Source organism: Hemibagrus wyckioides, linkage group LG02, assembly GCF_019097595.1.
Source record: "Hemibagrus wyckioides isolate EC202008001 linkage group LG02, SWU_Hwy_1.0, whole genome shotgun sequence".
NCBI lineage: Eukaryota > Metazoa > Chordata > Actinopteri > Siluriformes > Bagridae > Hemibagrus > Hemibagrus wyckioides.
In genome coordinates this window covers 21,245,898-21,390,076 of record NC_080711.1, presented here as the reverse complement: position 1 = coordinate 21,390,076, position 144,179 = coordinate 21,245,898, and the positions used below count along the sequence as shown (strand labels likewise).

At 37.9% G+C, this 144,179-nt stretch overlaps 2 protein-coding genes, 1 long non-coding RNA gene, 3 pseudogenes and 15 gene segments (V, D, J or C); 1 reads left to right on the top strand and 20 right to left on the bottom strand.

Annotated features, from left to right (window-relative positions):
• Window positions 1-2,627: 2,627 nt before the first annotated feature.
• LOC131343666 (Ig heavy chain V region 3-6-like) lies at window positions 2,628-3,803 on the bottom strand. The segment is given in 2 exon segments: window positions 2,628-3,668; window positions 3,758-3,803. Coding segments are annotated over 2 exon segments (363 nt in total).
• Window positions 3,804-14,272: 10,469 nt separating this feature from the next.
• Window positions 14,273-17,026, bottom strand: LOC131343680 (uncharacterized). Of its 2 annotated transcripts, none has more exons than XR_009203167.1 (2): window positions 16,032-17,026; window positions 14,273-15,364 (listed from the first exon to the last, which is right to left on the bottom strand). XR_009203167.1 is itself a non-coding variant. In XM_058375533.1 (2 exons), exons 1-2 carry the CDS (start codon window positions 16,803-16,805, stop codon window positions 15,161-15,163), a joined length of 753 nt encoding a protein of 250 aa, XP_058231516.1. In that variant the 5' UTR covers window positions 16,806-16,837; the 3' UTR covers window positions 14,336-15,160. The 2 variants fall into 2 exon arrangements, 1 of the variants encoding a protein (XP_058231516.1); XM_058375533.1 differs by having other exon boundaries at window positions 14,336-15,364; window positions 16,257-16,837.
• Window positions 17,027-19,093: 2,067 nt separating this feature from the next.
• On the bottom strand, window positions 19,094-19,584 carry LOC131364379 (immunoglobulin heavy variable 4-61-like; annotated as a pseudogene).
• A 1,088-nt stretch (window positions 19,585-20,672) lies between these two features.
• Window positions 20,673-27,270, bottom strand: LOC131364374 (immunoglobulin heavy variable 3-33-like; annotated as a pseudogene).
• Window positions 27,271-43,131: 15,861 nt separating this feature from the next.
• Window positions 43,132-44,790, top strand: LOC131364366 (piggyBac transposable element-derived protein 4-like; annotated as a pseudogene).
• Window positions 44,791-45,168: 378 nt separating this feature from the next.
• Window positions 45,169-45,633, bottom strand: LOC131364357 (Ig heavy chain V region 914-like). The segment is given in 2 exon segments: window positions 45,169-45,488; window positions 45,594-45,633. Coding segments are annotated over 2 exon segments (360 nt in total).
• A 4,000-nt stretch (window positions 45,634-49,633) lies between these two features.
• Window positions 49,634-50,085, bottom strand: LOC131363936 (Ig heavy chain V region 914-like). The segment is given in 2 exon segments: window positions 49,634-49,950; window positions 50,040-50,085. Coding segments are annotated over 2 exon segments (363 nt in total).
• A 10,237-nt stretch (window positions 50,086-60,322) lies between these two features.
• On the bottom strand, window positions 60,323-63,298 carry LOC131343410 (uncharacterized). Of its 2 annotated transcripts, none has more exons than XR_009203138.1 (2): window positions 62,304-63,298; window positions 60,323-61,636 (listed from the first exon to the last, which is right to left on the bottom strand). XR_009203138.1 is itself a non-coding variant. In XM_058375084.1 (2 exons), the coding sequence occupies exons 1-2, from the start codon at window positions 63,075-63,077 to the stop codon at window positions 61,433-61,435; spliced, it is 753 nt and encodes a 250-aa protein (XP_058231067.1). In that variant the 5' UTR covers window positions 63,078-63,110; the 3' UTR covers window positions 60,561-61,432. The 2 variants fall into 2 exon arrangements, 1 of the variants encoding a protein (XP_058231067.1); XM_058375084.1 differs by having other exon boundaries at window positions 60,561-61,636; window positions 62,529-63,110.
• Window positions 63,299-71,815: 8,517 nt separating this feature from the next.
• Window positions 71,816-73,271, bottom strand: LOC131364350 (Ig heavy chain V region 914-like). The segment is given in 3 exon segments: window positions 71,816-71,886; window positions 72,822-73,136; window positions 73,226-73,271. Coding segments are annotated over 3 exon segments (432 nt in total).
• A 3,492-nt stretch (window positions 73,272-76,763) lies between these two features.
• On the bottom strand, window positions 76,764-77,245 carry LOC131362691 (immunoglobulin heavy variable 1-46-like; the record flags this gene model as incomplete). The annotated part of the segment is given in 2 exon segments: window positions 76,764-77,062; window positions 77,147-77,245. Coding segments are annotated over 2 exon segments (339 nt in total), but the record flags the coding sequence as incomplete, so codon positions are not given.
• A 1,850-nt stretch (window positions 77,246-79,095) lies between these two features.
• Window positions 79,096-79,569, bottom strand: LOC131362667 (Ig heavy chain V region 914-like). The segment is given in 2 exon segments: window positions 79,096-79,403; window positions 79,497-79,569. Coding segments are annotated over 2 exon segments (351 nt in total).
• Window positions 79,570-82,756: 3,187 nt separating this feature from the next.
• Window positions 82,757-83,303, bottom strand: LOC131364342 (immunoglobulin heavy variable 3-33-like). The segment is given in 2 exon segments: window positions 82,757-83,181; window positions 83,258-83,303. Coding segments are annotated over 2 exon segments (471 nt in total).
• A 2,246-nt stretch (window positions 83,304-85,549) lies between these two features.
• LOC131362676 (Ig heavy chain V region 914-like) lies at window positions 85,550-86,141 on the bottom strand. The segment is given in 2 exon segments: window positions 85,550-86,006; window positions 86,096-86,141. Coding segments are annotated over 2 exon segments (363 nt in total).
• A 3,743-nt stretch (window positions 86,142-89,884) lies between these two features.
• LOC131362653 (Ig heavy chain V region PJ14-like) lies at window positions 89,885-90,605 on the bottom strand. The segment is given in 2 exon segments: window positions 89,885-90,383; window positions 90,482-90,605. Coding segments are annotated over 2 exon segments (360 nt in total).
• Window positions 90,606-91,161: 556 nt separating this feature from the next.
• LOC131364337 (Ig heavy chain V region 914-like) lies at window positions 91,162-91,683 on the bottom strand. The segment is given in 2 exon segments: window positions 91,162-91,538; window positions 91,644-91,683. Coding segments are annotated over 2 exon segments (417 nt in total).
• Window positions 91,684-97,331: 5,648 nt separating this feature from the next.
• On the bottom strand, window positions 97,332-98,231 carry LOC131362662 (Ig heavy chain V region MC101-like). The segment is given in 2 exon segments: window positions 97,332-98,040; window positions 98,139-98,231. Coding segments are annotated over 2 exon segments (360 nt in total).
• Window positions 98,232-100,734: 2,503 nt separating this feature from the next.
• LOC131362682 (immunoglobulin heavy variable 1-46-like) lies at window positions 100,735-101,220 on the bottom strand (the record flags this gene model as incomplete). The annotated part of the segment is given in 2 exon segments: window positions 100,735-101,033; window positions 101,119-101,220. Coding segments are annotated over 2 exon segments (339 nt in total), but the record flags the coding sequence as incomplete, so codon positions are not given.
• A 10,223-nt stretch (window positions 101,221-111,443) lies between these two features.
• LOC131364060 (immunoglobulin heavy variable 3-30-3-like) lies at window positions 111,444-111,877 on the bottom strand (the record flags this gene model as incomplete). The annotated part of the segment is given in 2 exon segments: window positions 111,444-111,742; window positions 111,832-111,877. Coding segments are annotated over 2 exon segments (345 nt in total), but the record flags the coding sequence as incomplete, so codon positions are not given.
• A 5,143-nt stretch (window positions 111,878-117,020) lies between these two features.
• On the bottom strand, window positions 117,021-117,866 carry LOC131364328 (immunoglobulin heavy variable 4-38-2-like). The segment is given in 3 exon segments: window positions 117,021-117,028; window positions 117,432-117,731; window positions 117,821-117,866. Coding segments are annotated over 3 exon segments (354 nt in total).
• A 3,497-nt stretch (window positions 117,867-121,363) lies between these two features.
• LOC131363368 (uncharacterized) lies at window positions 121,364-122,026 on the bottom strand. The gene is made up of 3 exons (XR_009206309.1): window positions 121,889-122,026; window positions 121,628-121,745; window positions 121,364-121,504 (listed from the first exon to the last, which is right to left on the bottom strand). It is a non-coding gene; the product is annotated as an uncharacterized LOC131363368 (long non-coding RNA).
• An 8,648-nt stretch (window positions 122,027-130,674) lies between these two features.
• On the bottom strand, window positions 130,675-141,552 carry LOC131364323 (immunoglobulin heavy variable 1-3-like). The segment is given in 3 exon segments: window positions 130,675-130,743; window positions 141,069-141,409; window positions 141,501-141,552. Coding segments are annotated over 3 exon segments (462 nt in total).
• Window positions 141,553-144,179: the final 2,627 nt, after the last annotated feature.

Here is a 144,179-nt window from a genome sequence, read left to right as displayed (position 1 = left end):
TTTTTCAGTTTGTCACTGTAACCTGTACTCCCACCACTAGCGATGTATCCAATCCACTCCAGAGCTTTTCCTGCAGGTTGTCGGATCCAAGCTGTCCAATAGCTCGTAACTGAATATGAAACCTTGCAGTGGATGGAGAGACTCTGGCCTGGCTGGACTGTCATGGAAGCAGGCTGAGTCAGTTCCTCACCATGTACATCTGTGGAGGAAAACACATGGTGATATCTCACACAATATCTGCTGCACCTTTATTCTTCATCTCGTAAATGAATGAATTTGATAAAGCACTCACAAGAAGCAGCTGCCAGCAGGAGCAGTAGAGATGTAGAGAACATGGTGTGTGTTGTTTGTACTGGAGTCTTCTCTGTTCTCCAAAGTTTAACAGACACCATCACATCATATAAATAGAGTGAGATCCAGCTCTGATGCTTGGATTTGCTTATCTGCTGATGATGGGAGGAGAATGTATCTGAAATGTATTTAAATCTTGAGGAGGAGATTCATCTGATGGAGGATATGTGGGTTTATAATAGGGGAAAAACTCTTTTGTTTAACAAAAGTCTTTTTTTAATGAACTTCATAAACCCCAATTACAAAAAGATTTTATATTTGGAACTTTCTCTTTTTCCCACAATGTTTATTTTTATCAGTAATCTGAATGAATGTCGCTTTTGTGCACAGTAATACACAGCTGTATCCTCTGTCGGAAAGTTTTGCCCCTTTAAAAACACTGTGCTGCTGGAGACGTGTGCCAGATAGAAAATAGGTCTGGCCCAAATCTGGCCCACACAGTGCACTTACACTCGGCCCACATACCACAAAGAATGATCACCCTTTGGTGGCCCATATCTGGTTTGCCAGAGGTGGGCCCTGCATGGGCCAGCACAAGGCCAGCACTGGGCCACACTGTTTGTTCAGAACAGGGACAGCACTGGGCCATACTGCTGACTTAGATTTGGCCCACAGATAACATAATTGGGCCACATCGGGCATGCCATCATATAAAGAGTGCCATCAGTGTCAGACCTGGTCTGCATCTGGTTAAAATACCACTTGCCATGCCATCACTCAGCGAGCAGTGCCAGCTTAATGCCAGATCTGGCCCAGACCCGTTTGCTATGTGTTATAACACATATATATGTGAAACTTTATATAGAAGCAAAACACTTTCTATGAAACATTTTTCACAAATATGCAATCTGCTTAACTGCTTAATAAATATTGCAATCATTATACTCTATAAATAACAAGTACATCATTTTCCTGTGTATATCCCATCACCTGTTAGATAGCAACACTTTTTTTAAACAAGTAAAGTAATAGTGAACATACTGAGAGCAGGCAAATTCAAAGTCCAATAAAAAGACATTCAGAAAACCTCAACATTCACAGCAAATCATTGAAAATCTCTGAATATAAATCATTTTAATTGTATGACAATGTTAAAGAATAAATATTGTTTAATAAGGTCAATACGAATAAGGAAAAATCTTACTAAACTGAAAGGGTTTAATAGTGAAATGCTTAACTATATACTGATTTATCATTTCCTATAGTTATGTTAAAGTCAATCCCACTGGACAAGGAACAATGATTCAGTGGCCTGCAGGACAGTAATATGGTCATGATCCAATCTGAATCATAACTCAGTTATAATGAGATGTAGAGATGTCATGCTTTATTTAGTAGATTTAATCTGGTGTTGTCTGCTCACACTTCTGAGAAACACAGAAGGTAAAACATGGAGATAAGACACTAACAGTCTTCTAACAGTCTTCTGTACTGGGTGTTTTTTTAAAGCGTCTTTGTTGATCTGTCTCACTGTGAGTTACGAGTGCAGTAATACACAACAATCTCTTCAGTCTGGAAGTTTTGCCCGTGTAAAGTCACAGTGTTGTTAGAGGCTTCAGTTGAGAAATGAATCATGTTCTTTAGTGAATTTATGCTGGCAGTATCACTTGAGCTGCAGTACCAGCCAATCCATTCCAGCAAATTTCCTAATTGTCGTATCCAGTTAGTACAGGAACTAGTGGCTGAGTATCCAGTGATCTTACAGGGGACTGAAAATGATTCTCCAGGCTTAACCAGCATGACTGCAGGCTTTACCAGTTCAATACATTTAATACCTGTGAACAACAATCATGCAATTATTCAGGTGCCTTCTATCAACAGGAAAAATGTACACAATGATCTGCATCTCTCCAAAATTCTCCACACACTTACCAGATGTAGCTGTTAACAGCAGGAGTAGAAGTGTAAAGAACATGGTTTGAGCAGAACCTGAACCCAGAACCTCCCTTCTCCTGAGAACACCTCTAATCATTTATAAAGGGGTTTGATTTGCATGACAGTGTTTAGGCTTTCGAAAGACATGAGGCATTTCCTGAAAATGTGAAAGCATGAATATTTACAAAATATTAGTTACTTACTATTTATTTAAAATGTAGTTTATCAAACAGTGTGTATGAAGCAGCCTGGTTTAATGAGACACTGATATAATGGAGCTGTAATGTCTTAGCTTCATAACAATGCTGTAGTTAGAGTTTATGACTTTGATGTAAATCCCAGGAGAACATGTTCTCATATTTATGACACACCTTCAGTCCTTTAAACCTCAAAATGTTGGGTAGATGTTGTGTGAATAAAGAAAAAACAACCATCACAGGCCTTAAATCTTAACAAAAAGTATAATGTTCAAACATTTCTAATGTGTGTGCAGGTTAAATATACAGTATACAGTTCAAAGATTGAGTAAACTTTTCAGTTGACTGTTAATAAAAAAATGGAACAAAATTTGCACAACTGTTCAAATGTTTGGAATTTTTAATTTTCTTTCATTTTTTATGTAATCATTTATTATTTCATTAAGGAAGTTGTTAAATGTGATGAAAAATGAAAATGGATGTGTGTGATTTTCTGGGAAAACTCATCAGATGCAGTTAAAGGAGAATTTTGGAAGTGAAAAAAACCTCAGTGTTAAGAAACCATTCATGAAACTGTTTCTATTGACTGTGTAATACAGGTTCAGATATGTTAATGTAAAAATCCTGTGTAAGGAGTGAATTCAACAAACAGTCAGTCTGTCTGAAGATTTGTAAAACCTTGCTGTAAGTGTGATTTCCTCACAGAGTGAATGTCAGATATTGATAGCTGTGCATCAGAGTGAAATGAACATGAGCCTAATCAATTCAGTTTGTAATCAGATACCGACTGTCAAATTGTCCATGATGCTCTGGTGCTGCAATCAGAATTGTTATCATTATTAATTATCTTTTAATGAAGGAGAATGTTGGGAGCTAGCACTGTTTCAGTTTACTTGGAGTTTTTGTACAGGGATGTTGTTTATTTGTCTCACTGTGGATCACGAGCGCAGTAATACACAGCTGTGTCTTCAGTCTGCATGTTCTGTCCTGTTAATGTCACTGTGCTGCTGGACGTGTCTCTGGAAACCTGAAACCTGCTTTTCAGTTTCTCACTGTAGACAGTGCCACCAGTATGAGTTATATATCCGATCCACTCCAGAGTTTTTCCGGCAGGTTGTCGTATCCAGTGTGTCCAGTAGCTGCTATCAGTTAATGAATATCCAGACACTTTACAGGTCAGAGTCAGTGACTGACCAGGAGTTAATACTGTGGATCCGGTCTGGATCAGCTCAACACAGTGAACACCTGTTAAAGAAAAGTTATTTTAATGATGTAAAAGTGAAAAGCTTTAAGGAACCAAAACTGTATTACAGGTCAAATGTAAAAACACTTACAGTGTACGGCTGCCAGCAGCAGCAGCAGTAGGGATGTAGAGATCATGGTGTGTGTTGAAGCAGAAGAAGTAAAAGCTCTTGGTCTTTGTTGCTTAAATATATAACAGGGAAGGACATTTGCATAGAGACACTCCTTATCTTAGGCCAAAACGATTTTGAATTCTTTTATAGGAGAAAAGCTTTTCTTAAACTTTTCTAATCTTTCTTATTTTAAATACCTAAAAGTATGAAAACCACATAATATAGTAGAAATAAGATAACAGAAAGAAGGGATAAAAAAAGTTTGGTGTGTGCTGTTACAAGAAAATGATCAGTGACAGTGCCGTGATGTCAGAGCTCACACCTTGAAGTTATTATTTTTTTTCCTAATACAACCTAAATCAGCGTTTTTACTTTAATTATAATATTCCAGTTGTATTAAGTGCTGAACAATATGCTGTATATTATTTTGTTCATAATTATATTCTATTATATTGTGAAATGTCTGTAAAACATTTAATTTCCCATTATCACTTATGTTATAGCAGCTATATACAGTTGCTTCTTCACTAGACTCTCTCTTTTCTCTTTCTTGAAGTTAATAAGACAATTTGTTATTGAGAATCCACAAATAGCAAAGCTCTCCACTTTGTTGTGCTTGAAAACTTGACTGATGTTTTTTTTTATTTGATTACTGATTTGCAGTGGCGGGCCGTGCATCTCGCACCTAGGCCTTCACTGGTGTCCTTCCTGAATTAATCCACCTCTATACCATCATTATGACGCCACCATGGACATCGCTAGCCCATTTTAGGGGGGCTTTAGTCCCCCTAACATTTCTACTCAGCCCTCCTAAAATTCGGCGATTCTCCATAAACTGTACACAAATTCTTGATTGCCTCAGTCCCCTTTAAACTTCATATGAAACGGCGAAAGACTTCGGCTCTTCCCCGTCTTTCAGCACGTTCTTCAATCCGCAGACCGCAGCGTCACAGCGCGAGGATCAGAGGACAAGTGTGTGTGTGTGTGTGAGTGTGTGTGTGTGTGTGTGATCAGGAAGACTCGTATTTGGCTTATTCAGTACTCAAATGTTATACACATCTATGCAATACAGTGGAATGCTGCATTAAGTTTACCATCCTACCCTGTTAGTCTTTTATTTATTTAATTATTTGTTTATTTTTTACTATTATACCCTACAGCCCCCCTTAAATGAAAATTCTAGAATCGCTCCTGGATGCCACAGCAATAGATACTAATCAACTGTGAAATAGCAAAGTAAAAAAGAAATTAGTCTACAGTATTTCACACCTCACAAGGAATAGTCAATTTTAAGCAGCAAACTGCAATCTCCGGAGGACGCAGCATCCGAAATGAGATGCGGTGAACATAGAAACAATACATATGGCTGACTACTCCAATTCTTCAATCAAAGGACGGGACATTGCTGACGTAAACGTATGCCTGCTAGATGGCCCCAGTGACGCCAACTCAAAATCTGATTGGTTAACGTAACAATTTCATTGCCACTTATTTTAAGCTCCAGGCGCCTACACTATTGATTCTGAAGGCCTTAAGGCAGATTTTCACTCTGGTAGCACATGATGTCAGCCACTGGCTGAAATATGATTGGATAAATACTCTTATCATAAATATACACTACTGGAAGCAGCGCAACCAAGAGAAAAGCTATGAAATGTAGAGAATAGACAATTGGGAATAATTTAATACACATTCATGGAAAAATATATTAAATATATTAAAATGCAAGTCAGTGATTCAGATCACTGCTGTTTAGGCCAGCAGAGAAGGCCTTGCTGACCCTGATGGCCCACCACTGCTGATTTGTTTTCAGTAGTGTTGGATATGTTCAGTAATCAGTGACTGAAACTATTTATTTATCGTATTTTTTTTTCCATTTGTTGGTCCTCTGTGAGAATTTGGCTATAAGAGATTCAGTGTTTGATGATATTTGTTAAATTGAAGTGTGTGATGCTTCAGGAGAGACAACACACAAGAGTGCTGCTTACTGTTTGATAGTTTGAATAGAGTTTTTCAATGTTAATATTGAAATTGTTTAAATTAAAGACACAATGAAAATTTTCTAAGGAAACTTGCAATGGAGAAGTAATTGCATCACTGCCTTGAAACCCACAAATGTGTGTGTGAGAGATATCTGATATCCCCAGATCAAGCCACATATCAAACCCCATAGTTTCATTATTGAGCTATTTGTAGAAATTCAGTTCTCTTCAGGTTTTAGTGGAAGACAAAGTACAAAATGGATTTGATGTTAATGAAAGACTACTAAATGTTTGCATTCTGTCATAATTACTAAAAGTAATAAGAAATAAATGAATAATCTAAACATTTTTTATCTAATTTTTAATGATCATTTTTATTATCCTTCCATGAAAAAGCATTTATGCAACATTTATTATCTATATGAAATAAATGAGGAAATCATAAACCCTTATTTAAACAATGCTGCTCTGGAGATTCATTATTTAAATAGAAGAGATGGTTTGGTCTCTGAAACCTATTGGCCAGATGAAATGAATCAGCAGCAATGCTAGTGTTTTTGTACAGTGTTTCCTCACATTTCTGCTACAGTGCTCTTCGGGCACAGTAATACACAGCTGTGTCTTCTGCTGTCACCCCAGAGAGTTTCAGATACACCATGCTGTTGGAATTATCTCTGGTGATTTCTGTTCTCCCTTCAAAAGATGTATCCAGTTTTACTGCCATCAGTATAGATGTACCCCATCCACACCAGTGGTTTGTTTGCCTGCTGTCTGATCCAGTGCATTTGGTAGCTGCTAAAAGTGAATCCAGATCCTCTGCAGGAGAGACTCAGCGTGTCGCCAGGTTTCTTCTGCACTGTTGTTTGTAATGACTCAAGACTTTGACAATTAAAATATTAGATTAATCAATATTTAATACAGATACCTGCAAATAAACAACTTAATCAAAGGTTAATTAAGAAACTCACCAATGAGGCTGATTAGTAGCAGGAATAAAGAGAGTGGGATCTTCATGGTGAGTGTTGATGAGACTCAATTGCTCCACTTGGCTCAGCTTCACATAAATACTGCAGTGACACTCAGCAATCTGGATTTGCATCATGATGCCAGAAACCATTGACGTTGATGAGCATTCTCTGTCAGAAGCTCATTGGAGCAGTTCCAGGGTCAGTGAGGTGGTAACTTTGGTACAGTGACTTGACTGAAAACTTCTGTGAGGTCAGTCTTGAAAGTGAAGTGTTGAAATCTTCACTTTGTTCTGGGTTTTAGGGCCTTCTACATGATTGGCTTGAGAAGAAAGAGACAGATAAGGTTTAAGCAGGCTGGGTTCTAAGACACAACCTCACCTTTTTTTCCAAGGAATAATGGGTTAGCCAGCCATGGGGAAGCTAAGACAATATTAATGGGGTTATTTGGTGAACTGGTGACCATGAATGACTGAGTTTCCATGTTTAATATATTCATGTGCATCTGAAGGAGATGGTGCATTGAGTTCCCTCCCCTCCTCTCAGTGGGGTGTCATGTTGCCTTGTTCCAGCCATTAATAGCCTGCATTTGTCTTTAGTTACTTATGAAGAGCCCCTAATCTGTTATACAGCCCTTGAAAAAAATAAGATACCACTGCCTTGAACCCTACTGAAAACCTCTGGAATGTCATCAAGAGGAAGATGGATGGTCATAAACCATCAAGCAAAGCTGAGCTGTTTGCTTTTTTGCAAAAAAGAGTGGTATAAAGTTCCCCAACAGCAGTGTGAGAAACTGGTGGAGAGCATGGAGCCAAAACTCATGCAAATCAGGGTTATTCCACCAAATACTGATTTCTTAATGTTATTTAGCCAAAGCATTAACACTTTTTTTTTTTTTTTACAAATTATTTGCATTTTGTTTTATTTGAGTTATTAAAGCTCTGCAAATACTGCATGAGTTATTTTGATATGTTGCCATTTCCTTTAAATATACACTCTAAATAACAATAGTTATATTTTGAATTTAGGAGAAATATTGTCAGCAGTTCACAAAAAATGAAACAAACCTGTTCATCTTACCAATACATGACCCTGTAAGAAAAAAACATAAGAAACTGATTATTTTGTAGTGGTGTCTTTTTTCCAGAGCTGTAGGTCACTTTCAAAAGACTAAGCTGGAACAGGTAATAAGAATTAGTTCTAGGCAATTAAATAAAATAAATTAAAATGATGCAATTAAATAAAATAAACAAATGATATAAATATATGAATTTGTTTTTCATATTTCTTTTGTAAATCATTTTATGGTAGTTTCACTGTAAGAAACCACAGGCAGCAGGGCAGCTAAAAGAACAGGTGCATCCTGTTTGTATAACAATCATTAAACTGTAATGCAAATAATATTCATAAATGTATTTAAGTTTGTCAACCTTCTGGAATTATAAGGGCATCTGCATGAACTGTAAAATGTCTGATCTTCAATTAAAAAGCAAACAAATAACTACACTTGTTAAAGTCAGTACACTCTGTAAACAGCCAGCATAATCTCTCCACTGTGCAAATGGACAATGGGTTTTAAACACTACTGATGTCCTTGTAGTGGCCAGTCACCTGCAGCTTAATTCAATGTAATTAATGACTCTAGGACTCTTTTTAAGCATTTAAATTGATAAAAACCTTTCAGTTCAGAGTCCAGATCTTTAACTAATTGATATGCAGTAACTAATTATTAAGGAACTCAGTGTTTTTAGGGAAGGATGGCCTACAATTCCTCTTCATCATGAAAATCACAACAAGAACGTTATTAGTCAAGGTTATTACTGATTAAATAAGATACCTACTGCATTGTGTGTTAGTGATAGGTTACAGTTAGACTATTTGAAATGCACATTTTCCTGGGTAAAGTTCCTGTTCATAGTTTCTAATCTCTTACCCCAGCTGTAAGTATCAGAGCCTAACATACAAATACACTCCAAAACTGCTAAGCAAATCAACCCAAAATATCTCCACTATGCAAATGGACAATGGGTTTTAAACTCTACTGACATCCTTGTTAAATAAATTGTGAAAATTAAAATCCTAATTCATATATACTGTAGCATCTATGTATGTTTCTTGAAGTTGAATAAACTTGCAGATTATTATAACCTCAAATGTGTGTGTGTGTGAGAGAGAGAAATTGTCAGATTATGCCCTCTGCTGACTATGTGGTTAATTGCAAATAATTAAATGAATATAGCAAACTAATCCGAGTCTGAGAAATCAGACACATAGATCAGGATTTACTGACATATTTTACCATGTAAATCACCAAGCTATGATGCCAAAGTGGTGCAAATTCAGCGTTCTATATATCCACGAATGAACAATGACTATTAATAAATAGATGCTTTCATCAGTTAATTGTAACGTACCATTTCAGTTTCATAGTTCTATGAGAAAGATAACATTGAGGTTGTGGATGAGGGGGTCCCACTGAGTGAAGGTATCAATGTCCAAACACACTCCATACACTCCTTCATTAATTCAATGAACACAATGTATTTTGTCACCCCACCCATGCCCATCTGAACACCTACCATGAAGGGATGCCATGATCTCATCTACTCCCACATGCCATGACCAGTATTATCATATAACTCCTGCAACATAAAGAACAATGGAATACCAGGCTTTTTTGTTTGAATAAGATTAATCACATTAAACCATATTAACATGTATAACACAGTACCAAACAGTGGGACTAATATCTTGTAATATAGAGTGACACAAATGTTTAGAATAAAAAAATCTTGTAAAATCTGGATGAATAAAATTAAGTAAGACTGAGGGACAACATGAGATTGTACAATAGGTCCCCTACATACGAACATGTTCTGTTACGAGAGCTCGTTTGTAAGTCCAATTTGTTCGTAAGTTCAAAAAACATTGTCTAGGTACAAGGATACTAACGCAATTGGCTATACAGAGTATATTACAAAAAAAGAACGAGCAAAAAAGAAAAGAACGAGCAATGTCTGAAAAGATCGAGCAATGTCTGCCATCTTTTCACCTCACTCCATTCTCTCTATTCTCTCTTTCACTTTTGTCTCCATCATTATTGCTTGCCGCTTCTTAGCAGTACCAGCTTCAATCCCGCTGCTTTTACGCTTGCTTCCGAACATCCTGGGATTGCAGAGGATGCACGCTGCATGTACGTGACAAAGTACTCCGAACATGTGATCTAACTTTCACGATTGAACATGCACGAATGCATGTTCGTATCTTCGAAAGTTGGTAACTTGAATGTTTGTATATAGGGGACTTACTGTATTATGACTTGAGGGAAATTACACAGTCGGATACAATGTAATGATGTGAAAACTTTATTTGACCTATCATTAAAAGCACCAATATAAAAGTACTTGCCATTCTCTGAGTTGAGGGTAAACGCATCTCTTCATCCCTGGAATTTTGAAAAATGAAAAGGACACAGAGCTGTGAATGACAATAAAACACAAAGAAAACATGTCTGAGAGAGTACACAGCAAACAGCTATGATATGCGGAAGTATAACTTACAATGTCAGGATGTTGTGGACTCCCTATGTTTGTGGCGTCATCAGAACTGTGGTGAAGATCAGGAGATGATGCCACGGGTAACAACTTTTGTAGCTGCTGTTGTGTGCATTTCCTGGATAAAAATGTTTATAAAGTAAAAAAAAAAATTAAAAAATTCTCAAACTTTGTTTCTTGTATCTTTGATTGCTTGTCTCAGTATACCACACCTGTTGATATTTGCATTATTATAAAGCACTTTGCACCACACAACATAAAATTTAGCCAACTGCACAGGAAAGCTTACACCATCATTAAGTTGTGGCCTTTCATCGTCAGAACTGATGTGGTGATCTTGTGTGGATATGGCCCTCTTCTTTGAAAGGGAAGTCTTCAGGTTTTGTATCACCTGGCCCTTGGCTGCCTCTTTAATTCTGGCTTGCACTGCCTGCCAGAAAATGTGTACTGTATAGTTTAAAAAAGAGAGAAAATATGGACAAGAATATATTCACAATGTGAAAGAAATCCTCATGCATTTTGGAGAGGCGTGCTTAGTGGGTGTGATTATGTCTTTGTCCCACGGAGAAAAACGCCTTACTCATACTGGACTCCAACTTCAGAGTACAAGAAAGCATTAACTTTCTGCTAGCTAACATTACCTGCATTTCCTAGCATGTAAGCATGTACAGTACCACACATATTGTACATAAAACATGTCTAAAACTGGACTGTCAAATTGAAAACATGGCGTTTGTCGAAATTATTCATATCCACTCACCACTCTGGCCTTTTTAGGCTCCACCATGTTGTTGGCTTGGTCTGTATTTTGTTTTTTCATGCGTGCGCCTCTGCTTTCCTCCTCGGTCCAAATATCTTTACCCAAAATATACAAATTCTTCTTTGTGAGGAGTTCTTTGAAAGAATCTAATATAAAAGAGCAAAACAACCTTTATGGGAACTTTTTATACAAATAAACAGATTGCTTATAAGTTAGCTAAAAAACACTAACCCCCAAATAGCAGGACTTTAGCTGGCACTGTCTTTTCTGGTTCTTTTCTGCTGGGCCATTTTATTTCATGCCAATTATCGTCGCTGTCAAGGTCTGGCTCGGATGTCACTTGGTTAATTTGTTGGTCAGAATAACCAACAATGTGCGACGTACTTTCCACCTTTACCGTTTTATTAAAGAGGTAAAAAATAGTGAACTGGAACGACATTTCGACCGCTAGCACCGCGCACCTACATTCAAGTGAAACGAGCAAACACGCGCGGTATAAATTTCGTCCCCAACTCTGATTGGCTGACAAGGAAAATCAGGAAACACTTCACCCAGCAATTCAAAAGTTTCAATTTAATTTAGAATCATGACAGCAGAAATTTTCAAGTCAAACGTCATCATGGCATCAAAACGAAAACTGAAGAATCATTTGAATGATGATGATGATGATGATGATGATGATGACCCACAACCGACTCTTAACAACAAAATATAGAAGACTCCCGCAAAAACAGGTAAGATGACTGTCATCATGTGAATGTTATATATTATATGATTGATTTGTACAGGACTTATTACCAATTATTTTTATACAGGAGTAATTCTCTGATTATTGTCATGATTTCTTTTTATTGTTTGTTCTGTAAAGAAAATCAGGGAATGTTTGTTTAATTGCAAGGTTTGTTTTGTCCAAACAACCAACCAACAGTCAAAAACTCCAAAGAAGTTAAATAAAACAAACAAACAAATATATATATATATATATACAAATCTCATGTTTGAGAATAGATCCACAAAATATTTTACACATAAAGGTAATCTACTTAATTTCAGCTACTTGTGGGCAGGGGTGTGTTGGTGATGCGGGGTAGGGGGGATTAAGCAGGGAAGTTGTTTTGTTGTTGTTGTTAATGCTAGTAAAAGGCTTTAAACATTTTAAGATAGCCCTCTCATTTGATTGGCACAAGTTCTTATAATAAACTTCTTTTTTTCTGAGCTTGACACCCCTACTTTAGTGGCCCTAACTGTAGTGCCCTGACAGTCATAAGGCCACAAGTCTCCATAAAGGATTCTATTGAAAACTTTTAAAACATAAATTTCAAATTCAATAGTATGAGTCTTTATTTGTTTTCATCATATTGTCATAAAACCTGTTGGTTAAAAAACACATTTTTCTAATGGATAGATCATTGTTTTTCTGTTTTGTTTTTTAACAAGTTTTGACTGCAGTGTACAGTATCTGCAGAAACTGAGGCCCTGTCCACACGAACACGGGTATTTTTAAAACCGCAGCTTTTTTTATGCGGTTTGGCCGTTCATCCACATGCAAACGCAGCATCAGGTCTCTGAAATCGAACATTTTTGAAAACTCCTGCCAGGGTGAAGTTTTTTAAAAACTCCGGTTTCAGTGTTATCGTGTAGACAGAGAAACCGGAGATTTTTGGCTTGTGACGTCAGTGTACGCGCCGTTGTTTCCTTTGTTTGATGTCAGATTGTGCGCCACTGTCTTCTTTGTTTACATGAAACAAGTCTGTGCAATGGCGGATGTAGCCAAAATATTGCTGCTGATAACTGCGCTAACAGGGCTTCTAACATGTATTCAGATACATGCCCAGTTTTTCCATTACATTGCGGAACAGAGATGTCAGAACGCAATCCTACGCCGGTCACTGCTTATGACAACTCTCCCTCGACACCCATCTCGCCGTCATCGTCGCCGGTTTTGAACTCTAGTTGGTGGGAGAAGTTCGAGAATGAAATGGTCATTTCTGAAAAATGGCGAGAGAATTTTCGCATGTCAAGGACATCGCTGTTGTCTTTGAGTGAGCTGCTTCACCCACACATTGAAGAAAAGACAACTGTAATGAGATCACCTGTCAGCGTTGTAAAAAAAGTTAGCTGACATGGGGAGATTACGGAAGACGGCAAACGCCTTTGGATTGTCAAGACAGGTGGTGTCAAAAATAGTAAGGCAAGTGTGTGAAGCTATTACAGTCCATTTGGGCCCTGTCTATATACAATTACCTGTCACTGAGTCCAAAGTAGAGGAACTTGTAGCAGGCTTTCACCGAGCCCATGGCATCCCTCAGTGCATCGGTGCTGTGGATGGGACTCGTGGAAATAAGACAGCCATGTCTTATGCTATGGATTACTTGAACAGAAAGGGGAGATTCTCTCTTAACATTCAGGCTGCGTGTGACTACAAGTGTTCATTTTTTGATGTCATTGTGAAATGGCCGGGTAGTGTCCACGATGCCCTTATTTTTGCAAACTCCATACTCAACACACATTTGAAAAATGGCACAATCCCTTCCTCAAAAAAACAAATTCTAGAACATGAGGAATCCATTCCAGTTTTCCTTCTTGGGGACCCAGCATATCCTTTGCCTAGGCATATCCCTACCTGATGAAGGAGTATGCAAATGGGGGGAGCATTGTTCAGGAACAGTATTTTGGACTGTCCTTATGTCAAGCTAGAATGTTCATTAAATGTGCTTTTGGCAGACTGAAAGCACGGTTTGTGTTGGACAGGGAGATGGACATTAATCTAAATGACCTTCCCTTTGTCATCTGTGCCTGTTTTGTGCTCCATAACTATTGTGAGGCCACTAAGGAGATGATGGGCGAGAACATCAAGTCAATTCAGCATGACAAGGACAACCAGCCAGACACACAGACTTATTTCAGAGCCGACTGCATCACAGGAGAGGGGAAGAGGGTCAGGAGAGTGCTTACAGAATTCCTTGATCCATAAAATGACTTCTTTCTGTTGGCCGCTTATACCAGTCTTCTCTGCACTGTATGTGTGTGTTACATGCCAGTCAAACCTGAACATGTAAAAAAGTGTGTTAAGTTAAACGTTTTTTTTTTTCCATTCCCACAGGTAATCATTGTTAACACAATTTTATTTAAAATGAAAGCTGTATGTGGTTGTCATGTTCTTGAGATTACAGCACTTATGGCACAGAGCATTAATCTTATGTTAAATAATAACATGGACATCTGTACAGTTTTTGAACTTTTTTTTTTATTGAATAAATTTTTGATATTGTTGGCACTGAAACAGCCACTGCACAAAATGTCATAACTTGCCTGAATACTGTTTCAGCACTATTTAACAAATGAACTTAATGAGCATTGTCAGCTCATTTTGGTGTCACCAACAACCACTTAAAATAAAATAAAGTAGCATAACCTGACCTCATAACCTAAAATTGAGGGTTAAATAAAGTAGGTGGCAAAATCATGTTGTTGGCGGGCCAAGACAGCAACTAAGAAACAAAATCAAAAACCCATGTAATGAGGAAGGCACTTGCAAATTACAAGATAGTACAAAATGAGCTGTCTTTACAGAAAAACTTTTTTGTACAACAAAATTTAAAAGGTCTGACAGCCCATTAAAGACTTCTTATATTCCAGTGCTAGCTGTTTTGTATATAGAATATCGGAGCTGCCTAACAGCTAACACAACACATTCAACAACTCAAGAACAGGTGGATTTCAGCAACAGTCTTTAAACACAAAGTTTTACTTAGTCATGACTCTAAAGTATATTAATAATAATAAAAAAACAATAAATAAAAATGAATAAAATACAAAGATGCAGCTCAAACCATAGCCTTCTAATGTTTTGTGGCAAGAATTTCAAATGTCATCCTGAAAAAGGGCTTGTGTGATGGAAAACTGCCCGTATCTCTGTACAGGTGAGGTAGAGCCAGGTGTGTGTGGTGATAGACTTATAGTAGTGTTTGGTGGAAATGTGGAAGGTGTAGTGTTGGGTGGAAATGTGGCAGCTATAATGTTGAGTGGTGGTGAAGATGCATAGATGTGTCCATAAGGGCCCCTGGTTTGGTATGGTGGCACGTTGAATGGTTGTGGTAGTGGATGCATTATAACTTGTCTCAGTAGTGAAAATCCATCTGCAATTGACTCTCAAGACTAGTAGATAATTTCCTGAAATTTTCAGAAGCATGCCTCTCCGATGTCTCCATCATGTCCAAAATTCTCTTTTTCATCTGGATGTCTTCTTCGACTGCATACAGCAACTGTGTCTCAGCTGGAAGCTTTCTTTTAAGTCTGTCCTGTTTGTGTGCTTTGAGTTTTGCCTTGAAAAGAGTAGATTAAAATAATTTTTTCAAGCTAGCATACATAATGTTAAAACTACATAGGCAAGAATGACAATATACATTACAACGAATAAGTTAGCCACATAACTACATGTGTTGTGGTTCACAACAACACCATTGGTGGAATATAACCAAGTATATTTACTCAATTACTGTACTTAAAGGGAGAGTCCACCCAAAAAACACAATTCTGTCATCATTTACTCACCCTCATGTTGTTCCAAACCTGTATGAGTTTCTTTGTTCTGCTGAACACAAAAGAAGATATTTTAAGTAATGCTGGTAACCAGAGAGTTGACGGAACCCACTGACTTCCATTGTATTTTTTCCTTCTATGGGAAGTCAATGGGTGCCATCAGCTGTTAGGGGACCAACTTTTTCAAAATATCTTATTTTGTGTTCAACAGAACAAAGAAACTCATACAGGTTTTGAGGGTGAGTAAATGATTTTGCATTTTTGGGTGAACTATCCTTTTAAGTACAGTTTTGAGGTAATTATATTTTGGGTATTTCCATTTTGTACTACTCTATTTTGAAGGCAAATATTGTACTTTTTACTCCAGTAAATTTATTTGATAACTCAGTTATTACTTTGCAGATTCAGAATATTAATACTCAACAGTATAAAAAGTAAGATGAGCCCTACCTTTACCAAATGTTTCACTAAAGAGATGAGCACATTAATACATCAATACTTAAAATCCAGTAAAAAAAAAAATCTGTTATTCTAAAAGGGGCCATTCTGCACTTTTACTTTTACTGATATTTATATTCTTCTACACAGTACTGGTAGGCATATAGAGTTAGTCTGCAGTTTACTTTTATAAACATATGCATTTGCTTAATGATCAACGATTAAACGCTAAAATACATGAAGTAGATCTCTTCTCTCCTTCACCACCGAGGGGGCCAAATTGCTGCCGTCAGACTCTTGAAGTTTATCAGACACAGAAGACATTTCCACAAACGACAAGTCAAGTGTAGATGAAGATGCAGAATCCGATCTGCAATGAGAAGCCGTAATAACATCTGTCGTTTCTATACCAGATGAAATGGTAGTCGTTGCTGGTGAACCACCCCTTATCAGCTCACATACTTCAAAGTAGAGTAGAACCACTCTGCCGTGACTGCTTTTCCGACCGGAGTCCACCGCTTGTCTGTATTTCCCCCGTATCACCTTTAGCTTGTTGGTGATGATGGCCCTGGTTATATCCTCTTTCCGATGAGGAAATTCTGTGGACGTCTCAGGAGGGTACTGCTCAAGGAAAAGAGCTAGGACGTCAGCGTACTTGGACTGACAAGACTCCCAGTCCACGTTTTCCTGTGTTTTAGTATTTTTATATTCAGTTGTGACGTTAAGAAATAATTTTACTTCATTATCAGTCCACACATATGATTCTCCCCTTCCTCGGTGTGCCATGTTGTTAGCCTAGCAGAACCGGTAATAACATTTTTCTCAGGCTTCTGATTGGCCAACATGGCTTTACGGTTGAGATTATATTGCCACCTGTTGGTTTGGCATGCTCTTGACAGTGCTTCAGACTGCGTTTTTGCGTTTTCATGTGGACAAGATTTTTTTTTAAAAATGAAGGAGGAAAAACTCTGTTTTTAAAAATACCCGTGTACATGTGGACTAGGCCTCAGTCTATGACCCGGCTCCACGAGTCCGCTGAGAATCAACTGAATCAGTCTATGACCCGGCTCCACGAGTCCGCTGAGAATCAGCTGAATCAGTCTATGACCCGGCTCCACGAGTCCGCTGAGAATCAGCTGAATCAGTCTATGACCCGGCTCCACGAGTCCGCTGAGAATCAGCTGAATCAGTCTATGACCCGGCTCCACGAGTCCGCTGAGAATCAGTTGAATCAGTCTATGACCCGGCTCCACGAGTCCACTGAGAATCAGCTGAATCAGTCTATGACCCGGCTCTGCGAGTCTGCTTTTTCTCTGCTATGTTTAAGAACTGCAATAATGTTAATGTATAATATATAATGTTCTGTATTGTTTCATAAAAAAAAACTTGGACTCATGAATCATGAGTTAATATGCAGAATCGGATCATTTAACTGGGGTGAGTCAGTCAGGTCCCATCTCAAAGAATTAAAATGATTCCTGCTGCTGTAAATGAACACAAACTGCTGGTATGTTGTTGGGCTGAATGTTTCAGTATAAATGGTTCAAATGCAGGATTTCATTTGCATGACACGCCCACTAGAGATATAAAAACATTCACAGAGGAACAGCTGAGATGAGAAAAAGCTTCCTGTAAGACTCTGGGTGTGTTTCATGCTGTCAGGTTCATCACTGCTCTTTACTCATTAGATCTCATGTCTTTTTAATCCATCACTGTGTATCACTGTAACTCAAGCTGAATGCGTATTAATGAGATGTTAAAAGATGATTTCATATACAGACTGCAGACACACAGGGAAATCAAACACCATTTTGTTCCTTTGACCTCCTTGGATCTGAAAATGTGGGTTTATCATGTGACTAGAGCAAGTATGTGTTTTTGTACTGATGTCTAAGGGGAAGTATCACTGTGTGTCACGGGCGCAGTAATAAACTGCAGTGTCTTCTGTCTTCATGCTGTTCATCTGCAGATACACCTGCTTCTTACTGTCGTCTCTGGAGATGGTGAAACGGCCCTTAAAAGTGCTGGAGTAATATATGTAACTACTACTACTGTAGATGCTTGCAACCCATTCCAGTCCTTTTCCAGGCGCCTGTCTGATCCAAGCCAGGTAATGGCTACTAATGTCTAATCCAGAGGCTGTGCAGGTCAGTTTATGAGACTGATCAGGTTTGATGATCACTGGATCAGACTCGGTCAGTGTCTGACTGCAGGAATCTGCAAGAACATACAAACATTTATGTTCATGTTAAAAAAGCAAATATGAAAATCCTTAAAATGATGCTCTATATGAAATGAATAATTATACTAACATTGAATGAACATTGCTAAAGAAAAGTAACTCAAAACACTGCCTAGTCCCATCTCAAAGAATTAAAATGATTCCTGCTGCTGTAAATGAACACAAACTGCTGGTATGTTGTTGGGCTGAATGTTTCAGTATAAATGGTTCAAATACAGGATTTCATTTGCATGACACGCCCACTAGAGATATAAAAACATTCACAGAGGAACAGCTGAGATGAGAAAAAGCTTCCTGTAAGACTCTGGGTGTGTTTCATGCTGTTTCGTTCACACGAGAGAAAGCTGTCCTCTCTATGAATCAGAAATCAGTAACTTGGTCCTGTATTGAGAATAATTTCACCTTTATCTAAAATACAGCAGAAGCAGAAGATCTCAGTGACAGAATAAGTAAGGAATAAAACACATGGGGCATGATGTTGTATGAAAATAATCAAGGACAGGGTGCTGGGATACAGTAGCATGTGTGGACGTGTTTTGTTCTTCTAATACCTCTCTCTGTATCTTGTTGTTTATTGACTCAACATTATTGGAGGAATTATTGTATCAATTTGAACTCAGTTATATGAAGTAAAAACTGCTTTCAAACATGTGAAACAGATGGAATGTTAACTGGACATTCAGACATTTTTCATTTCAAACAGCAACATATTCTTCATAACAATGAACTGAGTAAACTTTTTATTAGTTTTTGTTAAATAATTAGCTGAGTGTTTAGACTGTAAGTGTTTGTAATGTGGGAATTAGTTACTTGGTAAAATGTTGTTTGTTATTTAATTTAAGAAGTGAATTGCACTGCAGCTTGTCGTGTCACTGTGTGGATCACGAGCGCAGTAATACACAGCTGTGTCTTCAGTCTGCATGTTCTGTCCCCCTAAGGTCACAGTGTTACTGGAAGTGTCTCAAGAAACCACAAACTTGTCTTTAAGTGAATCTTTCTTATTAACACTGCCATTATAATAAATGGTGTTGATCCATTCTAAAGCTTTTCCTGCAGGTTGTCGAATCCAAGCTGTTCCATGGTGGCTGCTGCTATCAGTGATAGAAGCTCCAGACACTTTACAGGTGATGGTTAAAGTCTCTCCTGGCTTTATAAGCAGTGAGTCTGGCTGGATGAGCTCAGTAGCACAGAACACATCTGTGAAAAGAGAAAAAGAAAAGGTTGACATGTCCAACTGAAAGGATCAGATGAAATAATAAAGCTTCAATCCAAACACTCACAGGGGGCGAGAGCCAGCAGCAGCAGTGGAGCTGAAGCTAACATGTTTGTGTTGAAGGAAGACTAATGAGCAGTTGAAAACTGATCTATTTCCAGTTCACTCAAATTCATCTGAATCTCTGCCGTAATACATGAAAATAATAATAATTAGATAAACAATCCTTTGTCATTATCAGTCATGTGTAAGCTGCACTCTAGAGAATTACATTAACACAGAAATGATTCTCATGTCAAATTTGACTCTGACATGGTGAAATATTGCAGTGTTTTCTGAACAGCATGAACTACATTTAACATTATAATCAAACCGTTCAATAGAACATGATGTTCATTCTGGTATAGTCTGCACTCTAGAGGCTTTAACTGATGAATCCAGAGAGAAATAGCTGAGAAGATTCTAGATCAGGTGTTTTTAAATTCTGAAGAAGAATTGTAATCTCTAGAGAGCAGAAGGCAAAGCTGAAATCTAATATCTATCAACAACTCAACAGTGAAACTATTCTCTATACTTCATCTACTTTATTATTCAAAAGTTTAAAATGATCTTCTTCAAGAAATTGAATCAGGAATCAAACAGGTGACTTGTCTTCTGTAAATTGTACAACTATACACTCAGTGTTCCTGAAATGACATTTGTTCTCTTGTGGACTCCTGAACACATAAAACCTGCAGATGCAGACAGAGAAATTTAACTGCAATTTATTTAGAGTCATGTAGAGAACCAGAAAATGAACATTGTTGACGCTGTTAAAGCCAAACTGCCAGTATAAAAGTACAGATATAATGGGTGATCAGAAATGGTATCACTTGGTCTTTAGAGAGCCTGAATAGTGGGTAAGATTTTCAACATTTCAAGAAAACATTAAAGTGTTTAATACACATTTATTTATTTCTGGATTGTAATATAATCAATTGTAAACAAAATCTAATTGAGCTTTTCAATAACCACAGAACATAATAGATAAATGATTACAGTACATGTGACTTGTTCAAAATAAACACTGTGTGAAAATGTGTGTCTGGTTTTAGTACAGCTGCTTCCTTAGATCCAGTCACTGTGGCTTCTCGAGCGCAGTAATAAACTGCAGTGTCCACTGTCCTCAGAGTCTTGACCTCTAAGTACTGTGTTGTACTTAGAGGTCAAGACTTGCTGAGACGTCTTTTGTAAAGGTGAGCTGGTTCTTCACAGTCTCTGTATATATTGGTTGATTTTTGCCAGCATCCATCTGTCCAAGCCATTCCAGAGCTTTCCCTGGTTGCATGTAGTACTCAGTCATATCAAAGCTGTGTATCTTACAAGAGATCTTCACAGTTTCTCCAGGTCTCTTTACCACAGCAGGAGACTGGTCCAGTCTGATCTCATCACTGCTGACACCTAGCAGATAAAACATAACAATCCAAGATGATCATGAACACAGACAAGATATTCTGAGGGTAGAAATATAAAGTAAAGTAGTCTCAGGTACCTTTGGTTATCATTATAACAAAGATGTAGTAGTGAGTGACCCTCTGCCCCATCATCAACCTCTTTGATTCAGTCGTGTGACAAACTTCTGGTGAGCAAGAGGCTGATTTTTTTTTTTTTTTATAATACAGGACAAATTTTCATAAAAAAACTTAATGTATTAGATTTCATAGTTTCATGAATCCTTCGTGAAAACAAGTGTGCTGCTGCCCCCTAAAGGTGATTTTTATATTCAGGCGTTTGTAGTAGAGTACCTGACAAGTACATTTCGTTTGATCTCTCATCAGATTCTGTGCTGCTGAATAGACTCTGTGTTTCCAAATTCAGGAATTAACTATTGACCTGTAGTGTTCTTGCAGCTGGGCATAAGAAATAGGAAGAATAAAAGCATGAATAGTACAGTATATAGACAACTAGTCATCAGAATCATTGTCCTGGAGCTGATTTGCCAAGACATTATAATGTAAATGTGATAAATAACATGGGAATTATTATTAATATTAATAACTACTAGAAGAGATTGGAATAAAGAAGAAGATCTCAAAGCTGAGTGTAAATAGATGTTGTTCTTTATAATAAATGTCTCTGCAGCTTCCTGCTGAGGGAATATTTACAGCTCATGAGGACGTGCTTGTGTAAGTTTTTGTACAGCTCTGGAGTCTGTTGTGTCAGTGTGAGTCTCGTGCACAGTAATAAACTGCCATGTCTTCAGCTTTCAGACTCTTCACTTCTAGGTACAGCATGTTTTTACTGGTGTCTTTATTGATGGAGAACTGGCCCTGCAGTGACAGAGTGAATATAGTGCCATAGTGCCATTGTCAATACATTGACAATCCACTCCAGTCCTTGTCCTGGTTTCTGATAGATCCAGTTCATGTAGTTGCTTCCCACTGAGAATCCAGAGACAGTACAGGACAGAGTGACCGACTCTCCAGGTCTCTTCACCACAGAAGCAGAGATTAGGAACTGTCCATAAGAATCTAGAAGAGAAGAGTAGAACTAGGTAATGGTATCTTATAATGATTATAATTCTAGTAATTATCTTACATAAAAAAACTTACATGAAATGAGTAGTAATAAAATACACTGTCCTAAAATCATCCTTCTCTGAGTTCTGCTTCACCCAGATTTAAAGTGTATGGGAGTGTTATCTATCACAGAGCTCACTGGAAACTAGAGCAGCCAAGAACATGCTGTTTATACACGACTCTATTTGAATAGGGAGTGTCCATGACCACTATGGAGGTGTTCAATCCACAACCACATGCTGCTCACTGTATAGCTATCTGAATGATAAGGTAACTTTATAAATCCCTACAACAGAATGTTTCTCTATCAGAAATGGAACACAAGTCAAATAATTTTTGAAGATGCCTTACTTATCTAATGAACACATTAGGAAACATTCAAGAACCTGTTTTACTAAATGTAGCTATTTATAATAAATGTCTCTGGGGTGCAGGTCCCTGCTGAGGGAATATTTACAGCTCAGGAGGATGTGCTTGTATACGTTTCTGAAGTCTTTTGTGTCAGTGTGGCTGTCGTGGACAGTTATATCCTGAACCATGTCCATCACTGAACATAAACAGGTTAAAATTTGGGTTGTTGTGTCACAGTAACTCATTTTGGAGCACATGGCCCGCTAAAGCCCCTTCCTGAAACAGACACTGACACTGAGCACAACTGATAAAAGGAACCAATTTGTTTTGTGGTTGTTTCATAATATTACTTTAATATTAAAAGTACAAAATGTTGTTTTGAATTCATAAAAATGTCATTATTTTCAAAATGCTGTGATAAAGGAGTAAAACACATCGGGACATGCTGTCATTGTTACAGGACAGTTCAGAATATACAGGTAAGATCAAGTTTTAGAGAAGGGTTTGAGTGTTTTTGTGTAATTTTGCACCACATCAATTATTGCACCTCACACTGTGAGAACAGACTGTGTGTTAAACACAACACACTGCTGGAAACATGCTGTATTATTCCTGAATCCACTCAGTAAACACTGATTCCATCTGTTGATTAAAAATCCTGTAAAATGAAAACTCTTTCAATAATGTTTTCTTTTTTATGTAACTTTGTATGACTGTGTTTTAAAATGCTGAAAATTATTACAATTTTATTCCAGTGAAAGAAAGTGAATGTGTGACTGAGATGATTTATTAGTTGCATTGAGAGGATGTGTGTAACATGTCTCATAAGGTTTTTGTAAGAGGAATCCACTATTCTGTCTCACTGTGAGTCACGAGCGCAGTAATACACAGCTGTGTCTTCAGTCTGCATGTTCTGTCCTCCAATTGTTATTGTGTTAGTAGAAGTGTCTCTGGAGATGCTGAACTTATTTTTCAGTTTGTCACTGTAAGCTGTATCCCCATCATAATAGATGATTCCAATCCACTCCAGAGCTTTTCCTGCAGGTTGTCGGATCCAAGCTGTATTATAGCTTGTAACTGAATATGAAACCTTGCAGTGGATGGAGAGACTCTGGCCTGGCTGGACTGTCATGGAAGCAGGCTGAGTCAGTTCCTCACCATGTACATCTGTGGAGGAAAACACATGGTGATATCTCACACAATATCTGCTGCACCTTTATTCTTCATCTAGTAAATGAATGAATTTGATAAAGCACTCACAAGAAGCAGCTGCCAGCAGGAGCAGTAGAGATGTAGAGAACATGGTGTGTGTTGTTTGTACTGGAGTCTTCTCTGTTCTCCAAAGTTTAACAGACACCATCACATCATATAAATAGAGTGAGATCCAGCTCTGATGCTTGGATTTGCTTATCTGCTGATGATGGGAGGAGAATGTATCTGAAATGTATTTAAATCATGAGGAGGAGATTCATCTGATGGAGGATATGTGGGTTTATAATGGGGAGAAAAACTCTTTTGTTTGAGAAAAGACACTTTTATAAATTTTATAAACCCCATTATAAAAAGATTTTATATTTGGAACATTCTTTTTTTCAAACAAAGTTCATGATATAATTTACCTAAAACTGTCCATTTTTTTTGTTTATCCATTATATGCTCTCAAACTGTCTGTAATGTGATTAGGACTGATGAATTTATACAAAATACAGTATACCTATAAAATTGGAATAAATATTACACACATGTTTAGTGGTCTAAACTCTTATATGGTACAACGTGTCAGACAATGTCATTTCTTTCCACCGTGATGGCACACTGTGATCAAGTCTGCGATGCTTCTGCACCATAATCAGAATGATATCTTGAAAAGCTAGAACTTTATTTGAGGTTGAGAGACATGCAAAAGAGAAATTAAAGCTTTCAGATTTATTTATACTAGACAATGTTGAACACATGAAGTCTTTTCCAGGTCAACACATTTATTTTTAATGTAATAATGAATAAACTGCAAAACTTAAATTTAGTAGAATGACTGTGAGTTAAGTAACATTTAACTCTGAATTTAACTCTTTATTGCGGCCAGCCTAAGGCATACCTGTGCAATAATCATGCTGTCTAATCAGCGTCTTGATATGCCACACCTGTGAGGTGGATGGATTATCTCAGCAAAGGAGAAGTGCTCACTAACACACATTTAGACAGATTTGTGAACAATATTTGAGAGAAATAGGCCTTTTGTGTACATAGAAAAAGTCTTTGAGTTCAGCTCATGAAAAATGGGGGCAAAAACAAAAGTGTTGCTGCAGCAGCAGCAGTAGGGATGTAGAGATCATGGTGTGTGTTGAAGCAGAAGAAGTAAAAGCTCTTGGTCTTTGTTGCTTAAATATATAACAGGGACATTTGCATAGAGACACTTCTTATCTTAGGGACAAAATGGGATGGATTCCTCTACACATGAAAATCTTCTCATCTAATGAACCTCTGTAATCTGTGAATATAAATCTATAAAATATGGAACATTAAGAGACTTTATCAGGTGTCTGAATTTTTTGAACAAGATCTCTTTATTTATAATTTTACAAGATACAAACAAAAAACAGAAGAAATACAACATAGCCCAACCCAACCCTCTACCCATCAGACATAAAGCATCAATTACATTGTACAAAGAAGACATGAGAACAACAACAAAAAAAACAATAAAAAAATAAATAAATTAATTAATAAATTAAATAAATAAAATAAAATAAACAAATAAATAACAGTAAATGAATAACTTTAAAAAAAAGCCTCTTCTTGGGGCTGTGTTCCCTACTTGTGCTTTTCAACAAATGACAAAAAAGGTTGCCAGTTTGCATAGAATTTTTGGGAAGATCCTTGCAGAGAGTATCTTATTTTTTCCAGTTTAAGATATTTCATGGTCTCTTTAATCCAGTGAGGGAAAGTAGGGGGGTGGGGGTCTAGCAAGGAGTGTGCAAAAGGCCAATATTTCACAATTATAGCTACGTCTGCACAGGTTTTGTGTTACAACACCAAATACCGCTATAAAAGGAGATGGGTCTATTGGCAAAACTATTATTTCTGAGAATGCACCAAAAATCAATTTCCAGAAATTATACAAACACAGGCATGTCCAAAACATATATAGAAGGCTTGCAGGAGCTTGCCTACATCTGTCACAAATAGGGTCTAGCTCTGGCCAGAATTTAGATAGCCTCACCTTTGACCAGTGGAGTCGGTGTACCACCTTAAATTTCACAATCATATGTCGTTGACATATAGATGACAAACAGATCTGTTTAATAATATTCTGCCAAGTTATCTCTGAAATTTGTTCATTCAGATCCTCTTCCATGGCTTTTTTAAGCAATCTAAATACGCCAGGTTATGCTGATTGAGGAGGTTATAAATTTTGCCAATGATTTGATTGGAATCTTTTCCTACCTTAAAAATAGAGTCTAATAGGGATGCAGAAAGTTATGAAGGAAAACAATCAATATGTGAAACCAGAAAGTTTCATACTTGCAGATATCTAAAGAAATGGGACCTGGGAATCTTAAATCTGTTAACTAATTCATCAAAAGACGCAAAAGTATTATTTATATAAAGATCTTGTAATGTATATATCCCACTCTTCAAATATCAAAAACCCAAATATCAAAGGCATTGTCCATTATTGAAGGAGTGAACATATGGTTTTTACTTAAGGGGGCATGTAAGGAGAGACTATGAAGGGCAAATGATTTTCTAAATTGATTCCAAATCTTTAGGATTTATAAGATTAGAGGAATAGCGAGAGACAGGTTCAGGCATTGGAAGTTCAGAGCACATTAAAGAGGATAGGGAGACAGGTTCGCAGGAATTCCTCAGGTCTGTTAAGAGAACTCACTCTTCATATACACATATTCAGTAAGGAGTAAAACACTTGGGGGTGTGTTTTTATAGGACAATAATCAAGGAGCAGGTGGTGTGATGTCAGGAATTGTAGAGGTGGTGGTTGTATGTGCCAATAAATTAAACGATTACAATTTATTTATTAATTAATTAAAGAAGAATACGGTATAAACTCTTTGTTTATAGTTAACAGTTAATGTTGTGGAACCTTTGTGAAATGTATGTATTTAATACTCACTGATTAAAAGTTGGCATTTTTTCTGTAAATGTTATTATTTCCCTTTTTGGTCCTCTTTGGAAATTTGATTTTAAGAGACAGTCTCAGTGTTCAGTGTCTCAAAGACATAAAAATGATGGAGTATCTAACTCTGACTGAGGATATGAGAATATGTTGTACTTATGACCACTTTAAGGAAACATAAAATGGTACAGTATATTTGTTAAGCTCTAGCGCCACCTGCAGATCTTGTGAAAATGCCCTGTATATTGAATGCACTTTTCTCTTTCACCACATCTGTGGGAGGATTTTGGACGGCTGATTAAGATGTTTGTACCACTGTGGTTTCTAGCACAGTAATACACAGCAGAGTCCTGTGTACTCAAACCAGTCAGCTGCAGATACACCATGTTTTTGGAGTTGTCTCTGGTAATTTCCAAACGTCCCTCAATGTGTTTGGCATATATAGTTTTACTGGCATCATACCAGATAGCCCCAATCCATTCCAGAGCTTTTCCAGTTTGTTGTCTGATCCAGTTCATGCCATAGCCACCAAAGTTAAACCCAGATCCTTTACAGGAAAGACTCAGAGTTTCTCCAGGGTTTTTATTACTGAACCAGTGGGAATAGACTCAAGACTTTGACACTGAATACCTGCAACATAAACAAGAAAATATTAGTGTATAATAAACAATGAAAAAGATATTTGAGATTCAGCATGAAAACTCACCAATGAGGCTGATAAGTAGCAGGAATGAGGAGAGTGGGATCTTCATGGTGAGTGTTGATGAGACTCGATCGCTCCACTCAGCTCAGCTGCACATAAATACTGCATGGACACACAGCAATCTGGATTTGCATCATGATGTCATGATAGAAAACATGTGGGAGTCATGATGCTGTAACAGAGAGGAACAGGAACTAAACCTTCAACCTTCTCACACAAATTCTAATCTGTTAAGGTGATTATATTACATACTACATTATAATAATAAGCTACTACATTATAATAAGTTCTTGTTAGTGATATTATTATAGTGTTTATCGTGTGCAGTAATGTTAGAAATCTATACTACAACTATTTCAAAAATAAAATAACTTGAAACACTTGGTTGTCATTATTTATTTATTTATTTATTAATTTATTTTTGTCAGTGTTGTATAGTCAGGAGTTATTGGGACAGTTCCTTGGCAGACTCCTAGGGGTCCTGGCAAGTGGTTTATTTATTACTGTGTTATTCCTGTGTGGGCGTTGCCACGCCCTTTCCTAATGTATTTTCCTGCTTTCTCACCTATCCCTTGTTTTCCCTTGATGTGCTGCTCTATATATCTTTGTCCTTCTGTATTGGTCAGTGTCGGTCATTATACTCATATGTGTCGACGTAACGGTGTATGTGTGCCATAAGGCCGGACGCCATGTAATTTATGTTTTTATGTTATAGTCATGTTTTGTTGAGGTTATTTAATTTTCCATGTCATAATTATGGTTTATTGCTGTTACGTTTAATGTAGTTGTGTTTTGTTTTGTTAAATTAAACCAGTGCATGTACTGCATCCCTGTGTTTGGGTCTGATCTGCTACTTCGGGCGATCAAGCTTATGGCAGATATTCGGGTTTAATCCCCTAAAATTGGGATTTACAGCATTCATCTGCCACCATGAACATAAAGAATGACTGGAGTTGTTCTTCTGCTTACTAACCAATGAATGAACTGTGTGTATTTACTGGTGATATATCGTTCATTCTAATAGACATGTTATGCATGGAATAAAACTGGTAATTCAAATTGTTTAGAAATGCTCTTATAACTCTTCTCAGATTGATGGGCAGCAACATCACTGCTGACGTCTTTTCTTCTTGCTGTTGTGTTAACACACACATGAATGCTCCAGAAAAGCAAACTGACAAAACTTCTACTTCTATAGAGATGCTGATGATAAGTTATTTAAGGGCTTTTGATTAGCAGCACCTGGCTGCTACTTACCATATTAATCCCTATGGAAGCAGTGAGGGCATATTTAGTTCTTTACACATGGTTTCTACAGATTACATTCACTTTTGTTAAATAAATAATGACTTGGTGTAATTTGTCATTTGATGTTCATATGAGGTTGTATTTACCTAATTTTAAGATCTGCTAAGGACAAGATGATTTTTTATTTTAGCATAATACATAAACCCACAGGGTTCAAGAGTCTGTACTTTCTTTTTCATATGACTGAAAACATAGTACAGTATATATTGTGAAATAATTTCATTATCTTTTATCAGTATGAATGTCCTGATAAAGATCACAACAATCTAGATGCAGTAAAAGTCACCAAGTGATAATATATCGAAATATTTTGGTTCTTTGACCTCCATGAATCCACAGGTTCTGAAAATGTAGGTTTGTCATGTGACTATAGTAAGTATGTGTTTTTGTACTGATGTCTAAGGGGAAGTATCACTGTGTGTCACGGGCGCAGTAATAAACTGCAGTGTCTTCTGTCCTCATGCTGTTCATCTGCAGATACACCTGCTTCTTACTGTTGTCTCTGGAGATGGTGAAGCGGCCCTGAACAGTGCTGGAGTAAGTTATGTAACTACTGCTACTTGAGATATATGCAACCCATTCCAGTCCTTTTCCAGATACCTGTCTGATCCAAGACATGTAATAGCTACTAATGTCTAATCCAGAGGCTGTGCAGGTCAGTTTATGAGACTGATCAGGTTTGATGATCACTGGATCAGACTGGATCAGTGTCTGACTGCAGGAATCTGAAACAGAATAGGAGACATTAACATTAAAAAAAGAACGAAAGAAAAAGATGTTTTTTTTTTAAATAATGTAATAAATAATACTAACATTGAATGAAGATTGCTAGAGTAAAGTAACTCAAAACACTGCCTAGTCCCATCTCAAAGAATTAAAATGATTCCTGCTGCTGTAAATGAACACAAACTGCTGGTATGTTGTTGGGCTGAATGTTTCAGCATAAATGGTTCAAATACAGGATTTCATTTGCATGACACGCCCACTAGAGATATAAAAACATTCCCAGAGGAACAGCTGAGATGAGAAAAAGCTTCCTGTAAGACTCTGGGTGTGTTTCATGCTGTCAGGTTCATCACTGCTCTTTACTCATTACATCTCAATCTTAAATCTTGGGAATTTTGTGTGAATGATGGAATAAAGCATCTGCTTCTCTTTTTTACGTATCCTTTTTGAATAAACCACAAGGAGCAAAACCCTTAATCCAGTAGACTTTGAGAGGATTTCTCTAATATGTTTTAGCCTTCAGTATTTCACATAAACCTATTATATGAAATGTAAATATTTCACACCTGCTAAAGAAATTAAAGCATTCCCTTAATGAATTAATCAGTAAAACTCAAACCTACCAGAGGTTTCACATCATCATGATAATGACTGAGGGATAATGGAGGATAGAATGTATTTTTTATTCTGTTTTTATATCATACTACATATCAAGTGTAAATTTAGTAATATTCAACACAAATATTCCTAAATTATGATAAATGAGATGTTTGATAATGAGTCTCATACAGAATGCAGTTTGTGGATTCACTTTTTTCACTATTTGTTAAACTCTGCTGCCTCCTTCAGTTGTTTCAATTATTGCACTTCACACTGTGAGAACAGACTGTGTGTTAAACACAACACACTGCTGGAAACATGCTGTATTATTCCTGAATCCACTCAGTAAACACTGATTCAACTGTTGGTTAAAAATCCTGTAAAATGAAGGGATTAATAATAGTTCAAAATGAACACTCTTTCAGTAATGTTTATTTTTTGTTTAAAAATGACTTTGTGTGACTGTGTTTTAAAACACTGCAAACTATTACGACTTTATTACAATAGAAGAAAGTGAAAGTGTGACTGAGATGATTTATTAGTTGCATTGAGAGGATGTGTGTAACATGTCTCATAAGGTTTTTGTAAGAGGAATCCACTATTCTGTCTCACTGTGGTTCACGAGCGCAGTAATACACAGCTGTGTCTTCAGTCTGCATGTTCTGTCCTCCAATTGTTATTGTGTTAGTAGAAGTGTCTCTGGAGATGCTGAACTTATTTTTCAGTTTGTCACTGTAATCTGTACTCCCACCAGTATAGATGGTTCCAATCCACTCCAGAGCTTTTCCTGCAGGTTGTCGGATCCAAGCTGTATCATAGCTCGTAACTGAATATGAAACCTTGCAGTGGATGGAGAGACTCTGGCCTGGCTGGACTGTCATGGAAGCAGGCTGAGTCAGTTCCTCACCATGTACATCTGTGGAGGAAAACACATGGTGATATCTCACACAATATCTGCTGCACCTTTATTCTTCATCTAGTAAATGAATGAATTTGATAAAGCACTCACAAGAAGCAGCTGCCAGCAGGAGCAGTAGAGATGTAGAGAACATGGTGTGTGTTGTTTGTACTGGAGTCTTCTCTGTTCTCCAAAGTTTAACAGACACCATCACATCATATAAATAGAGTGAGATCCAGCTCTGATGCTTGGATTTGCTTATCTGCTGATGATGGGAGGAGAATGTATCTGAAATGTATTTAAATGTTGTCGGGTTGTTGAATCCAAGCTGTTCCATAGTGGAAAAGAAATTGGTTGTTTGTTATTACTATTAATGATATGGATGTTTTGTGATGTAATTAACAGTTCCTGTGATGGTCAGATTGAAAACTGATGTATTTCCTGAACACTTAAATTAATCTGAATTATTACATGAAAATAATAATAATTAGATAAACAATCCTTTATGTCATTATCAGTCATGTGTAGGCTGCACTCTAGAGAATTACATTAACACAGAAATTATGTTCATGTCAAATTTGACTCTGACTTGGTGAAATATTGCAGTGTTTTCTGAACAGCATGAACTACATTTAACATTATAATCAAACCGTTCAATAGAACATGATGTTCATTCTGGTATAGTCTGCAGTCTAGAGGCTTTAACTGATGAATCCAGAGAGAAATAGCTGAGAAGATTCTAGATCAGGTGTTTTTAAATTCTGAAGAAGAATTTTAATCTCTCGTGAACAGAAGGCAAAGCTGAAATCTAATATCTATCAACAACTCAACAGTGAAACTATTCTCTATACTTCTTCTTCTTTCTTATTCAAAAGTTTAAAATGATCTTCTTCAAGAAATTGAATCAGGAATCAAACAGGTGACTCTAAAATGTGTGATTAGATAGATAGATAGATAGATAGATAGATAGATAGATAGATAGACAGATAGACAGATAGACAGATAGATAGATAGATAGATATCCAGCAGCAATAGAGACAGTAACATAAAGACAGGTTGTAGACTGCACACTGTATATCTTACATATAGTCAGTATACACAGGGTAATGTGATAACTGACCAGAAGTTACTAGTGCAATGCTAAGAACAAAAACTACAGCAATATAAGAAACATATAAATAAAGCATATAAATCACAGTTTAAAAGGGCATGTGTAACATGTCCAGGCTGTATAAAAAAGACGTCTTACTTTCTTTATTGTTTAATAGGGCCCGATCCCTAAGACTTGAGAGAATAATTTTATAAAGTCAAAAATGTTCACCATTAATGTTTTGTGTGTGAATAAAATGTAAATAATGTGAGACTCAATTTCCTTTGTTAAACTAACTTTTATTTTAAACTAACTGCTGTACCAGAAAATGTAAAATAAATGACTTGTTGTACAGGACGTCTGTCAGACAGCAGCAACATTAATATGGAATTATATGAAAATGTTGATCATTACTTTAATAACTGTCTCTCATGCAAAAACAACCATCCTTAGTTAATGAACCAATTAAAATATTTACATTCCTGGTGCTAACTTTCTGTGCAGCACAAATACCTAAAGTAGATCATTTTTATGCCTCCAACACTGCATTATAGCAGGGTAGAAAGTAATGATCTGTAATCCTTACTTCTGTAATAAAAAAAGGATGGAAAATTGATAACACAATAGATACACTACTTATTTAGTACACAGGATGCAAGATTGCACACAATCTAACAAACATAAAAAAATATAAAGGACATTGTCCTCCATCTATCCATTCAATCCCATCTCTCCATGTATCCTAACTGTCCACCTCATCTGTCCTCTGATATGAAAACCACTGAGTTATGATCATATTGAGTCTAAAATTAAACTAGCATCCAGAGTCATACATTGCTGAGAGAAAATGTGTTGTTTAAAGTGAACTCGTTTTCATGGTACACAGAATCCTCATGAAAATCTGATTATTAATGAATGAATAACTGTTAATGAATGAATTTTGTTGAATACTTTTTCATTCCACATGGGAATGCTTAATATAAATGATCCAATTTGCTCAGATTTTTTTAAGGCATCTTCTGCAAGCACTGTTTTTCTAAAAACAAATGATTTTTCTATACCTTAACTAGAAAGCAGCCTAATGTCTTAGGCTGCCTTTCTGTTGTGTGTTGTGCTCTTGCCAAATTCAGAGTCAGATTCATGAATGGATTTAGTAAGGAATATAATTCTGTAAATCAGAGACTCATGTAAATAACGCAGTATCATGAATCTAAGCAGTGTTTCTGCCACTACTGTTTACTTCACATTCATTTAACATCATTTCACTTCAGTACAAAAAGATCAGTATTTGTGTTTGAAGATGGCGTCATGTACAAATCCACTGTTAAATATTAGGTTCTAGTATATAACACAGAGATGGAGTTAAACACCGTATTGCCATAGAGGACAGGAGGCTCTATATGAGATTGATTTAATTTTCATCATTTTGACTATGAACTCAATGTTTCTTTAATAGATTTTTGTTTTAATCTAAATAAAGTGTTAATTCCACAGTCAGTAGAAAACAAGTCTTTCTTTTCTAGGAGGAAAAAGTCTCAGATTGTTTCTAGTTACACTTCAACCCCAACATTCATCAGAAACATTCAGAAAAACTGGGAATGATCACAATGAAACCTCAAATATGAGCTAATAAATTATTAGGTTTTAATTAAAAACACAATATAATAAATAGAACTACAATAAAAGATGTAAAGCTATGATAAAAGGTTATTAATAAAAAAGTATAATGAACAGTAAAGTCTATTAAAATACAACAAAATCTTAAATGTCTAATAAATAGTAAAGTATAGAAAAATCTTAAACCTATAATAAAGATTAAAGTCTTAATGAGTAATGTATATAATAAAAAGTTAAACTAAAGATGGAGACACTTATCGGAGCTGCAGATGTTGATGTGGTCCGTTGGTCAGAGAGCACTAACAGGTGTTGATGTTAGAGGTCAGTGATGTTGTGTCCAGCTGCTCAGGGAGAGAAGAAAAGCAAGACAGGTTTAAATCTGCAGAAAATAAAAGACAGTAATAAGTATTTACTTACCTGTGGAGATCTTGAGCAAGTGGAGAGAGAAAGAAAGGGAAAGAAAAGAGATGTGTTTAAAGTATGACCAGGACATTTATTACTTTATTCAAATTTTGGGGGTTGCTTAATCTTATAAATTAGTTACAAGTAATCTATCATCAAACAAAATGGAGAGCAAAAGCAGTTCTACAAATGAATGGGCAAAAGTGCAGAGTTTAATCTTAGTTTTATATTCTAATGACCACTGAATAGCCAACAATAGATTTCCTAAAATGTCCTGATCACTCTAAGCTGGCTGAGATAGAGAGGTGTGTGTGTGTGTGTGCGTGTTAGAGGAGTGTTGCTCAGACTCCCTCCATGGCCTTCAGCATCTCCTGGACATGCTCCTTCACGAGGCGTAACACAACAGTGGACATCCAAATGGCTAAATAAGAAAAAAACGGAACATTTATTCAACAATATATTTGTTTATATATACATTTATATATACAGATTTGTTTATTTATTTCTTCCTTTCTTTATGTAAGTGAGGGTGAGAGTCTTCAACAGATCCACCTACACTCAGATCCTTCACTCAGGTCCACCAGATGTAAACCACTGATGGCTGAGGATTTCTTCAAACGTGGGCCGACATTCAGGTTCCGGGTCCAGACACCAACTGATCAGATTGTGGCAACCTGTGTGTGCAGCGATGAGATATTATAGATAGTGCTTTGACATTTCAGATATATATTAATATTATTAAAAAATCTATTAATCTTGTAATGCCAGTTTTACAACTTCAGCTGTTCTAAATGGTGATGCTTCTACATTTTCTCACCTTCAGACAGGCCGGGAGCGAAGTCCATCTTCCTGTAAACGATCTCATCCTCATTACAGAAGGGCAAGTGTCCACAGACAAGATGAAACAGGAGAACTCCCAGACCCCACATGGTGGCAGGATAACCCAAATACTCTCCATCACACACCCACTCAGGTGGAGAGAAACACCAAGTGCCTGAGCAAAAAAGAGAGAAGGAGCACCATCAGCACTGTTGCAAAAAAAACCCTTCAGTGGTCTCGGCTTCCTCCACATCATCAACAACAGATCCTGGAAAACATTTGACACATTTAACCACATCAGTATGTCACGGAGATGACAAATTTCATCAGTGGAAACTGACATTCATGTAGGAAAGAAAATATTTCAAGAAGACACTCTCTCATCCCCTTCATGTCTTTAATCAGAGTGTTATATTAGTGATCAGTAAGGAGAAACGAGTCTTATTGAAGAGGAAGGGAAATAAAAAGGCGAGTTGGTGAGGGACTGACTCTTTACAGCTGCTACAATGATGCGCTAACAGGAACTCACTCATTACCACAACATTCACTCTAACTATTAACACATCAGAAGAAACAATGCCGAGACCAAGAAGAGAAATAAAACACTTCAATAATAATAATAATAATAATAATAATAATAATAATAATCCCGGTGCTAACAGTAACTCCACTTCATGTCAGGCTTCGTGACTCCGCCCTGTACTTGATTATTTTCATAAAACTTCAAGACTATTTCTAAAAGTCTAAAAGTCATGATGTTGTGCCTCGAAATGTTTTAATCCACAAAATAATCACTTTTATACTTTAAAATGCTCTTGATATGAGCCATGTAGCATCGCCGGCTAATGTTAGCGCCTTAGCTTTCGACTAGCTCTGTTAGCTAAACTACACAGGAGATTTGATCCTGTTTGTCCTCTGTACCGATGAAAGTCATTCATTTTCCACACACACTCTCTTTGTAAGTTCTAAAGCGATTAGAAACACACAGACTGAGTAAAAAGTGAGCTTTTCTCACCGTGAGCAGCTTGAAGTTCAGCAGCTTGAAGATCGCTGCTCCTCTTCAGCCAGCGATACGCGCAGTATCCCGCGGAGGTGAGCGCGAGCATCCCGGCGGCGCAGGCCAGGCCCCGGCCTGTCCATCTACCTAGGAAGGGAAGATACTTACCTAAATCCATCATTTCTCTCCAAGAAAATCTGCTGTTTATCCTTGAAATATCTCCAGGTAATCCGCAGTGTCGCTGTCTCCGTCGTTTTCTTTTGAAATCTCTTTTAAAAGCCTTCTAGATGACGCAAGCACGCGCTCTGGACATTTAAATGAAAACCACAAAAAGGGGCGGGACTTTCAAAAAACATCAACATGGCGCGTTATATTCTTAATATTTTATATAAACATTAATTAAGGTTATAATGCATGATGATTATGTTTCAATTAAATCTGATAATAAATGGTTGATAAACACACTTCCTGTCATAACAGCTTGTCCTATTCACTTATATCAGGAGGCAGTAGAGGGCGCCGCTGTGATTTGTATACAGACACGTCAATTCCTCCGCCATGTTGGAAGGGTCGACGTTCTGTTGGAAACCAGTGGAGGTTTTATATGCAGTATATGGTCGACCCTCATGAAATCATGTTGTAACTCGCGCTGTTTTTAGTTTTTCTCTTAACAGCTTGGTTTTAATTACAACAGGATTTATCTCCTTAATTATTTTAGCTGTGAGATTTCTCAGAGGCCTGAGCCCAACCACTAAAAAACAACACCTAAAGACAATCATTTGAAGGGGTGTCCCAAAACTTTTGGCAATATTGTGTATTTCAAACAACAAGAGTGAGCTCAGCTTCCCAAAAAGATAGCTGCACGTTTAATGTAACTTAATTCCACATAGAAGAGCTGGTAAACAATAGTCAAATCCCATTGCACAATCATATTGCATATGCGACTGCACCTTTCATTTTCATTTTTGGCCTAGGATGATTTTTCTATTCATTTTTGTCGTTTTTGTATTCATGTGTGGCAACCGTTCAATCCAGCAAATGAGTAATAGCCAGAAATGAACTTGATCTTGTATTATAGGTTAAAAAATATGGATATTTTAAATGTCCAACCCACAGGAGAGAATATACATCTATAGTATACATTTATCTCAAATTTGAACATATTTCATATTGTCTTCAATAATGAGCAAAAGTGTTAAAGTCGAATACAATATATAATAATAAACCTACAAATCATGTTAAGTATGTTTATAAAACATCTTAAGAATCAGTGGGATAAGGTAGACTGGGAAATTTAGAGCATTACTAATTACTAATTACTAATCACAGTACCCTGTTCATACACTTAACAAAAACCTTTTAGGGTTTACTTGAAAAAATCCTCATAGCGATGTGCACTAGCACTTTTTAAGTAAATATTTCTGCTGGAATAACAAGTACAACTCACTTAGGAGTATGAAGTAAAATGTACTTACCACTAAACATAACCTTCATGAAGATATCAAGTATTGTAGATATGTAGATCTCTATAAATGGAGAAAATTGTCAGAGTTTAATTATCTTGGTTTAACGTTGGATTCAAAGCTTAGTTTCAAAAAGCATGTAAAGAAAATGGTGAGGACTATAAAATGTAACTTGATAAATTTCAGACAAATTAGACAATGTCTTCCCACTGACATAGCTACGACTCTCATGCATGCTACAATTTTTTCTCATTTGTCATATTGTGCGACATGTTGGGGTCAAGCAGGAGAAACAGTTATTAAACCTTTAAGATCTCTTTATAAACAGACTTTAAAAACTTTGGACAAAAAGCCTAACCAGTATCACCACTGTAGGGTTTTGGAGAAATATAATTTTTTGAGTTTCGATAATTTTAGGCTTTTTACAAATTTGTGTATGGTATATAAAATTCTAAATGGTTTGGCCCCTCCCATACTTCGTGTTTTTGTGCACCTCCGCTCTGCAGATTTTTTAAGATCTACTAGATCTTTTCGGATGAAAATTAGCCTTTTGGCTAAATTCGGTGCATTAAATGGACACATTTATGTTTATAATTGTACATGGTCCCTTTTCAAATAAACCTCAATAAAAATAAATAAATTTAAAGAAAATACTTAATTATATTTAAGTCATAAGTTCTATTTAATTAAACTAATTAAGTAGTCAAGTTTTTACAGACAGAAACATCACTTTCATCCACATATGAAGTAAATCTTATATGTCTGTAGAATTTCCTGTTGTGAATTAAATAAGTAGATTTTATTATATTGTTTTCTGTTGGATATTTTTAAGTATTAATTTTCTTTTGATAAATGTCCAAATAAATATAATTATTCTTTTTTCTCTGAAATTAAACACACACACACACAATGCAATTAAACTGTTTATTTTGTAAACATTAATCAGTAATAATTCATTAGTTTCTACATAGCTACCATCATCTGGTACAGTATTTAAGGTGTATTCAATACCAGCTGATCATTATAAACTACAAAAATCTTGGGTGGGGCAAATGTACAGAGATCCAGAGGGACTGTGATTCTTATTAGAGAAAACACACCATGTTTGGTGTTGATGAAGAAAATAGAGTTTTCAAAGATAACTGGACAGAGAGGTATGCATTCATTTTTCCCAAATCCAACACAAAACCGTTCTGTTTGATTTGTAATGAGACAGTTGGAGTTGTGAAGAGTGGAAATGTCACACGCCACTACGAAACAAAACACAGACATTATGAATTTTTATGCATATAATCATTTTCAATTGTCAATAAAATGTAGGAGAAAATGTTATTATATGCATTTGGAAGTATTAACAGTTGTCATCAAAATCTACTTTCACCAGACTTAAACCATTTACATTTACAGCATTTACAAGGTGTTTGTGTTCACTTTATGAATATTTCTGCAACACAAAAGATCTCGTATTTATTTGTTTGTTTGTTTATTTATTTATTTATTTTTTCTTTCTCTTACCAGGTAAATGCTGCTTATGATGACTTACTCCTCCATAACAATGTCAGGTGGCTGAGTAAGGGAAGAGTCTTGGAGAGGTTAGGGTCATCAGGAAAGTTTTGGACATGGATTTGTCAAAGCCAGCCTTTACTTGGATTTTCTGAGGAATGATGATAACATAGAGCTTGTGGCCTTTTTAGTGGACATAACATCTCAGCTAAATGAACTGAATCTGAGGCTCCAGCGCAAAGGCAACATCTGATGGCAGCAGGACTCTCCTCTGAAAGGCGACTGGAGATCTTTAAGAGTGACATCACATGGCCAGATATCCACTTTTCAACTCTTCTCCAGCAGACTAATGGCAATCACCATCATCACCATCTTTCCTTTTTGGAGAAGCTAGCTGAAAATTTCAGGGAGCGCTTTGAGGGCTTCAGTGTAGGCAGACTAGTGCTGCTCTGCATTCCATCTCCATTCCTGGACAAGAATGTTGAGGAGTTGTCAAAAGAAACGAGAGCATCTTCCCATGGGCAAGCATGGCATCTCTGCAGACTGAACTCTGGGTCGACCTATCAGTGCGAGTCTGTATTCTCAGTAATGAATGTTGTGAAGAATTCATACCGCAGCAGCTTGACTAATATTTAGGCCAGTGTCCCCGTCTAGTAACCACTCCTTTTGTGCCATGGTTTAGGCAGCTGATGGAAGACAGACAGAGCCTTTTCTCACATTAGACTGCTCTCTATTATGTTATTTTTAGCCTGCCTCTTGTTGTGTTTTGTTCATAACAAATGTGAACACTTTAAATTATTTGTTTTGCCATTTGTTATTAATGTATTTTGAACGCAAAAGGCACTTTTTTCAATAATAGTGTTGATTTGTTATGCATGTTATGCATGCTTTTTAAAACCAAGTTTTATGGTAACCAATTGTTCCAGAACTTGGACATTGATGAAAATTCAGATTTGGACCTTTGAATGTTAAAGGAAAGAACAAAGCTACAGACAGAGAGTGATCTAATAACATCTGAACAGACAGAAAGACTTTTGCTCCAATCTCGCTCTAAATTATAGAAACTTTCGGACAAATGTGGGAAAATTCTTGCTCAACAAATAAGACAGTACTTAACTACAAATACTATAACATCTATTCGTAGGGATGATGGCAGGATCACCAAGGATGAGTTGGAAATCATTTCGGTCTTTGAACAATTCTATACAGCCCTGTATTCATCTGAAATTGATTATAACTGTTCTGAACTTGATTCTTTTTTTAATTCCATTAAAATGCCCCAAATTCCCTCTGAGGATAATGCAGAATTGGAGAGAATTCTTAACCCTTTCATGCACAACATTGATATAAACAGTGGCGGGCCGTGCATTTCAGACCTAGGCCTTCACTGCTGTCCTAACTGAATTAATCCACCTTCATAGCATCACTATAGATACTAATCAACTATTAAATAACAAAGTAAAAAAGAAATTAGTCTACAGTATTTCACACCTCACAAGGAATAGTCAATTTTATTAGGGTTACTTTTCTCAAAAAAGTCATTCTTGATGCCGTATGCAGCAAACTGCAATCTCCGGAGGACGCAGCATCTGAAATGAGACACAGTGAATATAGAAACACTGTATAACAGTGCGCTGTGTCACAGGCTCTTGTAGAGAACATGAATAAAATTACATTACATATAGCAAAAAAAACACATTAACACAATTCAGTCTCACAAGTTTCCTTTCACTGCAGCAAAAAAAAACAAAACCACAGTCCACCCCGGGGATCTGGAATGAAGGCAAACTGAAAACCCAGAAAAAAAGAAAACCCAAAAGCATAAATGGTTCCTGAAAAAGCTTACCAACTATTTTGAAGAATCAAAAGGATTTTCTTAAAATGTCCGCCTTGAAAATGCATTTGTAAGGATGTCCGTGACCAAATCGATTTCTTCTCCTCTGTCAGCCATTGTGAGATAAAATATATATATTTTATTTAGTTTATGTGGTTCGCCGACCTCTGACTACTCCAATTATCCAATCACAAGACATGAAATTGCTGACGTAATCGTATGCCTGCTAGATGACCCCGTGACGCCAACTCGAAATCTGATTGGTTAATGGAGCAGTTTCATTGCCACTCATTTTAATCTACGGGCGCCTGCACTATTGATTCTGAAGGCCTTAGAGCTGGGCAACACATGATGTCAGCCACTGGCTGAAATATGATTGGATAAATACTCTTATCATAAATATACACTACTGGAAGCAGCGCAACCAAGAGAAAAGCTATGAAATGTAGAGAATAGACTATTGGGAATAATTTAATACACATTCATGGAAAAATATATTAAATATATTAACATGCAAGTCAGTGAATCAGATCACTGCTGTTTGCTGGCCCTGACAGTCCGCCACTGGTATTGAGTGACCCTCAGCTCCATGATAAAGATCTTTGATTCAGTCATGTGACAAAAACATCTGGTGAGCAAGAGGCTGATTTTTTTATATAATAGGGTGAATTTGCATAAACATCCTTCAGCTGTTAGATTTCATAGTTTCAGGAGTCCTTCTTGAAAACAAGTGAGCTGCTGCCCCCTACAGATGATTTTTATATTTAGGAGTTTGTAGTAATGATGCTGCAGAAAACATGTACATTTCATGTGATCTCTTGTCAGGTTCTGTGCTGCTGAACAGACTCTGTGTTTCTAAATTCAGGAAATTAACCACTGACCTGTAGTGTTCCTGCAGCTGGTATCACAAATAGGAGGAATAAAAGCATGAATAGTACAGTATATAGTCACAACTAGTCATCAGAATCATTGTCCTAGAGCATTGTCCATGTAAATGTGATAGATTACAATGGGGATTATTATTATTAATATTAATAACTGCTAAAAAAAAAGATTGGAATAGAGAGAAAGATCTGAGTGCTGAGTGTGAATGGATGTTTATAATAAATGTCTCTGGGGTGCAGCTTCCTGCTGAGGGAATATTTACAGCTCATGAGGACGTGCTTGTGTAAGTTTTTGTACAGCTCTGGAGTCTGTTGTGTCAGTGTGACTCTCGTGCACAGTAATAAACTGCCGTGTCTTCAGCTTTCAGACTCTTCACTTCTAGGTTCAGCATGTTTATACTGGTGTATTTAGTGATGGAGAACTGGCCCTGCAGTGACTGAGCGAATGCAGTGCTAGTGCCACTGTCAATGTATCCGATCCACTCCAGTCCTTGTCCTGGTTTCAGACGGATCCAGTGCATGGTGTAGCTGCTCATTGAGAATCCAGAGACAGTACAGGACAGAGTGACCGACTCTCCAGGTCTCTTTACTACAGAAGCAGAGGAGGTCAGGGACTGTCCATAAGAATCTGGAAGAGAAGAGTAGAACTAGGTAATGTTATGTTATAATGATTAGAATACTAATAACCTTCATATGAAAAAACATAAACTTACATGAAATGAGTATCAATAAAATACACTGTCCTAAAATCATCCTTCTCTGAGTTCTGCTTCACCCAGATTTAAAGTGTATGGGAGTGTTATCTATCACAGAGCTCACTGGAAACTAGAGCAGCCAAGAACATGCTGTTTATACACGACTCTATTTGAATAGGGAGTGTCCATGACCACTATGGAGGTGTTCAATCCACAACCACACACTGCTCACTGTATAGTTCAACTATATTATATTTAAGTCTGAATTTTGTGGTATTTGGTGTAGAATGTAATCAGGGTTTCACAAGTGTTTAGAGATTTCAGATTGTTTAAATCATCAGTATAACATGTCATCCTCTCCCCTTAAAATCATCTTAAAATCAAATTTGAAATTTATAAAAACAGTTTGGTTTAAAACACACATTTTTTAGATGATTAATCAAACTACATGAAGATTTCTGTATCCAGAAAATTATAGCAAACAGGGTTTAGATGATGGCAAATGGGCTAGATTATGGCCGCCCTTTAACTGACCGCACTGTCGCTGCTCTGCATCAGTCAAGTTCTCGTGTTTTTCTGCATGTTTAGTTGCATAGTGGTAACTCAAACTGTAATTTATAAAAACAGCAATCTGTATTTCACAAACAAAGCATACAACTTTACATCTGACTTCAGTAAATAAATACTTAGAAGTCCATAACTTGTTACGTGAGCTGACATTTTTGAGGGCAAACAGCTAACTGTCATCTGTGAAGGTGTGTAGACACACATGTACATAAATTTTAAAAAAGTAATTGCCTTAAAAATAATAGCTATGCAATTGTATGGTAAAGGGGATCTTGGTGATAGCACCAGTGTTCAAGCAAATGAATCAGTGGTCAGAACCCTTGTATGCTGGTCGGGTCTGTGGGACCCGTTTTCATTATTTATCAAAAGAAAAATGATACGATTAATTATTTTTTCAAACTCAAACTCATTGGCCTTGGGTCATTTTCTGTGAAGAACATATATCAGAACACATTTTCAATGACCACACACTGTACACCCCCCCTACACATTTATATTATATACGGGATGTTTGGGTCCACTGGACCCGGGGCTAATAAATGTGTGGAAATTGGTCCTGTGTACGTACACTGTCCTCCTCCTGTCTGGGCCTGCTGTTTCTATGTGTGTGTGTGTGTGTGTGTGTGTGCCTAATGTCACAAGTGATGAGCAGCTGATGCCATTTTGGGGCTGTTGCCCCTTTTAGGCAGTATATACCATCTAAACCTGCAAAATATGGTGTAAAGATCTGGGCTGCCTGTGATGCCACTTCCTCATATGCTTGGAACTTCAACAAGTCTACACAGGGAAACCTGATGGAGAAGCCGCTGAGAAGAGTCAAGGAATGAGAGTTGTCCTGGACATGACTCAGTGGACACAACATCACATGCGACAATTTTTTACATTGCTCAAACTGGAACAGGAACTCCTAAAGAGGAAGCTGACCATGGTGGGAACGATACGAAAAAACAAGTCTGATCACCCATCACCAACTGCTGACAAAGACCAAGCCTGTCACCTGTACACGTCTGACACATCCCTGGTATCCTATGTTCCAACGAAAGGCAAGAATGTGGTACTCATAAGTGTGCTGCACAGGGATGGGAGAATCTGTGGCCAGGAGCATCAAAAACCAGAGATCATCATGGATTATAATGCCACAAAAGGTGGGGTGGACAACATGGGCAAGCTGGTGCCTGCCTACAGCTGCAAACGGAGGACCCTATGCTGGCCACTGGTGATATTCTTTGACATATTGGACATCTCAGCGTACAACGGTTTTGGCAACTTGATGGCGCTGAACCCAGAGTGGAACAGATGGAAGCTCCAGAGGAGACGCCTCTTTTTTGAGGAACTGGGAAAGGCAATTTTGGTGAGAAAGGTGAGACCTCAAATCCAGAGAAGACAACATGTTCCAAGAACCCCAGCATCTGCAGCCATCATAAGGAGGATTCAGGAGAAGAATGCTGGTGCCCCATCCACCCAATCTACAGAACCACCATCAGCAGAGCCTGAAGTGTGTGTGTGTGTGATGCTAACACACATGCCTTGCAATTGTGAGGTGTTAATGTTAGGTGCTCCTGATCTTTTCAGCGTTCTAGGGTGCAGCCAGCAAACAACAAAAAGAAGCGCTGTGAAGTGTGTGGACCCAAGATGGACAGAATAACACAATATGCATGCATCAAGTGCAAAAAGTGTATATGCAACACACACAGTAAAACTCTGCCCCTCATGTGTTGTATAGGATGGTATGAAAAGGCAATGTGTTCAATGGGGCTGATGTGTTGTCTAGACTGACATGGTTACTGTATTCAGCTAATGTTGTGTTAACTGACCTGAATGGGTTACAGTTCTAATGAACTTCAAATAAATAAGAATCAATAGTTATGAAAAACCTTGCTTCATTTGTAAATTTGTTGAATTGTTTTGTCATATCCTGTTTATAATTGATATTTCTTTTTTTTAATTACATTTTATTAAAAAAACAAAATAAAAACAAGCAGCAATGTATTTCATTAATGTGATCTAACAAAGGGAAAGGGCAAATATTAACCATATATGTTGTTTATATTGCTTGTAATTGGGATAAAGTAAACATCTGTTGAGTATTTTAACATAAAATTGTGTGATTGTGTTAAATTAAAGACCCAAAAAAGTCCACCAGACCCACGAACATTGGCTGAGTAACAAAAATATGAACACCATACAAGGGTTAAGTCTTTTATAACCATGTCTTTATGATGGAGGTTGTTCTTCACTCTCAGTGTCCAACTCTGAAGTCATTTGAAGAAAAAATTAAGACTGTAAAGATATGTGAAGTTAATAAATTCACATACTTATTAAAATGTCCTTTGGTGCTTAAATTAGTTTGTGTTTAGTTAGTTGAGTGAAAATCTAAGTTAAATTTAGTAAATTTAGTAAAAGTAAATGCTGTTTAATTGTGAACTGGTGAGAAAATGTTTTTTCAGTCTTAGTGTTTTTTAGTACAAATAGATTATGAAAATATGAGCTCAGTGTATGATTACAGTACACATGTGTTTTTGTAATGACACTTAAGGAAATGCATCAGTGTGGTCTTCGTGCACAGTAATACACAGCTGTGTCTTCAGTCTGCATGTTCTGTCCTCTCAGAGTCACCGTGCTGCTGGAGGCATCTTTAGAAATACTGAACTTGCTTTTTAGAGACTCTTTATGATACATGTCTCCACCCCCCCAAATGTTGTTTATCCATTCCAGAGTTTTCCCTGCAGGTTGTCGAATCCAAGCTGTAGCGTAGCTGTTATCAGTAACTGAGTAACCGGATACTTTACAGCTGAGGGTTAAAGAATCTCCAGGCTTTAACATCACTGAGGTGTCCTGAGTGAGCTCTACTGCACATTCCACATCTGAAAAAAAGAGATGTCACAATTTCAGTAAAAATGTATGTACAGTAGGTTATAACTGCAGTAATTTACTAGCAGCTCTGAGTTCATTACTGAAGTGAAACTCACAGGATGAAGCTGCCAGCAGCAGCAGAACTGGAAGGAACATCTTTTATCTAAAAGCAGTGCTAAACTCTCCAGAGCCCACAGTGACCGTGGCTGATATTTCTCTATATGTAGCTGTAAGGGGAAGATTTTGCATATTCATTTACATATTGTTATGATGGTGTTCTACAGCTTTTAATAATCACAGTGAAAAATGTTCTTTGGTGCTTACGTTACTTTATATTTATTTAAAACTGGATAAGTAAAGTTAAATTCATGATGTAAATGACTTTTAAACTCTAAACTGTTTACATAGTTCTCACTCTGTCATATTGTGAAATATTTCTGTGTTTTAAACAGCATGTAGGGAAAATATTTATACTGACTGGATCTCATTACACAGACTCCTGAAGGATGCAGGAAAGCTACACTGTTGTGTGTGTTGCTTATATTTTTATTGCATGAATTCTGAATTGAAGTATGGAACTTTGCATCAGTGTAAATGTCCCGACAATGTTCACAACAATCTAAATTAATAGATTAACTCAGATACTTAGATACTCATTTAGATTAAACATTTAGATTGTTTGACCTCCATGAAAATGAAAATGTGGGTTTGTCATGTGACTATAGTAAGTATGTGTTTTTGTAGTGATGTCTAAGGGGAAGTATCACTGTGTGTCATGGGCGCAGTAATAAACTGCAGTGTCTTCTGTCCTCATGCTGTTCATCTGCAGATACACCTGCTTCTTACTGTCGTCTCTGGAGATGGTGAAGCGGCCCTTAACTGCACTGGAGTAATATATGCTACTACTGTAGATGCTTGCAACCCATTCCAGTCCTTTTCCAGGCGCCTGTCTGATCCAAGCCAGGTAATAGCCACTAATGTCTAATCCAGAGGCTGTGCAGGTCAGTTTATGAGACTGATCAGGTTTGATGATCACTGGATCAGACTCGATCAGTGTCTGACTGCAGGAATCTGCAAGAACATACAAACATTTGTGTTCATGTTAAAAAAGCAAATATGAAAAATCCTTAAAATGATTCTCTATATGAAATAAATAATAATACTAACAATGAATAAACATTGCTAGAGTAAAGTAACTCAGAACACTGCCTAGTCCCATCTCAAAGAATTAAAATGATTCCTGCTGCTGTAAATGAACACAAACTGCTGGTATGTTGTTGGGCTGAATGTTTCAGCATAAATGGTTCAAATGCAGGATTTCATTTGCATGACACGCCCACTAGAGATATAAAAACATTCACAGATGAACAGCCGAGACGAAGCTTACTGTATGTTTCACATTTTCAGGTCATTAACTGTTATTCTTGTGGTATTTTCTAGTGTGCCCTAACACTCCTGCTGCTTGTATTGAATTATTATTGCACTATGCTAAGCATAAATACACAAACTTTCCTGATCCTGCTCATTTATCATTTATTTTCTAAATATTTTATAAAACCCCAAAAAGTGAGTATAACTGTAAAATTTATAAAATAAACTGAATATTGTTGTTAAATATAGATCACTTTTGCAGAGTCCCAAAAAAGCAATTATCTGTTATTTGAGTTAAATGAAGCTGGAGAATGATTAGAGTGTTTAAAGAGAGAGATGCTGAATGTGTTAAAATATACTGAGAAGGGCTTCTTTACAAAGACTGACATCTAGAGGCATAAAAACAAACAAGTAGAGAATTATAATTTAATAATAGTTTATACTGTATCCTGGAATGAGGGTTTCGTTGAAAAAAAAAAATGTAAATCTGATTTTACAGACATTGTATAATTTTAACAGAAATACAACACACCTGCTTAGCTAACAATAACTAAAAATGCTCTATGAAAAGAATTTATAACTAATTACAAACTTTGACAACAAATTATGATGAACATAAGATCATTGGCATTTTGGCTTCTCGATAAATGCAAACGAAATGCTACCAGATATCTAAATGTTATATTTTGATGTTAAATAAATTCCTGATTCTAATTATTGTATAATACACATGATGTTTAAGGTAAAAAAAAAAACAGTCTACCTATTACATTAGGAAATATCACAGCTATATCCAGCAGCCCCTTCAACCTGTACACCAAAACAGGAAAAGAGCCATTTTGCGTGCGCTAACATTATATAAACTCTGTCCCTGACTACACCTCAATAAAGCCTGATGACCAAAGAGCAGATCCCACCAGTACAGCCTCAAGAGCAAACATGCTGCTTGTTTATTTCCTGGTGCTGTGCATATCTGCATCTTGTAAGTTCACACATTTGTTTAAAGCATCTATCGTTGTACTTTGTGTAATTGTTCTTGAGATTTTTTAGAGAAATTTGATTAATATGTACTTTTTACATTTTTTATTGCAGTTGTTTTTGGCACAATCAATTTTGCTCAGCCAGGTCATGTGAATGTCCAGCCTGGACAGGCTTTGACCATTGTCATGCTACTGGGAAAAATATACAGTGGATTGGAGTCATTTGTAGCAGTGGAAGCACAGGGTACACAGAGTCACTGAAAGACAGGTTCAGCATCACACAGGACACCTCCAGTAACACGGTGACTCTCCATGGTCAGAATCTGCAGATGGAAGACACAGCTGTGTATTATTGTGTGCGCTACCATAACACAATGATACAGAAAACTGCAGTGCCTGTACAAAAACCTCCTCAGATCAGCCTGGTGCCTTTTATTATTGTCACAATGTTTACCTTCTGACCTCAACATTTATCTTCTTATTAAATGTCTTAGTCAGATCAATATACTGTAATTGCATAAGATAGAGTGTTTTTTTACATATACTTTTTATTAGTCTCCATATAATAAAAAAATTCAGGAAATATTGCTTGTTTCAGATGATCTTCTAAACACAGAGGCGAGTCATAGAGATCAGTATAAGTCTCATTGATAATGACATTGAGCTCTCTTTCTTAGTTTTGTGAACAACTACTTGCATAGGTCTCACACTTCAAAACAGTATGAAAGGAGAACTTCAATACTGACAGAAGCTCATTACAGACTTAAAGAATTTAATATCAATGTCAATTTCAAACCCATGTGTATTATGGTGCTGTGGTATTGTGTATATTCAGACATGAATTAAATAATCTTACAAAAGTATTGTATCACAGTCCAGACAATGTTCACAGCAGTCCAGTAAAAGTCAGCATGTAAGTCAAAGACACTGTAAACATTTGGCTTGTTGACTTCCATGAATCCACTGCTTTTGAAAATGTGGGTTTGTCATGTGACTAAAGCAAGTATGTGTTTTTGTCCTGATGTCTAAGGGCAAGTATCACTGTGGTACATGGTTACAAAAATAAACTGCAGTGTTTTCTGTCCTCTTGCTGTTTATCCTGAGATACACCTGCTTCTTACTGTTGTCTCTGGAGATGGTGAAGCATCCCAAAACTGGAATCCCTTTTGCAATCAATTCCAGTCCTTTTCCAGGTGCCTGTCTGATCCAAGACATCTAAGAGGCACCAAAGTCAAATCCAGAGGCTGTGGATTTGAGCCTTTAAACCTCAAAATGTTGGGTGGATGTGTGTGAGTAAAGAGAGAGCAACCATCACAGGCCTTAAAGCTATATTTAATTCATAAGGAAGAGATTCATCTGATGGAGGACATGTTGATCGTATGTGGAAAGTGGAAATAGTATTTATTATTTATATATTATTATTTTTATTAAATACTAAATTTATCTTTGAGGATTATTATCATAATGGAAGAATTGTACATCTCAAAAGTCATGTCAAAATGCTTTTACACATGATCACACTAATTCTAATTTGTTTAGGTGATTATTGTTAGCCAAAGACACTACAGTATATAGAGTTCACGATAGTGATATAATTATATTAGTGTTTATGATGTGCAGCAATATTAGAGATAATATTGGTTTTAAATCAACATTACTGACAACATTACTAACTCTTTGATCTCATTTGTGGGATTATTGTTTTTATATTAAGACTTCTATAGATCAGTGTTGTGTCTTGTGGACATTCTGTTATAATGAACACTGGATGAGGAGTTTTTGTACAGGGATGTTGTTTATTTGTCTCACTGTGGATCACGAGCGCAGTAATACACAGCTGTGTCTTCAGTCTGCATGTTCTGTCCTGTTAATGTCACTGTGCTGCTGGACGTGTCTCTGGAAACCTGAAACCTGCTTTTCAGTTTCTCACTGTAGCCAGTGCCACCGCTAGAACATATACGTCCGATCCACTCCAGAGTTTTTCCTGCAGGTTGTCGTATCCAGCCTGTACAGTAGCTGCTATCAGTTAATGAATATCCAGACACTTTACAGGTCAGAGTCAGTGACTGACCAGGAGTTAATACTGTGGATCCGGTCTGGATCAGCTCAACACAGTGAACACCTGTTAAAGAAAACTTATTTTAATGATGTAAAAGTGAAAAGCTTTAAGGAATCAAAACTGTATTACATGTCAAATGTAAAAACACTTACAGTGTACGGCTGCCAGCAGCAGCAGCAGTAGGGATGTAGAGATCATGGTGTGTGTTGAAGCAGAAGAAGTAAAAGCTGTTGGTCTTCGTTGCTTAAATATATAACAGGGAAGGACATTTGCATAGAGACACTCCTTATCTTAGGCTAAAAAGATTTTGAATTCTTTTATAGGAGAAAAGCTTTTCTTAAACATTTCTAATCTTTCTTATTTTAAATACCTAAAAGTATGGAAACCACATAATATAGTATAAATAAGATAACAGAAAGAAGGGATAAAAAAAGTTTGGTGTGTGCTGTTACAAGAAAATGATCAGTGACAGTGCCGTGATGTCAGAGCTCACACCTTGAAGTTATTATTTTTTTTCCTAATACAACCTAAATCAGCGTTTTTACTTTAATTATAATATCCCAGTTGTATTAAGTGCTGAACAATATGTTGTACATTTATTTTGTTCATAATTATATTCTATTATATTGTGAAATGTCTGTAAAACATTTAATTTCCCATTATCACTTATGTTATAGCAGCTATATACAGTTGCTTCTTCACTAGACTCTCTCTTTTCTCTTTCTTGAAGTTAATAAGACAATTTGTTATTGAGAATCCACAAATAGCAAAGCTCTCCACTTTGTTGTGCTTGAAAACTTGACTGATTTTTTTTATTTGATTACTGATTTGCAGTGGCGGGCCGTGCATCTCGCACCTAGGCCTTCACTGGTGTCCTTCCTGAATTAATCCACCTCTATACCATCATTATGACGCCACCATGGACATCGCTAGCCCATTTTAGGGGAGCTTTAGCCCCCCTAACATTTCTACTCAGCCCTCCTAAAATTCAGCGATTCTCCATAAACTGTACACAAATTCTTGATTGCCTCAGTCCCCTTTAAACTTCATATGAAACGGCGGCAGACCCGTCTTTCAGCTCGTTCCATTTGCAGACCGCGGCATCGCAGAGCGAGGATCAGAGGACAAGTGTGTGTGTGTATGTGTGTGTGTGTGTGTGATCAGGCTTATTCAGTACTCAAATGTGATACACATCTATGCAATACAGTGGAATGCTGTATACTGGAATACTATTATACCCTACAGCCCCCCTTAAATGAAAATTCTAGAATCGCTCCTGGATGCCACAGCAATAGATACTAATGAACTGTTAAATAGCAAAGTAAAAAAGAAATTAGTCTACAGTATTTCACACCTCACAAGGAATAGTCAATTTTATTATGGTTACTTTTCTCAAAAAAGACATTCTTGATGCCTTAAGCAGCAAACTGCAATCTCCGGAGGACGCAGCATCCGAAATGAGACACAGTGAATATAGAAACAATGTATATGGGCGGGTCGCTGCCTCTGACTACTCCAATTATCCAATCAAAGGACGGGAAATTGCTGACGTAAACGTATGCCTGCTAGATGGCCCCAGTGACGCCAACTCAAAATCTGATTGGTTAACGTAACAATTTCATTGCCACTTATTTTAAGCTCCAGGCGCCTGCACTATTAATTCTGAAGGCCTTAAGGCAGATTTTCATTCTGGGAACACATGATGTCAGCCACTGGCTGAAATATGATTGGATAAATATTCTTATCATAAATATACACTACTGGAAGCAGCGCAACCAAGAGAAAAGCTCTGAAATGTAGAGAATAGACTATTGGGAATAATTTAATACACATTCATGGAAAAATATATTAAATATATTAAAATGCAAGTCAGTGATTCAGATCACTGCTGTTTAGGCCAGCAGAGAAGGACTTGCTGACCCTGACGGCCCACCACTGCTGATTTGTTTTCAGTAGTGTTGGATATGTTCAGTAATCAGTGACTGAAACTATTTATTTATCGTATTTTTTTCCATTTGTTGGTCCTCTGTGAGAATTTGACTATAAGAGATTCAGTGTTTGATGATATTTATTAAATTGAAGTGTGTGATGCTTCAGGAGAGACAACACACAAGAGTGCTGCTTACTGTTTGATAGTTTGAATAGAGTTTTTCAATGTTAATATTGAAATTGTTTAAATTAAAGACACAATGAAAATTTTCTAAGGAAACTTGCAATGGAGAAGTAATTGCATCACTGCCTTGAAACCCACAAATGTGTGTGTGAGAGATATCTGAGATATCCCCAGATCAAGCCACATATCAAACCCCATAGTTTCATTATTGAGCTATTTGTAGAAATTCAGTTCTCTTCAGGTTTTAGTGGAAGACAAAAGTACAAAATGCATTTGATGTTAATGAAAGACTACTAAATGTTTGCATTCTGTCATAATTACTAAAAGTAATAAGAAATAAATGAATAATCTAAACATTTTTTATCTAATTTTTAATGATCATTTTTATTATCCTTCCATGAAAAAGCATTTATGCAACATTTATTATCTATATGAAATAAATGAGGAAATCATAAACCCTTATTTAAACAATGCTGCTCTGGAGATTCATTATTTAAATAGAAGAGATGGTTTGGTCTCTGAAACCTATTGGCCAGATGAAATGAATCAGCAGCAATGCTAGTGTTTTTGTACAGTGTTTCCTCACATTTCTGCTACAGTGCTCTTCGGGCACAGTAATACACAGCTGTGTCTTCTGCTGTCACCCCAGAGAGTTTCAGATACACCATGCTGTTGGAATTATCTCTGGTGATTTCTGTTCTCCCTTCAAAAGATGTACTATATCCAGTTTTACTGCCATCAGTATAGATGTACCCCATCCACACCAGTGGTTTGTTTGCCTGCTGTCTGATCCAGTGCATTTGGTAGCTGCTAAAAGTGAATCCAGATCCTCTGCAGGAGAGACTCAGCGTGTCGCCAGGTTTCTTCTGCATGGTTGTTTGTAATGACTCAAGACTTTGACATTTCACACCTAGTAGAGTAAGGAAAATATTAGATTAATCAATATTTAATACAGATACCTGCAAATAAACAACTTAATCAAAGGTTAATTAAGAAACTCACTAATGAGGCTGATTAGTAGCAGGAATAAAGAGAGTGGGATCTTCATTCATGGCGAGTGTTGATGAGACTCAATTGCTCCACTTGGCTCAGCTTCACATAAATACTGCAGTGACACTCAGCAATCTGGATTTGCATCATGATGCCAGAAACCATTGACGTTGATAAGCATTCTCTGTCAGAAGCTCATTGGAGCAGTTCCAGGGTCAGTGAGGTGGTAACTTTGGTACAGTGACTTGACTGAAAACTTCTGTGAGGTCAGTATTGAAAGTGAAGTGTTGAAATCTTCACTTTGTTCTGGGTTTTAGGGCCTTCTACATGATTGGCTTGAGAAGAAAGAGACAGATAAGGTTTAAGCAGGCTGGGTTCTAAGACACAACCTCACCTTTTTTTCCAAGGAATAATGGGTTAGCCAGCCATGGGGAAGCTAAGACAATATTAATGGGGTTATTTGGTGAACTGGTGACCATGAATGACTGAGTTTCCATGTTTAATATATTCATGTGCATCTGAAGGAGATGGTGCATTGAGTTCCCTCCCCTCCTCTCAGTGGGGTGTCATGTTGCCTTGTTCCAGCCATTAATAGCCTGCATTTGTCTTTAGTTACTTATTAAGAGCCCCTAATCTGTTATACAGCCCTTGAAAAAAATAAGATACCACTGCCTTGAACCCTACTGAAAACCTCTGGAATGTCATCAAGAGGAAGATGGATGGTCATAAACCATCAAGCAAAGCTGAGCTGTTTGCTTTTTTGCAAAAAAAGAGTGGTATAAAGTTCCCCAACAGCAATGTGAGAAACTGGTGGAGAGCATGGAGCCAAAACACATGCAAATCAGGGATATTCCACCAAATTCTGATTTCTTAATGTTATTTAGCCAAAGCATTAACACTTTTTTTTTTTTTACAAATTATTTGCATTTTGTTTTATTTGAGTTATTAAAGCTCTGCAAATACTGCATGAGTTATTTTGATGTGTTGTCATTTCCTTTAAATATACACTCTAAATAACAATAGTTATATTTTGAATTTAGGAGAAATATTGTCAGCAGTTCACAAAAAATGAAACAAACCTGTTCATCTTACCAATACATGACCCTGTAAGAAAAAAACATAAGAAACTGATTATTTTGTAGTGGTGTCTTTTTTCCAGAGCTGTAGGTCACTTTCAAAAGACTAAGCTGGAACAGGTAATAAGTATTAGTTCTAGGCAATTAAATAAAATAAATTAAAATGATGCAATTAAATAAAATAAACAAATGATATAAATATATGAATTTGTTTTTCATATTTCTTTTGTAAATCATTTTATGGTAGTTTCACTGTAAGAAACCACAGGCAGCAGGGCAGCTAAAAGAACAGGTGCATCCTGTTTGTATAACAATCATTAAACTGTAATGCAAATAATATTCATAAATGTATTTAAGTTTGTCAACCTTCTGGAATTATAAGGGCATCTGCATGAACTGTAAAATGTCTGATCTTCAATTAAAAAGCAAACAAATAACTACACTTGTTAAAGTCAGTACACTCTGTAAACAGCCAGCATAATCTCTCCACTGTGCAAATGGACAATGGGTTTTAAACACTACTGATGTCCTTGTAGTGGCCAGTCACCTGCAGCTTAATTCAATGTAATTAATGACTCTAGGACTCTTTTTAAGCATTTAAATTGATAAAAACCTTTCAGTTCAGAGTCCAGATCTTTAACTAATTGATATGCAGTAACTAATTATTAAGGAACTCAGTGTTTTTAGGGAAAGATGGCCTACAATTCCTCTTCATCATGAAAATCACAACAAGAACGTTATTAGTCAAGGTTATTACTGATTAAATAAGATACCTACTGCATTGTGTGTTAGTGATAGGTTACAGTTAGACTATTTGAAATGCACATTTTCCTGGGTAAAGTTCCTGTTCATAGTTTCTAATCTCTTACCCCAGCTGTAAGTATCAGAGCATAACATACAAATACACTCCAAAACCCACATGAAAATCAAGAATTGAACTTTTCTGCATTGCTAAACAAATCAACCCAAAATATCTCCACTATGCAAATGGACAATGGGTTTTAAACCCTACTGACATCCTTGTTAAATAAATTGTGAAAATTAAAATCTTAATTCATATATACTGTAGCATCTATGTATGTTTCTTAAAGTTGAATAATCTTGCAGATTATTATAACCTCAAATGTGTGTGTGTGAGAGAGAGAGAAATTGTCAGATTATGCCCTCTGCTGACTATGTGGTTAATTGCAAATAATTAAATGAATATAGCAAACTAATCCGAGTCTGAGAAATCAGACACATAGATCAGGATTTACTGACATATTTTACCATGTAAATCACCAAGCTATGATGCCAAAGTGGTGCAAATTCAGCGTTCTATATATCCACGAATGAACAATGACTATTAATAAATAGATGCTTTCATCAGTTAATTGTAACGTACCATTTCAGTTTCATAGTTCTATGAGAAAGATAACATTGAGGTTGTGGATGAGGGGGTCCCACTGAGTGAAGGTATCAATGTCCAAACACACTCCATACACTCCTTCATTAATTCAATGAACACAATGTATTTTGTCACCCCACCCATGCCCATCTGAACACCTACCATGAAGGGATGCCATGATCTCATCTACTCCCACATGCCATGACCAGTATTATCATATAACTCCTGCAACATAAAGAACAATGGAATACCAGGCTTTTTTGTTTGAATAAGATTAATCACATTAAACCATATTAACATGTATAACACAGTACCAAACAGTGGGACTAATATCTTGTAATATAGAGTGACACAAATGTTTAGAATAAAAAAATCTTGTAAAATCTGGATGAATAAAATTAAGTAAGACTGAGGGACAACATGAGATTGTACAATAGGTCCCCTACATACGAACATGTTCTGTTACGAGAGCTCGTTTGTAAGTCCAATTTGTTCATAAGTTCAAAAAACATTGTCTAGGTACAAGGATACTAACGCAATTGGCTATACAGAGTATATTACAAAAAAAGAACGAGCAAAAAAGAAAAGATCGAGCAATGTCTGAAAAGATCGAGCAATGTCTGCCATCTTTTCACCTCACTCCATTCTCTCTATTCTCTCTTTCACTTTTGTCTCCATCATTATTGCTTGCCGCTTCTTAGCAGTACCAGCTTCAATCCCGCTGCTTTTACGCTTGCTTCCGAACATCCTGGGTTTGCAGAGGATGCACGCTGCATGTACGTGACAAAGTACTCCGAACATGTGATCTAACTTTCACGATTGAACATGCACGAATGCATGTTCGTATCTTCGAAAGTTTGTAACTTGAATGTTTGTATATAGGGGACTTACTGTATTATGACTTGAGGGAAATTACACAGTCGGATGCAATGTAATGATGTGAAAACTTTATTTGACCTATCATTAAAAGCACCAATATAAAAGTACTTGCCATTCTCTGAGTTGAGGGTAAACGCATCTCTTCATCCCTGGAATTTTGAAAAATGAAAAGGACACAGAGCTGTGAATGACAATAAAACACAAAGAAAACATGTCTGAGAGAGTACACAGCAAACAGCTATGATATGCGGAAGTATAACTTACAATGTCAGGATGTTGTGGACTCCCTATGTTTGTGGCGTCATCAGAACTGTGGTGAAGATCAGGAGATGATGCCACGGGTAACAACTTTTGTAGCTGCTGTTGTGTGCATTTCCTGGATAAAAATGTTTATAAAGTAAAAAATAAAATAAAATTCTCAAACTTTGTTTCTTGTATCTTTGATTGCTTGTCTCAGTACCACACCTGTTGATATTTGCATTATTATAAAGCACTTTGCACCACACAACATAAAATTTAGCCAACTGCACAGGAAAGCTTACACCATCATTAAGTTGTGGCCTTTCATCGTCAGAACTGATGTGGTGATCTTGTGTGGATATGGCCCTCTTCTTTGAAAGGGAAGTCTTCAGGTTTTGTATCACCTGGCCCTTGGCTGCCTCTTTAATTCTGGCTTGCACTGCCTGCCAGAAAATGTGTACTGTATAGTTTAAAAAAGAGAGAAAATATGGACAAGAATATATTCACAATGTGAAAGAAATCCTCATGCATTTTGGAGAGGCGTGCTTAGTGGGTGTGATTATGTCTTTGTCCCACGGAGAAAAACGCCTTACTCATACTGGACTCCAACTTCAGAGTACAAGAAAGCATTAACTTTCTGCTAGCTAACATTACCTGCATTTCCTAGCATGTAAGCATGTACAGTACCACACATATTGTACATAAAACATGTCTAAAACTGGACTGTCAAATTGAAAACATGGCGTTTGTCAAAATTATTCATATCCACTCACCACTCTGGCCTTTTTAGGCTCCACCATGTTGTTGGCTTGGTCTGTATTTTGTTTTTTCATGCGTGCGCCTCTGCTTTCCTCCTCGGTCCAAATATCTTTACCCAAAATATACAAATTCTTTTTTGTGAGGAGTTCTTTGAAAGAATCTAATATAAAAGAGCAAAACAACCTTTATGGGAACTTTTTATACAAATAAACAAATTGCTTATAAGTTAGCTAAAAAACACTAACCCCCAAATAGCAGGACTTTAGCTGGCACTGTCTTTTCTGGTTCTTTTCTGCTGGGCCATTTTATTTCATGCCAATTATCGTCGCTGTCAAGGTCTGGCTCGGATGTCACTTGGTTAATTTGTTAGTCAGAATAACCAACAATGTGCGACGTACTTTCCACCTTTACCGTTTTATTAAAGAGGTAAAAAATAGCGAACTGGAACGACATTTCGACCGCTAGCACCGCGCACCTACATTCAAGTGAAACGAGCAAGCACGCGCGGTATAAATTTCGTCCCCAACTCTGATTGGCTGACAAGGAAAATCAGGAAACACTTCACCCAGCAATTCAAAAGTTTCAATTTAATTTAGAATCATGACAGCAGAAATTTTCAAGTCAAACATCATCATGGCATCAAAACGAAAACTGAAGAATCATTTGAATGATGATGATGATGATGATGATGATGATGACCCACAACCGACTCTTAACAACAAAATATAGAAGACTCCCGCAAAACAGGTAAGATGACTGTCATCATGTGAATGTTATATATTATATGATTGATTTGTACAGGACTTATTACCAATTATTTTTATACAGGAGTAATTCTCTGATTATTGTCATGATTTTATTTTATTGTTTGTTCTGTAAAAAAAATCAGGGAATGTTTGTTTAATTGCAAGGTTTGTTTTGTCCAAACAACCAACCAACAGTCAAAAACTCCAAAGAAGTTAAATAAAACAAACAAACAAACAAACAATATATATATATATATACACACACAAATCTCATGTTTGAGAATAGATCCACAAAATATTTTACACATAAACGTAATCTACTTAATTTCAGCTACATGTGGGCAGGGGTGTGTTGGTGATGCGGGGTAGGGGGATTAAGCAGGGAAGTTGTTTTGTTGTTGTTGTTAATGCTAGAAAAAGGCTTTAAACATTTTAAGATAGCCCTCTCATTTGATTGGCACAAGTTCTTATAATAAACTTCTTTTTTTCTGAGCTTGACACCCCTACTTTAGTGGCCCTAACTGTAGTGCCCTGACAGTCATAAGGCCACAAGTCTCCATAAAGGATTCTATTGAAAACTTTTAAAACATAAATTTCAAATTCAATAGTCTTTATTTGTTTTCATCATATTGTCATAAAACTTGTTGTTTAAAAAATACATTTTTCTAATGGATAGATCATTGTTTTTCTGTTTTTTTCTGAGGCCCTGTCCACACGAACACGGGTATTTTTAAAACCGCAGCTTTTTTTATGCGGTTTGGCCGTTCATCCACATGCAAACGCAGCATCAGGTCACTGAAATCGAACATTTTTGAAAACTCCTGCCAGGGTGAAGTTTTTTAAAAACTCCGGTTTCAGTGTTATCGTGTAGACAGAGAAACCGGAGATTTTTGGCTTGTGACGTCAGTGTACGCGCCGTTGTTTCCTTTGTTTGATGTCAGATTGTGCGCCACTGTCTTCTTTGTTTACATGAAACAAGTCTGTGCAATGGTGGATGTAGCCAAAATATTGCTGCTGATAACTGCGCTAACAGGGCTTCTAACATGTATTCAGATACATGCCCAGTTTTTCCATTACATTGCGGAACAGAGATGTCAGAACGCAATCCTACGCCGGACACTGCTTATGACAACTCTCCCTCGACACCCATCTCGCCGCCATCGTCGCCGGTTTTGAACTCTAGTTGGTGGGAGAAGTTCGAGAATGAAATGGTCATTTCTGAAAAATGGCGAGAGAATTTTCGCATGTCAAGGACATCGCTGTTGTCTTTGAGTGAGCTGCTTCACCCACACATTGAAGAAAAGACAACTGTAATGAGATCACCTGTCAGCGTTGTAAAAAAAGTTAGCTGACATGGGGAGATTACGGAAGATGGCAAACGCCTTTGGACTGTCAAGACAGGTGGTGTCAAAAATAGTAAGGCAAGTGTGTGAAGCTATTACAGTCCATTTGGGCCCTGTCTATATACAATTACCTGTCACTGAGTCCAAAGTAGAGGAACTTGTAGCAGGCTTTCACCGAGCCCATGGCATCCCTCAGTGCATCAGTGCTGTGGATGGGACTCGTGGAAATAAGACAGCCATCCACAAATGCTATGGATTACTTGAACAGAAAGGGGAGATTCTCTCTTAACATTCAGGCTGCGTGTGACTACAAGTGTTCATTTTTTGATGTCATTGTGAAATGGCCGGGTAGTGTCCACGATGCCCGTATTTTTGCAAACTCCATACTCAACACACATTTGAAAAATTTGCACAATCCCTTCCTCAAAAAAACAAATTCTAGAACATGAGGAATCCATTCCAGTTTTCCTTCTTGGGGACCCAGCATATCCTTTGCCTAGGCATATCCCTACCTGATGAAGGAGTATGAAAATGGGGGGAGCATTGTTCAGGAACAGTATTTTGGACTGTCCTTATGTCAAGCTAGAATGTTCATTAAATGTGCTTTTGGCAGACTGAAAGCACGGTTTGTGTTGGACAGGGAGATGGACATTAATCTAAATGATCTTCCCTTTGTCATCTGTGCCTGTTTTGTGCTCCATAACTATTGTGAGGCCACTAAGGAGATGATGGGCGAGAACATCAAGTCAATTCAGCATGACAAGGACAACCAGCCAGACACACAGACTTATTTCAGAGCCGACTGCATCACAGGAGAGGGGAAGAGGGTCAGGAGAGTGCTTACAGAATTCCTTGATCCATAAAATGACTTCTTTCTGTTGGCTGCTTATACCAGTCTTCTCTGCACTGTATGTGTGTGTTACATGCCAGTCAAACCTGAACATGTAAAAAAGTGTGTTAAGTTAAACGTTTTTTTTTTTCCATTCCCACAGGTAATCATTGTTAACACAATTTTATTTAAAATGAAAGCTGTATGTGGTTGTCATGTTCTTGAGATTACAGCACTTATGGCACAGAGCATTAATCTTATGTTAAATAATAACATGGACATCTGAACAGTTTTTGAACTTTTTTTTTTTTATTGAATAAATTTTTGATATTGTTGGCACTGAAACAGCCACTGCACAAAATGTCATAACTTGCCTGAATACTGTTTCAGCACAATTTAACAAATGAACTTAATGAGCATTGTCAGCTCATTTTGGTGTCACCAACATCCACTTAAAATAAAATAAAGTAGCATAACCTGACCTCATAACCTAAAATTGAGGGTTAAATAAAGTAGGTGGCAAAATCATGTTGTTGGCGGGCCAAGACAGCAACTAAGAAACAAAATCAAAAACCCATGTAATGAGGAAGGCACTTGCAAATTACAAGATAGTACAAAATGAGCTGTCTTTACAGAAAAACTTTTTTGTACAACAAAATTTAAAAGGTTTGACAGCCCATTAAAGACTTCTTATATTCCAGTGCTAGCTGTTTTGTATATAGAATATCGGAGCTGCCTAACAGCTAACACAACACATTCAACAACTCAAGAACAGGTGGATTTCAGCAACAGTCTTTAAACACAAAGTTTTACTTAGTCATGACTCTAAAGTATATTAATAATAATAAAAAAACAATAAATAAAAATGAATAAAATACAAAGATGCAGCTCAAACCATAGCCTTCTAATGTTTTGTGGCAAGAATTTCAAATGTCATCCTGAAAAAGGGCTTGTGTGATGGAAAACTGCCCGTATCTCTGTACAGGTGAGGTAGAGCCAGGTGTATGTGGTGATAGACTTATAGTAGTGTTTGGTGGAAATGTGGAAGGTGTAGTGTTGGGTGGAAATGTGGCAGCTATAATGTTGAGTGGTGGTGAAGATGCATAGATGCGTCCATAAGGGCCCCTGGTTTGGTATGGTGGCACGTTGAATGGTTGTGGTAGTGGATGCATTATAACTTGTCTCAGTAGTGAAAATCCATCTGCAATTGACTCTCAAGACTAGTAGATAATTTCCTGAAATTTTCAGAAGCATGCCTCTCCGATGTCTCCATCATGTCCAAAATTCTCTTTTTCATCTGGATGTCTTCTTCGACTGCATACAGCAACTGTGTCTCAGCTGGAAGCTTTCTTTTAAGTCTGTCCTGTTTGTGTGCTTTGAGTTTTGCCTTGAAAAGAGTAGATTAAAATAATTTTTTCAAGCTAGCATACATAATGTTAAAACTACATAGGCAAGAATGACAATATACATTACAACGAATAAGTTAGCCACATAACTACATGTGTTGTGGTTCACAACAACACCATTGGTGGAATATAACCAAGTATATTTACTCAATTACTGTACTTAAAGGGAGAGTCCACCCAAAAAACACAATTCTGTCATCATTTACTCACCCTCATGTTGTTCCAAACCTGTATGAGTTTCTTTGTTCTGCTGAACACAAAAGAAGATATTTTAAGTAATGTTGGTAACCAGAGAGTTGACGGAACCCACTGACTTCCATTGTATTTTTTCCTTCTATGGGAAGTCAATGGGTGCCATCAGCTGTTAGGGGACCAACTTTTTCAAAATATCTTATTTTGTGTTCAACAGAACAAAGAAACTCATACAGGTTTTGAGGGTGAGTAAATGATTTTGCATTTTTGGGTGAACTATCCTTTTAAGTACAGTTTTGAGGTAATTATATTTTGGGTATTTCCATTTTGTACTACTCTATTTTGAAGGCAAATATTGTACTTTTTACTCCAGTAAATTTATTTGATAACTCAGTTATTACTTTGCAGATTCAGAATATTAATACTCAACAGTATAAAAAGTAAGATGAGCCCTACCTTTACCAAATGTTTCACTAAAGAGATGAGCACATTAATACATCAATACTTAAAATCCAGTAAAAAAAAAAATCTGTTATTCTAAAAGGGGCCATTCTGCACTTTTACTTTTACTGATATTTATATTCTTCTACACAGTACTGGTAGGCATATAGAGTTAGTCTGCAGTTTACTTTTATAAACATATGCATTTGCTTAATGATCAACGATTAAACGCTAAAATACATGAAGTAGATCTCTTCTCTCCTTCACCACCGAGGGGGCCAAATTGCTGCCGTCAGACTCTTGAAGTTTATCAGACACAGAAGACATTTCCACAAACGACAAGTCAAGTGTAGATGAAGATGCAGAATCCGATCTGCAATGAGAAGCCGTAATAACATCTGTCGTTTCTATACCAGATGAAATGGTAGTCGTTGCTGGTGAACCACCCCTTATCAGCTCACATACTTCAAAGTAGAGTAGAACCACTCTGCCGTGACTGCTTTTCCGACCGGAGTCCACCGCTTGTCTGTATTTCCCCCGTATCACCTTTAGCTTGTTGGTGATGATGGCCCTGGTTATATCCTCTTTCCGATGAGGAAATTCTGTGGACGTCTCAGGAGGGTACTGCTCAAGGAAAAGAGCTAGGACGTCAGCGTACTTGGACTGACAAGACTCCCAGTCCACGTTTTCCTGTGTTTTAGTATTTTTATATTCAGTTGTGACGTTAAGAAATAATTTTACTTCATTATCAGTCCACACATATGATTCTCCCCTTCCTCGGTGTGCCATGTTGTTAGCCTAGCGGAACCGGTAATAACATTTTTCTCAGGCTTCTGATTGGCCAACATGGCTTTACGGTTGAGATTATATTGCCACCTGTTGGTTTGGCATGCTCTTGACAGTGCTTCAGACTGCGTTTTTGCGTTTTCATGTGGACAAGATTTTTTTTTAAAAATGAAGGAGGAAAAACTCTGTTTTTAAAAATACCCGTGTACATGTGGACTAGGCCTCAGTCTATGACCCGGCTCCACGAGTCCGCTGAGAATCAACTGAATCAGTCTATGACCCGGCTCCACGAGTCCGCTGAGAATCAGCTGAATCAGTCTATGACCCGGCTCCACGAGTCCGCTGAGAATCAGCTGAATCAGTCTATGACCCGGCTCCACGAGTCCACTGAGAATCAGCTGAATCAGTCTATGACCCGGCTCCACGAGTCCACTGAGAATCAGCTGAATCAGTCTATGACCCGGCTCCACGAGTCCACTGAGAATCAGCTGAATCAGTCTATGACCCGGCTCTGAGAGTCCACTAAGAATCAGCTGAATCAGTCTATGACCCGGCTCCACGAGTCCACTGAGAATCAGCTGAATCAGTCTATGACCCGGCTCCACGAGTCCACTGAGAATCAGCTGAATCAGTCTATGACCCGGCTCCACGAGTCCACTGAGAATCAGCTGAATCAGTCTATGACCCGGCTCTGCGAGTCTGCTTTTTCTCTGCTATGTTTAAGAACTGCAATAATGTTAATGTATAATATATAATGTTCTGTATTGTTTCATAAAAAAAAACCTTGGACTCATGAATCATGAGTTAATATGCAGAATCGGATCATTTAACTGGGGTGAGTCAGTCAGGTCCCATCTCAAAGAATTAAAATGATTCCTGCTGCTGTAAATGAACACAAACTGCTGGTATGTTGTTGGGCTGAATGTTTCAGTATAAATGGTTCAAATGCAGGATTTCATTTGCATGACACGCCCACTAGAGATATAAAAACATTCACAGAGGAACAGCTGAGATGAGAAAAAGCTTCCTGTAAGACTCTGGGTGTGTTTCATGCTGTCAGGTTCATCACTGCTCTTTACTCATTAGATCTCATGTCTTTTTAATCCATCACTGTGTATCACTGTAACTCAAGCTGAATGCGTATTAATGAGATGTTAAAAGATGATTTCATATACAGACTGCAGACACACAGGGAAATCAAACACCATTTTGTTCCTTTGACCTCCTTGGATCTGAAAATGTGGGTTTATCATGTGACTAGAGCAAGTATGTGTTTTTGTACTGATGTCTAAGGGGAAGTATCACTGTGTGTCACGGGCGCAGTAATAAACTGCAGTGTCTTCTGTCTTCATGCTGTTCATCTGCAGATACACCTGCTTCTTACTGTCGTCTCTGGAGATGGTGAAACGGCCCTTAAAAGTGCTGGAGTAATATATGTAACTACTACTACTGTAGATGCTTGCAACCCATTCCAGTCCTTTTCCAGGCGCCTGTCTGATCCAAGCCAGGTAATGGCTACTAATGTCTAATCCAGAGGCTGTGCAGGTCAGTTTATGAGACTGATCAGGTTTGATGATCACTGGATCAGACTCGATCAGTGTCTGACTGCAGGAATCTGCAAGAACATACAAACATTTATGTTCATGTTAAAAAAGCAAATATGAAAATCCTTAAAATGATGCTCTATATGAAATGAATAATTATACTAACATTGAATGAACATTGCTAAAGAAAAGTAACTCAAAACACTGCCTAGTCCCATCTCAAAGAATTAAAATGATTCCTGCTGCTGTAAATGAACACAAACTGCTGGTATGTTGTTGGGCTGAATGTTTCAGTATAAATGGTTCAAATACAGGATTTCATTTGCATGACACGCCCACTAGAGATATAAAAACATTCACAGATGAACAGCTGAGATGAGAAAAAGCTTCCTGTAAGACTCTGGGTGTGTTTCATGCTGTTTCGTTCACACGAGAGAAAGCTGTCCTCTCTATGAATCAGAAATCAGTAACTTGGTCCTGTATTGAGAATAATTTCACCTTTATCTAAAATACAGCAGAAGCAGAAGATCTCAGTGACAGAATAAGTAAGGAATAAAACACATGGGGCATGATGTTGTATGAAAATAATCAAGGACAGGGTGCTGGGATACAGTAGCATGTGTGGACGTGTTTTGTTCTTCTAATACCTCTCTTTGTATCTTGTTGTTTATTGACTCAACATTATTGGAGGAATTATTGTATCAATTTGAACTCAGTTATATGAAGTAAAAACTGCTTTCAAACATGTGAAACAGATGGAATGTTAACTGGACATTCAGACATTTTTCATTTCAAACAGCAACATATTCTTCATAACAATGAACTGAGTAAACTTTTTATTAGTTTTTGTTAAATAATTAGCTGAGTGTTTAGACTGTAAGTGTTTGTAATGTGGGAATTAGTTACTTGGTAAAATGTTGTTTGTTATTTAATTTAAGAAGTGAATTGCACTGCAGCTTGTCGTGTCACTGTGTGGATCACGAGCGCAGTAATACACAGCTGTGTCTTCAGTCTGCATGTTCTGTCCCCCTAAGGTCACAGTGTTACTGGAAGTGTCTCAAGAAACCACAAACTTGTCTTTAAGTGAATCTTTCTTATGAATATCCCCATTATAATAAATTATATTGATCCATTCTAAAGCTTTTCCTGCAGGTTGTCGAATCCAATCTGTTCCATAGTGGCTGCTGCTATCAGTGATAGAAGCTCCAGACACTTTACAGGTGATGGTTAAAGTGTCTCCTGGCTTTATAAGCAGTGAGTCTGGCTGGATGAGCTCAGTAGCACAGAACTGTGAAAAGAGAAAAAGAAAAGGTTGACATGTCCAACTGAAAGGATCAGATGAAATAATAAAGCTTGAATCCAAACACTCACAGGGGGCGAGAGCCAGCAGCAGCAGTGGAGCTGAAGCTAACATGTTTGTGTTGAAGGAAGACTAATGAGCAGTTGAAAACTGATCTATTTCCAGTTCCCTCAAATTCATCTGAATCTCTGCCGTAATACATGAAAATAATAATAATTAGATAAACAATCCTTTATGTCGTTATCAGTCATGTGTAAGCTGCACTCTAGAGAATTACATTAACACAGAAATGATGCTCATGTCAAATTTGACTCTCACATGGTGAAATACTGCAGTGTTTTCTGAACAGCATGAACTACATTTAACATTATAATCAAACCGTTCAATAGAACATGATGTTCATTCTGGTATAGTCTGCCCTCTAGAGGCTTTAACTGATGAATCCAGAGAGAAATAGCTGAGAAGATTCTAGATCAGGTGTTTTTAAATTCTGAAGAAGAATTGTAATCTCTAGTGAGCAGAAGGCAAAGCTGAAATCTAATATCTATCAACAACTCAACAGTGAAACTATTCTCTATACTTCTTCTTCTTTCTTATTCAAAAGTTTAAAATGATCTTCTTCAAGAAATTGAATCAGGAATCCTCATAGGCCCATGGTTACTGTTGTAGATAGGACATTATTTACACTTACATTATTTACTGTCCAGTGTCACCCAAATGAAGATGGGTTCCCTTCTGAGTCTGGTTCCTCTCAAGGTTTCTTCCTCATTTCATCACAGGGAGTTTTTCCTTGCCATTGTCGCCTCAGGCTTGCTTATTAGGGATAAATAGGGATAAAATAGTTTAATAATTTCATTTAATATTTCTTTTTTTTCTCCTTTCTGTTTCTCTACTTTTGTAAAGCTGCTTTGAGACAATGTTCATTGTAAAAAGCGCTATGCAAATAAATTGAATTGAAAAATTATCTTCTAATAACATTATAAATATTGAAACAGTTTACATCTAATACACTAAGAAAAGAGTTAAAATCTAATTTGTAATTTTAATTATTACCATTTATTTGAGATAACATTTGAAATAATAAATGAAGAAAAAAAAATATTACTAAATATCAACTAAGTAAACACTTGTATTATTTTTTGATAAATGCTGATCTAGTTGTTTAAGCTGAGTTTATGATAATGTGGGGATTAGTTACTGTGTAAAATGTAGTTGTGACGGTGGCTGATATTTCTCTATATGTAGCTGTAAGGTGAACATTTTGCATATTCATTTACCTATTGTTTTGCTGGTCTTCTACATGTTTTTATAACCACAGTGAAAAATGTTCTTTGGTGCTTAAGTTACTTTATATTTATTTAAAACTGAATAAGCAACTTAAATTTAGTATATAAATGACTTTCAACCTCTAAACTGTAACACCCAGAAGAACATTCTGGTTTGTTCAGAAACTGTCATTTTTTCTTCTGTGTGTTTAAAATAAACTGAAATTAATTAAAGAAATAATTCAGGTCACAAATCATCACTGATTCATTTAGTCAGGAGCTCATGCCAACAACTTGTCTGTTATTAAATCTTTGTGAATGATGGAATAATTTTAAGTATCTGCTTCTCTTTTTTTACTTATCCGTTTCAAATAAACCACATGGAGGTAAACCCTTTACCCAGTAGACATTGAGAGGAGTTCTCTAATATGTTTTAGTCTTCAATGTTTCACATAAACCCATAATATGAAATGTTAACATTTTAAACCTGCAAAAGAAATTAAAGCATTCACTTAATCAATTAATCTGTAAAGCTCAAATCTAGCAGAGGTTTCACATCATCATGATAATGACTGAGGGATAATGGAGGATAGAATGTATTTTTTTATTTTGTTTTCATAAAATGCTTCATATCTGGTGTAAATATGGTCATATGTAGCACAAATCATCCTAAATTATGAAAAATCAATACGTGTCTGATAATGAGTGATAGTGAATGAGTCTCATACAGAATGCAGTTTGTGGATTCACTTTTTTCACTATTTGTTAAACTCTGCTGCCTCCTTCAGTTGTTTCAATTATTGCACCTCACACTGTGAGAACAGACTGTGTGTTAAACACAACACACTGCTGGAAACATGCTGTATTATTCCTGAATCCACTCAGTAAACACTGATTCAACTGTTGGTTAAAAATGTAAAATAAAGAATTAATAAAGGTTCAGAATGAACACTCTTTCAATAATGTTTTCTTTTTTTATTTGAAAATTACTTTGTGTGACTGTTTTAAAATGCTGAAAATGATCACAACTTCATTCCAGTGAAAGAAAGTGAAAGTGTGACTGAGATGATTTATTAGTTGCATTGAGAGGATGTGTGTAACATGTCTCATAAGGTTTTTGTAAGAGGAATCCACTATTCTGTCTCACTGTGTGTAACCAGCGCAGTAATACACAGCTGTGTCTTCAGTCTGCATGTTCTGTCCTCCAATTGTTATTGTGTTAGTAGAAGTGTCTCTGGAGATGCTGAACTTATTTTTCAGTTTGTCACTGTAAGCTGTATCCCCATCACTATCGATGTATCCAATCCACTCCAGAGCTTTTCCTGCAGGTTGTCGGATCCAAGCTGTATCATAGCTTTCAACTGAATATGAAACCTTGCAGTGGATGGAGAGACTCTGGCCTGGCTGGACTGTCATGGAAGCAGGCTGAGTCAGTTCCACACCATGTACATCTGTGGAGGAAAACACATGGTGATATCTCACACAATATCTGCTGCACCTTTATTCTTCATCTAGTAAATGAATGAATTTGATAAAGCACTCACAAGAAGCAGCTGCCAGCAGGAGCAGTAGAGATGTAGAGAACATGGTGTGTGTTGTTTGTACTGGAGTCTTCTCTGTTCTCCAAAGTTTAACAGACACCATCACATCATATAAATAGAGTGAGATCCAGCTCTGACGCTTGGATTTGTTTATCTGCTGATGATGGGAGGAGAATGTATCTGAAATGTATTTAAATCATGAGGAGGAGATTCATCTGATGGAAGATATGTTGGTTTATAATGGGGAGAAAAACTCTTTTGTTTAAAAGTCTTTTTTATGAATTTAGTAAACCCCAATTACAAAAAGATTTTATATTTGGAACTTTCTCTTTTAACCACAATGTTCATTTTATAAATAATCTGAATGAATGTCGCTTTTGTGCACAGTAATACACAGCTGTATCTCTGTCTGAAAGTTTTGCCCCTTTAAAAACACTGTGCTGCTGGAGACGTGTGCCAGACAGCAAAATAGGTCTGGCCCAAATCTGGCCCACACAGTGCACTTACACTCGGCCCACATACCACAAAGAATGATCACCCTTTGGTGGCCCATATCTGGTTTGCCACAGGTGGGCCACGCATGGGCCAGCACAAGACCAGCACTGGGCCACACTGTTTGCTCAGAACAGGGACAGCACTGGGCCATACTGCTGACCCAGATTTGGCCCACAGAAAACATAATTGGGCCACATCGGGCATGCCATCATATAAAGAGTGCCATCATTGTCAGACCTGGTCTGCATCTGGTTGACATACCACTTGCCATGCCATCACTCAGCCAGCAGTGCCAGCTTAATGCCAGATCTGGCCCAGACCCTTTGCTATGTGTTATAACACATATATATATAAAACTTCATATAGAGGCAAACACTTTCTATGAAACATTTTTCACAAATATGCAAAAATCTGGTTAACTGCTTAATAAATATTGCAATCATTATACTCTATAAATAACAAGTACATCATTTTCCTGTGTATATCCCTTCACCTGTTAGATAGCAACACTTTTTTTAAACAAGTAAAGTAATAGTGAACATACTGAGAGCAGGCAAATTCAAAGTCCAATAAAAAGACATTCAGAAAACCTCAACATTCACAGCAAATCATTGAAAATCTCTGAATATAAATCATTTTAATTGTATGACAATTTAAAAAATAAATCTTGTTTAATAAGGTCAATACGAATTAGGAAAAAAAACCTCTGATTTTACTAAACTGAAAGGGTTTAATATTGAAATGTTTAACTATATACTGATTTATCATGTCCTAAAGTTATTTAAAAGTCAATCCCACTGGACAAGGAACAATGATTCAGTGGCCTGCAGGACAGTAATATGGTCATGATCCAATCTGAATCATAACTCAATTATAATGAGATGTAGAGATGTCATGCTTTATTTAGTAGATTTAATCTGGTGTTGTCTGCTCACACTTCTGAGAAACACAGAAGGTAAAACATGGAGATAAGACACTAACAGTCTTCTAACAGTCTTCTGTACTGGGTGTTTTTTTAAAGCGTCTTTGTTGATCTGTCTCACTGTGAGTTACGAGTGCAGTAATACACAACAATCTCTTCAGTCTGAAAGTTTTGTCCGTGTAAAGTCACAGTGTTGTTAGAGGCTTCAGTTGAGAAAGTGATCTTGTTTTTTAGTGAATTTATGCTGGCAGTATCACTTGAGCTGCAGTACCAGCCGATCCATTCCAGCAGTGGTGGGCTGTGCATTTCAGATCTAGGCCTTCACTGGTGTCCTTCCTGAATGAATCCACCTCTATACCATCATTATGACGCCACCATGGGCGTCACTAGGCCATTTTCTACTCAGCCCTCCTAAAATTCTGCGATTCTCCATAAACTCTACACAAATTGGTGATCTCCTCAGTCCCCTTTAAACTTCATATGAAAACAGCGGCAGACTTCAGCTCCTCCCCGTCTTTCAGCACGTTCTTCAATCCACAGACCGAGGATCAGAGGACAAGTGTGTGTGTGTGTGTGTGTGTGTGTCTGTGTAAGTGTGTGTGTGTATGTGTGTGTGTGTGTGTGTGTGTGTGTGAGTGTGTGTGAGTGTGTGATCAGGAAGACTCGTATTTGGCTTGTTCAGTACTCAAATGTTATACACATCTATGCAATACAGTGGAATGATGCAATAAGTTTACCATCCTACCCTGTTAGTCAAACCTTTATTTTATTTATTTATTCATTTATTTATTACTATTATACCCTCCCTGGTTGCTGAGCCCCACTTAAATGAAAATTCTAGAATTGCAACTGGACACCACGGCAATAGATACTAATCAACCGTTAATTAAAAACAAAGTAAAAAAGAAAATAGGCTACAGTATTTCACACCTCACAAGGAACAGTCAATTTTATTACGGTTACTTTTCTCAAAAAAGACATTCTTGATGACGTACGCAGCAAACTGCAATCTCCGGAGAACGCAGCATCTAAAATGAGACACAGTGAATATAGAAACACTGTATATGGGCGGGTCGCTGCCTCTGACTACTAAGGCCTTAGAGCTGGGCAACACATGATGTCAGCCACTGGCTGAAATATGATTGGATAAATACTCTTATCATAAATATACACTACTGGAAGCAGCGCAACCAAGAGAAAAGCTATGAAATGTAGAGAATAGACTATTGGGAATAATTTAATACACATTCATGGAAAAATATATTAAATATATTAAAATGCAAGTCAGTGATTCAGATCACAGCAGAGAAGGCCTTGCTGACCCTGACGGTCCGCCACTGCATTCCAGCACATTTCCTAATTGTTGTATCCAGTTAGTACAGTAACTAGTGGCTGAGTATCCAGTGATCTTACAGGGGACTGAAAATGATTCTCCAGGCTTAACCAGCATGACTGCAGACTTTACCAGTTCAATACATTTAATACCTGTGAACAACAATCATGCAATTATTCAGGTGAAATCTATCAACAGGAAAAATGTACACAATGATCTGCATCTCTCCAAAATTCTCCACACACTTACCAGATGTAGCTGTTAACAGCAGGAGTAGAAGTGTAAAGAACATGGTTTGAGCAGAACCTGAACCCAGATCCTCACTTCTCCTGAAAACACCTCTAATCATTTATAAAGGGGTTTGATTTGTTGATTTGCATATAAGTGTTTAGGCTTTCAGAAGAGGCATTGCCTGCAAATGTAAAAACATACACATTCACAAAATATTAGTTACTTACTATTTATTTACTATGTAATTGATCAAGCTGTGTGGATGAAGCAGCCTGGTTTAATGAGACACTGATATAATGGAGCTGTAATGTCTTAGCTTCATAACAATGCTGTAGTTAGAGTTTATGACTTTGATGTAAATCCCAGGAGAACATGTTCTCATATTTATGACACACCTTCAGTCCTTTAAACCTCAAAATGTTGGGTAGATGTTGTGTGAATAAAGAAAGAGCGACCATCACAGGCCTTAAATCTTAACAAAAAGTATAATGTTCAAATATTTCTAAAGTGTGTGCAGGTTAATTATACAGTATACAGTTCAAGACCAAAGGTTGAGTAAACTTTTTCAGGTGAATTGTCAGTAAAAATGGAACATAATTTGCACAACTGTTCAAATGTTTAGAATTTTTAAACATTTTTCCTTCCATTTTTGTATGTAATCATTTATTATTTAATTACGGAGGTTATTATACATAATGGAAAATAAAATGGATGTGTGTGCCGGTCTGGGAAAACTCATCAGATGCAGGTGAAGGACAATTTTGGAGGTAAAAAACTCCACAGTGTGAAGAAACCATGCATGAAAATGTATGTAAGATGCGAATTCAACAAACAGTCAGTCTGTCTGAAGATTTGTAAAATCTTGCAATAAGTGTCATTTCCTCGCACAAAGGTGAATGTCAGATATTGATAGCTGTGCATCAGAGTGAAATGAACATGAGCCTAATCAATTCAATGTAATCAGAAACCGACTGTCAAATTGTTCATGAGGCTCCGGTGCTGTAGTCAGAACTGCTATCATTATTATTTACTTTTTAATGAAGGAGAATGTTGGGAGCTAGCACTGTTTCAGTTTACTTGGAGTTTTTGTACAGGGATGTTGTTTATTTGTCTCACTGTGATATTCACGAGCGCAGTAATACACAGCTGTGTCTTCAGTCTGCATGTTCTGCCCTGTTAATGTCACTGTGCTGCTGGACGTGTCTCTGGAAACCTGAAACCTGCTTTTCAGTTTCTCACTGTAGAAAGTGTTACCGCTACCACATATACCTCCAATCCACTCCAGAGTTTTTCCTGAAGGTTGTCGTATCCAGTTTGTACAGTAGCTGCTATCAGTTAATGAATATCCAGACACTTTACAGGTCAGAGTCAATGACTGACCAGGAGTTAATACTGTGGATCCGGTCTGGATCAGCTCAACACAGTGAACACCTGTTAAAGAAAAGTTATTTTAATGATGTAAAAGCGAAAAGATTTAAGGAACCAAAATTGTATTACATGTCAAATGTAAAAACACTTACAGTGTACGGCTGCCAGCAGCAGCAGCAGTAGGGATGTAGAGATCATGGTGTGTGTTGAAGCAGAAGAAGTAAAAGCTCTTTGTCTTCATTGCTTAAATATATAACAGGGAAGGACATTTGCATAGAGACACTCCTTATCTTAGGGTCAGAATGGGATGGATTCCTCTACACGTGAAAATCTCCCCGTCTCATGAACGTCTCTAATCTGTGATTATAAATCTATAAAATTTGGAACATTAAGAGACTTTCTTAGGTCTCTGAATTTATGTGAAGAGAACACACTCTTCATATGAGCATATTCACAGAGCCGGATTCACTGCAAATCCTCACATCCTCGTTCCTCTTAACCACTGGCATGACAGGCATGGCCCATTCACTGCATAACACTGGGGGGATGACCTCCAGCTCCAAGAGTTCATTCATAATACATGAAAATAATAATAATTAGATAGTCAATTCTTTATATCTTTATCAGTCATATGTATGCTGCAATCTAGAGAATTACATTAACACAGAAATTATTCTCATGTCTACAAATTTCCTGGTTTCTGTGTTAAAATAACAGTGTGAATAACTCCTTCCATATTTGACTCTCATGTGGTGAAATACTGCAGTGTTTTCTGAACAGTATGAACTACATTTAACATTATAATCAAACCGTTCAATAGAACATGATGTTCATTCTGGTATAGTCTGCCCTCTAGAGGCTTTAACTGATGAATCCAGAGAGAAATAGCTGAGAAGATTCTAGATCAGGTGTTTTTAAATTCTGAAGAAGAATTGTAATCTCTAGTGAGCAGAAGGCAAAGCTGAAATCTAATATCTATCAACAACTCAACAGTGAAACTATTCTCTATACTTCATCTTCTTTATTATTCAAAAGTTTAAATTGATCTTCTTTGAGAAATTGAATCAGCAGCAGTGTTGGATAAGTTACAAAAAAAGTTATTAATTAGTAATTACACCATCAGTGTTGTATTTAAAATGCTTTACTAATTACTCTGTCTGAAAAGTAATTTAATTACTCAATAAGTAATTTAACTCATTATTAATTACTTCCTAAAATCCCTATAAACCTTGACTGGTAGCCTGCAATCATTTTTTTAGCTCACCTTTGGACATTTTCTACACTCCTGATGTAAAATCAAGTTTTGCCTGCTTAACATTTGTACTGTCGATGAACATGGATGACTCAAAAGTGTTTGTCGATGCTGCCTTGTCAAGTGCTTCAGTAAATTACTCGTGGTATTGACAGGGGCCGATAGTTTTTTTCACCAGGACATAGCTTACATTTCACGTTAATGTTCTTGTCTACCTGGGCCAAAAAAGAGAAGTAATTGGAATAGTTCCATTTGGAATAGTTCCAAAACAGCCACTTGCTCCTGCTACTAAGTAATGCATTACACCCAACAGTGATCAAGAACAGTGATCTTCATTAAAATTGCCCCTAGGTGTGAATGAGTGTGTGAATTTGTAACATGTCCAGGTTGTACGCTCAGTGTTCCTGGGATGGACTCTGGATCCAGCACTCTGACCCGAATAAAACACTTCCTAAAGATGAACAAGTGACTGAATACATTATAGTGATTATTGTCTTGTGATATTAAATGATTATATTTTTATTCCTAACAATTAGACCTCAGTCTGTAAGGTTGGAATCACATATCCTCAACCCTCATCCTGAACACCGGCATCCCACAAGGCTGCGTGCTGAGCCCACTGCTCTACTCCCTGTTTATCCGTGACTATGTTCCATGGCATAACTCCAACATGTTCATCAAATATGCAGATGATACCACAGTTATTGGGCAAATCAGCAACATTGAGGAATTGGCCTACAGAGAGGAGATCCAAAGCTTGTCAGCATGGTGTTCCATGAACAACCTCACCCTCAATGCCAAGAAGTCATTGTGGACTTCTGGATATCTAACAGCAGCAGACACTCCCCCATCTACATCAACGGGTCTGAAGTCTCCAGCTTTCAGTTCCTGGGCGTCCACATCTCTGAAGATCTGTCTTGGCATTTGAACACTTCAACTCTGGATAGGAAGGCGCAACAATGTCCTTACTTCCTGAGAAGATTAAAAAAAGTTCACCTATTCCCCAAGATCCTGACCAATTTTTACCGCTGGATTATTGAGAGCATCTTGACAAGCTCCATCACAGTGTGGTATGGCAGCTCCACAGTGTATGAAAAGAAATCACTGCAAAGGGTTGTGAAAACTGCCCAATGCATCATCGACACCCAACTACCACTGAGTCTCTTCACCACAGTAGATGTCTGCACAGAGCACACAAAATCATCAAAGACTCCTCCCACTCTAGTCACAAACTGTTCAACCTCCTCCTGTCCAGGAGGAGATGCAGGACCATCTGCACCAGAACCAGCAGGTCCAGATTTTTCCCCACAACCATAAATCTTCTGAACTCTACACTACACTGCTAGGACACTCATGTCTCACTACACTTCACCACGTTACAGTTCTGCTTCATGCTGTACATTTACATTTTCTCTGTATAATATAATTAAAATGTGGATATTGTTAATTCATAGATTACACCTAGTCTATCTATCTATCTATCTATCTATCTATCTATCTATCTATCTATCTATCTATCTATCTATCTATCTATCTATCTATCTATCTATCTATCTATCTATCCACTGTTTATTATCTCTGTTGCTGTTGTACATACAATGTACATAATGCAGACTTTTGCACAAATATTTAATTACTCTTTTCTTAACACTTTATCTGCTGTAAATACAATTTGCACATACTTCTCTTTGCACATACTGACATCGACTTATTTACTGATGTACACTACCAGTCAAAAGTTTGGACACACCTTTTAATTCAATGTTTTTTGTTTAGTGACTGATTTTCTACATTCTAGAACAATACTGGAGATTTCAAAACTATGAAATGACTGGACTTAAGTAATCCATATGTAATGACAACAAAAAACAGTCAGTTGTTATTTTAAGACACGAAGGTCAGGTGTTCTGGAATAGTTCTTGCAGGAACAGTATTGTCAAGTGCATTTGCAAAACCCATCAAGCACCATGATGAAACTGGCTCACATGAAGACCATCCCAGTAAAGCAAGACCAAAACTGACCTCTGCTGCAGAGGAGAAGTTCATTTAGAGTTACCAGCCTCAGAAATCACCAATTAACAGCACCTCAGATTAGAGCCATTATGAAGGCTTTACAGAGCATCAGTAGCAGACATATCTCAATATCAGCTGTTCAAAGGACATTATTGTGGATTTTGGCCGCCTTCAGCATTGTTTTACAATGTAGAAAGAAATAAACATCAGGAAAGATCATGGAGTTAGAAGAATTAATTATATGTATATATATATATATATGTATATGTATATATATTATTTTTGAAACTGTTTGGATATAGCTTGACGATAGCAGCTATTGCCACTAGGGTGCAGCTTCCTGCTGAGGGAATATTTACAGCTCATGAGGACGTGCTTGTGTAAGTTTTTGTACAGCTCTGGAGTCTGTTGTGTCAGTGTGAGTCTCGTGCACAGTAATAAACTGCTGTGTCTTCAGCTTTCAGACTCTTCACTTCTAGGTACAGCATGTTTTTACTGGTGTCTTTAGTGATGGAGAACTGGCCCTGCAGTGACTGAGCGAATATAGTGCTAGTGCCACCATCAATACGCCCGATCCACTCCAGTCCTTGTCCTGGTTTCTGACGGATCCAGTGCATGTAGTAGCTGCTCATTGAGAATCCAGAGACAGTACAGGACAGAGTGACCGACTCTCCAGGTCTCTTCACCACAGAAGCGGAGGAGGTCAGGGACTGTCCATAAGAATCTGGAAGAGAAGAGTAGAACTAGGTAATGTTATTTTATAATGATATAATGCTATTAGTCACAACAGAAAAAAACATAAACTTACATGAAATGAGTACCAGTAAAATACACTGTCCTAAAATCATCCTTCTCTGAGTTCTGCTTCACCCAGATTTAAAGTGTATGGGAGTGTTATCTATCACAGAGCTCACTGGAAACTAGAGCAGTCAAGAACATGCTGTTTATACACGACTCTATTTGAATAGGGAGTGTCCATGACCACTATGGAGGTGTTCAATCCACAACCACATGCTGCTCACTGTATAGATGAGTGGATGATTATAAGGTTCTGTGTAGAAAAGCAACAACTAAATGTTTCACTCTCGCTATTTATTAGAAGTGGAGAAGCCACTGTATTTAAATGTAATTTAAATCATTTTTAATAATACTTTCTCTAAATGAAAGAAAAGACTAAAGTATGTGTTTATACACCTTAACATCATACAAATTCACATTTTGAAACAGGCATTAATGTAATATTCCGGCATTTAATATACAATTAGACAACAGAATTTATTGATCAACACAGGGTACTAAGACACTTTATGTAATGATTGTGTGGTTGAGTTTGTACAGACTGCCCTCTAGAGGCATAAAATTCCTCTTTTCAAATGATCAATAACTAGAATACGTTATTCATGAGAAAAAGATTATAATCACTATAAATGTCAATAAAAATCATCTCACTTGGAACAGAAAAAAAAATATTAGGAATTCAGAAGTGGAGCATTTTTATCAGTACAGTTTAAAAAAGAGAGAAAGCACTCAGATACAGTATCAGTGGTAAAAATAGTAACTCTATTGGTTTAACTAATCAATCAATTTGGAAATCAATATTAGTTACGATATATTAAGGAAAAGTCAGAGATAATCAAAATATTTTGGTTCTTTGACCTCCATGAATCCACAGCTTCTGAAAATGTGGGTTTGTCATGTGACTATAGCAAGTGTTTTGTACTGATGTCTAAGGGGAAGTATCACTGTGTGTCACGGGCACAGTAATAAACTGCAGTGTCTTCTGTCCTCATGCTGTTCATCTGCAGATACACCTGCTTCTTACTGTCGTCTCTGGAGATGGTGAAGCGGCCCTGATCTGCACTGGACTAAAACTTCCTGTTACTATTACTCTCAATAATTGCAACAAATTCAAGTCCTTTTCCAGGCGCCTGTCTGATCCAAGCCATCCAGTAGCCACTGAAGTTAAATCCAGAGGCTGTGCAGGTCAGTTTATGAGACTGATCAGGTTTGATGATCACTGGATCAGACTGGATCAGTGTCTGACTGCAGGAATCTGCAAGAACACACAAAGATAATTGTTGAAGTTAAAAAAGAAAGTATGAAAAATCCGTAAAATGTTTCTCAATATAAAATAAATAATAATACTAACAGTGAATGAACAATGCTAGAGTAAAGTAACTCAAAACAGACTCTGGGTTTGTTTCATGCTGTCAGGTTCATCACTGCTCTTTACTCATTAGATCTCATGACTTTTTATTCCATCACTGTGTGTCACTGTAACACCCAGAAGAACATTCTGGTCTGTTCAGAAACTGTCATTTTTCATCTGTTTGTCTAATAGAAACTGAATTTTATTAAATATATAATTCAGGTCACAAATCATCACTGACTCATTCAGTCAGGAGCTCATGTCAACAACTTGTCTGTTGTTAAATCTTTGTGGATGATGGAATAATTTAAAGCATCTGCTATCTGTTTTCTCCTGTCTTTTTTATGAAACTGATTCCAACTGCTGGTTAAAAATCCTGTAAAATGAAGGGATTAATAATAGTTCAGAATGAACACTCTTTCAATAATGTTTTCTTTTTTATTTAAATATTACTTTGTGTGACTGTGTTTTAAAACACTACAAATCATTATGACTTTATTACAGTGGAAGAACGTGAAAGTGTGACTGAGATGATTTATTAGTTGCATTGAGAGGATGTGTGTAACATGTCTCATGAGGTTTTTGTAAGAGGAATCCACTATTCTGTCTCACTGTGAGTCACGAGCGCAGTAATACACAGCTGTGTCTTCAGTCTGCATGTTCTGTCCTCCAATTGTTATTGTGTTAGTAGAAGTGTCTCTGGAGATGCTGAACTTATTTTTCAGTTTGTCACTGTAATAAGTACTCCCACCGCTACTGATGATTCCAATCCACTCCAGAGCTTTTCCTGCAGGTTGTCGGATCCAAGCTGTCCAATAGCTCGTAACTGAATATGAAACCTTGCAGTGGATGGAGAGACTCTGGCCTGGCTGGACTGTCATGGAAGCAGGCTGAGTCAGTTCCTCACCATGTACATCTGTGGAGGAAAACACATGGTGATATCTCACACAATATCTGCTGCACCTTTATTCTTCATCTAGTAAATGAATGAATTTGATAAAGCACTCACAAGAAGCAGCTGCCAGCAGGAGCAGTAGAGATGTAGAGAACATGGTGTGTGTTGATTGTACTGGAGTCTTCTCTGTTCTCCAAAGTTTAACAGACACCATCACATCATATAAATAGAGTGAGATCCAGCTCTGATGCTTGGATTTGCTTATCTGCTGATGATGGGAGGAGAATGTATCTGAAATGTATTTAAATCATGAGGAGGAGATTCATCTGATGGAGGATATGTGGGTTTATAATGGGGAGAAAAACTCTTTTGTTTGAGAAAAGACACTTTTATAAATTTTATAAACCCCATTATAAAAAGATTTTATATTTGGAACATTCTTTTTTTCAAACAAAGTTCATGATATAATTTACCTAAAACTGTCCATTTTTTTTGTTTATCCATTATATGCTCTCAAACTGTCTGTAATGTGATTAGGACAGATGAATTTATACAAAATACAGTATACCTATAAAATTGGAATAAATATTACACACATGTTTAGTGGTCTAAACTCTTATATGGTACAACGTGTCAGACAATGTCATTTCTTTACACAGTGATGGCACACTGTGATCAAGTCTGCGATGCTTCTGCACCATAATCAGAATGATATCTTGAAAAGCTAGAACTTTATTTGAGGTTGAGAGACATGCAAAAGAGAAATTAAAGCTTTCAGATTTATTTATACTAGACAATGTTGAACACATGAAGTCTTTTCCAGGTCAACACATTTATTTTTAATGTAATAATGAATAAACTGCAAAACTTAAATTTAGTAGAATGACTGTGAGTTAAGTAACATTTAACTCTGAATTTAACTCTTTATTGTGGCCAGCCTAAGGCATACCTGTGCAATAATCATGCTGTCTAATCAGCGTCTTGATATGCCACACCTGTGAGGTGGATGGATTATCTCAGCAAAGGAGAAGTGCTCACTAACACACATTTAGACAGATTTGTGAACAATATTTGAGAGAAATAGGCCTTTTGTGTACATAGAAAAAGTCTTAGATCTTTGAGTTCAGCTCATGAAAAATGGGGGCAAAAACAAAAGTGTTGCTGCAGCAGCAGCAGTAGGGATGTAGAGATCATGGTGTGTGTTGAAGCAGAAGAAGTAAAAGCTCTTGGTCTTTGTTGCTTAAATATATAACAGGGACATTTGCATAGAGACACTTCTTATCTTAGGGACAAAATGGGATGGATTCCTCTACACATGAAAATCTTCTCATCTAATGAACCTCTGTAATCTGTGAATATAAATCTATAAAATATGGAACATTAAGAGACTTTATCAGGTCTCTGAATTTTTTGAACAAGATCTCTTTATTTATAATTTTACAAGATACAAACAAAAAACAGAAGAAATACAACATAGCCCAACCCAACCCTCTACCCATCAGACATAAAGCATCAATTACATTGTACAAAGAAGACATGAGAACAACAACAACAAAAAAAAAAAACAATAAAAAAATTAATTAATTAATTAATTAAATAAAATAAAATAAAATTAACAAATAAATAACAGTAAATGAATAACTTTAAAAAAAAAAGCCTCTTCTTGGGGCTGTGTTCCCTACTTGTGCTTTTCAACAAATGACAAAAAAGGTTGCCAGTTTGCATAGAATTTTTGGGAAGATCCTTGCAGAGAGTATCTTATTTTTTCCAGTTTAAGATATTTCATGGTCTCTTTAATCCAGTGAGGGAAAGTAGGGGGGTGGGGGTCTAGCAAGGAGTGTGCAAAAGGCCAATATTTCACAATTATAGCTACGTCTGCACAGGTTTTGTGTTACAACACCAAATACCGCTATAAAAGGAGATGGGTCTATTGGCAAAACTATTATTTCTGAGAATGCACCAAAAATCAATTTCCAGAAGTTATACAAACACAGGCATGTCCAAAACATATATATAGCTTGCAGGAGCTTGCCTACATCTGTCACAAATAGGGTCTACAGCTCTGGCCAGAATTTAGATAGCCTCACCTTTGACCAGTGGAGTCGGTGTACCACCTTAAATTTCACAATCATATGTCGTTGACATATAGATGACAAACAGATCTGTTTAATAATATTCTGCCAAGTTATCTCTGAAATTTGTTCATTCAGATCCTCTTCCATGGCTTTTATAAGCAATCTAAATACGCCAGGTTATGCTGATTGAGGAGGTTATAAATTTTGCCAATGATTAGATTGGAATCTTTTCCTACCTTAAAAATAGAGTCTAATAGGGATGCAGAAAGTTATGAAGGAAAACAATCAATATGTGAAACCAGAAAGTTTCATACTTGCAGATATCTAAAGAAATGGGACCGGGGAATCTTAAATCTGTTAACTAATTCATCAAAAGACGCAAAAGTATTATTTATATAAAGATCTTGTAATGTATATATCCCACTCTTCAAATATCAAAAACCCAAATATCAAAGGCATTGTCCATTATTGAAGGAGTGAACATATGGTTTTTACTTAAGGGGGCATGTAAGGAGAGACTATGAAGGGCAAATGATTTTCTAAATTGATTCCAAATCTTTAGGATTTATAAGATTAGAGGAATAGCGAGAGACAGGTTCAGGCATTGGAAGTTCAGAGCACATTAAAGAGGATAGGGAGACAGGTTCGCAGGAATTCCTCAGGTCTGTTAAGAGAACTCACTCTTCATATACACATATTCAGTAAGGAGTAAAACACTTGGGGGTGTGTTTTTATAGGACAATAATCAAGGAGCAGGTGGTGTGATGTCAGGAATTGTAGAGGTGGTGGTTGTATGTGCCAATAATTAATTGTGTAAAGTACAAAGAAAACAACAAAAAACATTGTGTAGTTCTGCATACTTTGGCTGAACTGTGTCAGGGAGTTACTGCTACAAACCTGAAGATAATTATTTTCCAATATTCAGTGTGACTAATTATTATAATCACAATTCCTCTTATACAGCAGCAGTCTGTGAACGGTTACAATTTATTTATTAATTAATTAAAGAAGAATACGGTATAAACTCTTTGTTTATAGTTAACAGTTAATGATGTGGAACCTTTGTGAAATGTATGTATTTAATACTCACTGATTAAAAGTTGGCATTTTTTCTGTAAATGTTATTATTTCCCTTTTTGGTCCTCTTTGGAAATTTGATTTTAAGAGACAGTCTCAGTGTTCAGTGTCTCAAAGACATAAAAATGATGGAGTATCTAACTCTGACTGAGGATATGAGAATATGTTGTACTTATGACCACTTTAAGGAAACATAAAATGGTACAGTATATTTGTTAAGCTCTAGCGCCACCTGCTGATCTTGTGAAAATGCCCTGTATATTGAATGCACTTTTCTCTTTCACCACATCTGTGGGAGGATTTTGGACGGCTGATTAAGATGTTTGTACCACTGTGGTGTCTAGCACAGTAATACACAGCAGAGTCCTGTGTACTCAAACCAGTCAGCTGCAGATACACCATGTTTTTGGAGTTGTCTCTGGTAATTTCCAAATGTCCCTCAACGTGTTTGTCATATATAGTTTTACTGGCATCATACCAGATAGCCCCAATCCATTCCAGAGCTTTTCCAGTTTGTTGTCTGATCCAGTTCATGCCATAGCCACCAAAGTTAAACCCAGATCCTTTACAGGAAAGACTCAGAGTTTCTCCAGGTTTTTTTATTACTGAACCAGTGGGAATAGATTCAAGACTTTGACACTGAATACCTGCAACATAAACAAGAAAATATTAGTGTATAATAAACAGTGCAAAAGTTATTTGAGATTCAGCATGAAAACTCACCAATGAGGCTGATAAGTAGCAGGAATGAGGAGAGTGGGATCTTCATGGTGAGTGTTGATGAGACTCGATCGCTCCACTCAGCTCAGCTGCACATAAATACTGCATGGACACACAGCAATCTGGATTTGCATCATGATTTCATGATAGAAAACATGTGGGAGTCATGATGCTGTAACAGAGAGGAACAGGAACTAAACCTTCAACCTTCTCACACAAATTCTAATCTGTTAAGGTGATTATATTACATACTACATTATAATAATAAGCTACTACATTATAATAAGTTCTTGTTAGTGATATTATTATAGTGTTTATCGTGTGCAGTAATGTTAGAAATCTATACTACAACTATTTCAAAAATAAAATAACTTGAAACACTTGGTTGTCATTATTTATTTATTTATTTATTTATTTATTTATTTATTTATTAATTTATTTTTGTCAGTGTTGTATAGTCAGGAGTTATTGGGACAGTTCCTTGGCAGACTCCTAGGGGTCCTGGCAAGTGGTTTATTTATTACTGTGTTATTCCTGTGTGGGCGTTGCCACGCCCTTTCCTAATGTATTTTCCTGCTTTCTCACCTATCCCTTGTTTTCCCTTGATGTGCTGCTCTATATATCTTTGTCCTTCTGTATTGGTCAGTGTCGGTCATTATACTCATATGTGTCAACGTAACGGTGTATGTGTGCCATAAGGCCGGACGCCATGTAATTTATGTTTTTATGTTATAGTCATGTTTTGTTGAGGTTATTTAATTTTCCATGTCATAATTATGGTTTATTGCTGTTACGTTTAATGTAGTTGTGTTTTGTTTTGTTAAATTAAACCAGTGCATGTACTGCATCCCTGTGTTTGGGTCTGATCTGCTACTTCGGGCGATCAAGCTTATGGCAGATATTCGGGTTTAATCCCCTAAAATTGGGATTTACAGCATTCATCTGCCACCATGAACATAAAGAATGACTGGAGTTTTTCTTCTGCTTACTAACCAATGAATGAACTGTGTGTATTTACTGGTGATATATCGTTCATTCTAATAGACATGTTATGCATGGAATAAAACTGGTATTTCAAATTGTTTAGAAACGCTCTTATAACTCTTCTCAGATTGATGGGCAGCAACATCACTGCTGACGTCTTTTCTTCTTGCTGTTGTGTTAACACACACATGAATGCTCCAGAAAAGCAAACTGACAAAACTTCTACTTCTATAGAGATGCTGATGATAAGTTATTTAAGGGCTTTTGATTAGCAGCACCTGGCTGCTACTTACCATATTAATCCCTATGGAAGCAGTGAGGGCATATTTAGTTCTTTACACATGGTTTCTACAGATTAGATTCACTTTTGTTAAATAAATAATGACTTGGTGTAATTTGTCATGTGATGTTCATATGAGGTTGTATTTACCTAATTTTAAGATCTGCTAAGGACAAGATGATTTTTTATTTTAGCATAATACATAAAACCACAGGGTTCAAGAGTCTGTACTTTCTTTTTCACATGACTGAAAACATAGTACAGTATATATTGTGAAATAATTTCATTATCTTTTATCAGTATAAATGTCCTGATAAAGATCACAACAATCTAGATGCAGTAAAAGTCACCAAGTGGAAATATTGAAATATTGGAAATATCCAATATTTTCGAAATATTGGAAATAAATATTCACCTCCATGAATCCACAGCTTCTGAAAATGTGGGTTTGTCATGTGACTATAGTAAGTATGTGTTTTTGTACTGATGTCTAAGGGGAAGTATCACTGTGGTCCACGGGCGCAGTAATAAACTGCAGTGTCTTCTGTCCTCATGCTGTTCATCTGCAGATACACCTGCTTCTTACTGTTGTCTCTGGAGATGGTGAAGAATAGAATGATATTAGAAAGATAGAATGTATTTTTTATTCTGTTTTTATATCATACTACATATCAAGTGTAAATTTGGTAATATTCAACACAAATATTCCTAAATTATGATAAATGAGATGATTGATAATGAGTCTCATACAGAATACAGTTTGTGGATTCACTTTTTTCACTTTATTTGTTAAACTCTGCTGCCTCCTTCAGTTGTTTCAATTATTGCACCTCACACTGTGAGAACAGACTGTGTGTTAAACACAACACACTGCTGGAAACATGCTGTATTATTCCTGAATCCACTCAGTAAACACTGATTCAACTGTTGGTTAAAAATCCTGTAAAATGAAGGGATTAATAATAATTCAAAATGAACACTCTTTCAGTAATGTTTATTTTTTGTTTAAAAATGACTTTGTGTGACTGTGTTTTAAAACACTGCAAACTATTACGACTTTATTACAATAGAAGAAAGTGAAAGTGTGACTGAGATGATTTATTAGTTGCATTGAGAGGATGTGTGTAACATGTCTCATAAGGTTTTTGTAAGAGGAATCCACTATTCTGTCTCACTGTGTGTAACCAGCGCAGTAATACACAGCTGTGTCTTCAGTCTGCATGTTCTGTCCTCCAATTGTTACTGTGTTAGTAGAAGTGTCTCTGGAGATGCTGAACCTGCTTTTCAGTTTCTCACTGTTGAAAGTGTTACCGCTACCACATATACCTCCAATCCACTCCAGAGTTTTTCCTGCAGGTTGTCGTATCCAGTTTGTACAGTAGCTGCTATCAGTTAATGAATATCCAGACACTTTACAGGTCAGAGTCAGTGACTGACCAGGAGTTAATACTGTGGATCCGGTCTGGATCAGCTCAACACAGTGAACACCTGTTAAAGAAAAGTTATTTTAATGATGTAAAAGCGAAAAGCTTTAAGGAACCAAAATTGTATTAAAAGTCAAATGTAAAAACACTTACAGTGTACGGCTGCCAGCAGCAGCAGCAGTAGGGATGTAGAGATCATGGTGTGTGTTGAAGCAGAAGAAGTAAAAGCTCTTGGTCTTTGTTGCTTAAATATATAACAGGGAAGGACATTTGCATAGAGACACTCCTTATCTTAGGGTCAGAATGGGATGGATTCCTCTACACGTGAAAATCTCCCCTTCTCATGAACGTCTCTAATCTGTGATTATAAATCTATAAAATTTGGAACATTAAGAGACTTTCTTAGGTCTAAGAATTTATGTGAAGAGAACACACTCTTCATATGAGCATATTCACAGAGCCGGATTCACTGCAAATCCTCACATCCCCGTTCCTCTTAACCACTGGCATGACAGGCATGGCCCATTCACTGCATAACACTGGGGGGATGACCCCCAGCTCCAAGAGTTCATTCATAATACATGAAAATAATAATAATTAGATAGACAATTCTTTATATCATTATCAGTCGTATGTATGCTGCAATCTAGAGAATTACATTAACACAGAAATTATTCTCATGTCTACAAATTCCCTGGTTTCTGTGTTAAAATAATTGCTGTGAGTAACTGCTTCTATATTTGACTCTGACATGGTGAAATACTGCAGTGTTTTCTGAACACTATGAACTACATTTAACATTATAATCAAACCGTTCAATAGAACATGATGTTCATTCTGGTATAGTCTGCACTCTAGAGGCTTTAACTGATGAATCCAGAGAGAAATAGCTGAGAAGATTCTAGATCAGGTGTTTTTAAATTCTGAAGAAGAATTGTAATCTCTAGTGAACAGAAGGCAAAGCTGAAATCTAATATCTATCAACAACTCAACAGTGAAACTATTCTCTATACTTCATCTTCTTTATTATTCAAAAGTTTAAATTGATCTTCTTTGAGAAATTGAATCAGCAGCAGTGTTGGATAAGTTACTACAAAAAAAGTTATTAATTACTAATTACACCATCAATGCTGTATTTAAAATGCGTTTCTAATTACTCTGAAAAGTAATTTAATTACTCAATAAGTAATTTAACTCATTATTAATTACTTCTTAAAATCCCTATAAACTTTGACTGGTAGCCTGCAATCATTTTTTAGCTCACCTTTGGACATTTTCTACACTCCTGATGTAAAATCAAGTTTTGCCTGCTTAACATTTGTACTGTCGATGAACATGGATCACTCAAAAGTGTTTGTCGATGCTGCCGATGCTGCCGATAGTTTTTTTCACCAGGACATAGCTTACATTTTACAGTAATGTTCTTGTCTACCTGGGCCAAAAAAGAGAAGTAATTGGAATAGTTCCATTTGGAATAGTTCCAAAACAGCCACTTGCTCCTGCTACTAAGTAATGCATTACACCCAACAGTGATCAAGATCAGTGATCTTCATTAAAATTGCCCCTAGGTGTGAATGAGTGTGTGAATTTGTAACATGTCCAGGTTGTACGCTCAGTGTTCCTGGGATGGACTCTGGATCCAGCACTCTGACCCGAATAAAACACTTCCTAAAGATGAATAAGGGACTGAATACATTATAATGATTATTGTCTTGTGATATTAAATGATTATATTTTTATTCCTAACAAATAGACCTCACATATCCTCAACCCTTATCCTGAACACCGGCATCCCACAAGGCTGCGTGCTGAGCCCACTGCTCTACTCCCTGTTTACCCATGACTGTGTTCCATGGCATAACTCCAACATCATCAAATATGCAGATGATGCCAGAGTTATTGGCCGAATCAGCAACACTGAGGAATCGGCCTACAGGGAGGAGATCCAAAGCCTGTCAGCATGGTGTTCCATGAACAACCTCACCCTCAATGCCAAGAATACCAAAGAGCTCATTGCGGACTTCCGGACATCTAACAGCAGCAGACACTCACCTATCTACACCAACGGGTCTGAAGTAGAGCATGTCTCCAGCTTTCAGTTCCTGGGCGTCCACATCTCTGAAGATCTGGCGTATGAGAAACCACCTGGAGTTTGAGATGAAATAATACTGCCGTATTGAGCAGGAAGTGTTGACATGCTGGGTGAAGAGTGAGAAATGACATCGAACAGAACTGGGAAATGGTCCAAAAAGCATGAATCACCCACATCCCTGATAGTGGGAAGGAGGCCTAATGAAATCGCTAGGTCCAAGGTGTGTCCAATTACATGTGTTGGCACTTTAACTGACTGAGTAAGGTTGAAAGAGTCCAATAAATTATTAAAATCAACAGAAAAGCTATTATTTGGACAGCATACAAGAATATTAAAATCCCCACAGATAATCAGTTTATCGTAATTTATAGTTACATTAGATAGAATATCAGCAAACTCCTGAATGAAATCGGAGGAATATTTAGGAAACTAACAGCTCAAAGCTCACATACTCACGACTCACGGTTGCTGTACCACTTTTGTAGTCACAGCAGAAGCGCATCCGAGTCACTCAGCACAGGCTAAAGACAACGATAGCTACAGCCTAGGGATCAGGGGTGAATGAATTTCTCCCACTGTATCAATCCACCTGGAAGCTGTGTTAGAGGGCAGAGCGATGAGGACGATCTCAGGTAAGATTTTAGTCTTACCAGCACTCTTCCTCGCTTGCCTCGGTGGTGATGTCGTCTCCTCCTTAGATCAACTGCAGAAGGACGCAAGCGGTGAACCGGCAGGTCCGTGAATAGTGGCGGCGGTGTTCCTGAACACGTATGTGTGAGAGCCGGTGGAAAATGCTCTATGGTAGAGCGAATATTTAGCAGGGTAAGGTGATCGTATGTTAATAGAGAGTCTACTGGATGAATAAAAAAAGAAAAAGAAGTGTATGAAGCAGCAATGAGAGGAAAAACGGACACAGACACAGGTATAGACGGCAGGCCTGATGCAGTGGCATATGCAAGCAAGAGTTGATGTAGTGGTACAAGCCATTTCATGTATGTATATATATATATATATATATATATATATATATATATATATATATGTACGTGTGTGTTTGTTTATTTATTTATTGTTATTATTATTAATGTACCTATCGTTTGTGATGCATAGGTTAACATCACCTTAACCTGTAATACCGGCGGGTGGTGCTGGGGGGCGATAGTGAGCAGCAGGAGAGCCTCACCTGTAGATGAAGAAGTCACACCCTGCCAAGTCATTACAACACTCGGCAAAACTCATTTGTTTCTTGTGTTTTATTGTTGTTTCAGAGTGTGACCACAATAAACATAACCAATGTGCCACCGGAAAAGTCTGTTAATTCTGTGTGTGTAACATTGAGAGTTCTTGTAACTTAGTCATTAATGATGGATATTAATTATTAATGAACATAAAGTATTTTATTTAATGAATAAATCATTGAATGAATAACCTCAGAATGTTTTGTTGAACACTTTTTCATTCCACATGGGAATGCTTAATATAAATGATCCAATTTGCTCAGATTTTCTTAAGGCACCGTCTGTATAGGTTATCAATTACAAATGCTCTTTATGTCTACATAAGTCGTCCAAACTGATATATCAGGTGTGTTATTGCTGTTGTTATTTAGAGGATTCCTCTGCTCCTAGTTTTTTTTTTTTTTTTTTAGATAAAACTTGTCTTTTCTCATTCCAGTTTCCTGTAAAATCAAGTTGATGAGTTTTACTTCAGTAGCAGTGAGCTGCTGCCATCAATAGGTGCAATAAATATTTTCATGTTGTTTCTCTTTTTTTTCTCTTTTTTGTGTTTTGTACTGAGCTGAGTGTGTGGAGCTTCTATCACTGATACCAACATCCACTTCAACAACCTGCACAACTGGATTGGTGTAGTATTAATGATGGATAAACTGTGTATTCACTTAATTAACAATAATTTAATGTATTGTTGAGATAAAGATGGGTCTTAGCTCTGCTAGCTCATATATACCACAGTCCCTGGGGACAAGTGTACAGCAGAGAGAGGAAAATGAGCAGGGATGTTTTTGTACAGGGCTTCAGTGAGTTTGTCGTGTTGTGTCTCTGGCACAGTAATACACAGCCGTGTCCTCGACCTGAAAGTTCTGTCCTCTTAAATAAACCGTGCTGATGGATTTGTCCTGACTGAGACTGATCTTGCTCTTCATTGTGTCTTTGAGATCAGTGCTACCACCATCACACAGATATCCGAGCCATTCCAGAGCTTTTCCAGCAGGTTGCCGTATCCAGTTAATACAATAACTGGATTCTGAGATCTTACAAGAGATGGAGAACGACTCTCCAGGCTTCACGAGCACAGAGGCTGTCTGAGTGAGCTCCACACCGCCAACACCACCTGTAAATAACAACAACAGAACATCATCAAAAGTCATCAAGTCGTTTTCACAAACATGGAATAAAATCTAAATTCATTCAGCTAACAAGGAGACTTACAGAATGCAGCTGAAAGCAGCAGCAGCACCGATAATGAGAGCATTGTTGTTTGATATAAAAGTGAAGTGAAGTAAAATGCTCAGCTGCTCTCCTCCTCACCACACACACACACTCACACACACACACACACACACTCACACAGACCTCTCTAATGTAAGAGACATGAGTGGAGGATTTGCATAAAATGTGGGCTTTTTTCCCACTGTTTCCAGGAGCAAAGTGATAGGTTTCATGTATATTTTTAAGAAACAATACTAGTTAAGGCCACACCCACTTTAGGGTTATATCCAGATACATTTTTTATCTGTTTTTATTTAATGTTTCTGTAGTGTTTTAGGTCATGTGACTCTTCCAGCAAACTTTAAGTAATTTTCCATGGGAACTGACTATACTTATTTTAATTATATTTTTGTTTGTTTGTGTATATTGCTGTTGATGTCATTATAATATTGTGGGTAATTGTATTTTTGTTTTAAAGTAATACATTGAGTTTTATATTTGAGTGATGTCATTTCTGCCTGTGTAATTGTTTAGTTAATTCTCGCCCTCGCTCAGAACAGCTTTGGACATGAGCGAGGCAGGTATGTTGCAAATGGGTTCTGTAGTAAAGTGACTAAGTCACATAATGTGCTTAATTGTTGCTAGTTGTATAAATAAAATATTAGTTGTATGTTATTTCATCAAAGAAGTGAACTGTGAAGATGAGGTTTTTGTGCAGCACTGCAGCTTGTTGTGTCACTGTGTGGATGACGAGCACAGTAATACACAGCTGTGTCTTCAGTCTGCATGTTCTGTCCTCTCAGAGTCACCGTGCTGCTGGAGGCATCTTTAGAAATACTGAACTTGCTTTTTAGAGACTCTTTATGATACATGGTTCCACCCCCCCAAATGTGGTTTATCCATTCCAGAGTTTTCCCTGCAGGTTGTCGAATCCAAGCTGTAGCGTAGCTGTTATCAGTAACTGAGTAACTGGATACTTTACAGCTGAGGGTTAAAGAATCTCCAGGCTTTAACATCACTGAGGTGTCCTGAGTGAGCTCTACTGCACATTCCACATCTGAAAAAAAGAGATGTCACAGTTTCAGTAAAAATGTATGTACAGTAGGTTATAACTGCAGTAATTTACTAGCAGCTCTGAGTTCATTACTGAAGTGAAACTCACAGGATGAAGCTGCCAGCAGCAGCAGAACTGGAAGGAACATCTTTTATCTAAAAGCAGTGCTAAACTCTCCAGAGCCCACAGTGACCGTGGCTGATATTTCTCTATATGTAGCTGTAAGGGGAACGTTTTGCATATTCATTTACATATTGTTATGATGGTGTTCTACAGGTTTTATAACCACAGTGAAAAATGTTCTTTGGTGCTTACCGTATGGTACTTTATATTTATTTAAAACTGAGTAAAAAAGTTAAATTTAGTATGTAAATCACTTTCAACCTCTAAACTGTAACACTAACTGTCTAATAGAAACTGAAATTAATTAAAGAAATAATTCCGGTCACAAATCATCACTGATTCATTTAGTCAGTAGCTCATGCCAACAACATGTCTGTTATTAAATCTTTGTGAATGATGGAATCATTTAAAGCATCTGCTTCTCTTTTTTTACTTATCCGTTTTGAATAAACCAAAAGGAGCAAAACCCTTTATCCAATAGACTTTGACAGGATTTCTCTAATATGTTTTGGCCTTCAATGTTTAAAAAAAAAAATAATATGAAATGTTAATATTTTACACCTGCAAAAGAAATTAAAGCATTCACATAATCAATTAATCTGTAAAACTCAAATCTAGCAGAGGTTTCACATCATCATGATAATGAATGGAGGAGGACAGAATGCATTTTTTTATTCTGTTTTTATAAAATACTTCATATCTGGTGTAAATATGGTAATATGTAGCACAAATTATCCTAAATTATGAAAAATAAATCAATACTTGTCTGATAATGAGTGATAGTGAATGAGTCTCATACAGAATGCAGTTTGTGGATTCACTTTTTTCACTTTATTTGTTAAACTCTGCTGCCTCCTTCAGTTGTTTCAATTATTGCACCTCACACTGTGAGAACAGACTGTGTGTTAAACACAACACACTGCTGGAAACATGCTGTATTATTCCTGAATCCACTCAGTAAATGCTGATTCCAAATTTTGGTAAAAAAAAAAAAAAATCCTGTCAAATGAAGGGATTAATAATGGTTTTGAATGAACACTCTTTCAATAATGTTTTCTTTTTATTTAATACTAACTTTGTGTGACTGTGTTTTAAAATGCTGCAAAAGATTCTGACTTCATTCCAGTAGAAGAAAGTGAAAGTGTGACTGAGATGATTTATTAGTTGCATTGAGAGGATGTGTGTAACATGTCTCATAAGGTTTTTGTAAGAGGAATCCACTATTCTGTCTCACTGTGGTTCACGAGCGCAGTAATACACAGCTGTGTCTTCAGTCTGCATGTTCTGTCCTCCAATTGTTATTGTGTTAGTAGAAGTGTCTCTGGAGATGCTGAACTTATTTTTCAGTTTGTCACTGTAAGCTGTACCCCCACCACTACTGATGTATCCAATCCACTCCAGAGCTTTTCCTGCAGGTTGTCGGATCCAAGCTGTAGTATAGCTCGTAACTGAATATGAAACCTTGCAGTGGATGGAGAGACTCTGGCCTGGCTGGACTGTCATGGAAGCAGGCTGAGTCAGTTCCACACCATGTACATCTGTGGAGGAAAACACATGGTGATATCTCACACAATATCTGCTGCACCTTTATTCTTCATCTCGTAAATGAATGAATCTGATAAAGCACTCACAAGAAGCAGCTGCCAGCAGGAGCAGTAGAGATGTAGAGAACATGGTGTGTGTTGTTTGTACTGGAGTCTTCTCTGTTCTCCAAAGTTTAACAGACACCATCACATCATATAAATAGAGTGAGATCCAGCTCTGATGCTTGGATTTGCTTATCTGCTGATGATGGGAGGAGAATGTATCTGAAATGTATTTAAATCATGAAGAGGAGATTCATCTAATGTTGGTTTATAATGTAACTAGGTTGAAAAGCTGATGTCATTCGTGAGACTGGTTATCTGAGTCTTGGTTTAAGTGTACTGCACATTAAGTGTGTATTATTGCGATTCCCATACATTACTGAAATATTGCTGGCCATTTAAGAATTGTAACTGTGTTACTGGTGGGAATTGTTGTGATTTTCAATGGTGATCAGCACGCTTCACAACGTGACTTGTGCTCATGTGTTGGAAAATTTAAGCCATCAAAGCAGAAATAACAAAAATAAAAAAGGTCAATTTAAATCAGGAAAAAAAACCTTTCATTTTAATAAACTGAAAGGGTTTAATATTGAAATGCTTAACTACATACTGATTTATCATTTCCTATAATTATGTTAAACTCAATCCCACTGGAGAAGGAACAATGATTTAGTGGACTGCAGGACAGTAATTACCAATTACCATGAGATATATGCTTTATTAAATACATTTAATCTGGTGTTGTCTTCTCACACTTCTGAGAAACACAGAAGGTAAAACATGGAGATAAAACACTGTTTCTGCCAGTTTTTGGGTGTTTTTGTAAAGCGTCTTTGTTGATCTGTCTCACTGTGAGTTACGAGTGCAGTAATACACAGCTGTGTCTTCAGTCTGAAAGTTTTGTCCGTGTAAAGTCACAGTGTTGCTGGAGGCTTCAGCTGAGAAACGAATCATGTTCTTTAGTGAATTTATGCTGGCAGTATCACTTGAGCTGCAGTACCAGCCGATCCATTCCAGTACATGTCCTGATTGTCGTAGTGGCTAAGTATCTAGTGGCTGAGTATCCAGTGATCTTACAGGGGACTGAAAATAATTCTCCAGGCTTAACCACCATGACTGCAGGCTGAACCAGTTCAATACATTTAATACCTGTGAACAACAATCATGCAATTATTCAGTGAGGCCACTTACAAGAAAGGTAACTATCCATAGGATTTTCAGGAGGCATCACTGGAAAATCCGAAAAAAGTGACATAACAAAATCTTTTACTTGCAAGACTCTAAAGAAATCAGATTTAATAAGACCAAAATGAGATACTAACTGTTCGAAAGAAGCAAATAAATTATCAGTAAATAAATCTTTGAAGCATTTTATCCCCTTGTCAGCCCATCTCCTAAACATCCCATCCTGCATTGAAGGCAAGAAGAGGTGATTACAGGCAACAGGCCAAGAAGAGGAGGATCCTTAAAACCAAATGATTTCCTAAACTGGGTCCATATCCTCAACGAATGTTTAACCACTGGGCACTCGACAGAGGTATAAGAAGTTAACTGTAATTTGGTTGCTAGAAGTGCTGGAAGGGAAATTTGCTTATGGGCATGTATTTCCATGTCCATCCAGGGTGGTTTATTAGGTAGAAGGTGATAATGCCACCAATACTGTGTATTTCATACGTTAGCTGCCCGGTAATAAAACTTAAAATTAGGCAATGCCATACCACCATCTCGTCTAGACCTTTGAAGGTATGTTTTACGCAAACAAGGATGCTTACCATTGCAAATATAAGTAGAAATAACAAGGATTTAAAAAATAATTGAGGGATATACAGCGGTAAAGACTGAAAAAGATAAAGAAATTTGGGGAGAACTACCATCTTAATGGAATTAATGCGTCTGATAAGAGAAATCTTTAAAGGGGACCATTTAGAAAGATCTTTCTTAATCCGTTCCAAAAGCATACCAAAATTATGTTTAAAAAGGTGTTTATGATGGTGAGTAACACAGACACCAAGATAAGTAAATTTGTTTTTTACTGGCTTCAATGGTATATTGGAGTACTGTAATTGCATATCTACCTTATTGATTGGAAAAAAAATTCACTCTTATCCAGATTAAGCCTGTAGCCAGAAAACCTCAAGCATGGTTAAAGCTACAGGTAAAGAAGTCTGTGGATTAGAGATAAAAAGTAGTAAATCGTCTGCGTATAAAGTTACTTTATGCACGGCCTCACCACATGTAATTCCAGTAATCTGCTGACATTCACGTGGAGCAATTGCTAAGGGTTCAATAGCTAGGGCAAATAATAATGGGCTTAACGGACAGCCCTGGCGGGTTCCGCGATGCAAATTAAATGGTTGAGAATAAAGACCACTGGTCAGAACTACAGCAGAAGGAGCGCTATAAAGCAACTTAATCCAAGAGAGAAAGGCTGGACCAAATCCAAATTTTTCTAAAACTAAGAAAAGATACTCCCACTCTACCCTGTCGAATGCCTTCTCAGCATCCAAAGAGACAACACATTCTGGAATGGACTGATGCTGAGAATATACCACATTAAGCAAATGGCGGATATTAAAAAAAGACTGACGATTCTTTATAAAACCTGTTTGATCAGGAGAAATGATGGCAGGGAGAGCATCTTGAAGTCTCGAGGCAAGCACCTTCGCCAAAATTTTAACATCACAATTAAGCAAAGAAATGGGCCTGTATGAAGAGCAATATAACGGGTCTTTATCTTTTTTAAGCAATAAAGAGATACATGCTTGATTTAAAGTTGTGGGGAGAGTTCCTTTCTCAAAGGCCTCTGAAAAAACAGTAGTCAAAAAAGGGGCGAGCTATATCAAGAATTTTTTATAAAACTCTGATGGAAAACCATCGAGTCCCGGGGATTTCCCAGATTGTAGGGAAGCAATAGCAGCTTTCACTTCCTTCGAGAGATGGGAGCTTCTAAATCCGGAATGGGAAATCTCATTAGCAAGAGATGCTTGCTTTTCTCTGGCACGCTTTCTTTTAGTAGTGGCATACGAAATAATTTGGCCTCTCATATATGCCTTAAGAGCCTCCCACACTACTGAGTTTGAAACATCCACTGATTTATTAACACTTAGGAAAAAAGAAATCTGGTCAGCAGCAAAGGAAATAAAATTCTCATCTCCCAAGAGTGAAGTATTGAAACGCCAGTTTTTCCTAAGGGAAGGCAAGTCTGAAAAGGTCAAATCAAGGATAAGAGGGGCATGATCCGATATGATAATACTTTGATATGAGCAGGATTGAAATCTAGAAATTAAAGCTTTATCCAAGATGAAATAATCAATCAGAGAGTAAGAATGATGAACATTTGAAAAAAAAGAAAATTCTCTTTTTGGGGGGTTCAAAAATCACCATACATCTGATGGCCATATTTAGAAAAGAAACTATTTAGGTAAATAGAGGATTTGCCTGGGGTGCATTGCTTAGATGACAAGCGGTCTAACACTGGGTCAAGACAGCAATTAAAGTCTCCCCTGAGTACAAGAGAGTGCGAATTTAAATCAGGAACAAGAGAGAGTGTGTGTTTAAAGAAACTGACATCATACATTAGGGGAATAATGATTAGCTAAATTTATATTCTCATTGCATAAAGTGCCCGAAACAATTATATAGCGACCATTCTTATCTGAGGTAATATTATTTGGCGCAAAGGGTATATTCTTATCAATCAAGATAGCTACACCTCTTGCCTTTGCCTGAAATGAGGAATGAAAGATCTGCCCGTCCCACCCACGGTTGAGGCGAGAATGGTCTACACTGCGTAAATGAGTTTCTTGCAAAAAGACAACCTCTGCTTTCTGCTGTCGGAGATGAGCAAGTACTCTGTTTCTCTTCACCGGATGATTTAAACCCCTAACATTCTAGCTCAAAAATCTTAAATCTCTACCCATTGAGATATACAACAGAGGATTGTGATTGAATACAAAAAATTACAAAAATGAAAGCAAAAAACAACAAAAGAACACCAAAAACAGAATATACAATGCCAGCATAGTGCCACCCCGTAAAAATCCCCCACCCTCCCACCAAATCAACCCACCCCTTAGAGATCACCACAGCAACCAAACCCCCAAAACAACAACTAAATATATCACCCACTTCCTTATCTCTCCTTACCTTATATACTCTCAGTTCCATAAGATAAGATATATCCTCGGTATGAAATATGAAACACCCAGTAGTAGGTTTAACATATGAGCAGAACTATGACAATCCATAATTCACTGTAAGCATTATAGCTATAAAATAATCACAGGGAAAACCATAATAGATGAGAGTGCAGAAAGAAACAAGAACCTTCCCTAAGAGTAATAATGATTGTAATCAGAAACAGTAATTATAGCATAGAAGAAGATCAGAAATACATACTATAAAGAACGTATAACATATCTTGCTCAACAGGACAGATCAGATCAAATGCAACACCAAGTCAATAAGAGCGCTAGGGCTTCAGTGAGTTTGTCGTGTTGTGTCTCTGGCACAGTAATACACAGCCGTGTCCTCGACCTGAAAGTTCTGTCCTCTTAAATAAACCGTGCTGATGGATTTGTCCTGGCTGAGACTGATCTTGCTCTTCATTGTGTCTTTGAGATCAGTGCCACCACCACTACAGAGATATCCGAGCCATTCCAGAGCTTTTCCAGCAGGTTGCCATATCCAGTGAATACAGTAACTCCACACTGAGATCTTACAAGAGATGGAGAACGACTCTCCAGGCTTCAAGAGCACAGAGGCTGTCTGAGTGAGCTCCACACCGCCAACACCACCTGTAAATAACAACAACAGAACATCATCAAAAGTCATCAAGTCATTTTTACAAATGGGGAATTAAATCTAAATTCATTCAGCTGACAAGGAGACTTACAGAATGAAGCTGAAAGCAGCAGCAGCACTGATAATGAGAGCATTGTTGTTTGATATAAAAGTGAAGTGACGTAAAATGCTCAGCTGCTCTCCTTCTCCTCATCACACACACACACACACACACACACACACAGACCTCTCTAATGTAAGAAACATGAGTGGAGGAGTAAAATGCATCATCAACTGCATGATCTTGAAGTCTCAGGTTTACTCATTTACTCATTAATGTTCTTCCTCTTTGAAGAATTTGTCTTAGCCTGAAATGAACAAAACACTAACGTATCTCTGTGATTAACTGACCTGAACATCTTCATTTAACAATCATTTAAAATGAACCTTTCACAATAAAGTATAGTTGCTGTGTTTAGAAGGTCTTAGTTACGTTTCTACTACAGTGGATCTGACAGGATGTCCAGCTGCAAGCTTTACAGAGAGGTCATCATTCTCTGTAGTTTTTGTATGTTATAGATTTCTGTTTTCTATCCTTTACACCAGACCATATATACTGGACAAGCCACACAAATGTGTAGCATTGTTGATATGGTGAAGTTGTAAAGTTGTAATGTGTTCTGAACAGATAATAATACACACAGGAGGTTTGTTTTTAGAAATCCTGCAGGAGATCTGCTTGAGACTAGAGGTGTGTATTGGGACTGGGATGTCTGTTAGTTTGTTGGTTGAGGAAAAGTCAGAACCACATTCACACATGCTGACAGAGCTGCCATTTCTACCTGTGGGCTTTTTTCCACTGTTTCAAGGAGCAAAGTAATAGGGTTCATGTATATTGAAAAAAAAAAAAAAAATCCAGTTCAGGCCACACCCATATTAGGCTTATATCCAGGTACATTTATGTTGAATTGGAGCAGTAAATAAATACAGACTGTGTTTATCTGTGTATGAATTACAAGTGAAGCAAATTTAGTTACAATGTGTGTCTGGTTTTATTACAGCTGCTTCCTCAGCTCCAGTCACTGTGGTTTCTCGGGCGCAGTAATAAACTGCAGTGTCCTCTGTCCTCAGACTTTTGGCCTCTAAATATTGCATGCTTGCTGAGACGTCTTCTGTTAAGGTGAGCTGGTTCTTCACAGATTCTGCATATATCGTCTGATTTTTGCCAGCATCCATCCGGCCAAGCCATTCCAGAGCTTTCCCTGGTTTCTGTCGTATCCAGTGCATGTAGTGCTCAGTCATATCAAAGCCATGTATCTTACGAGAGATCTTCACAGTTTCTCCAGGTCTCTTTACCACAGCTGGAGACTGGTCCAGTCTGATCTCATCACTGCTGACACCTAGCAGATAAAACATAACAATCAAAGATCATCATCAACACAGTCAAGATATTCTGATGGAATATACAGCTCTGGAAAAAAATAAGAGCCTACTGCCCAATCTCCAGGTTTGAACCCTATTGAAAACCTCTGGAATGTCATCAAGAGGAAGATGGATGGTCACAAACCATCAAGCAAAGCTGAGCTGTTTGCTTTTTTGCAAAAAGAGTGGTATAAAGTTCCCCAACAGCAATGTGAAAAACTGGTGGAGATCATGGAGCCAAAACGCATGCAAATAGGGGTTATTCCACCAAATACTGATTTCTTAATGTTATTTAGCCAAAGCATTTACACAATTTGTTTACAAATGATTTGCATTGCGTTTTTATTTGAGTTATTAAAGCTCTGCAAATACTGCATGATCTTGGGTTATTTTGATGTGTTGTCATTTCCTTTAAATATACACGCTAAATAACAATAGTTATATTTTAAATTTTGGAGAAATATTGTCAGCAGTTCACAAAAAATGAAACAAAACTGTCCATCTCACCAATACATGAACCTGTAAGAAAAAAACATAAGAAACTGATTATTTTGCAGTGGTCTATTATTTTTTTCCAGAGCTGTATATACAGTAGTGTATAGAAGTCTCAGGTACCTTTGGTTAACATTAAAACAAAGATGTAGTACTGAGTGACCCTCAGCTCCATCATCAAGCTCTTTGATTCAGTCGTGTGACACAAACTTCTGGTGAGCAAGAGGCTGATTTTTTTATATAACAGGATGAATTTGCATAAACATCCTTCAGCTGTTAGATTCCATAGTTTCATGAAACCTTCTTGAAAACAAGTGTGCTGCTGCCCCCTACAGATGATTTTTATATTTAGGAGTTTGTAGTAATGATGCTGCAGAAAACATGTACATTTTGTTTAATCTCTCGTCAGATTCTGTGCTACTGAATTCAGGAATTAACCATTGACCTGTAGTGTTCCTGCAGCTGGTATCACAAATAGGAGGAATAAAAGCATGAATAGTACAGTATATAGTCACAACTAGTCATCAGAATCATTGTCCTAGAGCTGATTTGCCTCGAGTCAAATAAATAGACATCATAATGTAAATGTGATACATAACATGGGAATTATTATTATTAATATTAATAACTGCTAGAAGAGAGTAAGATCTGAGTGCTGAGTGTGAATGGATGATGTTCTTCATAATAAATGTCTCTGGGGTGCAGCTTCCTGCTGAGGGAATATTTACAGCTCATGAGGACGTGCTTGTGTAAGTTTTTGTACAGCTCTGGAGTCTGTTGTGTCAGTGTGAGTCTCGTGCACAGTAATAAACTGCCGTGTCTTCAGCTTTCAGACTCTTCACTTCTAGGTTCAGCATGTTTTTACTGGTGTCTTTAGTGATGGAGAACTGGCCCTGCAGTGACTGAGCGAATGCAGTGCCAGTGCCAGTGTCAATACGTCCGATCCACTCCAGTCCTTGTCCTGGTTTCTGACGGATCCAGTGCATGTAGTAGCTGCTCATTGAGAATCCAGAGACAGTACAGGAAAGAGTGACCGACTCTCCAGGTCTCTTCACCACAGAAGCTGAGGATGTCAGAGACTGTCCATAAGAATCTAAAAGAGAAGAGTAGAACTAGGTAATGTTATCTTACAAAGATTTGTTTTCCTATTAATCATCACATTAAAAACATAAACTTACATGAAATCAGTATCAGTAAAATACACTGTCCTAAAATCATCTTTCTCTGAGTTCTGCTTCACCCAGATTTAAAGTGTATGGGAGTGTTATCTATCACAGAGCTCACTGGAAACTAGAGCAGTCAAGAACATGCTGTTTATACACGACTCTATTTGAATAGGGAGTGTCCATGACCACTATGGAGGTGTTGAATCCACAGCCACATGCTGCTCACTGTATAGCTGAACTATATTATATTTAAGTCTGAATTTTGTGGTATTTGGTGTAGAAAACCATTTGAATAATTTTATTATAATGTCATCCTCTCTACTAAATCACCTTAAAATCAAATTTGAGAATTAAAAAAACAATATTGGTTTCAAATGCACACTGCTTTAGATGATTAATCAAACTACAAGAAGATTTTTCTGTCCAGAAAATTATAGCAAACAGGGGTTAGATGGATTAGATGATGGTAAACAAGGACAGGTCAGGACAGGTTCCACTCAGATTGGACCTCGCCATGGTCCAGCAAAGAAGTTGAGTGCACATGCTCAGAGTCATATCTGGAGGTTGTCTTTGGGAAATAGATGTATGAGTGCTGCCAGCATTGCTGCAGAGGTTGAAGAGGTATGGGGTCAGCCTGTCAGTGCTCAGACCATACGCCACACACTGCATCAAATTGGTCTGCATGGCTGTCGTCCCAGAAGGAAGCCTCTTCTAAAGATGATGCACAAGGAAGCCCGCATACAGTTTGCTGAAGACAAGCAGACTAAGGACATGGATTACTGGAACCATGTCCTGTGGTCCGATGAGACCAAGAGAAACTTATTTGGTTCAGATGGTGTCAAGCGTGTGTGGCAGCAACCAGGTGAGGAGTACAAAGACAAGTGTGTCTTGCCTACAGTCAAGCATGGTGGTGGGAGTGTCATGGTCTGGGCCTGCATGACTGCTGCCGGCACTGGGGAGCTACAGTTCATTGAGGGAACCATGAATGCCAACATGTACTGCGAAATACTGAAGCAGAGCCTCTCTTCAGAGACTGGGCCGCAGGGCAGTATTCCAACATGATAACGACCCAAAACACACCTCCAAGACGACCACTGCCTTGCTAAAGAAGCTGAGGTGATGGACTGGCCAAGCATGTCTCCAGACCTAAACCCTATTAAGCATCTGTGGGGCATCCTCAAACAGAAGGTGGGGAAGTGCAAGGTCTCTAACATCCACCAGCTCTGTGATGTCATCATGGAGGAGTGGAAGAGGACTCCAGTGGCAACCTGTGAAGCTCTGGTTAACTCCATGCCCAAGAGGGTTAAGGCAGTGCTGGAAAATAATGGTGGCCACACAAAATATTGACACTTTGGGCCCAATTTGGACATTTCCACTTAGGGGTGTATTCACTTTTGTTGCCAACAGTTTAGACATTAATGGCTGTGTGTTGAGTTATTTTGAGGGAACAGCAAATTTACACTGTTATACAGGCTGTACACTCACTACTTTACATTGTAGCAGAGTGGCATTTCTTCAGTGTTGTCACATGAAAAGATATAATAAAATATTTACAAAAATGTGAGGGGTGTACTCACTTTTGTGAGATGCTGTAAATAGAGTGAGATCCAACTCTGACGCTTGGATTTGCTTATCTGCTGATGATGGGAGGAGAATGTATCTGAAATGTATTTAAATCATGAGGAGGAGATTCATCTGATGGAGGATGTGTGGGTTGATAATGGAGCAGAAGCCTCTTCATCAAATGCTCTTATCTTTTTCCAAAGCAAATGTTAAAGTCTCGTGAACGCAAAAAGAATAAATATTAGATTTAGCATAATAATAATTATGCATGCTTGCAGATCCTGGGATTATGATGATTGATATGTGTAAGCTCTGAATTTAATCAGGTGATTATTTGTATAAAACTTGGCAATTGATCTTGCTCATTCAACTCCCTAAGAATTTTCTGTGAAATCAGGTTTTCCAAAAAAAAAAGAGAGTTATTTGTTGATCAACACAACACAGGTTGCTAAGATGCTTTATGTAATTCAGTTTAATCTGAGTGTCATGATGCTGGATGCATTCAGAGCAGGATGTGAAAAGAGAGAATGCCTAAATGTACAGATAGAAACAGACTGAGATGTTTGAGTTTGTACACACTGCCCTCTAGTGGCAGAAAAGACATGTTTTAAATGATCCAGATCTAGAAAGAGTCATAGAGGAGAAAAAAAGACGCTGTCAATAAAAAAGATCTCATGGAAAGCAGCAATAAAAATGAATGAAAAAGGAATTGCAGCATTTCTCTCAGCATGGTTTAAAAGATACAGTATCAGAGGTAAAATACTAAATCAATTGTTTTAACCAATCAGTTAATTGGTGTCATGATCTTACCCTGCTCTCTCTCCGTCTCACCTCGTGCTTCCAGGGCGGTGCAACCTGGGATCACCTGCTTCCGGGTTACCTCCATTTTTATACTCTCCTGTACTATTTAAGCACGGAGTTTTCATGCTCTTCCTGCCGGATGATCTCTCCAGTTTGCTTCGCACTCGGCGGTACCGGCGTGCCCGGCGCCTGTCACGGGTCCTTCCTACTTCCGTCTTTCTCGCATTTTTGTTCCTGTTTTTTGCAGTGAGTTTTCTGTTCGTTTTTTTCCTGACGCATTGTTGTTTCGTTTTGCCGGCTCCTCCGCCTCACTGTTTTTCCATGGTGTTTTGTGTTTCCTGTTTGCTTCGGCGGTTTTTCCCTCCGTTCTTTTCTTGTGGATTATTCCTAGCGGATTCTGTCTTAGGCCTCTACTACTCAGGAGCGCTACTTGCAGGAGTTATCAGGAGCTACGCAGGACCTCGTTCACAGAATGAATCAGCTTTCCAGTTCTCAGAGCTCTCCTGCACCACCAGTTACCATTTCCCCAATTCGTGAGCCTAACTTGCCCCATCCAGAGCATTTCTCAGGGGAACCTGGTTCCTGTCGGGCATTCTTGATGCAGTGTTCTGTCATTTTCGAGCTGCAGCCGTCCTCCTTTCCCTCAGAAAGAGCAAAGGTGGCCTATGTCGTCTCTCTCCTGTCTGGCAAGGCCCGTCTTTGGGCCACCGCGGAGTGGGAGCGTCAGTCTGCTATCTGCGCCTCTTTTGATGCTTTCTCACAAGAGCTCCGTAAAGCCTTTGATACCACCACCCCTCAGCGTGATGCCGCTCGGGCCCTGTTCAACACCTCACAGGGGGCGTCCCCTGTCTCAGAGTATGCGGTAAGTTTTCGTTCGGCAGCTGCTGATTCGGGGTGGAATGCCACTGCCCTCTATGACGCCTTCTTCCGAGGACTCGCTGACAAAGTGAAGGACAAACTCGCTGCCCGGGAACTCCCACTTGAACTGGATGACCTGATCTCCCTAGCCACGCGTATTGATCGTCGGATCAGAGAGCGCCGCGGCAAGAAAGGAATGCCACGCACTGGGCGAACCAAGCCGGGGTTGGCCCCACCAGGCACCCCACCCTCACCTTGGCAGCCCTTGGCAGCGCAATCTTCGACCTTACATCCTTCTCACTCTCAACCCTTGGAGATTGGATGCCGTCGTTTGACTGACTCTGAGAAAGAGAGACGCAGAGCGAATGGACTTTGCCTCTACTGTGGTAACCCGGGTCATTTTGCAAGCTCCTGCCCAGCAAAAGGACGGGCTCGTCCCTGAAAGGGGAGCCGGTGGCGAGCCCACCAGGTCCAGGTGGCCTCCTCCAAACCATTGCTCAAGGCCCACATCACTGTGAACTCTCTTAACCATGATCTGGCAGTCTTCCTGGACTTGGGCGCGGACTCAGAGTTTATGAATCAGGAACTGGCACAGCAACTAGGGGTCGATACTGAACCACTACCAGCCCCACTTCAAGTCCGGGCCCTGGATGGTCATATCCTCCACAGTGTTCATCATAGGACAAAGCCCCTTCTGGTTACCATGGCCGAGCACCACCAGGAGTGGCTGTCGTTTCTCATCATCTCCTCTCCTCAAGCCCCCATCATGTTCGGGCTTCCCTGGTTAAAGAAACATAATCCCCACATAGAGTGGATCAGCAGTAAAGTTCTCAGCTGGAGTACCTTCTGCTACTCCCACTGCCTCTGTCCTAGCCCTCCCCATCTACCCCTCACAGCCGATGTAACCCTCCTTGACCTCAGTACTGTACCTTCTGTTTACCATGACATCGGGGCAGTTTTCTGCAAGGCCAGGGCCTCATCCCTGCCCCCTCACCGGGCCTACGACTGTGCCATTGACCTTCTGCCAGGCACCATGCCCCCCAGGGGGCGTCTCTACCATCTTTCGGGACCTGAAAGGGAGGCTATGGACACATACAACCAGGGCTCCCTCGCCGCAGGTATCATACGGCCGTCCTCTTCCCCCGCAGGAGCAGGGTTCTTCTTTGTGGAGAAAAAGGACAAGACCTTGCGCCCTTGCATCGATTACCGAGGGCTCAACGAGATCACCATTAAGAATCGCTACACTTTACCGCTTATGTCTTCTGCTTTTGAGCTCCTCCAGGGGGCCACCATCTTCACCAAGCTTGATCTACGCAATGCTTATCAGCTTGTCCGGATCCGTGAGGGCGACGAGTGGAAGACAGCCTTTAACACGCCCTCAGGCCATTATGAGTATTTGGTAATGCCGTTTGGCCTGACCAATGCCCCTGCTGTTTTTCAAGCTCTCGTTAATGACGTCCTCCGAGACATGATCAATCGATTTGTCTTTGTTTACCTTGACGACATCCTTGTCTACTCTCGCTCCCTGGAGGAACACATCCACCATGTCTGTGCCGTTCTCCAGTGCCTGCTCCAGAACCACCTGTATGCGAAGGCTGAGAAGTGAGTTTCACATTTCCCGTACTACCTTTTTGGGACTTGTACTCAGCCGGAAATGTACAGATGGACCCCGGTCATGTCAAGGCCGTCAAGGACTGGCCCCGTCCTGAATCCCGTAAGCAGCTGCAGCAGTTCCTTGGCTTTGCTAATTTCTATGGCAAGTTCTTCCATGGCTATAGCTCTGTCGCTGCCCCCCTTCATCGTCTCACTTCATCTCTCATAAGCTTTTCCTGGTCTCCAGAAGCTGAACAGGCTTTCTTCAAGCTCAAAGATTTGTTTACCTTCGCCCCATCTTGTCCTTACTGGACCCCCGTTGTCAATTTATCGTGGAGGTGGATGCTTCTGATCTGGGAGTAGGGGCAGTCCTGTCCCAACATCACCCTGGAGACAACCGCCTGCACCCCTGTGCCTTCTTTTCTTGGCGTTTGAGTCCAGCAGAACGAAACTATGCAGTGGGAGAAAGGGAATTGCTGGCCATCAAGATTTTTATATTTAGGAGTTTGTAGTAATGATGCTGCAGAAAACATACTGTGCTGCTGAACAGACTCTGTGCTTCTAAATTCAGGAAATTAACCACTGACCTGTAGTGTTCCTGCAGCTGGTATCACAAACAGGAGGAATTAAAGCATGAATAGTACAGTATATAGTCACAACTAGTCATCAGAATCATTGTCCTAGAGCATTGTCCATGTAAATGTGATAGATTACAATGGGGATTATTATTATTAATATTAATAACTGCTAAAAAAAAAAAGATTGGAATAGAGAGAAAGATCTGAGTGCTGAGTGTGAATGGATGTTGTTCTGCATAATAAATGTATAAATGTCTCTGGGGTGCAGCTTCCTGAGGGAATATTTACAGCTCATGAGGACGTGCTTGTGTAAGTTTTTGTACAGCTCTGGAGTCTGTTGTGTCAGTGTGAGTCTCGTGCACAGTAATAAACTGCCGTGTCTTCAGCTTTCAGACTCTTCACTTCTAGGTACAGCATGTTTTTACTGGTGTATTTAGTGATGGAGAACTGGCCCTGCAGTGACTGAGCGAATCCAGTGCCAGTGCCAGTGCCAGTGTCAATGTATCCGATCCACTCCAGTCCTTGTCCTGGTTTCTGGCGGATCCAGTTCATGTAGTAGCTGCTCATTGAGAATCCAGAGACAGTACAGGACAGAGTGACCAACTCTCCAGGTCTCTTTACTACAGAAGCAGAGGAGGTCAGGGACTGTCCACGTCGGTCCACCCTTTGCAGCTATAACAGCTTCAACTCTTCTGGGAAGGCTGTCCACAAGGTTTAGGAGTGTGTTTATGGGAATTTTTGACCATTCTTCCAGAAGCGCATTTGTGAGGTCACACACTGATGTTGGACGAGAAGGCCTGGCTCTCAGTCTCCGTTCTAATTCATCCCAAAGGTGTTCTATCGGGTAGAGGTCAGGACTCTGTGCAGGCCAGTCAAGTTCATCCACACCAGACTCTGTCATCTATGTCTTTATGGACCTTGCTTTGTGCTTGCTTTCTGCATGCCTAGGTGCTTGATTTTATACACCTGTGGCCATGGAAGTGACTGGAACACCTGATTCTGATTATTTGGATGAGTGAGCGAATACTTTTGGCAATATAGTGTATTTGTATTGTGGGGATTAGTTACTTTGGAAAATGTAGTTGTTTAATTTAAGAAGTGAATAGTGATGAGGTTTTTGTGCAGCACTGCAGCTTGTCGTGTCACTGTGTGGATTACGAGCGCAGTAATACACAGCTGTGTCTTCAGTCTGCATGTTCTGTCCCTGTAAGGTCACAGTGTTACTGGAAGTGTCTCGAGAGACCACAAACTTGTCTTTAAGTGAATCTTTCTTATTAGCACTGCCATCATAATAAATGCTGTTGATCCATTCTAAAGCTTTTCCTGCAGGTTGTCGAATCCAAGCTGTTCCAAAGTGGCTGCTGCTATCAGTGATAGAAGCTCCAGACACTTTACAGGTGATGGTTAAAGTCTCTCCTGGCTTTATAAGCAGTGAGTCTGGCTGGATGAGCTCAGTAGCACAGAACACATCTGTGAAAAGAGAAAAAGAAAAGGTTGACATGTTGAACTGAAAGGATCAGATGAAATAATAAAGCTTCAATCCAAACACTCACAGGGGGTGAGAGCCAGCAGCAGCAGTGGAGCTGAAGCTAACATGTTTGTGTTGAAGGAAGACTAATGAGAAGTGTTTCCTCTCTAGATCAGCACGCTGCTAATATTACAAGAGGAGATGCAGATTTGCATAAACATTCCAGAGGGGCTGTGTTGAGTGCAGCTCTGCAGCTGTTAATCACACTCACACCCTGTTTTGTCTCAATATCAATTTAACGTGGAAAATAATTCAGTTTTTTCTTATTATTATTATTAATGGATGTTTTGTGATGTAATTAACAGTTCCTGTGATGGCCAGATTGAAAACTGATCTATATTCAAATTAATCTTTATCTAGGTTAAAATACATGAAAATAAAAATAATTAGATAAACAATCATTTATGTCATTATCAGTCATGTATAGGCTGCATTTTAGAGAATTATATTAACACAGAAATGATTCTCATGTCTACAAATTTCCTGTTTTTTTTTGTTTTGTTTTTTTGACAGAACATGATGTTCATTCTGGTATAGTCTGCCCTCTAGAGGTTTTAAGGAGTTTTTATTGGAGACAGCAGAGGCTTTGTTTGAGGGAAAGGAGAGAGAGGAGATGTCAGAGAAATTAAAGAAAATTCCACTATCCAATGACACTTCAACCAGGTAAAGTGATGTCAAGAATGTTGTGTCCATCGGTTCTGATGGTGCTCCAGCCATGATAGGGAAGATGAAGGGAGCTGTTTAAAGTTTGAAAGAAGAGCACTCAGACCTGCTGACATACTACTGTATAATACACCAGTCCGTGCTGTGTGCTAGCCTCAGAAAAGAATATATAGAGGTCAGGGAAACTATGATGAGGCTTGTGAACTGCCTGAGAGCATCGTTTGCTCTTCAGCACCATCTTCTGTGGGCTTTCCTGCATCTTACTGTTGTCTCTGGAGATGGTGAAGTGACCCTTAACAGAGCTGGAGTAATATATGCTACCACTGCCACCTGAGATAATTGCAACCCATTCCAGTCCTTTTCCAGGCGCCTGTCTGATCCAAGCCATCCAGTAGCCACTAAAGTCAAATCCAGAGGCTGTGCAGGTCAGTTTATGAGACTGATCAGGTTTGATGATCACTGGATCAGACTCGATCAGTGTCTGACTGCAGGAATCTGAAATAGAAGAATACAAAAAGATAGGTGTTAAGTTATATATAAAATAATATAATATAAATAATAAGATATTTTTGATAAACGTATACAACAAATAATAACATGTAAATAATAAAACTAACATTGAATAAAGATTGCTAGAGTAAAGTGACTGAATACACTGCCTAGTCCCATCTCAAAGCAAGGAAAAAAAAAGCTTCTGCTGTGTGCTGCAGCTCGTTTGCATGACACACCCACTAGAGATTGGTAAAAAAGTTTCACACCAAAATAGCCATGCAGAGAAGTCTTTGGATATCGCTTGACTAATAGCAGCTATTGTTACTAAGATGCAGCTTCCTGCTGAGGGAATATTTACAGCTCATGAGGACGTGCTTGTGTAAGTTTTTGTACAGCTCTGGAGTCTGTTGTGTCAGTGTGAGTCTCGTGCACAGTAATAAACTGCCGTGTCTTCAGCTTTCAGACTCTTCACTTCTAGGTACAGCATATTTTTACTGGTGTATTTAGTGATGGAGAACTGGCCCTGCAGTGACTGAGCGAATATAGTGCCAGTGCCACCATCAATACGCCCGATCCACTCCAGTCCTTGTCCTGGTTTCTGACGGATCCAGTGCATGTAGTAGCTGCTCATTGAGAATCCAGAGACAGTACAGGACAGAGTGACCGACTCTCCAGGTCTCTTCACCACAGAAGCAGAAGAAATCATGGACTCTCCACAGGAATCTGGAAGAGAAGAGTAGAACTAGGTAATGTTATTTTATAATGATTATAATGCTATTAGTTATTGTTCAATCCACAACCACATGCTGCTCACTGTATAGATGTGTGGATGATTATAAGGTTCTGTGTAGAAAAGCAACAACTAATGTTTCACTCTCGCTATTTATTAGAATCTTTATACTTTCTAGAATCTCTAGAATATTTATACTTTATTTTATTTTATTTTATTTTTATTTTATTGTAAAATAAATTTCATTTTTTTATATTTTATATTTTATCTTTCCAATGGGCATTTTGCCTCCTTATTTCCTTTTTCTTTTTTCAACGTCAAACAGTTGTGTAATCATTTCACTGCATATCACTGTGTATCGTTCTGTATGTGACATAAAAATCTGAATTTAACTGCATAAGGTGAATAGTTTCTATAAAATTCTTCTAACTTTGCAGTCCAGTTAACTGCTTTGATTTAGATGTAAGTGTTTAGGCTTTAGGAAGACATGAGGCATTTCCTGAAAATGTAAAAACATACACATTCACAAATTATTAGTTACTTACTATTTATTTACTATGTAATTGATCAAGCTGTGTGGATGAAGCAGCCTGGTTTAATGAGACACTGATATAATGGAGCTGTAATGTCTTAGCTTCATAACAATGCTGTAGAGTTTATGACTTTGATGTAAATCCCAGGAGAACATGTTCTCATATTTATGACACACCCTCAGTCCTTTAAACCTCAAAATGTTGGGTAGATGTTGTGTGAATAATGTTGAAACATTTCTAATGTGTGTGCAGGTTAAATATACAGTATACAGTTCAAGACCAAAGGTTGAGTAAACTTAAGTTTAAACTGTGTGTGTGTGTGTAGTGTGTGAATGTTCTCCCTGTGCTTGGTGGGTTTCCTCGTGGACGTGTGTGTGTGTGCCCTGCGATGGTTGGCCCTCTGTCCAGGGTGTATCCTGCCTTGATGCCCGATGACGCCTGAAATAGGCACAGGCTCCCTGTGACCGGAGGATAGATCGGATAAGCGGTACAGACAATGAAATGGAAAAAAAAATATATACATATTTAAATCACAAGGAAGAGATTCATCTGATGGAGGACATGTGGATCATATGTGGAAAATGGCAACAGGCATCAGAGATTAAATACTAAATTTAGCTTTGAGGATTATTGTCATAATGGAAAAATTGTACATCTCAAAAGTCATGTCAAAATGCTTTTACACATGATCACACTAATTCTAATTTGTTTAGGTGATTACTGTTAGCCAAAGACACTACAGTATATAGAGTTCAGGATAGTAATATGATTATATTAGTGTTTATGATGTGCAGCAATATTAGAGATAATATTAAGGTTTTAAATCAACATTACTGACTTTAAACTTAAAACTCTTTGATCTCATTTGTGGGATTATTGTTTTTATATTAAGACTTCTATAGATCAGTGTTGTGTCTTTTGGACATTCTGTTATAATGAACACTGGATGAGGAGTTTTTGTACAGGGATGTTGTTTATTTGTCTCACTGTGGATCACGAGCGCAGTAATACACAGCTGTGTCTTCAGTCTGCATGTTCTGTCCTGTTAATGTCACTGTGCTGCTGGACGTGTCTCTGGAAACCTGAACCCTGCTTTTCAGTTTCTCACTGTAGTAAGTGTTACCATCATAAGATATACATCCGACCCACTCCAGAGTTTTTCCTGCAGGTTGTCGTATCCAGTGTGTACAGTAGCTAACAGTTAATGAATATCCAGACACTTTACAGGTCAGAGTCAGTGACTGACCAGGAGTTAATACTGTGGATCCGGTCTGGATCAGCTCAACACAGTGAACACCTGTTAAAGAAAAGTTATTTTAATGATGGAAAACTGAAAAGCTTTAAGGAACCAAAACTGTATTCCATGTCAAATGTAAAAACACTTACAGTGTACGGCTGCCAGCAGCAGCAGCAGTAGGGATGTAGAGATCATGGTGTGTGTTGAAGCAGAAGAAGTAAAAGCTCTTGGTCTTTGTTGCTTAAATATATAACAGGGAAGGACATTTGCATAAAGACACTCCTTATCTTAGGGAAAAAATGAGATGGATTCCTTTACACAGGAAATCCTCCTCATCTCATGACCATCTTTAATCTGTTATTATAAATCAATAAAATTTGGAACATTAAGAGACTTTTTCAGGTGAATTTATCTGAAGATAATGCACTCTTCATATCAGCATATTCATTATAGATTAAAACACTTGGCGGTTTGTTCTCATAGGAAAATAATCAAGGACCAGGTGTTGTGATGTCAGGAATCATAAAAGGTGGTGGATGTAGGTGACAATAATTTATTTTGTAAAGTAACAAAAAAAAAGGATCGTGTAGTTCTACTCACTTTGGTTCAACAGTGTCATGGAGTTACTGCTACAAACCTGAAGATCATTTTTTTCCAATAAATAATGCCACTGATTATAATCATTATTCCTCTTATACAGCAGCAGTCTGTTACTGTTACAATTTATTTATTAATTAAAGAAGAATACGGTGAACTCTGTGTTTGTTTATAGTTACAATTAATGTTGTGGAACTTTTGTGAAATGTATGTATTCAGTAATCACTGGTTAAAAGTTGGCAATATTTCTGTAAATGTTATTTATTTCCCTCTTTGTATCTCTGTAGGAATTTGACTTTAAGAGACAGTCTCAGTGTTCAATCTCTCACAGAAAGACATAAAAATTATGGAGTATCTAGCTCTGACTGAGGATATGAGAATATGTTGTACTTATGACCACTTTAAAGAAACATAAAATGTTATAATGTTAAGCTCTAAGCCAAATATACAACATTGTAATAAGTTCTTGTTAGTGATATGATGATTATAGTGTTTATCAAATTCAAATTTTATTTGTCACATACATACACATACACAGTACAACATGCAGTGAAATGTTTTTTCACGACTGTCCGGCATGTAAACATTTATAAAAAGTATGTGAGAAAGAGATCCATAAAAAATAAAGATAAAAATAAACTAGAGTATCTTAAAAGTATAAAAATAGAAAATAGAAAATAAAGTAAAATAAAATATAATATAGATAAATAAAAATAGAATATAAATAACAAATAAAAATATGAAAATAGGTGTAAAAATATGAAAATATAGCTGTAAATATACATACATACATACATACATACATATATACATACATTACATATATATATATATAAATATATATATATATATATATATATATATATATATATATATATATATATATATATATATATATATATATATATATATATATATATACACTATATTGCCAAAAGTATTCGCTCACTTGCCTTGACTCGCATATGAACTTAAGTGACATCCCATTCCTAATCCATAGGGTTCAATATGTCATCGGTCCACCCTTTGCAGCTAAAACAGCTTCAACTCTTCTGGGAAGGCTGTCCACAAGGTTTAGGAGTGTGTTTATGGGAATTTTTGACCATTCTTCCAGAAGCGCATTTGTGAGGTCACACACTGATGTTGGACGAGAAGGCCTGGCTCTCAGTCTCCGCTCTAATTCATCCCAAAGGTGTTCTATCGGGTTGAGGTCAGGACTCTGTGCAGGCCAGTCAAGTTCATCCACACCAGACTCTGTCATCCATGTCTTTATGGACCTTGCTTTGTGCACTGGTGCACAGTCATGTTGGAAGAGGAAGGGGCCAGCTCCAAACTGTTCCCACAAAGTTGGGAGCATGGAATTGTCCAAAATGTCTTGGTATGCTGAAGCATTCAGAGTTCCTTTCACTGGAACTAAGGGGCCAAGCCCAGCTCCTGAAAAACAACCCCACACCATAATCCCCCCTCCACCAAACTTTACACTTGGCACAATGCAGTCAGACAAGTACCGTTCTCCTGGCAACCGCCAAACCCAGACTCGTCCATCAGATTGCCAGATGGAGAAGCGCGATTCGTCACTCCAGAGAACGCGTCTCCACTGCTCTAGAGTCCAGTGGCGGCGTGCTTTACACCACTGCATCCGACGCTTTGCATTGCACTTGGTGATGTATGGCTTGGATGCAGCTGCTCGGCCATGGAAACCCATTCCATGAAGCTCTCTGCACACTGTTCTTGAGCTAATCTGAAGGCCACATGAAGTTTGGAGGTCTGTAGCGATTGACTCTGCAGAAAGTTGGCGACCTCTTCGCACTATGCGCCTCAGCATCTGCTGACCCCGCTCCGTCAGTTTACGTGGCCTACCACTTCGTGGCTGAGTTGCTGTCGTTCCCAAACACTTCCGCGTTCTTATAATACAGCTGACAGTTGACTGTGGAATATTTGGGAGCGAGGAAATTTCACGACTGTATTTGTTGCACAGGTGGCATCCTATCACAGTTCCACGCTGGAATTCACTGAGCTCCTGAGAGCGACCCATTCTTTCACAAATGTTTGTAAAAACAGCCTGCATGCCTAGGTGCTTGATTTTATACACCTGTGGCCATGGAAGTGATTGGAACACCTGATTCTGATTATTTGGATGGGTGAGCGAATACTTTTGGCAATATAGTGTATATATATATACAATAAACAAAGTGGTATATACACATATATACACATAAATGCAGACATGAAGGGATGTATGTGTATATGGCATATATTGAGGTGATCCAGTGTTTATCATTAAAGTGTCCATGTGCTGGAATAATTGTATAAAGTGACTTGTGCCAGTCCAGTGTCAAAGTGTCAGTTTGTGCAAATGTGCGAAGTTGTGCAAAGTGATGAAAAGTGATGAAAAAAAGCAGAGAGTCCCCGTATCTGTATCAGGTTCTAGGTGTTTCCTGGTTCAGACTCCGAATGGCCTGCGGGAAGAAGCTCCTCCTCATTCTCTCTGTGTTTGCCTTCATGGAGCGGAAGCGCTTCCCTGAACGCAACAGATAAAAGAGTCCATTGTTGGGATGGCTGAGGTCCTTCACAATCTTCCTGGCTCTGATCCAGCACCACTTGCTGTAGATGTCCTGCAGGTCAGGGAGCTCGGTGTGGATAGTACGTTCAGCTGAAACCACCACTCTCTGCAGGGCTCGCCTGTCCTGCATGGTGCTGTTCCCGAACCAGGAAGTGATGCTACCCGTCAGGACACTCTCAGTGGTGCAGGTGTAAAAAGTCTTTAGCACCTGAGAGGGAAGATTAAAGTTCCTAAAGCATCTCAGGTGGTATAGACGCTGCCGGGCCTTCTTACCAGGGTGTTGGTATGACAGGACCAAGTCAAGTCCTGTGTGATGTGAACACCTAGGTACCGGAAACTGTCCACTCTCTCCACTGGGGTTCCGCTGATCATGGTCGGTTGGTATGACCGCTCCTGCTTTGTACTGAAGTCCACTATTAACTCCTTAGTCTTGCTGATGTTCAGGAGTAGGTTGTTCACCTGGCACCAGCTCTGCAGGTTTTTAATCTCCTGTAGGTAGGCCATCTTGTCGTTGTTTGAGATCAGGCCCAATACAACAAACTTAATGATGGTGGTGGAGTTGGAAGTGGCCACACAGTCATAAGTGTACAGTGAGTACATCAGGGGGCTCAGAACACAACCTTGAGGAGCTCCAGTGCTGAGGGTGATGGAGGATGAGGTGTGTTTGCCCATCCTTACGGCTTGTGGTCTGTCTGTCAGGAAGTTGGAAATCCACTGGCACAGGGGTGAGCTGAGACCTAGGACCTCCAACTTAGAGGTGAGCATGGAAGGAATTATGGTGTTGAACGCTGAACTGTAGTCCACAAACAGCATTTTTACATAATTCCCATTTCTGCAGTCAGGTGGCTTGTTGTTGTGTGAAGGAGGTGTGAAATGGCGTCCTCAGTGGAGCGGTTTTGCCTGTACGCAAACTGTAGTGGATCCAGTGTGTCTGGTAGTGATGCAGTGATGAAGTCTCTGACCAGTCTTTCAAAGCACTTCATCACTACTGATGTCAGGGCTACAGGGCGGTAGTCACTGAGGCAGTGTTATTTAGGCTTTTATGTTATAGTCATGTTTTGTTGAGGTTATTGAATTTTTCATGTCATATTTATGGTTTATTTCTTCACATTTAATGTAGTTGTGTTTAGTTTTGTTAAATAAAAGCAGTGCATGTACTGGATCCCTGCGTTTGGGTCTGATCTGCTATTGCGGGTGATAGAGCTTACGGTGGTGATCAGGGTTTGATCTCTGCCATCAGCCGATTCATCCCCATTCATTACATGTATCTTGTGGACATTCTGTTATAATGAACACTGGACAAGGAGTTTTTGTACAGTGATGTTGTTGATCTGTCTCACTGTGGATCACGAGCGCAGTAATACACAGCTGTGTCTTCAGTCTGCATGTTCTGTCCTCCAATTGTTATTGTGTTAGTAGAAGTGTCTCTGGAGATGCTGAACTTATTTTTCAGTTTGTCACTGTAAGCTGTACTCCCACCACTACGGATGAATCCAATCCACTCCAGAGCTTTTCCTGCAGGTTGTCGGATCCAAGATGTATAATAGCTTGTAACTGAATATGAAACCTTGCAGTGGATGGAGAGACTCTGGCCTGGCTGGACTGTCATGGAAGCAGGCTGAGTCAGTTCCTCACCATGTACATCTGTGGAGGAAAACACATGGTGATATCTCACACAATATCTGCTGCACCTTTATTCTTCATCTAGTAAATGAATGAATTTGATAAAGCACTCACAAGAAGCAGCTGCCAGCAGGAGCAGTAGAGATGTAGAGAACATGGTGTGTGTTGTTTGTACTGGAGTCTTCTCTGTTCTCCAAAGTTTAACAGACACCATCACATCATATAAATAGAGTGAGATCCAGCTCTGATGCTTGGATTTGCTTATCTGCTGATGATGGGAGGAGAATGTATCTGCAATGTATTTAAATCATGAGGAGGAGATTCATCTGATGGAGGATATGTGGGTTTATAGTGGGGAGAAAGACTTCTTTATAAACCTACCTCAAAACAAGATTTTATATTTGGAACATTTTCTTCTTCCCACAATCTTCATGCTTTTTTTATCCATCCATCCATTATATGCTTTCAATCTGTATATAATGTGATTAGGATTTGACAACTTTGACAATTATTTTCTATGACTGATGATACTGGGATCATGATAATAGAAAAAATCTACCTCTCTGAAGTCATGAAAAAATGCTCTCACACTTTCTCACACATTTTTAATTTAAACAATATGTGAGAAAGTGTGAGAGCATTACACATGATCACACATTCTAATTTGTCAAGGTGATTATTGTTAGTCAAAGACACTACACTAGATAAAGTTCTGGATAGTGATATGACTATAATAGTGTTCATGATGTGGAGCAATATTACAGATAAAATATTATGGTTTTAAATCAACACTACTGACTTTAAAAAATAACTAGATTGAAACACTTTCTTCTCATTTGTGGTATATTTTGTGTTATTTTGACTTCTATAGATCAGTGTTGTGTCTTTTGGACATTCTGTTATAATGAACACTGGATGAGGAGTTTTTGTACAGGGATGTTGTTTATTTGTCTCACTGTGGTTTACGAGCGCAGTAATACACAGCTGTGTCTTCAGTCTGCATGTTCTGTCCTGTTAATGTCACTGTGCTGCTGGACGTGTCTATGGAAATCTGAAACCTGCTTTTCAGTTTCTCACTGTAGTAAGTGTTACCATCATAACATCTATGTCCGATCCACTCCAGAGTTTTTCCTGCAGGTTGTCGTATCCAGCCTGTACAGTAGCTATCAGTTAATGAATATCCAGACACTTTACAGGTCAGAGTCAGTGACTGACCAGGAGTTAATACTGTGGATCCGGTCTGGATCAGCTCAACACAGTGAACACCTGTTAAAGAAAACTTATTTTAATGATGTAAAAGTGAAAAGCTTTAAGGAACCAAAACTGTATTACATGTCAAATGTAAAAACACTTACAGTGTACGGCTGCCAGCAGCAGCAGCAGTAGGGATGTAGAGATCATGGTGTGTGTTGAAGCAGAAGACGTAAAGCTCTTGGTCTTTGTTGCTTAAATATATAACAGGGAAGGACATTTGCATAGAGACTCTCCTTATCTTAGGGACAAAATTGGATGGATTCCTTTACACCTGAAATCCTCCTCTCATCTCATGAACGTCTCTAACCTGTGATTATAAATCTATAAAATTTGGATCATTAAGAGACTTTCTCAGGTGAATTTATGTGAATAGAATGCACTTTCCTTATCAGCATATTCAGTAAGGAGTAAAACATTTGGGGGTGTGTTATTATAGGACAATAATCAAGGACCAGGCAGTGTGATGTCAGGAATTGTAGAGGTGGTGGATGTAGATGCCAATAATTAATTATTGTGAAGTAGAAAAAAAAAAAAAAAAAACATTGTGTAGTTCTGCATACTTTGGCTGAACTGTGTCAGGGAGTTACTGCTACAAACATGAAGACAATTATTTTCCAATATTCAATGCCATTAATTATTATAATCACTGTTCCTCTTATACAGCAGCAGTCTGTGAACGATTACAATTTATTTATTAATTAAAGAAGAATACAGTGAACATTTGGTTGTTTATAGTTAATAGTTAATGTTGTGGAACTTTTGTGAAATGTATGTATTTAATAATCACTGATTAGAAGTTAGCAATATTTCTGTGAATGTTATAATTTCCCTCTTTGGGAATTAGACTATAAGAGACAGTCTCAGTTTTCATTGTCTGACAGAAAAACATAGAAATTGTGTAGTATCTAGCCCTGACTGAGGATATGAGAATGCATTGTACTTATGACCACTTTAAAAAAACCTACAATGTAACAGTATATTTGTTAAGCTCTAGCGCCACCTGCAGATCTTGTGAAAATGTAAAATCTAATATCTATCAACAACTCAACAGTGAAACTATTCTCTATACTTCTTCTTCTTTCTTATTCAAAAGTTTAAAATGATCTTCTTCAAGAAATTGAATCAGGAATCAAACAGGTGACTCTAAAATGACCCTAGGTGTGATTAGATAGATAGATAGATAGATAGATAGATAGATAGATAGATAGATAGATAGATAGATAGATAGATAGATAGATAGATAGATAGATAGATAGATAGATAGATAGATAGATAGATATCCAGCAGCAATAGAGACAGTAATATAAAGACAGGTTGTAGACTGCACACTGTATATCTTACATATAGTCAGTATACACAGGGTAATGTGATAACTGACCAGAAGTTACTAGCGCAATGCTAAGAACAAAAACTACAGCAATATAAGAAACATATAAATAAAGCATATAAATCACAGTTTAAAAGGGCATGTGTAACATGTCCAGGCTGTATAAAAAAGATGTCTTACTTTCTTTATTGTTTAATAGGGCCCGATCCCTAAGACTTGAGAGAATAATTTTATAAAGTCAAAAATGTTCACCATTAATGTTTTGTGTGTGAATAAAATGTAAATAATGTGAGACTTAATTTCCTTTGTTAAACTAACTTTTATTTTAAACTAACTGCTGTACCAGAAAATGTAAAATAAATGACTTGTTGTACAGGACGTCTGTCAGACAGCAGCAACATTAATATGGAATTATATGAAAATGTTGATCATTACTTTAATAACTGTCTCTCATGCAAAAACAACCATCCTTAGTTAATGAACAAATTAAAATATTTACATTCCTGGTGCTAACTTTCTGTGCAGCACAAATACCTAAAGTAGATCATTTTTATGCCTCCAACACTGTATTATAGCAGGGTAGAAAGTAATGATCTGTAATCCTTACTTCTGTAATAAAAAAAAGGATGGAAAATTGATAACACAATAGATACACTACTTATTTAGTACACAGGATGCAAGATTGCACACAATCTAACAAACGTAAAAAAATATAAAGAACATTGTCCTCCATCTATCCATTCAATCCCATCTCTCCATGTATCCTAACTGTCCACCTCATCTGTCCTCTGATATGAAAACCACTGAGTTATGATCATATTGAGTCTAAAATTAAACTAGCATCCAGAGTCATACAATGCTGAGAGAAAATGTGTTGTTTAAAGTGAACTCGTTTTCATGGTACACAGAATCTTCATGAAAATCTGATTATTAATGAATGAATAACTGTTAATGAATGAATTTTGTTGAATACTTTTTCATTCCACATGGGAATGCTTAATATAAATGATCCAATTTGCTCAGATTTTTTTAAGGCATCTTCTGCAAGCACTGTTTTTCTAAAAACAAATGATTTTTCTATACCTTAACTAGAAAGCAGCCTAATGTCTTAGGCTGCCTTTCTGTTGTGTGTTGTGCTCTTGCCAAATTCAGAGTCAGATTCATGAATGGATTTAGTAAGGAATATAATTCTGTAAATCAGAGACTCATGTAAATAACGCAGTATCATGAATCTAAGCAGTGTTTCTGCCACTACTGTTTACTTCACATTCATTTAACATCATTTCACTTCAGTACAAAAAGATCAGTATTTGTGTTTGAAGATGGCGTCATGTACAAATCCACTGTTAAATATTAGGTTCTAGTATATAACACAGAGATGGAGTTAAACACCGTATTGCCATAGGGGACAGGAGGCTCTATATGAGATTGATTTAATTTTCATCATTTTGACTATGAACTCAATGTTTCTTTAATAGATTTTTGTTTTAATCTAAATAAAGTGTTAATTCCACAGTCAGTAGAAAACAAGTCTTTCTTTTCTAGGAGGAAAAAGTCTCCGATTGTTTCTAGTTACATTTCAACCCCAACATTCATCAGAAACATTCAGAAAAACTGGGAATGATCACAATGAAACCTCAAATATGAGCTAATAAATTATTAGGTTTTAATTAAAAATGCAATATAATAAATAGAACTACAATAAAAGATGTAAAGCTATGATAAAAGGTTATTAATAAAAAAGTATAATGAACAGTAAAGTCTATTAAAATACAACAAAATCTTAAACGTCTAATAAATAGTAAAATACAGAAAAATCTTAAACCTATAATAAAGATTAAAGTCTTAATGAGTAATGTATATAATAAAAAGTTAAACTAAAGATGGAGTCGCTTATCGGAACTGCAGATGTTGATGTGGTCCGTTGGTCAGAGAGCACTAACAGGTGTTGATGTTAGAGGTCAGTGATGTTGTGTCCAGCTGCTCAGGGAGAGAAGAAAAGCAAGACAGGTTTAAATCTGCAGAAAATAAAAGACAGTAATAAGTATTTACTTACCTGTGGAGATCTTGAGCAAGTGGAGAGAGAAAGAAAGGGAAAGAAAAGAGATGTGTTTAAAGTATGACCAGGACATTTATTACTTTATTCAAATTTTGGGGGTTGCTTAATCTTATAAATTAGTTACAAGTAATCTATCATCAAACAAAATGGAGAGCAAAAGCAGTTCTACAAATGAATGGGCAAAAGTGCAGAGTTTAATCTTAGTTTTATATTCTAATGACCACTGAATAGCCAACAATAGATTTCCTAAAATGTCCTGATCACTCTAAGTTGGCTGAGATAGAGAGGTGTGTGTGTGTGTGTGTTAGAGGAGTGTTGCTCAGACTCCCTCCATGGCCTTCAGCATCTCCTGGACATGCTCCTTCACGAGGCGTAACACAACAGTGGACATCCAAATGGCTAAATAAGAAAAAAACGGAACATTTATTCAACAATATATTTGTTTATATATACAGATTTGTTTATTTATTTCTTCCTTTCTTTATGTAAGTGAGGGTGAGAGTCTTCAACAGATCCACCTACACTCAGATCCTTCACTCAGGTCCACCAGATGTAAACCACTGATGGCTGAGGATTTCTTCAAACGTGGGCCGACATTCAGGTTCCGGGTCCAGACACCAATTGATCAGATTGTGGCAACCTGTGTGTGCAGCGATGAGATATTATAGATAGTGCTTTGACATTTCAGATATATATTAATATTATTAAAAAATCTATTAATCTTGTAATGCCAGTTTTACATCTTCAGCTGTTCTAAATGGTGATGCTTCTACATTTTCTCACCTTCAGACAGGCCGGGAGCGAAGTCCATCTTCCTGTAAACGATCTCATCCTCATTACAGAAGGGCAAGTGTCCACAGACAAGATGAAACAGGAGAACTCCCAGACCCCACATGGTGGCAGGATAACCCAAATACTCTCCATCACACACCCACTCAGGTGGAGAGAAACACCAAGTGCCTGAGCAAAAAAGAGAGAAGGAGCACCATCAGCACTGTTGCAAAAAAAAACCTTCAGTGGTCTCGGCTTCCTCCACATCATCAACAACAGATCCTGGAAAACATTTGACACATTTAACCACATCAGTATGTCACGGAGATGACAAATTTCATCAGTGGAAACTGACATTCATGTAGGAAAGAAAATATTTCAAGAAGACACTCTCTCATCCCCTTCATGTCTTTAATCAGAGTGTTATATTAGTGATCAGTAAGGAGAAACGAGTCTTATTGAAGAGGAAGGGAAATAAAAAGGCGAGTTGGTGAGGGACTGACTCTTTACAGCTGCTACAATGATGCGCTAACAGGAACTCACTCATTACCACAACATTCACTCTAACTATTAACACATCAGAAGAAACAATGCCGAGACCAAGAAGAGAAATAAAACACTTAAACGATAATAATAATAATAATAATAATAATAATAATGATAATAATAATAATAATAATAATAATAATAATCCCGGTGCTAACAGTAACTCCGCTTCATGTCAGGCTTCGTGACTCCGCCCTGTACTTGATTATTTTCATAAAACTTCAAGACTATTTCTAAAAGTCTAAAAGTCATGATGTTGTGCCTCGAAATGTTTTAATCCACAAAATAATCACTTTTATACTTTAAAATGCTCTTGATATGAGCCATGTAGCATCGCCGGCTAATGTTAGCGCCTTAGCTTTTGGCTAGCTCTGTTAGCTAAACTACACAGGAGATTTGATCCTGTTTGTCCTCTGTACCGATTAAAGTCATACATTTTCCACACACACTCTCTCTGTAAGTTCTAAAGCGATTAGAAACACACAGACTGAGTAAAAAGTGAGCTTTTCTCACCGTGAGCAGCTTGAAGTTCAGCAGCTTGAAGATCGCTGCTCCTCTTCAGCCAGCGATACGCGCAGTATCCCGCGGAGGTGAGCGCGAGCATCCCGGCGGCGCAGGCCAGGCCCCGGCCTGTCCATCTACCTAGGAAGGGAAGATACTTACCTAAATCCATCATTTCTCTCCAAGAAAATCTGCTGTTTATCCTTGAAATATCTCCAGGTAATCCGCAGTGTCGCTGTCTCCGTCGTTTTCTTTTGAAATCTCTTTTAAAAGCCTTCTAGATGACGCAAGCACGCGCTCTGGATATTTAAATGAAAACCACAAAAAGGGGCGGGACTTTCAAAAAACATCAACATGGCGCGTTATATTCTTAATATTTTATATAAACATTAATTAAGGTTATAATGCATGATGATTATGTTTCAATTAAATCTGATAATAAATGGTTAATAAACACACTTCCTGTCATAACAGCTTGTCCTATTCACTTATATCAGGAGGCAGTAGAGGGCGCCGCTGTGATTTGTATACAGACACGTCAATTCCTCCGCCATGTTGGAAGGGTCGACGTTCTGTTGGAAACCAGTGGAGGTTTTATATGCAGTATATGGTCGACCCTCATGAAATCATGTTGTAACTCGCGCTGTTTTTAGTTTTTCTCTTAACAGCTTGGTTTTAATTACAACAGGATTTATCTCCTTAATTATTTTAGCTGTGAGATTTCTCAGAGGCCTGAGCCCAACCACTAAAAAACAACACCTAAAGACAATCATTTGAAGGGGTGTCCCAAAACTTTTGGCAATATTGTGTATTTCAAACAACAAGAGTGAGCTCAGCTTCCCAAAAAGATAGCTGCACGTTTAATGTAACTTAATTCCACATAGAAGAGCTGGTAAACAATAGTCAAATCCCATTGTACAATCATATTGCATATGCGACTGCACCTTTCATTTTCATTTTTGGCCTAGGATGATTTTTCTATTCATTTTTGTCGTTTTTGTATTCATGTGTGGCAACCGTTCAATCCAGCAAATGAGTAATAGCCAGAAATGAACTTGATCTTGTATTATAGGTTAAAAAATATGGATATTTTAAATGTCCAACCCACAGGAGAGAATATACATCTATAGTATACATTTATCTCAAATTTGAACATATTTCATATTGTCTTCAATAATGAGCAAAAGTGTTAAAGTCAAATACAATATATAAATAATAATAAACCTACAAATCATGTTAATTATGTTTATAAAACATCTTAAGAATCAGTGGGATAAGGTAGACTGGGAAATTTAGAGCATTACTAATTACTAATTACTAATCACAGTACCCTGTTCATACACTTAACAAAAACCTTTTAGGGTTTACTTGAAAAAATCCTCATAGTGATGTGCACTAGCACTTTTTAAGTAAATATTTCTGCTGGAATAACAAGTACAACTCACTTAGGAGTATAAAGTAAAATGTACTTACCACTAAACATAACCTTCATGAAGATATCAAGTATTGTAGATATGTAGATCTCTATAAATGGAGAAAATTGTCAGAGTTTAATTATCTTGGTTTAACGTTGGATTCAAAGCTTAGTTTCAAAAAGCATGTAAAGAAAATGGTGAGGACTATAAAATGTAACTTGATAAATTTCAGACAAATTAGACAATGTCTTCCCACTGACGTAGCTACGACTCTCATGCATGCTACAATTTTTTCTCATTTGTCATATTGTGCGACATGTTGGGGTCAAGCAGGAGAAACAGTTATTAAACCTTTAAGATCTCTTTATAAACAGACTTTAAAAACTTTGGACAAAAAGCCTAACCAGTATCACCACTGTAGGGTTTTGGAGAAATATAATTTTTTGAGTTTCGATAATTTTAGACTTTTTACAAATTTGTGTATGGTATATAAAATTCTAAATGGTTTGGCCCCTCCCATACTTCGTGTTTTTGTGCACCTCCGCTCTGCAGATTTTTTAAGATCTACTAGATCTTTTCGGATGAAAATTAGCCTTTTGGCTAAATTTGGTGCATTAAATGGACACATTTATGTTTATAATTGTACATGGTCCCTTTTCAAATAAACCTCAATAAAAAAAAATAAATAAAAATACTTAATTATATTTAAGTCATAAGTTCTATTTAATTAAACTAATTAAGTAGTCAAGTTTTTACAGACAGAAACATCACTTTCATCCACATATGAAGTAAACCTTAAATGTCTGTAGAATTTCCTGTTGTGAATTAAATAAGTAGATTTTATTATATTGTTTTCTGTTGGATATTTTTAAGTATTAATTTTCTTTTGATAAATCTCCAAATAAATATAATTATTCTTTTTTCTCTGAAATTAAACACACACACACACACACACACACACACACTACAATTAAACTGTTTATTTTGTAAACATTAAACAGTAATAATTCATTAGTTTCTACATGGCTACCATCATCTGGTACAGTATTTAAGGTGTGTTCAATACCAGCTGATCATTATAAACTACAAAAATCTTGGGTGGGGCAAATGTACAGAGATCCAGAGGGACTGTGATTCTTATAAGAGAAAACACACCATTCTGTGTAAGTAATGTCCAAAAGATAGGGGGGGTGGGGAGGGGGGGGTAGATTTGTAATAGCAACAGGTTCATTATATAATGTTCCCCTGATATTAGACAATATTTATGTCCCTAATAGGGACTATGTATTATTTTAAAAAAAATTCTTAACTAGTTTTTCCAATTTGACTACACCTAAACTAATCCCAGGAGGGGATTTTAACTGTGTGCTCCACCCCACTATGGATCGGTCTTCAAAAACACCCTACATCACTTCTCAAAGTCTGGACTCTGGTGAATAAAAGTGTGGATTTCCTACTTTGATAAACGCATGTCAGACTTGTAAATCATCTGTTTAGTTTTTTTTAATGTCTTTTTAAAGATGTTCCAAAATGAAAGCGAAGGCAAGATATTAAAAGTTTTGTTTTTGACATTGTTGTCATGACATCTAGTGTGTGTATGACGTTTGACGTAATCGGGTGACACTTCACCACAGTGAGTGATTGGATGGGTGAGGATATCAGTTTCCAGGAAAAGAAAAGTTGGTGAAGAAAATAGAGTTTTCAAAGGTAATTGGACAGAGAGGTATGCATTCATTTTGCCCAAATCCAACACAAAACCGTTCTGTTTGATTTGTAATGAGACAGTTGGAGTTGTGAAGAGTGGAAATGTCACACGCCACTACGAAACAAAACACAGACATTATGAATTTTTATGCATATAATCATTTTCAATTGTCAATAAAATGTAGGAGAAAATGTTATTATATGCATTTGGAAGTATTAACAGTTGTCATCAAAATCTACTTTCAACAGACTTAAACCATTTACATTTACAGCATTTACAAGGTGTTTGTGTTCACTTTATGAATATTTCTGCAACACAAAAGATCTCGTATTTATTTCTTTGTTTGTTTGATTATTTATTTATTTATTTATTTATTTATTTATTTATTTATTTATTTATTTATTTTTTCTCTTACCAGGTAAATGCTGCTTATGATGACTTACTCCTCCATAACAATGTCAGGTGGCTGAGTAAGGGAAGAGTCTTGGAGAGGTTAGGGTCATCAGGAAAGATTTGGACATGGATTTGTCAAAGCCAGCCATTACATGGATTTTCTGAGGAATGATGATAGCATAGAGCTTGTGGCCTTTTTAGTGGACATAACATCTCAGCTAAATGAACTGAATCAGAGGCTCCAGCGCAAAGGCAACATGTGTGATCTGATGGCAGCAGGACTCTCCTCTGAAAGGCGGCTGGAGATCTTTAAGAGTAACATCACATGGCCACATATCCACTTTCCAACTCTTCTCCAGCAGACTAATGGCAATCACCATCATCACCATCTTTCCTTTTTGGAGAAGCTAGCTGAAAATTTCAGGGAGCGCTTTGAGGGCTTCAGTGTAGGCAGACTAGTGCTGCTCTGCATTCCATCTCCATTCCTGGTCAAGAATGTTGAGGAGTTGTCAAAAGAAACAAGAGCATCTTCCCATGGGCAAGCATGGCATCTCTGCAGACTGAACTCTGGGTCGACCTATCAGTGCGAGTCTTCTCAGTAATGAATGTTGTGAAGAACTTATACTGCAGCAGCTTGACTAATTAACATTTAGGCCAGTGTCCCCGTCTAGCAACCACTCCTTTTGTGCCATGGTTTAGGCAGCTGATGGAAGACAGACAGAGCCTTTTCTCACATTAGACTGCTCTCTATTATGTTATTTTTAGCCTGCCTCTTGAACACTTTAAATTATTTGTTTTGCCATTTGTTATTAATGTATTTTGAATGCAAAAGTCACTTTTTTCAATAATAGTGTTGATTTGTTATGCATGCTTGCTTTTTAAAACCAAGTTTTATGATAACCAATTGTTAAAAGCTGAGTCTCCTGGGCCTGAACACCTCTCTCTGCAACTGGATCCTGGATTTCCTGACTGGGAGACCTCAGTCAGTCCGGATCGGGAGCAGTATCTCCAGCACCACCACACTGAACACTGGAGCTCCTCAGGGCTGTGTGCTCAGTCCATTGCTGTTCACTCTGCTGACTCACGACTGTGCAGCAATGCACAGCTCCAACCACATCGTCAAGTTCGCTGATGACACGACCATGGTGGGTCTCATCAGCAAGAACGACAAGTCAGCATACAGAGAGGAGGTGCAACATCTAACAGCCTGGTGCAGAACCAACAACCTCTCCCTGAACGTCGACAAGACCAAAGAGATGGTTGTTGACTTCAGGAGAGCACAGAGTGACCATTCTCCGCTGTCCATCGACGGATCCTCTGTGAAGATCATCAAGAGCACCAAATTCCTTGGTGTCCATCTGGCGGAGAACTTCACCTGGTCACTCAACACCAGCTCCATCACCAAGAAAGCCCAGCAGCGCCTCTACTTCCTGAGGAGGCTGAGGAAAGCCCATCTCCCTTCCCCCATCCCGACTTTGTTCTACAGACGGACCATCGAGAGCGTCCTGAGCAGCTGCATCACTGCCTGGTTTGGGAACTGCACCGTCTCGGATCGCAAGACCCTTCAGCGGATAGTGAGGACAGCTGAAAAGATCATCAGAGTCTCTCTCCCCTCTATCATGGACATTTACACCGCACGCTGCATCCGCAAAGCCAACAGCATTGTGGCTGACCCCACACACCCCTCACACACACTCTTACACACCCCACACACCCCTCACACACACCCCACACACCCCTCACACACACTCTTACACACCCCTCACACACACTCTTCACCCTCCTGCCATCTGGAAAGAGGTACCGGAGCATTCGGGCCCTCACAACCAGACTGTGTAACAGTTTCTTTCCTCAAGCCATCAGGCTCCTCAACACCCAGGACTGAACTGTTCTACACTCTCACACACACTCTCACTCAGGACCGAACTGTATATCAACTCTCTGTCTCTCTCACACACAGATACACACATACTCTCTCTTGACTATGTGGACGCACACACACGCACACACACAATTTATATTGTTCACACTTATTGCACTACCTCAACCTGTCATCCGCTGCTATAGTTATATTTATGTTTATTTCTATTTGCACTACCTCAACCGCTGCTGTGTATTTTTGCACAATTTTTTTTGTACAATACTTTTTTTTTTCTTTTTTATTTCACTTCATCTTATCTTATTTCACTTACATTCCAGTACACGTTCTTTTCTTTCTTTTCGGCGCTAAGTGTCCTGTGTTCTTTTGTGTTGTCTTTCTTGTATTTATTGTCTTTTGTACTGTCTTGTCTATGCTCTGTTTGCACCTAGCTGCACACTGTGGACTTTACGTGGCTAATGACAATCTTCTGTCCTAGCTCTGTGGTCTTGTTTTTATGTTGAACTTTGTTGTTGTATGTTTATGTAGCACCAGGTCCTGGAGAAACGTTGTTTCATTTCACTATGTACTGCGTCAGCTATATGTGGTTGAAATGACAATAAAGCTTCTTGAATCTTGAATCTTCAAGAACTTGGACATTGATGAAAATTCATATTTGGACCTTCAAATGTCCCTGCCCTACAAAATAACTAAATCCGCCATGTCTATTAATACTTTTTTGAGACATATACATTTCCTGATCTCTGACGTTTCTTATATCCAAGCCATAAGCAGTTCTCTTTTTTTCCCCACTGCATCGTTCATATCCACTTTGGGAGTCTTTAAAAGGCTATATTATGGGGGAAATAATCTCATTTTCATCGAGGGAGAGGGGAAAAAAAGAAACCATCAACTAAATGATCTTTTAATCAAATTAAACAATTAGACTTGAAATGTGCAATTAAGCCCTCACCTGACATTTTTAAGGAAAGAACAAAGCTACAGACAGAGATTGATCTAATAACATCTGAACAGACAGAAAGACTTTTGCTCCAATCTCGCTCTAAATTATAGAAACTTTCGGACAAATGTGGGAAAATTCTTGCTCAACAAATAAGACAGTACTTAACTACAAATACTATAACATCTATTCGTAGGGATGATGGCAGGATCACCAAGGATGAGTTGGAAATCATTTCGGTCTTTGAACAATTCTATACAGCCCTGTATTCGTCTGAAATTGATTATAACTGTTCTGAACTTGATTCTTTTTTTAATACCATTAAAATGCCCCAAATTCCCTCTGAGGATAATGCAGAATTGGAGAGAATTCTTAACCCTTTCATGCACAACATTGATATAAACAGTGGCGGGCCGTGCATTTCAGACCTAGGCCTTCACTGGTGTCCTAACTGAATTAATCCACCTTCATAGCATCACTATAGATACTAATCAACTATTAAATAACAAAGTAAAAAAGAAATTAGTCTACAGTATTTCACACCTCACAAGGAATAGTCAATTTTATTAGGGTTACTTTTCTCAAAAAAGTCATTCTTGATGCCGTATGCAGCAAACTGCAATCTCCGGAGGACGCAGCATCTGAAATGAGACACAGTGAATATAGAAACACTGTATAACAGTGCGCTGTGTCACAGGCTCTTGTAGAGAACATGAATAAAATTACATTACATATAGCAAAAAAAACACATTAACACAATTCAGTCTCACAAGTTTCCTTTCACTGCAGCAAAAAAAAACAAAACCACAGTCCACCCCGGGGATCTGGAATGAAGGCAAACTGAAAACCCAGAAAAAAAGAAAACCCAAAAGCATAAATGGTTCCTGAAAAAGCTTACCAACTATTTTGAAGAATCAAAAGGATTTTCTTAAAATGTCCGCCTTGAAAATGCATTTGTAAGGATGTCCGTGACCAAATCGATTTCTTCTCCTCTGTCAGCCATTGTGAGATAAAATATATATATTTTATTTAGTTTATGTGGTTTGCTGCCTCTGACTACTCCAATTATCCAATCAAAAGACGGGAAATTTGCTGACGTAATCGTAAGCTTGCTAGATGGCCCCAGTGACGCCAACTCGAAATCTGATTGGTTAATGGAACAGTTTCATTGCCACTCATTTTAATCTACGGGCGCCTGCACTATTGATTCTGAAGGCCTTAGAGCTGGGCAACACATGATGTCAGCCACTGGCTGAAATATGATTGGATAAATACTCTTATCATAAATATACACTACTGGAAGCAGCGCAACCAAGAGAAAAGCTATGAAATGTAGAGAATAGACTATTGGGAATAATTTAATACACATTCATGGAAAAAATATATTAAATATATTAACATACAAGTCAGTGATTCAGATTACTGCTGTTTGCTGGCCCTGATGGTCCGCCACTGGTACTGAGTGACCCTCAGCTCCATGATCAAGATCTTTGATATAGTCGTGTGACACAAACTTCAGGTGAGCAAGAGGCTGATTTTTTATATAATAGGGTGAATTTGCATAAACATCCTTCAGCTGTTAGATTTCATAGTTTCAGGAGTCCTTCTTGAAAACAAGTGTGCTGCTGCCCCCTACAGATGATTTTTATATTTAGGAGTTTGTAGTAATGATGCTGCAGAAAACATGTACATTTCATGTGATCTCTTGTCAGGTTCTGTGCTGCTGAACAGACTCTTTGCTTCTAAATTCAGGAAATTAACCACTGACCTGTAGTGTTCCTGCAGCTGGTATCACAAATAGGAGGAATAAAAGCATGAATAGTACAGTATATAGTCACAACTAGTCATCAGAATCATTGTCCTAGAGCATTGTCCGTGTAAATGTGATAGATTACAATGGGGATTATTATTATTAATATTAATAACTGCTAAAAAAAACAAGATTGGAATAGAGAGAAAGATCTGAGTGCTGAGTGTGAATGGATGTTGTTCTGCATAATAAATGTCTCTGGGGTGCAGCTTCCTGCTGAGGGAATATTTACAGCTCATGAGGACGTGCTTGTGTAAGTTTTTGTACAGCTCTGGAGTCTGTTGTGTCAGTGTGAGTCTCGTGCACAGTAATAAACTGCCGTGTCTTCAGCTTTCAGACTCTTCACTTCTAGGTACAGCATGTTTTTACTGGTGTCTTTAGTGATGGAGAACTGGCCCTGCAGTGACTGAGCGAATCCAGTGCCAGTGCCAGTGTCAATGTATCCGATCCACTCCAGTCCTTGTCCTGGTTTCTGACGGATCCAGTTCATGTAGTAGCTGCTCATTGAGAATCCAGAGACAGTACAAGAGAGAGTGACTGACTCTCCAGGTCTCTTCACCACAGAAGCAGAGGAGGTCAGGGACTGTCCATAAGAATCTGGAAGAGAAGAGTAGAACTAGGTAATGTTATTTTATAATGATATAATGCTATTAGTCACAACAGAAAAAAACATAAACTTACATGAAATGAGTACCAGTAAAATACACTGTCCTAAAATCATCCTTCTCTGAGTTCTGCTTCACCCAGATTTAAAGTGTATGGGAGTGTTATCTATCACAGAGCTCACTGGAAACTAGAGCAGCAAGAACATGCTGTTTATACACGACTCTATTTGAATAGGGAGTGTCCATGACCACTATGGAGGTGTTCAATCCACAACCACATGCTGCTCACTGTATAGGCCAACTATATTATATTTAAGTCTGCATTTTGTGGTATTTGGTGTAGAATGTAATCAGGATTTCACAAGTGTTTAGAGATTTCAAACTGAAGAAACACTTTAAATCATCAGCATATCATGTCATCCTCTCCCCTTAAAATCATCTTAAAATCAAATTTGAAATTTATGAATTATGATCATGGCCACCATTTAACTGACCGCACTGTCACTGCTTTGCATCAGTCAAGTTCTTGTGTTTTTCTGCATGTTTAGTTTATGTTTGTGGCAATTCAAACTGCAATTTATAAAAACAGCAATCTGTATTTCACAAAGAAAGCATACAACTTTACATCTGTCTTCAGTAAATAAATACTTAGAAGTCCATAACGTGTTATGTGAGCTGACATTTTTGAGGGCTAACAGCTAACTCAGCATCTGTGAAGGTGTGTAGACACACATGTACATAAAATTTAAAGTAATTGCCTTAAAAATAATAGCAATGCAGTTGTATGGTAAAGGGGATTTTTGTGATAGCAGCAATTTTAATCAAATGAATCAGTGGTCAGTTAAGTCATTTATAACCATGTCTTTATGATGGAGGTTGTACTTCACTCTCAGTGTCCAACTCTAAAGTCATCTGAAGAAAAAAATTAATACTGTAAAGATATGTGAAGTTAATAAATTCACACACTTATTAAAATGTTCCTTGGTGCTTAAATTAGTTTGTATTTATTTAAGACTGAATATCTAAGTTAATTTAGTAAGTAAATGCTGTTTAATTGTGAAATGTTTTTCAGTCTTAATGTTTTTTTAGTGCAAATACGTAGATTATGAAAATATGAGCTCAGTGTATGATTACAGTACACATGTGTTCAGTCTGCATGTTCTGTCCTCTCAGAGTCACCGTGCTGCTGGAGGCATCTTTAGAAATACTGAACGTGCTTTTTAGAGACTCTTTATGATACATGCTTCCACCCCCTCAAATGTCATTTATCCATTCCAGAGTTTTCCCTGCAGGTTGTCGAATCCAAGCTGTAGCGTAGCTGTTATCAGTAACTGAGTAACCGGATACTTTACAGCTGAGGGTTAAAGAATCTCCAGGCTTTAACATCACTGAGGTGTCCTGAGTGAGCTCTACTGCACATTCCACATCTGAAAAAAAGAGATGTCACAGTTTCAGTAAAAATGTATGTACAGTAGGTTATAACTGCAGTAATTTACTAGCAGCTCTGAGTTCATTACTGAAGTGAAACTCACAGGATGAAGCTGCCAGCAGCAGCAGAACTGGAAGGAACATCTTTTATCTAAAAGCAGTGCTAAACTCTCCAGAGCCCACAGTGACCGTGGCTGATATTTCTCTATATGTAGCTGTAAGGGGAAGATTTTGCATATTGCATATAAGGGGAATTTATTTACATATTGTTATGATGGTGTTCTACATGTTTTATAACCACAGTGAAAAATGTTCTTTGGTGTTTATGTTACTTTATATTTATTTAAAACTGGATAAGTAAAGTTAAATTTAGTATGTAAATGACTTTCAACCTCTAAACTGTTTACATAGTTCTCATTCTGTCAAACTGTGAAATATTTCTGCATTTAAAACAACATGTAGGGAAAACATTCATACTGACTTGATCTCATTACACAGAATCCTGAAAGGGTGCAGGAAAGCTACACTGTTTTGTGAGTTGCTTATATTTTTATTGCCTAAATTCTTCATAATCTAAAATCAGCATAAATGTCCAGATGTCCAATGTTCACATTTTGGTTCTTTGACCTCCATGAATCTGAAAATGTGAGTTTGTCATGTGACTATAGAAAGTATGTGTTTTTGTACTGATGTCTAAGGGGAAGTATCACTGTGTGTCGGGCGCAGTAATAAACTGCAGTGTCTTCTGTCCTCATGCTGTTCATCTGCAGATACACCTGCTTCTTACTGTCGTCTCTGGAGATTGTGAAGCGGCCCTGAACTGCACTGGAGTAATATATGCTACTACTGTAAATTCTTGCAACAAATTCCAGTCCTTTTCCAGGCACCTGTCTGATCCAAGCCAACCAGTAGCTACTGAAGTCAAATCCAGAGGCTGTGCAGGTCAGTTTATGAGACTGATCAGGTTTCATGATCACTGGATCAGACTGGATCAGTGTCTGACTGCAGGAATCTGCAAGAACACACAAAGATAGGTGTTAAAGTTAAAAAAGAAAGTAAGAAAAGTCCTTAAAATATTTGTGAAATAAATAATACCAACATTGAATGAAGATTGCTAGAGTAAAGTAACTCAAAACACTGCCTAGTCCCATCTCAAAGAATTAAAATGATTCCTGCTGCTGTAAATGAACACAAACTGCTGGTATGTTGTTGGGCTGAATGTTTCAGCATAAATGGTTCAAATACAGGATTTCATTTGCATGACACGCCCACTAGAGATATAAACACACAGGAACAGCTGAGATGAGAAAAACCTTCCTGTAAGACTGAGTGTTTCATGCTGTCAGGTTCATCACTGCTCTTTACTCATTGGATCTCACTTTAACGTCCATCACTATGTATCACTGTAATACCCAAAAGAACATTCAGCTCTGTTCAGAACCTGCCTTTTTCATCTGTATGTCTTATAAAAAGTGAAATTAATTAAAGAAATAATTCAGGTCACAAATCATCACTGATTCATTCAGTCAAGGGCTCATGCCAACAATTTGTCTGTTAAATCTTTGTGAATGATGGAATAATTTAAAGCATATGCTTGTCTTTTTTTTCATAAGGAGCAAAGCTTTTCATCCAGAAGTCTTTGAGATGATGTCTCTAGTATGTCTTAGCCTTCAATGTTATTTTTGATAATGAGTGATAGTGAATGAGTCTCATACAGAATGCAGTTTGTGGATTCCCCTTTTTTCTCTACTTTATTTGTTAAACTCTGCTGCCTCCTTCAGTTGTTTCAATTATTGCACCTCACACTGTGAGAACAGACTGTGTGTTAAACACAACACACTGCTGGAAACATGCTGTATTATTCCTGAATCCACTCAGTAAATGCTGATTCCAACTGTTGGTTAAAAATCCTGTAAAATGAAGGGATTAATAATAGTTCAGAATAAACTGATAATAAACTCTTTCAGTAATGTTTTATTTTTTATTTAATAATGACTTTGTGTGACTGTGTTTTAAAATGCTGCAAAAGATTCTGACTTCATTCTAGTGGAAGAAAGTGAAAGTGTGACTGAGATGATTTATTAGTTGCATTGAGAGGATGTGTGTAACATGTCTCATAAGGTTTTTGTAAGAGGAATCCACTATTCTGTCTCACTGTGTGTGACGAGCGCAGTAATACACAGCTGTGTCTTCAGTCTGCATGTTCTGTCCTCCAATTGTTATTGTGTTAGTAGAAGTGTCTCTGGAGATGCTGAACTTATTTTTCAGTTTGTCACTGTAAGCTGTACTCCCATCCATATAGATGATTCCAATCCACTCCAGAGCTTTTCCTGCAGGTTGCCGGATCCAAGCTGTATAATAGCTTGTAACTGAATATGAAACCTTGCAGTGGATGGAGAGACTCTGGCCTGGCTGGACTGTCATGGAAGCAGGCTGAGTCAGTTCCACACCATGTACATCTGTGGAGGAAAACACATGGTGATATCTCACACAATATCTGCTGCACCTTTATTCTTCATCTAGTAAATGAATGAATTTGATAAAGCACTCACAAGAAGCAGCTGCCAGCAGGAGCAGTAGAGATGTAGAGAACATGGTGTGTGTTGTTTGTACTGGAGTCTTCTCTGTTCTCCAAAGTTTAACAGACACCATCACATCATATAAATAGAGTGAGATCCAGCTCTGATGCTTGGATTTGTTTATCTGCTGATGATGGGAGGAGAATGTATCTGAAATGTATTTAAATCATGAGGAGGAGATTCATCTGATGGAGGATATGTGGGTTTATAGTGGGGAGAAAAACTCTTCTTTATAATTCTTTATAATCTCTTTATAAACTCAACTTACTACAAGAATTATATTTGGATCATTCTGGAGTTATAATCATGCCTTCCCACAATATTCATGCAAAATTTCTGGAGTCTTTCTTCTGTTGACCAATGAATGTACTATGTGTATTTATGAATGATAAGTAGCTCCTGCTAATAGACATGTTATGCAAGGAATAAAACACTCGTGGGTGTGATCTAATACATTTATATGAAAAAGAAAGTAAACTCTCTTGAATTCTATGGTAATTCTTTGAATTGGCCTTATAACCCTTCTCAGACTGATGGACAGCAAGAGTTACTTTTCTAAGATCATTGCTGATGTCTTTCCTTTTTGTTAAAACACACCTGAATGCTCCAGAAAAGCAAACTGACAAAACTTCTACTTCTACAGAGATGGTCACACTTGCTAATGATCAGTTAGTCAAGAGCATTTGATTAGCAGCACCTGTCTGCTTCTTACCATCATAATCCCTATGGAAGCAGTGAGGGCGTACTTAGTTTTTCACACATGGCTTCTCCATATTAGCTTTACTTTTGTTAAATAAACAATGACATGGCATAATATGCCATATGTTCTTGTTCATCAGAGGTTGTATTTATCACATTTTAAGACCTTCTAAAGAGCAGATGATTTTTTGGTTATATCTTAATATGTACAATCATAAAATTCAAGAGGGTGTACTTTCTTTTTCACATGACTGAAAATATGGCATATTTTGGGTAGTGAATGAATAATCTTTTATCAGTATAAATGTCCTGATAATGTTCATAACAATCCACATGTAGTAAAAGTCAACAAGTTGTAACATGTAAGTCAGAGACAATCAAAATATTTTGATTGTTTGAATCCACAGCTTCTGAAAATGTGGGTTTGTCATGTGACTATAGCAAGTATGTGTTTCTGTACTGATGTCTAAGGTGAAGTATCACTGTGTGTTATGGGTGTAGTAATAAACTGCAGTGTTTATTACTGTGCCCGTGACACACAGTGATACACAGTAAATACTGCTACTTGAGATATATGCAACCCATTCCAGCCCTTTTCCAGGCGCCGTTCTGATCCAAGACATGCCATAGCTACCAAAGTCTAATCCAGAGGCTGTGCAGGTCAGTTTATGAGACTGATCAGGTTTGATGATCACTGGATCAGACTTGATCAGTGTCTGACTGCAGGAATCTGAAATAGAATAGGAGACATTAACGTGAAAACAAAAAGACCAACAGAATTTTTTTTTTAAATAATGTAATGATTAATACTAACAGTGAATGAAGATTCAAAAACTCTGAAACTCATTCAACTCAAAACACTGCCTAGTCCCATCTCAAAGAATTAAAATGATTCCTGCTGCTGTAAATGAACACAAACTGCTGGTATGTTGTTGGGCTGAATGTTTCAGCATAAATGGTTCAAATGCAGGACTTCATTTGCATGACACGCCCACTAGAGATATAAAAACATTCACAGAGGAACAGCTGAGATGAGAAAAAGCTTCCTGTAAGACTCTGGGTGTGTTTCATGCTGTCAGGTTCATCACTGCTCTTTACTCATTAGATCTCATGACTTTTTAATCCATCACTGTGTATCACTGTAACTGAAGCTGAATGAGTATTAATGAGCAGGATGGTTTTGTTCACACAGACTGCCCTCTCAGGGCTTTTAGATATCAGTAACTTGGTCCTGTATTGAGAATAATTTTACATTTCTGCCAAAAGTTATGAAGACCTGGAACTTTATCTAAAATACAGCAGAAGTAGAAAAGCTCAGTGACCGACTGAGAAAGGAATAAAACACACTAACATTATAATTAAACTGTGCAAAAGAACATTCAAGATTCAAGAAGCTTTTATTGTCAGTTCAACCACATACAGCTGACGCAGTACATAGTGAAATGAAACAACGTTTCTCCAGGACCTGGTGCTACATAAACATACAACAAGTTCAATACAAAAACAACAAACAACACCACAGAGCTAGGACAGAAGATTGTCATTAGCCACGTAAAGTGCACAGTGTGCAGCTAGGTGCAAACAGAGCATAGACAAGACAGTGCAAAAAGACAATAAATACAATAAAGACAACACAAAAGAACACAGGACACTTAGCGCTGAAAGGAAATAAAAGAACGTGTACTGGAATGTAAGTGAAATAAAATAGATAAAGTGAAATGATGTAGAAAAAAAAGTATTGTGCAAAAATATTGTGCAAAAATACACAGCAGTGGTTGAGGTAGTGCAAATAGAAATAAACATAAATATAACTATAGCAGCGGATGACAGGTAGAGGTAGTGCAATAAGTAATGAACAGTATAAATTATGTATGTGTGTGTGCATCCACACAGTCAAGAGAGAGTGTGTGTATCTGTGTGTGAGAGACAGAGAGTTAGTATACAGTTCAGTCCTGAGTGAGAGTGTGTGTGTGTGAGAGAGAGTGTAGAACAGTTCAGTCCCGGGTGTTGAGGAGCCTGATGGCTTGAGGAAAGAAACTGTTACACAGTCTGGTTGTGAGGGCCCGAATGCTCCGGTATCTTTCCAGATGGCAGGAGGGTGAAGAGTGTGTGTGAGGGGTGTGTGGGGTGTGTAAGAGTGTGTGTGAGGGGTGTGTGGGGTCATTCACGATGCTGTTGGCTTTGCGGATGCAGTGTGCGGTGTAAATGTCCATGATAGAGGGGAGAGAGACTCCGATGATCTTTTCAGCTGTCCTCACTATCCGCTGAAGGGTCTTGCGATCCGAGACGGTGCAGTTCCCAAACCAGGCAGTGATGCAGCTGCTCAGGACGCTCTCGATGGTCCCTCTATAGAACACAGTCAGGGTGGGGGAAGGGAGATGGGCTTTACTCAGCCTCCTCAGAAAGTAGAGGCGCTGCTGGGCTTTCTTGGTGATGGAGCTGGTGTTGAGTGACCAGGTGAAGTTCTCCGCCAGATGGACACCAAGGAATTTGATGCTCTTGACGATCTCCACAGAGGAGCCATCGATGGACAGCGGAGAATGGTCACACTGTGCTCTCCTGAAGTCAACAACCATCTCTTTGGTCTTGTCGACGTTCAGGGAGAGGTTGTTGGTTCTGCACCAGGCTGTTAGATGTTGCGCCTCCTCTCTGTATGCTGACTCGTCGTTCTTACTGATGAGACCCACCACGGTCGTGTCGTCAGCGAACTTGACGATGTGGTTGGAGCTGTGCATTGCTGCACAGTCGTGAGTCAGCAGAGTGAACAGCAATGGACTGAGCACACAGCCCTGAGGTGCTCCAGTGCTCAGTGTGGTGGTGCTGGAGATACTGCTCCCGATCCGGACTGACTGAGGTCTCCCAGGCAGGAAATCCAAGATCCAGTTGCAGAGAGAGGTGTTCAGGCCCAGGAGACTCAGCTTCTTAATCAGCTGCTGAGGGATGATTGTGTTGAATGCTGAACTGAAATCTATGAACAGCATTCGAACGTAGGAGTCTTTGCAGTCCAGGTGTGTGAGGGCCAGATGGAGGGTTGTGGTGATGGCGTCTTCCGTGGAACGGTTAGGACGATACGCAAACTGCAATGGGTCCAGCAAGGGTGGTAGCTGTGACTTGATGTGCCTCATGACGAGCCTCTCGAAGCATTTCATCACGATTGGTGTGAGTGCAACGGGGCGGTAGTCATTGAGGCAGGAAACCATGGACTTCTTTGGCACAGGGACGATGGTCGTTGTCTTGAGGCACGTAGGGATGATGGAGCTGCTCAGCGAGATGTTGAAGATGTCAGTGAAGACATCTGCTAGCTGCTCCGCACACTCCCTGAGAACTCTGCCAGGAATGTTGTCTGGTCCAGCGGACTTCCGTGGGTTAACTCTGTATAGAGTTCTCTTCACGTCAGCCGTGGTGAGACAAAGCACTGGGTCATTAGGAGGAGGGATGGTCTTCCTCGCTGTTGTGTTGTTCTGTGCCTCAAACCGAGCGTAGAAGTCTTTCAGCGCATCTGGAAGGGAGGCGTCACTGTCACAGGCAGGTGAAGTTATCCTGTAGTTGGTGATCGCCTGAATGCCCTGACACATGCGCCGGGAGTCTCTGCTGTTCTGGAAGTGGCCGTGGATTCTCTGGGCGTGTGCACACTTCGCCTCTCTGATGGCTCGGGACAGTTTGGCCCTTGCTGTTTTTAAGGCTGGCCTGTCCCCCGATCTAAAGGCAGAGTCTCTCGATTTCAGGAGAGCACGCACTTTCGCAGTCATCCACGGCTTCTGGTTGGAGCGTGTTGTGATGGTCTTGGAGACAGTCACGTCATCGATGCATTTCCCGATGTAGCTGGTCACTGATGCCGTGTATTCCTCCAAGTCAATAGAGTCGCCGTTGGTTGCAGCCTCCCTAAACATATCCCAGTCAGTGCACTCAAAACAGTCCTGAAGAGCAGAGATGGCTCCTGCTGGCCAGGTCTTAACCTGTTTCAGAACCGGTTTAGAGCGTCTGACGAGAGGTCTGTATGCTGGAATCAACATAACAGAGATGTGGTCTGAGTAGCCGAGGTGGGGGCGGGGCTCCGCACGATACGCGCCGGGAATGTTTGAATAAACAACATCCAGCGTGTTCGTCCCTCTCGTAGCAAAGTCCACATGCTGAATGAACATGATGTTCATTCTGGTATAGTCTGCGCTCTAGAGGCTTTAACTGATGAATCCAGAGAGAAATAGCTGAGAAGATTCTAGATCAGGTGTTTTTAAATTCTGAAGAAGAATTGTAAGCTCTAGTGAGCAGAAGGCAAAGGTGAAATCTAATATCTGTCAATAGCCAGATGTAAAACCTATTTTCTATATTTTTCCTTCTTTCTAATTCAAAAGTCTCAAATAATCTGCTTCAAGAAATCGAATCAGGTGTGAAGCAGGTGACTCGTCTTCCTTAAATTGTCCCTAGTTGTGAATGAGTGTGTGAATGTGTAACATGTCCAGGCTGTACAATTAGTGTTCCTGCGATGGACTCTGGAGCCAGCAGCACCCAAATATAAAATGAGCAGAAAACATTACAGTGTTTAATACGCATTCATTTCTTTCTGGACTGGAATATAATAAATTGTAAACAAAATATAATTAATAAACATAGACCATAATAGATAAATGATAACAGTACATGTGACCTGTTTAAAATAAACGCTGTGTGAAAATGTGTGTCTGGTTTTAGTACAGCTGCTTCCTCAGATCCAGTCACTGTGGCTCTTCGGGTGCAGTAATAAACTGCAGTGTCCTCTGTCCTCAGATTCTTGGCCTCTAAGTACTGTATGCTTTCTGAAACGTCTTCTGTAAAGGTGAGCTGGTTCTTCACAGACTCTGCATATTCTGCTTGATTACTTCCTGCATTCATCCGGCCAAGCCATTCCAGAACTTTCCCTGGTTTCTGTCGTATCCAGTGCATGTAGTACTCAGTCATATCAAAGCCATGTATCTTACAAGAGATCTTCACAGTTTCTCCAGGTCTCTTTACCACAGCAGGAGACTGGTCCAATCTGATCTCATCACTGCTGACACCTAGCAGATAAAACATAACAATCAAAGATCATCATCAACACACTCAAGATATTCTGAGGGAAGAAATATACAGTAAAGAAGTCTCAGGTACCTTTGGTTAACATTATAACAAAGATGTAGTATTGAGTGACCCTCAGCTCCATCATCAAGCTCTTTGATTCAGTCGTGTGACACAAACTTCTGGTGAGCAAGAGGCTGATTTTTTATATAACAGGATGAATTTACATAAACAAACTTCAGCAGTTAGATTTCATAGTTTCATGAGTCCTTCTTGAAAACACATGTGCTGCTGCCCCCTACAGATGATATTTATATTTAGGAGTTTGTAGTAGTGATGCTGCAGAAAACATGTACATTTCATTTGATCTATCATCAGATTCTGCGCTTTTGAACAGATTCTGTGTTTCCAAATTCAGGAATTAACCATCGACCTGTAGTGTTCCTGCAGCTGGTATCACAAATAGGAGGAATAAAAGCATGAATAGTACAGTATATAGTCACAACTAGTCATCAGAATCATTGTCCTAGAGCTGATTTGCCTCGAGTCAAATAAGTAAAGACATCATAATGTAAATGTGATACATAACATGGGGATTATTATTAATATTAATAACTACTAGAAGAGAAAGGAATAGAGAGGAAGATCTGAGTGCTGAGTGTGAATGGATTTTGTTCGTTATAATAAATGCTGTTTATACACAACTCTATTTGAATAGGGAGTGTCCATGACCACTATGGAGGTGTTCAATCCACAACCACATGCTGCTCACTGTATAGCTATCTGAATGATAAGGTAACTTTATAAATCCCTACAACAGAATGTTTCTCTCTCAGAAAGGGAACCAAGTCAAATGATTTTTAGAAGATGCCTTACTTATCTAATGAACACATTAGGAAACGTTCAAGAACCTGTTTTACTAAATGTAGCTTTTTAATTTATATATCCTATAAATTCATAGGAATCATTGTGTGGTAGATTACAACAGTAAGAGGGTTTATCTAGAGGAGATTAAAAATCAGGAGAACAATCTCCTGAACATCAGCAAGACAAAGAAATTGATAGAGGACTACTAGTCCTGAGTGCCTGAGTCACTTATGATCAACGGGAGCCAAGTGGAGAGAGTGGACAGTTTCTGGTTCCTAGGTGTTCACATCACCCAGAACCTGACATCTCTACAGAGGGTGGTGCAATCAGCTGAGTGTACACTGAGCTCCCTCACTTGGAGTCTACAGCAAGTGGTGCTGGACCAAGGGCAGGAAGATAGTGAAAAACCTCAGCCATCCCAACAATGGTCTCTTTTCTCTCATGAGTTCAGGGAAACACTTCCACAGCTTCATCCTGCAGGTCATTCAGGCCCTCAACCAGGAGAACACCTAGAGCCTGGACTTTTCTAGACTTATGCCATAACATCCACTACCTCAGCTGGACTAAAGCACAATTGCACAATAGTAAAATTGCACTACATGTGCTTTACCAATAAATACAACATTCTATATTTATATTCATCATTCCATTCATACCACATCACTATATCTTATACAAATCCAATCACTGTATTCAGATATTTCTGTACTTTTCTGTACTTTTCCACCATAGTTCCCCTCTATATTCTCTATATGCCCTATATTTTCTATTTTATTTTATTGTATCTCATTTGTATTATCTTTATTGTTTTACTCTAGTGATAGTTATATTAGTGTTAATAAATTTTTAAGGACAGTCCTAAAAGCATTTCACTACATGTTGTATTGTATATGATTATGAGTGTTTGAAAAAAAGTTTGAATGTGAAAATTGTAATTTGAATGGTTTATTCACTCAGACTGCCTTCTCATTGTCTTGTATTAATAATAAATTGCTGTTACTTACTTGGAGCTTTACATAAACAAACACAAGTGGAGAAACTCAGTGCCAGTAAGTAAGGAATAAAACACTGGGGAGGTTTTGTTATAGAGAAATAATCAGCAATGAAGTTATTTCTTGTTATCTCAAGCATTATTTCAGCTAGAAACACTCCTTCCCTCACCACTTGTCCTGCTACTGAGTAAAACTCCTCTGTCTTGAAGACTTACCCATACTGAAAATAAAGTCACAGCTTTAACCCTGACCCTGATACTGGATACTGGATACTTCTTCCAACAACTCGATATAAACATCTCTTTACAGAAAACGTCCTCATATCAACAAATGCTTTTGACACCATTGACCACACTATTCTACTTGATAAGGTAGAACATGTTGGTGTTAAAGGAACAGCCCTCTCAGGTCTTAATTGACTGACCGTTATCAGTTTGTAGATCTAATTGGTGACTTCTCTATGCATACCAAGGTTATGTTCTGTGTTCCACAAGGTTCTGTCTTAGGCCCACTGCTTTTGTCCTTATATATGCCACCCCTTGGTGCAATTATTCGTAAACATGGTATTAGCTTCCACTGTTATGCCGAAGACACATAGCTATATGTTTCAGCTAAGTCAGATGAGAGACACCAGCTTATTAAGATTGAAGAATGTGTAAAAGATATTAGACAGTGGATGCTTACTAACTTCCTCCTGCTTAAATCTGACAAGACAGAGGTCATTTACTTGGACCACATGCAGCTAGAAGTAAGCTTTCTGATTGCAGAGTAACAGTGGATGGTCTTTCTGTTTCATGTCCAGCAGTAAAAGATCTTGGTGTGATTATTGACTCTGGTCTTTCGTTTGAAGCTCATGTAGATAATATCACTAGGGTAGCCTTCTTTCATCTTAGAAATATTGCTAAGATAAGAA

What these genes read in the sequence shown, in the direction of transcription:
- LOC131343680 (XM_058375533.1), bottom strand. Translation starts at nt 16,805, where the DNA reads ATGGCACACCGAGGAAGGGGAGAATCATATGTGTGGACTGATAATGAA. An exon ending in AGAGAAGAGATCTACTTCAT is followed by an intron (nt 15,365 to 16,256) that starts GTATTTTAGCGT and finishes ACTCTTTTCAAG; the next exon opens with GCAAAACTCAAAGCACACAA.
- LOC131343410 (XM_058375084.1), bottom strand. Translation starts at nt 63,077, where the DNA reads ATGGCACACCGAGGAAGGGGAGAATCATATGTGTGGACTGATAATGAA. An exon ending in AGAGAAGAGATCTACTTCAT is followed by an intron (nt 61,637 to 62,528) that starts GTATTTTAGCGT and finishes ACTCTTTTCAAG; the next exon opens with GCAAAACTCAAAGCACACAA.